This window comes from Dermacentor silvarum, chromosome 5 (genome assembly GCF_013339745.2).
Source record: "Dermacentor silvarum isolate Dsil-2018 chromosome 5, BIME_Dsil_1.4, whole genome shotgun sequence".
NCBI lineage: Eukaryota > Metazoa > Arthropoda > Arachnida > Ixodida > Ixodidae > Dermacentor > Dermacentor silvarum.
Genome location: NC_051158.1, coordinates 100,645,749 through 100,789,927, shown reverse-complemented (window position 1 = coordinate 100,789,927; position 144,179 = coordinate 100,645,749). Strand labels below are relative to the sequence as shown.

Sequence of the window (144,179 nt, the reverse complement as noted above, 5' to 3'; positions counted from 1 at the left end):
ACAGATGACTGTGCAAATCAGAAAGAAATCAATAAATATCCTCGTATGTTTCTACTGCATTCCGGTATAACGAAGCTAAAATCGGGTCCGAAATAAAGTACCCGTTTTATTACATCACCTGATTTCCACTGCCAGAGTGTTTCTTAACTCCAACAACCCACTAACATTCAGCCACTATCCAAGGACAGCGCATTTCACCGCCTCACCTTTTTAGCGCTTGTAAAACGGTGACGCTTTTTCGTAGCCATATTTTTTCGGGCGCGTCATATTTAAACTCGCACTGATCATGCAATTGTCTAGATTGTGTTTGCCCGAAGAAAGTAACTTTTTTTTTAATTCGCCATTTGCAGTGTTGATTTATGAGTGAAACTAAGTACCATCGAACATAGCCAAGATAGCGAATTCAGCTGTTCATTCAGCGTTACTAACCTCCTTAGAAAGTGACTTTTGCAGACTATGCTATCTTGTTGACCTTTTATCTTCTTTCTACGTTTGTTGTCATGTTTCAGCGCGTGCAGCCGGCTGATTTTCTTAGTCACTTTGAATATCTGTCATGTCCTGCTTAATGTAATATTTGCTTTCGCCATGTTAAAACTTTATCCTGTTGTATTTCGATTATGTGCCCCCCATTCTATGCTTTTCACTAGGTCCTTGAGGAAGGCTGTGTATGTGAATGACGCATAAACTTAACATTCAATTATTATTAATTTTTCATGCAGCACTACTGCCTCACCAAGGCCCTTGTACGCAAGAGCTTGGAGGCGTGTGCTTTAGATACTACTGCTGCAACATAGGCCTCTATTGGGAGGCCGTGCTACGGATCACTCGGGCCTAAGACCTCATGTACACAAATTTTAAAAATCTAACACTGATTTCACGTCAAAAAGCGGGTCTTTGCCGAGAAACAATGCCGGGTATAATGGGATACGCTGTCTGTACAGCATATTGTCACATTTCCCACAGACAGGACAATTACCGCTGGTTAACGGATGAGTGCGCGCCCTACGTGTGGCCTATTCGAACTCTACATAGAGTGACCTCAGTTCATCGTGTTTTTCAGCGTAAGCTGCTATGGGCGCATTGCAATAGCCGTTTCGGTTGGCGATGGTGTCCGACGCCGCCTGTGTCCGTCGCAGCTATCGCTTGGAATGATAACAAACATATACCCAGTTCCCGCCAGTATTGCGTAGGAGTCAGCTACCCCTACCACTTCGCCACGCCAGCGCTTCCTAGCTGCCGCGAAACCATGCCCGATACACGTAGCCTAGCGAGCGAGGAGTCGTGCGATGCGAGATGGGCGCCGCATAGCATGGATGGGTGCACACGTGCACGTATCGGTGGCACGCTATGTAGCAGTTGCATAGGTAGCGGTACAAGGTACATGGAGAAGTTTTCAGGAAGAAGACGAAGATTTGAAGATGGATACAAAAATGCGAGAATGAAAAACATGTATAACTGGTTACATCAAGCAGTCTAGGTCACTGTCACCTCCCCGTTTCAAAGGGGATGCCAATAAATCGTCAGCAGTAGAAGTAGCACGGTCGTATGTGACATGTGATACCTGAGTTTACTCTTCGGTACACGTTATGGTGCTTCCTCGCAAGACACGAACCGCTGCTGAAGAAACGAATGTAGAGCTAGGCACGCGGCTGCAACCAGGCAGCGTTGCAGCCGCGCAAGAGCAGCACAAGTCCCAGCTCGCCGTCGACGCCTGGCGGCAGTTCATTCTCGTGAAAACGACGCAAAAAGACTTCGCCGCGAAGACTCTCCAAGAACTGCTGAAAATGGAGCGCCTATGGAGCCGCCCCTCCAGCTTATGCTGTGACTGCTGCGTGTGCTGCGCAGGCCTGCGACCTTCAATCATTCCATATCTTTATATAATAAGGAGCGCTAACGTCCGAAACCTGGGAAGTAAAAAGAAATATATCGCAGTTTCGCCATAAGGGAGAAGCAATGAATGCGAGAGCAACATGTTAGAATATTACACAAAGTGTAGGCTTGTAGCTGTAGTGGCCGTATGAATTGCAGTAAATATAAGCTAATTGAGCCCGGGTGGTGTGGCGTGTGTAGACACATGAACAGAGAAAACTCTGACCACGAACAGCATCGCTTAGAAATACATGGTCTTGTCGGCGTCGTCGCCTTGCGTTGACCTCGCATTCCCGTACTGCGGCATGCTCATGGCTGGTACGATGTGTGCGTCCGCTTCGCTCTTCTGAATTGCAAGGTTTTGTCGACATTGTCGCTTAGCGACGGCCGGCTTAAGGTCCCTGTTTTATCTACGGACCTGAGGCCTTCTGTTCCCGTAGCGCCCCGTGTGGGCGCCTCGGCGTTGAGCTGCAGCTTGCGCTGCACACGCACCAGTTTCTAATGGAGCGGTGTTTGCGAGTATGTGGGCCCGCCTAGCTTTACTGCGATTAGCGTTTCGCTGTACCTTCTCGGCCGGCGTTCTGACAACACGCCGGGGCATGTTTGCGCCATGTAAGGGATGCGGTGCTTTGGTGCGGACACCGCCCAGCGAGAGGTACTAGTCTAGCTCCCGTACGTTGGCTACTACGTGTGGGAAAACGATGGCACACGCCGACAGGTCTGCATCGTCTACATAGTTCCAGCAAGCAAAGTTGTGTAACCTGAGGTGTTATAATACAGCTTCTTCTGTGCACCGGTCTCTGGGATTGGAACATCAACACGCCTAGACGTAGTTCTCCACCTGGCGTTAAAATTCTGACGCTGAGGGAAATCTTGCAGTTATTGTGAGTAACGTTGAATACTAAAGGAATAAGTAATTTAATGTGTAATTATCGGTGACGGTGGTAAATGACGGTGTTCATAAAACGCGCCAAGCGTCTCAGCGCGCTGGCTTCCACGCGGGTAATACTTAAAAATGTTTTACTCCGTCTACTGAGGTATGCGGCCGTGGCCTAATGGATAGAGGATGGAGATGTGCTATTTGTTCTCTGTTTGAATCGTGCCGCCGTACAATTTCATTTATGTTAAAAAATTTAAGACACTGTCTTTCTTAGCCACCTTATAACCCCGCTTTCGGATCGGGTATGTTTCAAACATCTTTCGTGAGACGATCCAGAAGATAGTGCAACCTGACGCGCCAGTGAAATTACATTACTTCATGTTTGAGCCTTGATATTGCTTCGCAGTTTGAATATTTAATAGCCTGACAAGATTTGAGATAAAAGGCATGCGCTGTCAGTGTTATGTTTCATGACATCTTCTTGTGGACTACGATTCTTAAAATTCTGAGGAATAATAGTGTAAAGGATTTAAGACCCAGTATGAGCAACTTAAGTGATAGAAACCTTTGGCAATCTAAGCCACATATACAGCATGTCAGATAGCATGGCATATGTACGCATATACCCAAACATATGCGGAGCCTCACGGCGACGCGGACGGAGACGAAATTCCCTTGGAGTGTCCATAAATTGCTATTGCAATAAAATTCTTTCATTGTGCAAGCGCAGCGCGCAAAAAAGTCGAAGCATACAGGCAGATCAAACAAGCTAGCGTCGAATTCGCAACTTAGTTTATTTTGGGGGAAAAATGATAAATATAGTAAATAGCTTACTAAAATGAGAATGGGCGGAACAATGTTTATCATTCAATAAAATCCAAAGACAGCAACAAAAAAATGTGAGGAGGTTACGTGGCGTTCGAAAAGCGTTTTGGTTTTTATTTCTGCTAGTTCAACGGATGGCTTACTAAGACACATCCGTGTGGTTTCCGATATGGAAAGCCTAACTAATTTCGCGTGTTTGTATACTTCTCTGCGAAAAAAAAATGAGGTGTTACAAAATGAACAGGTTCACGAGGATAGCTTTTACAATGGTTAATTACAATGATTAATTTACAATGAATAATATAACGAATTGATTGCGAAATGCGCTTTTAGGCGGGTATTAACACACTGACCCGATTGACCTACGTAAACTATGACACAGGTTATTGGCAACACGTACACCGCACCTATTGTGCATCTAGCAAAACTGAGTTTCCTTTGAAAGCATGAGCATACTCTTGTTCTCTATTATCATTTTTTTTGCCACAGCTTGACAAAAACGTTGCCAGCTGGTTAGAGGCTCTGAATACACCAACGCCAAATCGGCTTCATTTTGCCTTTCGCGTTTTGCCTTTCGGTTTCATTTTGTCAAGGCTTCCGCGTTTTGCCTTCTCTGCTACTTCTTGACCGGTATGGTTCACACCATAGGACACCTTTGTTACTCTTTCTAGAAATAATTTACCCCGGCAATTCGACCGATTTTAACCTAGTTACTTTATTTGACAAGTTCCTTTTCTTCCTTCTAGTTACTTCAACTGAAAAGTTTTCTTTCGCCAAAAAGAGCATCTCCCTGAATCCTTGGTAAAAATATCATTTTCACTTTGGTAACCATGTCAAAAGTTGTCCCTGAAAATTTTTATAACACCTTACTACTTTTTTTGAAAAATAGACTAAGACACGGAATACTGAGGCTTTCCAAATGTGAGAGTGCGGAGATATGTGCCTGAGGTAGCCATCTGGCACACTCACTGAAAAAGAATTCGCTTTCCGAAACTTCACGTGACCGGCTTAAGTTTGTTCTCACAGCAAAGCTGTTAGCCTCTAGTTGGTCGGGATTCTCGCGACGTCGTCCTCACGGACAAAAATCGTTCAGCGATTGCAGCGAGAATTGCATACATTCTTTGGCATCACGCATACAACGTATAGTACAGCGCTCGTTTCAATGAAGAACAAGCACAAAACAAGCATCCGAACCACATAATTGGTGATACGGCGCTCCTGCTAACAATGCGAAGCACGTAGCGCTCCGTGCATACGTTTCCCGGTAAAGGTTACCGCTAAGCAAGCCAGCTTGCGACGGCAGCTTGCGACGTGGGGAGTGACGTCACTAGCCTTTCATGTAGAAAAGTGCCAGCCTAGCAACTGATTTCATTGTTGTTGCAGCACCGCAACGAGTAGGCAACGCATCGTTAGGACTCCCGGGGAGCAGTCAAGAAAAAAGGAACGGCAATACGACCGCTTGTCGTATTGCCGTTGAATTGCGCGGACGTCCGGACATCCATATTCTCCTCTGGCTGAATAATGCGCCGGAGGAGGAATTGAGCCATAAGGCACAGCATACCCCCCACAGCAGTTGTAGTGGTGGTTTTCAACAGCTTTGCTGGACATCCACGTTCGCAGGGCCAGGATGGCGAGTCAATTTTTCTTGGTGTTTTTAACTTTCGATTGATGAATAGGCATTTCTCTACACACGTTCATTTTAGTCAGCTGGTGTACACGTGTACGTATCTTTTTCCAAGATAAACTGAGTAGCGAGTTCAGCGCTCGTTAATTATCTCCATTTGTCTATTGTGCGTGCTGCACTTCAACAGTGAATTATTAACACCTAACTGAACTTTCAGTTCTCTTGTAACAGGAAATCGGTCGGTTGATCCACCGGCATATCACAATTGCAGGATTTTCACCCCTGTAAATATGATGCAGTGTAACAGCGGAAATCCGTCGTATCAAGGACGGATTGCACAGTGACAGCCACATGCGAAATATGACTTTTCAGTTTATTGTTCTATGTTACTGAGTGACTAGGCAAGTAGGCAAAGGCGGCTGATGATGATATGCGCCTCCTCTTTGAAACGGTGATGGGCACAAAATGTACCAAACTGTTTTTTTTTTTATTATTATGCCTGGTGGACCTGTATCTCTGAATACTTTTATACCTCAGGCTAACGATAGAAATTAAATTTTCGCTGCATCGCATGTTTCTCTTACTTCTAGCCGCTCGCTACCGCTTATTTATTTCCGCAAAGGCTTTTGTCATTGTCGCTAACGCTTTGACCGCCACCAAGAAGACAAATTACCTTTAACGAACAACAGAAGTGTTAGCTAAATGATGAACACATATGTGGAAGAAGGAATAAATGATCAGTTGCCGGCTACACTCGGTCCACTAAAAACGTTAATATCTTGTCAAAAATGTCGCCAATGGTATGACAAGATTCTCTCGGCCTTGTGTGCGACTGCGTTTGACCACAAGTGAATTAAACGAACTAGAATATTAAAAAGTAAGCAGTAATGTGTGGATTCAGCATAAAGTACAAAACATCACAAACGCATGAGACCCACTTGGCTCCCAAACTATATTCACTGAACAAACACAATTTATTCGCGCGTAATGTCTGCGGAGCTGATTTAAAGGGGCACTAAAGAGAAAAACAATTTCAGCTGTGTCACTAAGATACGCTTATACAATACCCATAGATCCACTCTTCCCGCGAAAAGGCGTCTGATAAGCGACAAAGGACGCAAGCACCAAGGAATTTTTGAAGTGGCGCAGCAACCTGCCGTGAAGTTATCGATTTTGACGCCGTCTGCTTAGGGCGTCGGTAAATTTCCCTCGGTAAAAATGGCCTACATTGATTTCTAAATGACACAAAGACAGACTTAGTAAGCTGCAGGAGCATTTACGAAGCCAAATCAGGACAAATGTGAAAAACATAATTTGAAACGCGGCACGTAACATTTTGCACCAGCCTGAGGTTTCGGTGCGAAATCTGAAAAATTTAACTTTCATCTTCAATTTCTCTTCTATTAATCATCTCAATACAGTGAAATCAATGACAATAGAATTTTTAAAGACATGCTTTCTCCATCTTAACTTGGTTAGTGTTCTTTCTGTGACTGTCGTTTTAAAACGAGCACTTTTTGCACTCGTCCCAAGATTTGCGCCCACGACACTATCGCGGCGGTCTCCCAGTTGCTTCAGTGGAAGTCAGATTTCGTATCGCAACGCGCGTTCAAGGAATAGACGCTACTCATGGTTGCAGGTTACGGCGTATACGTAAGCCAGGACGCTTGCGCCGTTCTGTGCACCGTGCGGATTACTCACAGCCCACGCTGTCGGTGCTCTCGCGTGAAGCTCAACCTGTATATATCGCATCACATGATACAGATTACCGAATTGATAAAGCCTAGTGAAGATCGGCCAATTTCAGGAGCTTTGGCGATTAAAAAAATGTCCGAGTTTAAAAAAAACAAGTTTGTCGAGCGATAGCACGGTTTTGCTTGCTTTGAGAAAGGACACAGACGATGCTCGGCGCCGTCAGTAACTACCGCATCTACAATTGCACCACAATTGTGGTGCAATTGTCTTAAGACAACACACAGACGCTGCCTTGCGCAGCAGTAGCAGCGAGCGAATTGACCTTCATGCTGCGTGTCGCTTGAACGCGAACTAAGCGTCGAAAGCACAGCGCATACGAAGGTAATAGCACTCGGCGAACTTTCTACACATCGTAGATCGCGAAGATGAGGCCTGCGCGATCGTGCACTTTGTACACTGCGCAAATCGCTTTCAAAGTATAGGCGCCTACGCGGCGTACGCAGCAGCCACCGGTAGTGGCAGGCTAAGTCCCAGCTTGACCTTGGCTCAGCTTGAAGGTCAGATTTACAAGGCGTTTTCTGGGTTTGTACCTGGAGTTTTAAGCTATCGCTCTAAAAATAGTTTAAGTTCTATAGAGCGCAGCTCTTAGGCGCCCATTCCTGCGTTAAGCGTTGACGTTGTCCCTCGGCGTAACCGAGAGAACGAGCACTGCGAAGAATAAAAGAGCGAACGCACAGCGCAGCGCGGGATGAGAGCGCGAGGAGGAACACGGAGGAGGGTGCAGAGGAACCATGAGGCGGAAAGCGTAGGAGGTGGGTACGGCGAAATCATGGCAAGAAAAGCGTAGTGCCACGCAAGACGGGCTTTGCGGCGATGACCGCTACGAGATAGTGCCAGAGTAACGCGCCGTCATCTGTTCTCCGCTGGCATGCGACGAGCGCGTCCGACGATACCATATATAGAAACAAAGCGCTGCGTGAGCGGAGGTCTGTCTGCGGCGGCTGCTGTGCATCGCGGCGCCGCAGACAGACCTTGTGCGAAAAGGAAAGTTGCCTCAAGCTGCACTGACAACAGCATGGTTTTTAGAAATCATTTTTAAACGGTTCAAGGTAATGTCTTCACGATGTACCAAGCTTGCAATTACTAAGCTAGATGACCAGAAGTATGAGGATACAGTGTCTTTCCTGAAATAAGTTATTCACTTGTTTGGAGAAGTCAAAATAGAGTGTGCTGAGAAAGCTGCATGGAAAAAAGTGCAAACAGGAGTAATTTTGGTTTGCAAAGTTGCCCTTGAATTGCAGGATTAACCTTAACGTCAAATAATTTTTGTGTCCTCCTTAGCCGGTTTGGTCAAGAGCAGTTGAAATTTTGTTTTCTACCCTACTGTCAAAAAGCCCAGTGTCAAGGCCACTTGAGTTTCGCAATGCAATCAGGTCGGCTACACTGTCACAATTCTGAAAGCCAAATAAGTGCGGCAGCTACACTGAGGACAACTCACCTTCCTTGCTTGGTCCAGGGGCTGAACTGGCCAATACAGGAGCGAATGCTAAAAAGGTACCTGTTACCTTCCCTGATGATATGCTTGACCTGAGTTGTTTGGAACAGGAGTCTTTTGATTACCTGGCAGGGTATGCCGTGCACAATGTGATAAAAAACACCACTTCATGCGATCAGTGCAGACAAGCCATAACATCTGATAAGGCCAGCACACTTACTCAACTGAAGGCGTACACTGAAACTATCCATCGTCCAACACTATCCGTACACTGAAACTATTCCTCGTCGAGTCCTTCACCGGCTGTTATTGAGCAACTACAAGTGGCAGAGAACTTCTTTTTGGCAAACACCGACAAATTTTTGCTCAATGTAGTCAGCATTCTACAGCTCGAGGCTTCCGTTCATGTGAGTGTTGCATCCACGAATTGTTTTCTTGTCTGGCACAACATTGAAGAAAGGTTACTGAAGGTGTTTTTTCGAACAAGACTTCATATTTGTCTGCGAAAAAAGAACTGCTGAGAACTCAAAACAACGCTATGAAGCGCGGCAGTCGCAGCGTTGGCAAGCAAGCTGCAACTACTAATGTTAAATAATTCTAGGAATAAGGTGCTTAGCAAGAGGGCGCATTTACTTGGTTTCGAAACTTAGTTGGCCGTTTCTTGTGGGCGTAATTTTGCGGAATTTTGAAGTTTATCAGCGTTCTGCTACATCTGCTTTCACTACATCGCAAAGGTTGTGCTTGTTGATATACAATGTGTAACACATTTCATGTGAATGTGCTTACAGTGTATTTATCTTGCAATTTATCAAGTCAGTGTAGGAACATACATGTTGGCCCTCCTTGCAGTGGTTGGCTTGTACTTTAATCAGTAGCAGTTTTTTTCTTTTTTACAGTGGGAATTCACTGCACATGGTAGCCACATTTCATGTGGTTATCATTTAACAAGTGCTTCTTACAACAAAATAACGTGTGCCTTTCTCGTGTTATAAATAGGTGTTTTCATTCTTAGTCCTTGTATTTGCATTTCCTCTGATTTTTCGCAATGTACTAGAAGACTTCCACAGATCATCCAGTTCTGTTTTGCTTTTGCTATAGGCAGTCCTTATTATTATTGTATGCTATTTCCTGGCTGTTTGTGTCGTCATTGGCCGACTTCTTGTTATCCTTGCCCTGACATTGTTTACTGCCTATTTATTTCTTCTGAATCGTCGTTTCTTTATGCAACAGCGTTTCAAAGAGTATAAAATTGCTGACTGCCTACAATGCGCTCATTTGGTTGCGTAAAAAAAAAAGAAGCTATTAAGTGCGCAATTTCACTTGTGCTGTACTTATTGCATGATCTCTCGTGTTGCATGAAAATATGGAAATAAAACATGTTATAGAAAGGCATGCTCTATGAGCGGGGATCTTTTTCGCTCGACGGTGCCGATATCGTCGCTAGGGCTTTTCCGGTTCACTTCAATGCTAAAGCGGGCGGCGGTTCGAAATGAATCGCCAACGCGCACAAGCCGCAGTATTTTCTTATCGTTGTCTTTCTTCGCAATAATTGTACACGAAGAAGAAAATACGCTGATATTAGCGGCACCGTCGGCTGTGATGCGAGCACAGCCGAGCCGGTCGTATGCCGTCGGTAAAGCTCCTTTATATAAAAAGTAGCGACACGCTTTGAAAAATGCCGCCTCCTCCTCGCACGCGTGTCCGAGGAGGCGGACGCCGCGTTGGTATTGGCCTAATGGCATCACGTGGGCCGTCGCGCCGCCGCGCGCTGGCTGCGTTTGTTTACGATCGCGCTCCATCGCCATTTACGCCCGAGAAGCGTTTATCGACTGGGCAGGAACACATCGATAGCGGCGAACACAATCGGCGATCGTCGAAATCTGATCAGCGGCGAAACGCGTCGGCTTTTATACATGAGTCATCGAAGGTTCGACAGTAGCCCCTGGTGCCCGCGTATCTTCCAGAAAGTACTACACAATTCGCGACACTCATACAATCAGATTACATAAGCGACGGTGACAACAGACAACGGACTCATCGATACCGTTTGAGAAACTTCCTATACATGCAGGCGTGTCCTGCGCCGAGCGATTACGTTAACATTTGTTAGCCGGTGAATAGCGGTCAACTGCGCAAGATAAACAAGTGCACGGGTCTCAAGCGGTGTAGGCGGCGCCACGGTCGAGAAAGGAGCGCGAAGGTAAGGAGAAACGAGGAGGAGGGAAGGCGGAGGAGGAGAGTGTGGCTACTGTTTATTAACCCTTTTCGCGGCGCTCCCGTGGCAGCTGCCATGTTTTATCACGTGGTGTCGCGTCCATTGCTTGCCTCAGGTGCCTCCGTTGCCTCCGCGTTTACAATGCAAGCGCGTGGCGCCCGTGCGGCGCAGCAAACCTCCGTTTCGACACATGTCGTAGACGGTGGCTTTGTGCACGACACGAAGCTTTGACCACAGCCACGGAGGGCATGTATGTGCTTTTAGAGCTCATTACGCCTTGTTCAAACGGCGCGAGCAGCGTATACGCTGCTTGTACTAAACGTGGGGCTACAAATGTATTCCAAGCTGTCCAACCTTTCCGCATATCAATCAAATCGGGATCAATGTGCTCTTCGTTCTTTATTTGGCAAACAGTTTGAAGCAGCGGCTTGTCATGTTTCTGACTCAGTAAAGTTCCTCGGTTCCTCCGTGCGGCCATATCTTTTTTCAGCCTAGTCGCTCGTGCGTGTGCTCTGCTGCAATAGATTTGTTCTTGCTGCGCACAAAGCTTGGAATGTAAATTTTCTGTACTTTGCGGTAGCTTGTAGCAAAGACGTATTATCGCTAGTCCCTCGCTTACTCTGTGGACCGTCACGAAACGTTCAGCTTCCAACATTTGTGTCTTGTCGGTGTAGTCGCCGTCACTCATGCTTCGGCACATTGATTCAAGTGTTCGCCCATTTATTTATTATTGATACGTTGGCGATAGGGTGGGCGTAAGTTTGCGTGCGAGTATAGCGTGGATGTGTGTAGATAACGCGCGAAAAGCTTACTCTGCCAGTAAGTGGCGCTACTTCCTTTAGTAACGAGCGGTACTCCTTAAGTGCAGACGTTCCGGAGTTGAAGTCCTTTCTTTGAAGGTTAGTTCTACACCTCTGGCGGATTAATTATCTTTTTTGATCCTCGAGGAAAGCCGTGCATCGCGAAGGGCGGCAACACAGGCAGTCCTTATGTAGCAGCGGCGACACAGGTTGATTCCATTCCTTTATATATGAATCACTATTTTTGCACCGAACTACCACACTCGTCTTCCCTTTATCGTTACATATTTTGCAGCATGAATTGGGCACAGTGAATTAGCGAACACCCAGTTTGCATTCCCGACAGCTGATCGCACAGTAGCAGAGCAGAGGCAGTAATGGTTTCGTATTCGTGCGCATTCGCTGAGGCAACGTATGGCGCGGCGCCGAAAGCGCCATCTCGTTCTTCTAGAGCAAACTGCTCCGCGAAAAGGGTCAATATAGAGGGGCTTTAGTAGGTAGCCGTGCACTGCAGCTGAGCTCGACAAGTATCGGAGCTCTCGTTTCTGTTTAACGTTTGACCGTGGATATCGTTTCTCATAAAATGCACAATTTATACTGCACTTTATCTAGCGGAAATTATTTTGCTTCGAACAGAAGCTGCAGCCGATGTTCGCGTCGCCGGTGGCGGAGGCGCTCAGCTTCGCAGTCGTCGATTGGCCCATCGATCGTGCGGCGTGCAGTGCGCCGGCCGAAGTGCCGTCTACTTTGGTCACCTCGCGCACGGCAGACGTTCTACCGCACTGGAGGCCGGTTCGCCGTCAGTATATTTGCCGCTAGCGTGGACGTGCCTTAACCGGAAGTGGAGAGTGTTTTGAGAAGCGCGTTGGTGATGACGTATGCCACGTGACATTTGGAGGAGCACTCGGCGAGGAGAGTAGCGAAGGAAAGAGCGAAACGAGCGAGGGCCGTGTTCCGATCATCAAACGCGTTTAACTCCGCTATTACGGCACCATTTCGAAAAATTATCGCGGCTACGTGTTCGTTGTAGACGCGTACACAACTGTAACACCACAACTAAATTTCGACCTCTGGGTGGCTTAGGGGCTTTTAAACAGATTTGATACTTCAGGTGTGCTACTTTACACAAGAAGGAAATGAAAGGGGGAAAGTCAGAAACAAGAGTGGAGACGAAAGGAAAGCAATCCTGCCAAAATCATGACGAGCATCATGCAGCCAAGATCACCACCAGGACATCTAAAAAGCACAGTGGTAAAATTACATACAGAACAACCTTAAGTATAGTTTGTTTAAATCTACCCAGATCACATGCAGCCATTACTGCAATCAAGTTGTTTCCTTATGTCATATAAGGGAGTGATGTGGGCCCGAAAACTGTTTAGAGCTAAAGGATCATGTTCTATGCTAGCATCTTCGCCGCTTTTTTTTTTCATATTGTTATCAGCCGCTTGTGTTAGGGACAAAAAGTAATAGTACGGGCGGTTTCCTGGTTTGCCGTTCCACGCAACATGTCTTTGTAACTATATATGTATGTACATGCAGATGATCCATAGAAGAAAAATATTCAGTACAGTATAATCTCATTACAAGAGACACTTGGTTGTAAGAGACATTTGAAAATGGCTTGGTTGGTTTTCCGATGTTTGCCACCTTAACAACATTGCATACAAGCGACACCTTTGTTACTAAGGATGACTTTTTAAGTATTCTTCACTATTTCGAAGGGACACAACCCAGACACAATCACTTCGTGCACCTCGTGTGCTCCAAAGGGCGCGTCATGCAATGCGCGCCATGCAATCACGTCATGTCATGCGAGTCATGCAATCCTCACACAAGTCAGTTACGCATATCCCCTTAAGCATGACCTAGAAAAGCAAGGCAACGAGTACAGTGCAGGGCAGAAAGTGTCGGCAGTTGAAGCTGACGAGCGTCTAAGAGCACCTCAAAGGTATTGCGAGCAACAAGGAGGCTTGCAAAGTGCCGAACCTCCATAACTTGAGAAGGAAGCTAATACAATCTGCAGTCACTAAAAAACAAAGGGCTGCGAATGTCTTCTTTAAAGGGCCCCTAAACCACCCGGAGGTCGAAATTTAGTTGCGGTGTTGCAGTTCTACACGATACGGCAACGTACACGTAACCACGAGAAGTTTTCGAAACGGAGTAGTAATGGTGGATTTGCGCGTGTTTGATGATCGAAAAGTAGTCCCCGCTCATTTCACTCTTTCATCTCGTACGCGCCATCTGGACGGTATCGTCTTTTCCTCGCCAAGTACACCTTCAAATCTCACGTGACAGGCCATCGCCAATGAGCTCTGCTGCTGCCGTGCCGGACCGTCGTCCTGCGAGGGGTCTCGCTAATGACCTCGCCAATACAATGGAACCGTATGGTTTCTCGCTGTGTTGAAGAGCCTCATAGGGAGACCCTTCTGTCGGCGATTCTGTTCTTTGCCCCCACTGGCTGCCCACAATGGCACGGCGAGCAACGCGACGAGAAAGGGGGAGCACGTGTAATTGCTTGCAGACCTTGCCAGCAGTCGTAAAATCTCGTTCGACCAAGCGACAGCACCAGAAGCTAGTGACATCAGGCTAAACTGGGGGGGGGGGGGGTGCAGAAAAAGTCTGGAGAGGTGCACGGGGCGATTGTCTTCATTTTTAGGCGCTCCCGCGGTGCGTCGCACTCCCGCGTTTGGCATTGGTCATCGTGGCGGCGTTCTGATTTCGATGCGCGTGTTTCCTTGAAATGGATCAATGGAAAAACTTTTTATTATGGTCCATTGGGTCGCGCTAGTTTACTAGCCCGAAGCGGGCCTCTCCTACGTTGGGACCGAATGGCCTAGCCTATCGGCCGCTTCGCGGGCCCGTTGGACTGCCCATAGCTGTTCATCTAATGTGAGACTGCGTAGAGCTGCGTCCCACCTCTCTTCAGTGTTGTCCTTGTCACTGCGTAACGCGGAGCAACGCCAGAGCATATGACTAAGATCTATGGTGTCGTTATATTTATCGCATGTTGTATGAGTAGAGATCTCCGGATAGATCTTGTTGATTAATAGAGGGTTCGGATAAGTTCTCGTTTTAAGAGCCTTAGCGTAATAGCCTGACTTCTATTTAGTTTACTGTGCGGAGGGGGGAATACCCCGCGTGGTAGGTAGAAGTGCTTGGTTAGCTCGTTGTACGTGAGGAGGTAGTCCTTGCAATCAGAAACCTCAGCATCTTCTTGCCTTGTGGCTGCACGGTTGGCAAGTCCTCTTGCAGCATTGTGGGCAGATTCGTTGAGGTTCACGAGAGCACCGCTGATTTCTCCCATATGAGCAGGAAACCAGATGATCGTGTGGGGTTTGACGACCTTTCCGTCGAGAATTGCCAGGGCCTGTCTAGAGATGACTCCTTTGGCGAATGCTTGGTCGGCTGCCGTAGAATCGCTGTGTATCCTGGATCTATTTTCGTCTAAACGTGCCAATGCGATGGCTATTTGTTCTGCAATGTCTGGTTGCGTGATGTACGTGGAAGGCGAGTTGACGACTTCACCTTTGCCATTCAGAAGGACTGCTGTGAAGGCTCGTCTATTGGGCATGAAAGCCGCGTCGACGAACGAGCATTCTTCAGCCTGATTTTGAGCTTTCTCTAGCAGGGCTTTGGCTCTGGCTTGCCTTCTGGCCACGTTATGAATTGGGTGAACATTCCTTGGAGCAGGCATGACTGTAAATGTCTAAAAATATCGAGAGGTGGTTTAGGGGCCCTTTAAGCCACCCTGAGCAATTATTCCTTCAGATATATCTAACTATACTTTAGTGATGATGCATAATAAAGTGATCCAGTCTGGATCCTCAGTGTTTTTAGAATTTTTGGTTTCAACAGACATCTTTCCCGTGCCCCTTGAGTATTTCTTTTAATGAGACTTTACTGTAATGTGCACACACAATTGTGTAACTCCTGCTGCAAGTATTATTCAGTAAGCCTGGTCAGTGATGTGCAAAGCTCGTGATTAGGTTTTGATGTCCGTATTTTTGAGAAGCTATGTTTATTAATTCAGGCTGTTCTTATTGGTCCTTCGATGCAGGAGACAATGCCTGCGAAATTATTGACCCTAATGACGAGAGCCCTCAAGGGGCAAACGACATCTCTGTGGCAAAAGTGAGCCCGATACCACCTGAAGTTACCATGACAGGTGACACGGCTGCAATAAATACATACTGCCGTGTCTACTGCAGCTGCAACAGTGTACGAGGCAAGCAGCAGCGCGTCAGCATCAGCAGCTGTGTCAAAAAAAAAAACCGCACCAGGCCTAGCAGGGCAACATGTGTGCTACCACTGTGACTTGTTTGTAGTGCATGCACCTCATTTGCTCAACATACAAAAGCTTTTCACCACGACTGTGAGCCAGTGTTCTTGTGCAGCTCGTGCAAGACTGCGTTTGGTGTTATAACACAGTACAAGCATCACATTACAATATGCAAACCTATTACAGTTTTTGCCTTCCCGGCCAGCCCACATAGCGACAACAATGCGGAACGCTTGGTGGGACACACCTCTCCCCCATTAGAAAATAGTAGAGAGACTGTCAGTGTTGTTGCTGGATTAACTGGTCTTTGTAGGCGACTAGAAGGACAACACAAGTGTCATAATATTGTTGTTGACGTTGTTGAATAAGTAAAAGATATATTTCATGCAGCTGAGGTGCCAATTAATATTGAGCAAATCAAAAGCGACCGCCTGAGAAAGTAACACTACCGAAATGTAGGTATCTATGTGCCGCCATCTCTGGTAAAGCTTACCGGGAATGCAAAGGTTTATGTTGTAAAGTTAGCAGACCTCCTTCAAAATGTGCTAAGGCACCCAAACATTGTTGACTATGTAGGAAAGCCCTGCAGAATGCAGACTGACTCTGTACTTAGTGACTTCTGGGATGGAACAAGGTTTCATTCACATTCCATTTTAAAGAAACACAAAGAAAATGTTCTTCCCAACCTGTATTATGATGACATAGAACATGCCAACCCGATTGATACAAAAAGCGGCAAATTGGGCAAGCTCAGTGTATTTTATTTAACAATCTTAAACATGCCACCTTCTCAGCGTTCTAAACTGTCTAGCATCTTTTTGATGGGGGTTGGTCACACAGCTGACCTGAAGAAGCATATTGCCCGGTTATAATTTTTTGAAGATTTCATTCAAGTGTTTATAGTGTTGGTCAACGAAGGAATCGTCTTTGATACTGACAGAGGTCGTGAAAGATTTTTTGGTCCTGTGATGACCGTTACAGGAGATTCTTTAGCTTCCCATTCATTAGCAGGTTTTAAAGAATCGTTTGGCTCGACTGTGTTTCAATCCTGTTGAACTTGCCTTAAACCGTCATTTAGTTATGCACAACATGTTCGACATGGAGAGTGTAACCTGAGATCGGAGAATGAAATCAAGTTGCAAATGCAGGAACTGAAACAAGCAGCATCAGTTTCAGATAGGAAGCGACTTTCCAAAATATTTGGGATTAATGGAGAATGAGTGCTCACCTCATTTCCTTTTTCTTTGTTGACAACGGATATTTTGTATGACCCGATACATATCCTACTGGAAGGTATTATCCCAAAAGAGAAACAACTGTTCCTTCAGGCTGCAATCCCGGAAAACCAGTGACTACCACTTAAGCAGCTGAAATTCTCAAATTTCGAATGTCACCGTTCAGTAAGTGTAAGTGACAAGCCACGGCCTTTCGAAAGTTACCTGAAAGTAGTTTCATCAGCAAGCGCTTCTCTTGTGTTGATGGTGCATGTGCCCCTTATACTTGTTGAGTATCTTCCAGAAAGGTCACCACATGTTAAATGTCTAGTACGTTTGGCTCAGATTACGCAGTTAGTATTGTCCCCATTTTTCTCTGCTGATGCTGTTGGTGACCTTGAGGACATAGTCGCAAAACCATCATGAACTGTTCATAGCACGCCATGGAGAAACAGCAGTTTTCCCCGAACTACACATGTTGCTGCATCTCGTACAGCAAATAAAGACGCATGGCCCAGGGCACCATCGCTGAACAATGATGATGGAAGCGAAAAATGCAGTTCCCAAAGTGCAAAACAATGTTTAACTTCAAAAATATCCCACTCAGTGAGCTAATTTCTGCAGCTTAATATGTCTTATATTCCGTGGAATGATGATGACAGCTCAAAGTCCCTGCATGAAGCCACAAAAGTTCCAATTTCGGGTGTTCCTGTTCATCTCTCTTGAATTGTCTGTAATGCTGGCTTGCCTGAATGCCATGTGGGAGAAACTGGTCTTGCAGTACCAAAAATATCAGTGAACAATGTAGTACTCAGAGAGCACGATATTATCGCTTTTGGAATTGCTAATGAAACACCATGCTTCTGCAGCATATCAGCCATTATCTGTTTCAAGAACCAAGTCTTCCTGAAGTGTCAGATATAGAGTACAGCTGCAAATCTGGAAAAGATAAATGGTTTTCTTGGTAGTGACACTTGCCATGAGACTGTCATTGCTACAGAAACGTTGCACCTTCTATGACTAGTGTACTGGTATGCCAGAGGTAACAAGGTACTTCTTATTCTTCAGTGCATATATACTGCAGCACATATACAGGCCCTGTTGTAAATGTAATATTGGTCACACAAAGCCTTGTGCTGAGAAGCAGTCTGATACATCTTTAAAAGTGCCCTGAAGCGCAAATAACGCACGTTGCTTTTATTGCATGTTTGCTTGATGTGGGACTCGATGATGAATGTAGCACCAGTGAAAGGGGCTGGATCAAAGCTTATTGTATCGGAGAGGTTCACGGCTGAGCACCACACGTCCAGTGGGTCTAGTAAGCAAGAGTGAAGCTAGGCATCTGTAAACATGCATACTGGAAACTGTACGATGTTTCCAAAAGATACTAATCACATTAACGTACTTAATTGTAGCTGTGTGGCTTTTGAGAGTATTCACCCGAAATGTGTTTTAAAGGTACTCCACTGTTTTTGTGCACTGGTAACCACTTTGCAAAAAATTTATTGGCATGGCTAATTGGGCGTGTTGACTGCATGTTACGAACAAGTAAATGTGTTGCACGGTGTGAACTATTGAAAGGGCAAGCCATGTGTTTGTTGAGTTTTCTGCTGTGATGTCTGTCGCACGCCGTTTTGTGCTAGCATTTTCTGCACATATACAATATTTATGCACCCATATGCTCTTGGTCATTCTTTCCATTGCGCATTTACTTGCCTGCAAGTGAAAGAAAGTTTTGCACTTTCAAAGGAATTCTAAAAGGGTGCTTGTGCAATTCCACAATATTTCAGAGCGTGTTCATTTCACGGCGGGCTGAGGCAAGGCGGCACAGGGCTTACAGGCAAATACGAAAGGGGCCTCAACAAACTCAGATTGATGAAAACAAAGACCAAGCAGAAGAGATGGATGCTTCTGTGGCATTGGCGGAGATTTCAGTAAGTTTCAAGCATGAATTCAATGTTTTTTTACTAAAGTAGCTTAAATCAATGTGTTTGCAATATGACTTACTGCTCCTCTTACTTTCTTTACTATATAGGAAAAAAACGAGGACTTAAGAGCACTGACCAAATTAGATTGTCTATAAATTCCTTGCTGTTCCGGTCTTTCTGTACATAATATATATACAAAGAAACTACGAACAGCCGTCAACAAGCATCATTAATTGAACAATTAGTACTCCTAAACGGCACTGCTAAATCGCCAATAGAAGTTTACTTACAGAATCTTTATGCTTTTGATATTTAAACGTTTACTAAATACTTCTCCAGTTGGCGAGCTGAATAAATCTACGGTATTTTCACTATAAAAAGAGAACTTTACTAAAAGGTGATTATGAACGAGGCAGATTTATCTAGTGTGAAACTATTTACTGTGGCGCATGGCTTGCCTGTGCACTGCAGCTGCACAGAACAATAATGTTACGGAGCTCATATCATTTGGTTGAAAGGGACGCTAAGGAGATACAGTCAATTAGCCTACGCTGATAAAAGCATCACTTCAATACTTGATGTTTGTTAATTAATGTGGTAGATTTATCGTACGAGGAAGTTGAGCACTAAGTTCGTTACTTATTTTGTGACAATTTCTGTATTGTCAATAACCTTGAAATAATGCTTCAATAATAGTTGCGCAAGGTTACAAGTTTTCCTTTGTTCTTTTAGGAAATAGTAGTGGGTCCCACATGTACGTGAGAATTGGTACTAAGCAAAGATATCCTTTTACGTTTATTAAATATAGTTTGATTACTTTTAGATATGGTTAATCTATTTATGAGCCCGGAACTACGGTGGATACTTATTCTTGGGAATTGGCCAATGTTGTTCACATAGGAATTCCAAGCAAAACGGTAGAGGTATTAAACATTGCATGCCATTCCACGTGAAGCATTTGGCAAGACAGCCACAGCAGTAGCGAGAAAGTTGCAGCAAGAGGCAAAAAAACTTGACTTTACCAAACCTTCGACCTTGTTAAATCTCTCTCAAATTGACAGCAAAGTGACAAGGGTAAAGTACAAGCTGCCAGAGTTCATGAAGTCATGGTGAGCTGGTATTGTAGCCTGGAAATAGTGTCGCCGACCACCTTTCATTTTGCAGCTTTCCTTGCTTTGTAAGCCTCTCCTTGAAGCAAGGGCAACCTTTGAGAGGGCTGCCACATTTTCCCGAAAATAAAACAGCCCCAGGGGGGAGGGGTACTTATACAGGATAAGACGTTGAACTTATATCGACAAGAATATGCCATGCAATGTAATTTATTTTAATATTGTTTGCTAGAAAGAAATCAACATAATACACATGTACGCAACAACACAACTCTGAGCTGACCAATCTGCTAGTTTCCATGAAGAAAGGCTGGTTGGCATAAAGGTTTGTGCTAAAAGTGGCTGAGGTCTTGGTTAGAGCTCTGAATATGCTGCCCCGAAATGTAAATGCACACAGTTCGCGCATGAAGAGCTCTTCTTTGCGCCTGAATCTACCAGACCACGTAAAAATATATATATTACGATACGAGGACCAAGAACCGGCTAGTGACGGGTGGTCTTAGGTGCGGACCGGCAACCGGCCTGCTGTCTAAAAAACCGGCCGTTCTGGTCAGAAATCAGAAACCATCCAAGTGGCAATCCTAGATTTTGTGTTATTTCAAAAACGTAGCTTATATTACATGCTAAATAATAATTCTCTTTAGTGGCTGTAAACCAATGCTTTTGTCGTGAATTATCTGACCCTTTACCAACGATATAACAAAAGACTATTACAATTACAAACGTGCAGTGACTGCAGCATACGTCCTACTCCTACTTAAGGTTATGACACTTGGATCAACAATCTCTAACTATTTTTATGCAGCACTAAGAAATTATTCCAATGTGTTTTTAATAAACAACTCAATTCATGTTTATTTACTCTCTAGGCGGTTCAATTGGCCGTTGGACCAGCTGGCCCTTTTGACAAGGAGAGGCTCATTGTGTTGCTACGAGCCTCACTACATGAACGAAAAATAAACCCTCCAACTTGCTTAGCATGCTACTTCTTAAATGAGGACATTGTAAGTATCAAGATAAGGCTCTGCTACTCTTGCATGTCTAATATCACGTCACAGAGGCTCTCTCGCTTTGTTTTGCTTTTTTTTTGTTAATGGCCAATTCCATAAATACAAATCTTATTAATAACTGCTACCGGAGAAATATACGTGCATCAGTATCTATAAGAGTGACATATCTGTACAATCTGTAGAAACATACACCTTATTCTTATATAACAGCACACGGAAGTCCTCGTGAAAGTGACTATCTTGTGATATGACTGCCATCAGCCGCATCAGTTAGTTGCAAAGGGGTTGTGGGGAACAGGATCGCTAATGTGGTGGTGGCCAGTGACATTTTGTTGATGGTGATGTGAGAGTGCGATTTGAGATCTCAATGTGCATCAGGCAGTCTTACTCAAATCGCGGGAATGCACCTCATAGTGGCGAGCTGTCATGCCCTCACATACTTTTGATGATGGCGGTAGCGTCTCCCATTTCGTTGGGGAATGTGCCAGATAGCAGATGAGTGGTGTACATCTGTTGCTCGTGGGTCTAGGAGCATGGTTAAGGCTTGTTGAATCGGAAGTGCTGAAGCGTTGCCTCATTTCACTGTTTCGTACCTGCGCCTACTATTGGTGAAATGTGGCTGCAGACACCTAGACTCAAAGCGACTGTCTTAAGTCACTTCATGCTCTCTCTAGTATCACCGAGGCCAAGAAGTGACAGAAGGAAACACTCCTTAGTTGTCATTGGTGGTACACATAAGTGATGCATGCTAACTAGACATGACCGAGCTCTTCAACTACACATCGCACGAGTGAAACAAGGGTATCAGTGCAGACACATTGTATTTGGCAGTGTATTGACACTCTTCAGGCACTCTGGCATAATTAATACTTCCAGGGTCGCAAATGTGCATGCATGCGATTTGAAATCAGGATATTGAGCTTTTTTAAAACAAGAAAACTGATGACACCTTCAGCTTTGCCGTTTAAGTAATGCCCCTACTTCTGTTTATAAGACGGGCCAGCAACGACATTCTTAATGTCGTTGTAATGTAAATCATGCAAGTTTCCTAGGTCAGCACACTCAACCCATAGCTAACTATGTTATACCTTCTTTAGTAGTTCTTCAGTTAATCATCAAAGACCACCCACGCAGTCAAACGACACCCTTTTATCAAACCAGAGGAGTGAAGTTCTGGCAAGGTAGATAGCCTACATTATCCAGCTGAGCTAAATATTCCAGTGGTAATGATGACTTACTCTGGTAGTGCTTAGGCCAGTCAATGACATATTCATTCAACATTGCCTGACAATTTTCATAGGTCTCTTGCAGCGTCCTGTCGGTTACGCTTATCGAGAGGTTCAGTATTAGTAGGGTCTTCATTTCTACCTTGTGCATCCACCATTTTTGTTACTTGCTGTGGGTTGCCAGCTAAATGTCCGTTTCATCAGAAGGTAGGTAAGGCTGGTCCATTCAGGGTGATTCACTCTGCAGCTTCACAAAAAATGTTACAGGCAACAGGTTTATATGTGCAAGGCTTATATTTGTGCAGTGTTAAAGAGGTTAAAGCGGAATGGGCTTGTTTATAGATGCAACTTTTTAATGTTAGCATAAGACACACAGGCAATCAATTGCTTATCTTATGCCACCATCCTTCGCCATATCCTTTATCTACATATGCAACCGCAGCAACGTAGTAACATTATTGTTTCAACAGGCATGTAATCCCGAGACATCACTAAAATTTCTTGAATGAAGTGCTCAGTGTCACTCTCTGGCTGCAGATGCTTTACATACCTGCCAAGCTGCTTACAGGGCTATTCGTGTCACAAAAAGTAAACGAGTGGTACTGTTTTATGTCGAAGATGCAAATTAAGAATGCACAATAAAGTGAAAAGCGTTTGTATACTAATTTTCATTGTGCCAGGCCTTACTTAACTATCTCCTGCTTCCTAGGAGGCTGATTTATATTTAAACTGAATTACAAGACTGAGTAAGCTTGGCTTTCTAAAACTTTGGTGAGCTTGTGTTCAAGTGGGGTCGGCAGAGTAAGATTCTCACAGTACGAGTCTGAGTGAGCCCTAGGAATATATTTTGTGATTGAGCTTCAAGCTTATTTTGTTGGTCAACCCATGGGGTGGATACAGACAGTGTGTCTGCGTCTCATAGCATCAACAGTTAATAGTATCGTCAATACTGTTGATGCTATTGTAAAAACTATTGTTCTGTGCGTTAAGATCACTATGGAGGCAGAGCTTCGATTCAAGGATAATATGTCAGAAATGTTGGAGTGGCTACCCTTGGCAAAGGAGGTTATGCCCAAATGTGTGATCGTGAAATGGACTTTTCTTGATAACTACCTGACAGCTAAACATATCAAACATGCACTGATAACGTTGGTAAGGCTTTCCGTTTTCTGTTATTCGCATTTTCACATCCTGGACATGCAAAGAGTGTTGCAACCTTTGCCGGGAAAAGAACCGGCCCTCGAAAAGGGTGGGGGGGGGAGGAGGTATGTATACAGAAGGTTGAACTTATGCTGGAAAAATGACAAATCAACACACCGTATATGTCTACAAAAACACAACACTGAGCTAACCAACACTATGCTGGCTGGTATAGAAATACCAGCGCATGTATGCACTAAGGTTGACTGAGGTTTTGGTTATTGCTCTAAATTAACGTGCTGCACTGAAAATACTCGCGCATGCTTAGCCCATAAAAATCTCTTCTTTGTGCCTGACTCTACCAGACCAGTGACATGACCAGTGGCGTTCGGGAGGCATACGCATAGGCCGCCTTCAGAGTAGTCACACCTCATGGTAGGCCGCAAATAGTCAGGAATATTTTGACATAAAATCCTGCATAACATTGCTCACGCCTATTCTGAAGCTGGTGGTGTGGAGCAGATGTAGAACACCCAGCCTCTAATCTGAAGGTCGTAAGTTCGAATCCTCATCCAGTCCACTACATTTTCACGCATGGAGTGGCGCCTGACAGCGGCAAATATATATATATATATATATATATATATATATATATATATAGAGAGAGAGAGAGAGAACACGACGAGGCAGAGAATTGAACAACCGGCCCAGTGAACGGGTGTTGTCTTTTTTTCATTGGCGCAGTCTATAACGGACCTGCCTTGAGTGTTTCCTCGCACGGTTCTTGGGTGTGCCGGGCCCCTCCTACCCAGGAACGCCGTACACGCTTCCTTAGGTATGGAGCTCGCTTGCACCTGGACTAGTATTGCCCCGCGAACTATCGGCAATATATATATATATATATATATATATATATATATATGGGATTTTCAATGGGCCAAGCGTATTTAGAAAAATCAGAAGCACAACTTCGCGGTTATCTTAGGTTTATTGACCCTGTTGTGCTCCTCATTCATATTTATATATATATATATATATATATATATATATATATATATATATATACATATATATTGCCGATAGTTCGTGGGGCAATACTAGTCCAGGTGCAACCTAAATTAGGAAGGCCCACTAAGCTTCAACAAAGCCACTCCCTCACCAGAACAGGAATTGGTCTCCCTGGCTCAGTATCCGGCCACTACCTGCCTCATGACTCCTACAAATAGCCCATGGCCCCTCAGTCCCCAGCGGCTGCGGAGCACCTGACCAAGGCGGTGGTCAGACCTGCGACGCGGCAGAGGGTGTTAAAAATCTCTGGGTCCGGACAGGCCGCCACTGGAATCTGAACCTGGCAACGTTCAACACGGGCACCCTATCGAGTGAGGCTAGCTTAGCAGGGCTATTTGAGGAATTGTCAGGTATTGCCTGAAATATTATTGGCCTTAGTGAGGTTAGAATAATTGGTGAGGCTTATACAGTGCTGACTAACGGCCAAGTCCCCTGCTACAGAGGTCTTTCAGATAAGACAGAATTCGAAGTAGGATTTCTAGTCCATAAGGACATAGCGGGCAACAATGATGAATTCTACAGCATTAATGAGATGCCAGCAGTCGTCGTAATAAAGCTGAATAGAGGTATAGAATGAAGGTTGTACGAGCCTCCGCTCGAACCTCCAGTCACGATGATGAAGGAATAGAACAGTTTTATGAAGATGTTGAATTAGCAATGAGAATGTTGCTAACTCAGTATACTGTAGTCATGGACGAATTCAATGCAAAAGAGGGGAAAGAGCAGGCTGGTGAGCGAGCAATTGGCAACTACGGCATCGATTCTAGGAACGCTAGAGTATAGATGTTGGTAGAATTCGCGGAAAGGAATAGGCTCCGAATAATGAATACCTTCTTTCGGGAAGCGCAGCAACAGGAAGTGGACCTGGAAAAGCCCTAATGGAAAAACAAGGAATTAAATAGATTTCATACTCTCTGCCGATCTCAGCATAGTGCAGGATTTAGGAGTGTTAGGTAGGGTAAAGTGCACTGACCATAGGTTAGTGAGGTCTAGGATTTCTCTCAATTTGAAGACAGAGAAAAATTAGTCAAGAACAAACAGGCCAAGCTCGACGCAGTAATGGTAAAAGCAAACCAATTCAGGCTGTTGCTCGCCAACAAATATGCAGCTTTAGAACAGGAAGATGAAGGAAACATAGAGGTAATGAATGAAAACATAACTAGGCTTATCTCAGAAGCAGCCATTGAAGTGGGAGGTTAGGCACCAAGGCAACCAACAGGTAAGCTCTCACAAGTAAAAGAGGACCTAATAAAGAAACAAGACATGAAAGTGGCGAACTCGAGAGATAGAATTCGCTGAACTGTCACAACAAGAAGAAAGTAAGGGATATCCGAAATTATAACGTGGGAAAGATTGAGGAAGCCGTAAAATATGGAAGCAGCATGAATTCAGTAAGAAGAAAGCTTGGCATAGGACAAGGCCAGATGTATGCACTGAAAGATAAGCATGGTAACATCATCAGCAATTTCGATGACACAGTAAAAGCAGCGGGAAGAATTCTATACTTACCTGTACAATACCCAGAGCAGCCACGCTACTTTCATTCGAAGTAGTGATGAACAGGATAAAGAGGCTCCTTCTATAACTAGCAATGAAGTTAGAAGGGCCTTGCAAGACATGACCAGGGCAAAGGCTGCCGGAGAAGATGTAATAACAGTCCATTTAATCAAAGATGGAGGAGATATAATACTTCAAAAACTTGCGGCCCTTTATACGCAATTCCTCGCGACGTCAAGTATACCAGAGAGCTGGAAGAACGCCAACGTTATACTAATCCATAGGAAGGGAGACGTTAAAGAATTGAATGATAGACCCATTAGTTTGCTTTCAGTATTGTATAAATTATTCACCAAGATAATTTCCGATAGAATCAGGGCAACACTTGGCTTCAGTCAACCAAGAGAACAGGCTGGCTTCAGGAAGGTATATTCTACGATGGTTCATATCCATGTTATCAATCAGGTAATCGAGAAATCTGCGGAGCACAATCAACCTCTCTATACGGCTTTTATAGCTTATGAAAAGGTATTTGATTCAGTAGAGATACCAGCAGTCATAGAGGCACTGCGAAATCAAAGAGTACAGGAGGCATAGATGAATATCTTGGAAAATATCTACAAGGATTCCACAGCAACCCTGGTTTTCCACAAGAAAAGTAGAAAGATCCCTATCAAAAAAGGGGTCAGGCAAGGAGACACAATCTTTCCAATGCTATTCACTGCATGCTGAGAAGTATTCAACCTCTTAGACTGGGAAGGCTTAGAGGTAAGGATCAACGGCGAATATCTCAGCAACCTACGGTTTGCAGATGACAATCTCCTATTTTTAATAATGGGGACGAATCACAACAACTGATTGAGGACCTTAACCGACTTTCTGCAGAAGACAAAGGTAATGTTCAATAACCTGGTAAGGGAACAACAATTTAGAATCGCTAGTCTCTAGAGCCTTTAATGGAGTACGTTTATCTAGGTTAATTACTCACAGGAGACCCTGATCAGGAGAAGAAAATTTACAGAAGAATAAAATTAGGTTGGAGTGCATACGGCAGGCATTACCAAATCCTGACTGGACGCTTGCCACTGTCGTTGAAAAGAAAAGTGCACAATCACTGCATTCTGCCGGTGCTAACACATGGGGCAGAAACTTGGAGGTTAACAAAGAAGCTCGAGAACAATTAAGGGCCGCACAAAGAGCGATTGAACGAAAAATGTAAGGCCGAACGTTAAGAGACAGGAAGAGAGCGGTATGGATCAGAGACCAAACAGGGATAGCCGGTATTCTAGTTAACATTAAGCGGAAAAAGTGGAGCTGAGCAGGCCTTGTAATACGTAGGATGGATAACCGGTGGACCATAAGAGTTACAGAATAAATAGCAAGGGAAGCGCAGTCGAGGACGACGAAAACTAGGTGGGGTGATCAAGTTAGGAAATTTGCAGGCGCAATTTGCAATCAGCTAGCACAAGACAGGAGATCGCAGGGAGAGGCCTTCGTTCTACAGTGGACATTTAAAAAAATTCGTCGGCCCTTCCACACCGTGAAGATGGTTAACCAGCGAAGCTGAAACGTGCGGCCCCGGTGTTTATCACTGAGTTAATGTCGTGGGTTCATTAAAGCATTTCTGAATTATGAAGTTACACACACGTTCGGCTGCGACGGAGATAACGTCACTGACGGTATGCCCGCCGTCCGCCCTTGTCGCTCGCGTTCGATGTCTCGAATTTGCTCGGCGGCGTGGTTAGCAGCAGCATTCGCCCGCAATTGCCGCTTTCGATTCTTCGAAATTAAATTGCTTCAGAATTAAATCTGTTCATTACGGTAAGACAGTGAATGGCTCATGCCCTCTTAAGCAATAGCTCAGACCGCCGTAAACGCGGCCTCCCCATTACGACGACAGAATTGAAATTCTACGCTGGAATGATGAGCGGCAACGCAGCCAGCTTTGGAAGAAGACGACAACGACGAACGCGGGAGCAGGGGCACGAGCGCTACCCGAGCGGCTCCAACGAGCCAACTGCGGAAGACGACGACGCTCGAGCCGATGCTGATGATTATAGTTTTCTGTACACAGGCGATTTCGCCTAGCCATATATCATTTCGCCTAGACATATAAAGCTTCGCTTTAATAGGCTAACGATGATGATGATAGATATCCATCACCCGTATTCCACAGGGGTACTGGCCATTGCACTTGGACCCTTTCTGCACTATCGCCAGGATCGGCCTACATTGTTGGTCCATGTTGCCGGAGACGATCTGCCAGACCCTAGCCATATACAGCTCCGCTGTAGAAATTGTTCTCTGCCAATGATTATTAGAGGATCAATAGGCTTGTGATGTCTGTAGGCTAAAGCAAAGTACTTTTGCGTACCGGTTCTGCTTCCATACAAACCATCAAAACATACATTACTGTCAGCCTCTCCCCACAACTACCACATGTTGGAGAATCACCAACAGTCACGAAAAAACTGTCTGTCAAATGTATGTCCTATCTTTGATCAACGGAATAGGACTTCACTTCGTCGTGCTTCTGTTAATGAGGGTCATAATGCGAACTATGGTTTAACGATGTGGAGTTTATTACGGTTTAGTTGTCCCACATACGTCGCCAATAGTTCCTCCATTTTTAACGTATGGAATGCTTCAAACATATTGCGGGACCAGTTATAGAATAATATATGTGGCAATATGGTCAGCAAGCACATTACCCTCGATATTTTTAGGGCCAGATAGCCAGCATATGACTTGTTGGTGAGATGCATGCATAATGCGCAAAATTTAATAGAGATCGGTAAGTACATAAGTTTAGGTTTTTTTTGTAGAAACATTAAAGATTTAACGACGCTTAATAAATCTGCGAATTGACCCATTTGGTTTTAATTGGATGACCTGTTTTGCAGCCGTCAACAGAGCATTAGGCCCCAGCCGTGAACATGCTTGTTTCCGAGTACAGAACATCAGATTGCGAGAAGGATGGACCGAGTGCAGCATAAGAAACGCCAACATGTGACTTTGATGCACTGGTATAAAATTCCGGACAAGAGTACTTCGCCTGAGGTTCCCGGAAGTGCCCGAGAATGAGAAACTCGATAGCGTGCTTCGTGACTTCTACAAAGTATGTCACATTCCACGCAAAGTTTTCTGACACGCATTGAAAACGTCCCCCTCAGTCAGTGTCTATTACGGAATAGTGCAGCACACGTCATATCGTTAACGGATATGTACAGTGTAACCTTCGTGACTTCTACAAAGGAGTACAGTGTAACCTTCAGGATGTTGAGGGTTACACTGCACTCAGAAGAAATATGTGAAAATGGTGTATGTTCTTTGTAGGTGAAGCTACGGCTCATTCGATTCGACGAATAGACACTGAATAGGGCTTTTCTGAAGGCGCCGTTGGCCGTGCGGATAACTAGATAGTGGACAGGATCCAGCATTTTAACGCACTCGGAAGGCAAAGTGATGTACCACGGCTCCCTAATCTAAACTTGATCGGACAAGGTTCTTGTACAGGTTCAATAAGAAATGCTTGTCACTGCCCCTTGCAGGGGCGTAGCCAGAAATTTTTTTCGGGGGGGGGTTCACCGGCCCGACCGGGGGGGGGGGGGGGGGGGGGGACGCGTGAACTCCGACGAGAACTGTCAGCGCCTGTAACAAGAGTTTACTTACGCTGTACTGCGCACAGCAGTAATCCATGCTTGTCGGCTGTCTGTTCCATGCATTCTGTTATGAGTCGGTGGAATTTCACTGCTGGCATCAACCCCTTCGTGTGTACATTGCTGGTTTGGGATTCCACAACACAACAGCAACTACCAGCCTTCCGTAATTGCTGGTTTGGGATTCCACAACACAACAGCAACTATACCAGCCTTCCGTAGGGGCGCAATCGCAAACAAGAGACGTTTCGCGCGCAGACTAAGGCTACGTTCACACTTGGGAAGCGGCAATCGGACGGAAAGGCCAAAGCGGCCGGAAAACTTTTCCGCGCATGTCCAAGTTGTTCACATTTGTTTTGCTACCGCCGCGCCCGCCACTGCCGCTCTCGTCCACATCCATCTAGTCAGCGGACATTTGTCGGCGTGGTGGCGCTCATTATCGCATTATTTCGAGCTGTATGTTCATTCATTCGCCCGCCCGTCATCAAAGTGATCATTTTGCGCAACTTCGCGTGTCATCTGCGACCTTCGGTAAATTCCTCGTTGGCGTTCCGTGATTCTCCTCACACGGGCGCGGTACCGCTGAGTCACAGGTTGGTGCCTAGGCGTGCTAATATTTCTTTATAGCTTTTAGTTACAAGTTGTAATACCATTTCATCAATTTCGTATTATTGTCGGCGCCTCCAGGGCACCAAAGCGGCAACGGGAACACCACAGCTAAAACCCGGGCCGGCCTTTGTGTTGGGGCTCGCCAAAGCCTGTGCGTCCTACGTGAGACCTACGCTCCCAATCTATCGTCGCGACGAGAAAAGCACCCCGCGACTTCCGCAACATACCGTGCACGTGCGAGGAGAATTATGGAGCGCGAACGAGGAGTATGTCTAACTATTGTCTGCCATAGAAGCGGAAGAAGAAATGGCTTTTATACTTCTACCTACTTGTTTTCTAGAAATGGACAATGAATAAACGGAAGACGCGGACACCTCGGAAACGGCGGTGGTGGGTTCGCCTGGCTTTGCAAAAGCGCGAGAAGTTGGGTCACGCCAAGGCTTCTTTGCCGCACCTCCGGTCGCGCGACGTTGAATACTATCGCGAGTGTTGCTGACAGTAGGTTTTAGTACCACTCTTGTCGTATAGCAAAGGGTGGTTCTTGATCGCGTCGATCAGCATTGCAGCCCACACTTTTGGTGCCATGTTTACATGCTAGTGTAGCTTCCGGGCTAGCAGAACGACTTTCCGCCACGTTTCCGCTTCGCCATGGCGAAGAAATCGGTCTATGAGACCGATTGCGCCGCCTGTCTTTCTGCTTGTTCTGCCGCCTAGGCGGGCGGATTTTGCAAGATTTTGCCGCTTCCGACAGCTTCGAGACCAAGTGTGAACGTAGCCTAAGATCCTGCGCGAGCGCGGCTTAACCGGCACCTGAAGGGAAGCGGCGGAAATGTATACCGGAAATTTCGACCACCTGGGGTCTTTAACGTGCACCTAAATCTAAGTAAACCGGCCTCGAGCATTTGCGCCTTCATCTAAAATGCGGCTGCCACATTTGTTGCTACATTTGTTGCGCATTTGTTGCTTCAGAATGCGGCCGCCACATTCTCGCCCAAAACCTCACAGAGTGTCAAAGCCTTGAGAAACACCGTGTCACTTTTTTTCCATATGCAGACATGATTCACTGTAAATTACCAACCCGAACGGAAGCGCCCAGGAATGAAATTGTGATAGTAGCACCGGTTTCTTGAATTATGTCAGCGCGAAGCGACGAGAACAAAGGGTGGGTAAGTGGGCGGGGGAGGGGGGGGGGTTACGGAAAAAATTTCGGGGGGGGGGTTTGAACCCCCCCAACCCCCCCCCCCTGGCTACGCCCCTGGCCCCTTGTTGTGTAAGACACTGCCCCTTGTTGGGGGGGGGGGGGGGGGGGGGCCGATGGGGCGTGGCTACAGCGAACACGATCTGGTCACGCCGTTGGGCGTAGTATCAACACCTGAAGTGTATTTCTTAGACCGTGATGCAAGTACAACTCATTGCTGTGAAATTTGGTGCAAACCCTAAGCGAACATTTGATTGAACTTTCACAACACTGCTTGCAGAACCTCGTGCCAGTCGTTATTCCACAAATCAGGCACGAAATTCTTTCCGACAGATTCCTCGATTTTTGCCACGGTTCTTCGCAGTTGCTCTTGCGTGAAAGCTTCTTTCCAGACTCCAACTTCAGGCCGGCACACCAGACTGAAAGTTCCATCTCCGACATCGGGTTCGTTTAGCGCAGAGGAAGCAAGTGCTGGGCTGCGGAACATCATGGCAACCATTTCACGAGTTTCAATCTCAAGAAAACTTCGCAGGAACTCAGGTGTACTATGCCGTACAATCGTAGCGAGAAGCCCATTGTCCTTCCGCAACCTATGGAGGAACAAAATTCAATTGAACAAGTGTAAGGGAGAACGTGATGTAGTCGCATTCGAAGTAAGGAAAACATTTGTTAGAATAAAAAAGCAAGCCTAAAAGTTAGCCTTTTTATGAATAAGGTATTTTACAATGACGGCTTTTTTCCTGCTACTATAGCGCTCCCATGTTCAATATGCACAACCTATTTGCTAATATTGCAGCGTCCATAACTACAAGAATTTAAACCTGGGCCAAGCTAATGGACCAATCTTAGTGACTTATCTGGGCCAAGCATAGTGACTAACTGTAGCTTCACTTGAACTATGTCATCAGAAAATTTGCAATTTGGCCTGAGGACGAAGCAACAGCAAGGTTCAATGTTGCGCTGGGGGGTCTTCACACGGTACGCGAGAGAACAGTTGCAGTGTAGAGCAACACAGGCAGCGGCTTTACAGGCGCCGCACATCGATGGTGCACGATACCAACAGAAAACGGTCGGTGTTTTTCAGCGCCAACTGAAAGGATTAGACAGATGTATCTTACGTTTGTTATCTGTTCTGCTCAAATCATATGCATCACGGTGTGGCATACGCACACAGTTCATGAGCACTAACGCTAATGTGTGCTCGCGCCATGTTCATTCAGGCAGCGGAATTCAGAACGTGCTACCCAGGCTCCGGTAGAGCAGTGAGCATAGCGTGACTCTGCATTCGCTTGGCCGAGTACTTTTTACAGCCAAACGGTGTGCGCGCCTCTAAAGACCTTCTAACTGTCCACGCTCAATACTTCAGCATGGCGCTGGCGGCAGTGCTGACGCGCCTTGAGTCTGGCATAATTCGAGTGAAACAAAGACGCACAATCTATAAAATTAGTTTACCTTCCTTTCGGGCATTAGAAAGTCAGGTACACACTACTGCTAAGTAGAAGCTTCAAAACAAATCCGATTGTACAAGTCGATCACTAAATACGGATAATTTCAACGAAGTGACAAAAGCAGCAGCACTGAACGCACCTTTCGGCATACTTCTCCCCAAGAAAGTCAGCCAAATCTAGCACGGTCGCTGCAGTGTCGCGCATCATGCTTTCGTAGGTCGTGAAGAAGACGTTAGGCTCCTTTCTTCTCGTGTAGCCAGAGAGAACGTGCTGGAAGTAGCAGCCATTTGTGAGGGAGCCTTCGAGGAACATGTCTAGAAACTCGTCGAATGTTTCTCGCATTGGGCGAAGCGGCATTTTCTGGTTCATGACGTACTGCGAGTAGCAAGCGTCCCATGGGTTACGTGCAACGTACACGTACTTGGCATCGGTGCTGACGGCTATCCTACCCAAGCGGATGTGGGTTCGGAAGAGCCGAGCGCAAGACTTCTCTCCTGGCCAGTTTCCACCGCAGTCCTCCAGAAAGGGCGCCCTCGAACTGAACTCGCGCAGGTCTTTGGCGCAATGCCCGTCGTGTACGATTAGTTGCATCATCTGCTGCATCAGCTGCATGCCGCACTTTGGGTACGCAACCTCTATGATGTCTCCGTCCCGTGGCTGGAACCGCAGTGCCTCTCGCACTTTGTCTGGATCACGAAAGAAGATGTAGCGCTCGCCGTCGATTAATTGAAACATGGCTGGCAAGCTTCTACCGGCCTAGGCGCGTCCCCCCTGCGAAGAGCATGAAATAGTGATTATAATATGGGCTTTCTTTGCAGAACCCCTATATGCTCGGGTCCGTGTAGTCATAAAACAGCAAACCACGGCAGAAGGCAGACGCCGCTGCGGCATTTGCAAATATCCGTATGCTTCCACAACCGGTAGCCATTGCTTGGAAGGTCAAATTAGCGTAAAACTCGCCTTTTTTGTTCATAACGTCATGATTACACGGCATAAATTTGGTATTGCGTAAAATACGCGAAACAGTATAAAGACACGGCCAAGAAAATGCGGCAACTTCTGCGTTTATACGGATCGAATATCGCTTTTCAAAGAATGTCCGAACTGGTCCACCAAATTCACACTCTGGCAACCTCCTTGAAAAAGTGAACTGCGCTCTCCATATAAACTTAGTAGCGGGAGATGCGCTTTCCTACCTCGTCATATCTTCAATTTAACGCCACCATAATAATGTGTGAACCAAATAGCCCAACAGTTTTAGGAAGCATAACAATAAATACAGAAGTGTATCTGTTTGGCAAACATTTATTCAGTCGGTAATCAGTGCCAGTAATGGATCTACCCTAAGGCACGATTCCAAATGGTAACAAGCAAGTGTATGTTGACAGCGGTGGAACTTATTGTTCGACTAGACGTTGCCTTTATTGCGATATCAATTACATGGACACTCCAGGCGCAATCTACCGCCGCCGTTATGTTCCGCATATAGTCCAATGTGATAACGTCATGGCTGCGCGCCGTATGCTGTGGGTGCGAGTGAAAGCGTGCGAGTGTGAGTCGAAATTGGTGGCTCGATCTCGCGCGCGCAAGGTTAGAAGGTGGGGAGGAAGCGCGCCGTCTTGCATCGCGCGCAAGGCACCGGCGAGCGTTTTACTCCGGCGGCGGCTGCATGCGGCGCGGTTGCGCAGGCCCTATTTTGAAAGCGATCTGCGATGGGGACACAGTCCAGACTAGCCGAAGGCTAATAACTTTGTCTGCGCTGTGTTCTCACCGCTTAATTCACGTTGAAGCGACAGGCAGCGCGAAGGTCAATTCGATCGCTGCTGCTTTCACTTTTCCTCACTCCATCGTTTTGACAAGCGAGTGTCCGCGGTCATCGAATGAGGTGTGTTCATGTATGCCTGTGCGCGCGTGACACCATGCTTGTTAATTTCGTTAGTAAGCGACAGGGGCGTAGCCAGAAATGTTTTTCGGGGGGGGGGGGGGTTCACCGGACCGACCGAGGGGGGGGGGGCAAGCTTCTGCTTTCCTCTACGTCACGCGATCGATAATAAATATCGGTAGTTTAAGCAAACGCTATACATGTATTTCAAAGACATGGGACCCCCCCCCCCCCTTCATGTGTGTGTGTGCTTGTGAAGACATTATGTACAAAGTAAAGTAAGCTCAGTAAATACAGTAAGGACGACAGCTACAGTGGGCGTTTGGAGCAACGATCTCTCATCGCGCCACTGAATGGACCAGTCTTCGAAAACGCATCTTTGAGACGACCCGTGCGATCGGAGAAGACATCATTAATTGGTAATCTCCGTTAAGCATAGGTGGCATCGTCCTCGTCGGGGGAAGTGCATTTCACAAGGACGGCTATACGGGTGAAAGTGCACGTGTGACCAGGCTATACCTACTCCCATAGCAATAGCTTGTTCGCTGCGTCTTTGCGCTAGAAAACTTAAATACGCGCAAAAACGCGTAAGGATTTTTTTTTTCGAAGCTTTCGTCGCCCTGCTCCCTCACACGAGAGGGTTGCATTTCCTGCGGCAAGTGCATGGGCCGCTGTGTCTTCCGCTTTGTGCGAGCGTGCAGCCGTCATTGCCTTTACGTCAACAGATTCAGAATTGTACAGAATATTTCACTGCACAGCATAGATATGGTATGTGTACGCATTTTAAGTAGTGCGTGCAACTCATTTCTGCTTCACTTACGCCGGTGCAAACAGGAAGCGGCCTTGTACCTCACAAAATCTCGACTGATTGGTGTACTAGTGATGCAGGAATGAACTCCGGTCTTGTTCTGTGCATAGTGCACATAATCAATTTCTCAGGGCGCGTGAACTCCGACGAGAACTGTCAGCGCCTGCAACAAGAATTTACTCACGCTGTACTGCGCACAGCAGTAATTCATGCTTGTCGGCTGTCTGTTTCGTGCATTCTGTTGCGAGTCGGTGGAATTTCACTGCTGTCATCAACCCTTCGTGTGTACATTGCTGGTTTGGGATTCCACAACAAAACAGCAACTACCAGCCTTCCGTAATAGCTGGTTTGGGATTCAACAACACAACAGTAATTACCAGCCTTCCGTAGGGGCGCAATCGCAAACAAGAGACGTTTCTCGCGCAGACTAAGCCTACGTTCACACTTGGGAAGCGGCAAGCGGGCGGAAAGGCCAAAGCGGCCGGAAAATTTTTTCCGTGCCTGTCCAAGGGCCGTATTCTGAAACGTTCGCCTAGGCGAAATCAGCGTGCGCGCTGATTGGCTGGTTGAACAAAATTGAATGACGTCGGGCTCAACCACCCAATCAGCTTATCCAATTTTGCTAAAACAGCCAATCAGCGCACGCCTGAAAGCGAAAAGAGAAATTTCGCCTAGGCGAACGTTTCAGAATACGGCCCCAAGTTGTTCACATTTGTTTTGCTACCGCCGCGGCCGCCGCTGCCGTTTTCGTCCAGATCCATCTAGTCTGCGTACGTTTGTCTGCGTGGTGGCGCTCATTATCGCATTATTTCGAGCGGTATGTTCATTCATTGACCCACGTACCGTCATCAAAAGTGATCATTTTACGCAACTTCGCGTGTCATCTGCGACCTTCGGTAAATTCCTCGTTGGCGTTCCGTAATTCTCCTCACACGGGCGCGGTAGCGCTGAGTCACAGGTTGGTGACTAGGCGTGATAATATTTCTTTAATAGCTTTTATTTTCAAGTTGTAATAACATTTCATCATTTCGTATTGTCGGCGCCTCCAGGACACCAAAGGGGCAACGGGAACACTACAGCTAAAGGTTTTTCCTGTGGAACGCTGCTCTTTCTGTCTCCTAAGTTTTTGTGGTTTTTCGTGTAATCCGGGGAACATCGCTCTCCTGCGGGCGGCGATGGATCCCGACCCCGTTGTACGTAGTCCGGACATGGCATTGCCTTCGACGTCGGCCTCAAGGAAGCGGAACAGCCGAGATGATGACACCGCCAGTGACAGCACTGAACTGTATACTGCGAGTAGCGATGACAGCGAGGACGGCTTTGTCCCTATGGCGAAACGCAAGGCGAAGAGGAGAATCCTCGGTGGGTCTTCGCCGGGTAGTACGTCAACCGTGAAGGCCTCCAGTGGTCCGCCGCGCCACACTATATTGTTTGTTCCCGTTGATCCTTCGGCCAACCTGAGGAGCATCAATAGGCAAGTCATCTCGGTACGTCTTGAAGCTCTCGTGCCGAATCAGATAATCGACATTCGAGTTAATCCCCGTAAGAATGTCCTGGCCATAGACGTCGAGCAACCGGCCGCTTTGCATACCTTGCAAACCGTCACGGAGATTGGCGACATCAGAGTCCGCGCTTACATCCCGCAGGACAGAGGCATGACAACGGGCGTCATATATGATAGCGACATCTCTATACCGAATACTGACCTTCCTGTCCTGGTCAAGCCAGCTGCTGACACTACGAACATACTGCAAGTTAGCCGAATAGGCAACTCCCGTTGCGTCAAGGTTATCTTCAAAGGCGACTGCCTTCCTTCACATGTGAAGGTTGGTCATTTTCGCCATGTCGTTCGAGCATATATCCCGAGACCTCTTCAATGTCACAAGTGCTTGAGAATGGGCCACGTGAGTGGGGTATGTACCAACAAGCCAACTTGCCCGCGTTGCGCCGAACCCCACACAGCAGAGTCTTGCAAAGCGAGTACCCTGAAATGCAGAAACTGCAATGGAGATCATGATGCCTCATCAAACGACTGTCCACTAATCAAGAGGGAGAAGAGAATATTGAGGCAAATGGTGAAGGACGGCTCGTCACGAAAGGAAGCGATAACGACTGTTAAAAGACGACGTTCCCGTCGACGGCGCACTTCCAAGAAAGAAAAAAGTACTGTTTTGCCCCCAGAGCGCTCCTTCACGCCACCGCCACCCCCGCCACCGCCAAGCACCCTACACCTACATGGTCATAAGAATACCGAAGCTCAGCAAAAATCTGAAGCTGCTTGGCCTGCTCTACCCCAATCACACTTCTCAGAGGATCGACAGCATCGACTACCGCCGAGCGCTAATTCGGCAGCAGATAATCAAGCTGCCCAAGATGTCCAAGTCGTTGCTGTTCTGAGGTCCCTGGTGAGTGTTATCCGCTCCCTTCTGAATACCATGCAAACACCATCCGCTAAATGCGCACTGCAAGTCCTGGACTCCCTTGAACCAGTACTTGCAGGTCTACAGTAACAAGATGGCTTGCCATCCACAACCACTGCGACCTTTCCGGGAACAAGTCAAGTGCGCTTCCATACTTCAATGGAATGCCAGAGGTCTGCAGTCACGGATGTCAGAATTTCGGCACTATGTTTTTGAGAACAAGTTCCCGATTATCATCATTTGTGAACCCCATTTTTCAAGAACAATTCGACTGTCGGGTTACGAGTCATTTGTTTCTTCATCATGTGTTGAACGAAGTCAAGTTGTTGTGTATATTCGCAAGAAGCTCACATATGTTCAACAAAAAGTGCAGCCTCACGACGACAATCATTACGTATGTCTCAATGTCAAAAAGAAGAAGGTTTCCTTCACACTAATAGGCGCCTACCTATCACCATCACCGTCGACTTGATCGTCAGAGACTAAACGACATACTCATGAAAACTCCAGGTCCTTGGATAATCATGGGTGACTTTAACGCCCATCATCCACTTTGGGGAAGCTTCAGGACTAATCAACGAGGGACGAGTCTAGTTGATTTCGCTGCCGAGCATGGACTGAGAGTTTGAACGATGGCAGTCCGACTTATCTCCGAGGGGCGACTTACAGTAGCTGCTTGGACTTGACATTAGTGTCTCATAGTTTACATGCTAAAGTTCAATGGTTCAAAGACATTGAAACTCATGGCAGTGACCATATGCCTACCTACATTAATGTCAGAGGCTTTGACAGTTCTAGTTCGCCTATGCTGTCAAGACAGACTGACTGGCAAGCATACCAACTTTCGATCGAGGACAAGTGCAGACAGGAACATCCCGAGCCCCTTGAAGACATTATCATACAAGCGCTGCAGGCTTCTACGCGGACGTATACACCATCGACAAGACGCACAGATTTCGACAAAGAACTTGAGAGGCTTCGTGCGATACGCCGGCGGGCCGAGAGACGATATAGGCGTACTAAGTCTATTTATGACTTGAGGGAAGCCCGACGCATTCAGAAGAAAATTCAGCGTGAGATGAACAAACTCAGACCGACGATGGAAGAGCTTCTGCGATTCCTGGATCCTCGCAAGCCGTTATCCCCCGTGTGGAGAACTCTTCAGGGTCTTCGATCACTTCCACAACACGTCGTCCTTCACAGCACTCGCTCTACATCAAAGGCCGACCAGAGCTTGAAGTCGCTGGTGATTTTTGTGCAAAGGTTACTGTGACATCGTTCCACTGATGGACCTCTCGCTACATGACGTCCCTGTCGCGAGAGATCAAAGTATGGAAGTGCCTTTTACTATGGAAGTAAATGCAGCGGCTTTGGCTATGTGCAGGCGGTCGTCATCACCCGGTCCCGATGGGGTGACCTACGCTGCCTTAAGACACTTGGGTTCAACAGCGCAATGCTGTTTGCTGGATATCTTCAATAAGTCTTGGCATGACGGCATAGTCCTCGACGAGTGGAAGTGCAGCCGATGGTTGCCTCTACTGAAGCCTGGAAAGTCTCCGCTGGACCTTACATCGTACCGAACCGATTGCACTTGCGAGTTGCAGCGTAAGGTCATGGAGAGGATGTTGCTGACACGTCTGGAGTGGTACCTTGAATACTATAACATCTACCCTGATGCTATGGCTGGTTTTCGACGTGGACGGTCTTCAATAGACAACGTCATTGATCTTGTGACCTCCGTGCAGCACCAAAAAGCTATGAAGCGTCTCTCTGTGGCACTCTTCTTAGACATAAAAGGTGCCTACGACAACGTAACCCACGAAGTCATTCTCCAAGCTCTTGAGGCTGCAGAACTTGGAGGCCACGTTTTTAGATGGATTAGGAGCTATCTCTCAAGGAGATCAGTGTTTGTTCTTACAGAAGATGGCCCGACAAATAGATATATTTCCAGTCGTGGTGTCCCACAAGGCGGAGTGTTGAGTCCGACTCTTTCAACCTCGTTCTAGTGGGGCTTACCGAAACGCTACCACAGACCGCCAATATCTCGCTCTACGCAGATGATATTTGCATCTGGGCGTCCGGCGTGACACGGCCACAAGTGCGCGCTAGAATACAGAAAGCAGCAACCCTGACAGTGGCGTACCTTCGCCGACAAGGTCTGACAATATCTATGGAAAAATGTGCACTAGTGGCATTTACACGAAAACCGATGTATTTCTACCCAGTGCGCATCGAGGGCCACTCAATTGCATATAAGAAAACTCACAGGTTTTTAGGCGTTATTGTGGATCGAGACCTCACCTGGAGTCCCCATGTCTCCAACATGAAGAAAAAACTCATTTGTATTGAGAATATGTTTAAGTTCATAGCTGGAAAATCGTGGGGACCATCCGTGCGCTCTATGTTACAGCTCTACACGGCACTATTTCTCGGATTTCTTCGCTACAGTCTTCCAGTCTTGTCGAACACATGCAAGACTAATCTCCTTGCACTACAGAGCGTACAAGCCCAAGCACTTGGACATGTCTTGGCCTCCCGAGATGTTCTTCGACAGCTGCGACGATTGTCATTGCACAGGAGCATCCGATCACCACCCATATCGTCGCAGAGACGCTAAGAGCGCACATTCGACACCTTTCACGACTACCATCCCACCCATTTAGCCAGTTTGCCAGCGCGACGACACAGGCTAGCCATGTCATTTACGGTTCGGTCATGAACTCATGTTGTGCCATAGAAATTTTGGTATACATCCCGTGAACGAATGGCCAGGGGAGCACCAAGACCGTGACACGTAAATCATGCCGCCTCATGACCTGCATGTCATGATTTTCATGTTATGACCTGTATTATGTTCTTCATGCGGTCATGTTGTGCCATAGCAATTTTAGCATACATCGCATTAACGAAATGGCTAGGAGAGCACCAAGACCGTCGCACGTAAATAATGCCGCTCATGACATGCATGTCTTGATTTTCATGTTATGACCTGTCATTTATGTTCGTCATGCAGTCATGTCGTGGCATACCAATTTTCGTATACATCCCATTAACGAAACGGCCAGGAGAGCACAAAGTCGTAGGCAGCTAGCTAGCTAGCTAGCTAGATAGATAGATAGATAGATAGATAGATAGATAGATAGATAGATAGATAGATAGATAGATAGATAGATAGATAGATAGATAAGCTCAAAGTTGCCGAAGTTCGCTAAGTAATGCTTCGCATTTAAAAGCGCATAACGTAGGCGCAGATCTTTACGCACTTGCAGCTCATGCACAACAAGCGTTTAAGAACTGCGCATGTTGTGCTATCCAGAAACGAACTAGTTAAACACGCACGTTTACATGCCAGATATCAAGACTACAAGACGGACAACGGTACGGGAAATAGCGTGAAAATGAACGACTATTACACAAGGTGCACTGGTGATTGCGATTAAGCCCGATCGGTGTCCGATTTCTCAACAATGATCGCCTTCCTTCTACAGCTTGCGCAAGGATGCTGATCACGATCGAGAATTCGATCCGGATAAGGCTTGATCGCGATCAAAAGTGCCCGTGTTAGACAGCTTTAACTCCCCAAACACAGAAAGGCCATAACTTACGCTGCACAAACAGCAACGGTCCGTGGGTTGCCACGTGTCGCGCCTGATCTTTACCAGCCATTGGAGTCGCCTCTTCGGATCTTCGGAAATCTGAACATCTTCCAGCCATTTCGCGAATGGTTTGTGCACTGTGTCACACAGCACCCGGGCATTTTGCCCTAGATGACGCCGTACACGTGTCTCACTCAACCAGCCGCGACGATGCGTGGGGAGCGCAATGGCGGCCGCCGGTCGAAAGGCGGCATTCACCCCTTCACAGAATGACTCCATCCTCCACGGCGGCGGAGGGTGGCGCACGCATCGAAGAACCCTATACTCGGATACAACTTTAGAAGACAGCGGCATTTGCCCCTCAAAGGCGGATGCATACGAGCCAGCACCAATAGGTGCGCACTTCAGGTGACGTCATGAGCCGGACGGCCGGTGTCCCCGCCGACGGAGAACATGCCTAACATGGCCGCCCTCGCTTCGAACTGGGCCGGGTCGCGTCAGCTCTGTGCGTCTCCCTTCGTCAGAGTGGTCTGTCATGCCGGAAATATTATTGTGAGCTTACGATGCACAATTTGTGCGCGTGCGTTCGTTCTGAGCCGTGAGCCGGCGCAGAAAGATTACAGCGAACATCAGTGGCGCTGCGCCGCGCTTCGTGTGGAAACAAGATCCCGCGGCGGCATACCGCTGCAAACAAACATTGTACGTGTTTGTTCCGTGGTGTTTTGATTTGCTCATAAGTGAAGTTACGACGAGGAGAGTTCGCCAAAGTCTGGTACCTGCTGTGAGCGGCGAGTTTGTTTTTGTACTGTGTCCCTGCGTTTCTCGTCGGACGTGGTGAAGTGATGGAGCAAAACCATTATCAGGATAAATGAGAAAAGCGTGCGCGGATGAAAGCAACCTGCGAGTTTCTCAACAGAAAAGATTTGTGAAAGCAACCTCCAACGCAAAGATTCGTTGCTGCCAGCTCAGCGTGCAAACGACCGATCGTTGGCAGCAGTGTGATAAGATAGCCGAGCGTCTAGGAGCGTCGTTCGAGTGTTGTGTAGCACCGTCGATTGATTGCTTTCCACCAATGCTAACAATCAGTGACTAACACGCGCTGCTTGAGCGAATGTCATTGGATTGTTAACTGTCAGGCGTTTGGAAGCAGTGTTTGTTTCCTTAATGTCAGCCTGAATGCTAATATAAAATTATGACTGATACACTGGTGCCGTTGCAAGGGAGCTTGGCATGAATTCGCGTCGCTGTGTGGCTTCGCTCACTGCACGCGCCAGCTGTAGAAAGCCTGCTGTGACACAATCGCGCATAAGCTGTGCTGTCAGCGCTCGACTTGCTTTCCCACAACACAGCTTTGCGCTTTGTCGTGATATGTCTCTACTAAAAACTTCTTATGACAGTGAAGGCAACAGAGCCAATGTGTACATTAAAAAAAAGTACGACAAAGTAGGCACAGCTGCTTGTGAACTGACTTCTAATAGTTCTACTCGCGTCTGCGTTAAATGTGTGTGCGTGTTTTCTTGTGTGTTTGTGTATATTTGTTATTTTGCCCTTTTTTGTATTTTATATCTTAGTTTTCGCGCTCGCGTTTGTGTTCTTGTGCGTGAATATGTTAGTTCTTCCGTGCGTGTATGTATTTGTTCCTATTTCTATCCTTTTATTTTTGCATTTGTTCTTGTAAGCATGCTGCAGCCACGACTTTCGACAATTCCATTAACTCGTCTCATTCAAAGCACCAAGTACTGTGAATAGCAGGGCTAGTCTCTTCGATGTCATTAAAGCTATTCTGTCTTGTCTACCTTGCCTCCTCAGTCTGCCACCTTGCTTTGTTTTCTCCTACTATTCTGACCTTGCTTCTTGTGCTGTTGCTGCAACGTTAATAATAACTTGCACCAAAGAAAGTTCTATCAGCTGTGACAACAGAAACATTGACAGATGCAAAATGTTAAAAGCATCACGTGGCTTGCACAGTTACTTCGTCTCTTTCCCCTGTTAATGTGTTTATGCATCAGTGCATACGGTAGCTTACCAGAAGTGCACATGAAAAGGTGCCATATTGTGAAACAGCACCTTGCTATGTTGTTGCATTCAGTCTTAATAAACAGATGGTGTTGCTGCCCGTCACATCTAGTGGTACACATATATAACATTGTGCAGTGGGGTATCATTTCCTGTCAAGAGGCTTTCATCATTACAAATGCAGTTTTCTAGTGAATGGAGTCCAGCAAAGCAGTGCTGTGAGAGCTTTTGCAACTTTCACCATTTATTACTTCCCCAATATCACTGTCTGAATCTGTCCTTCACTTTGCCTACGGCTTGTAATGAACAAAGTGAACAAAACACGTTCAACCTTACTGAGCATTTTTCCGGTATGTAAATATGACAAAAAAATGCTAGCAAGGTTAATCACGTTAATAATTGTGCTTGCATTCGCATTACTTGCTCGAGTCAGATTAATAAATTGAAAATTGGCTATGACAACACTTCAATTTACAGTGCAGAGTGCTAACGGAGCCATAAAGCGTGCTCCGACTAATTTCACTATGGGGCGCGTCAAACTCGACGGTGGCTGCCTGAATGAGCATTTTGGGCCTCACTAAGCTAATGATGTCTTATATTTGTTCTCTTAATCGCTTTACTTGTGTGAGCCAGATAACAAAATAAACAATGCAACCACATGAATGGCTGCCCGAATGAGCATTTTGAGCCCACCAACGATAATAAGGGTTAACAATAGTGTTTCAATTCAGATATGCCAGCATTTAAATGTGTTTCTATGCCACTACTTAAATCGAGCGCAATGTGTGCAGGACGTTGCTTATTAGAATTGAGCTTCTATTATAAGGAATATGCCATAAATGGAACTGCTTATTTATTTGAGAGGTCACGGAATGGATGGTTGGCTGTTGCGAACCCACCGGCAAAATTTTGGTAGCCCTAATAAGGGCTGTTCTTTTGTTAATAAGAAGCGTTTATGCTTCGTCGAGTGGCTCAATGCCAGACAGCTCGCAGTCGGAGTCACTTTCTTCAGTGTCATCTTCACCCAGCTGGATGATGATGGGTTGAATGTGCTCCCTCCCAGACGTGTCAAGTCTGAACTTTGCCTCCAAGTCCATCACATGCTGAATGCTCTTCCTCCAGTCTTCCGCCGTTACCTGCTTGATTTTCTCCCCCAAGATGACGTCGACCGTGGACAGCTTGAAGTCTCTGTTGTCCGCAGCGATGCCATTTTTGACCTTGGCCCACACAAGCTCAATGGGATTAAATTCGCAGTGGTACGGCGGGAGCCTGAGTACAATGCAACCGGCCCTTACAGCTGTGTTGTCTACGATGTAGCTCAGAAAGCGTGACTTTACAGATGCCACCAGCTCAATCAGCTGCTTCTTTATCATCCTTTCACCGTAGGTGATGTTCATGCTTGTGAGCCACTCCTGTATCTTTTCCTTCTTCCAGGCCGTCGTTGGCAATTTCTCTTCTCGCCGGCTATGATAAGGTGCATTGTCTAAAACAATGACGCTACCAGCTGGCAACTTCTGCAGAACGTCATTGAACCAGCCCTCAAAGCGATTGCCGTCCATTTCCTCGTCGTAGTCGCCTGTCTTTTGGCCTCGGAATATATCTAAGCAGCCGTCGACGAAACCATCGTCGCTGCCGATGTGCGTCACGATCAGGCGCTGACCTTTCCCAGAAGGTTGTTTTAGACCCGTCGTCAGGCCATTTGCTCGAGCGAACAGGCGTCCGCGCTTCTGCACCACGGTGTCTGTCCACACGATCGACCGACTGTATCCCGCCGTCACCCATGTCTCGTCCAGGTAGAAGATCTTTCGGCCTTCCGCCCGGTAGCGCTCCACGTCACGGAGGTAGCGATTCCGCCAATCGGTGATGTCATCCAGGTCGATAAGCAGCGAGTTGCGGCTTTTCGTGCTTGAAGCCGACCTCGGCAAGCAGGCGACGCACAATACACCGCCTTAGTGATGGTAGTTCCATACGCTCCGAGAACTCGGTAGTTACCTTCTCGGCCGTCGGTATCTCGTTGCGGCGAAAGAAATCGTGCACACATGATCTCAGCGCACACAACGTGAAGCTGTCAAACTTCGCGCTGCGTCTCCTCTTCTCTGTATTGCGTGGGCGCTTTCGCGAGGGCGTCGTCAGTTTGCCACCCGAAAAATGCGAAGCTTTAACTTCCTGCCTCACCCTGAACACAGTCCTTTCGCTTACACCAAGCATGTCGGCGACAAACTTGCTCGTGTCCTCCACGCTGCGTTCAGGCTGGCTGTTACGCCAAAACGTGTAGCAGTGGAAGATCATGTTGCGTGAATCGCTGTTCAGGATGTGGCCGCTCTTGTTCTTGCCTAGGCTCCTGGGTGGTGTGGTCATCGAGGCGACACAAGGCTCGTTCGGCAACAAAGGATCGCGTTCCGATGTCACCTCGCTGGGTTCCATGGCGGAAAACTGGCACGGAATGCCGTGCGCGATCGTTCGCGAACTCACGAGATCGCAGGTTCGCAACCGCGAAAAAAAAATAAAAAAATAAAAATTAAAAACAAGCCCTACACATTAAAAAAATAAGGTTGTGCAAACACACAAAAGTATATATGAATCTTATGCTATTAAGCCAGCGACTGCTACGCCCGGTGCCGTCGATCTTGCTCTGTAGCAGACGACGCACAGCGTTGTAGAAGGCACGGAGTTATTTTTCTCTCGCGATCCGGCATGTGCGGTAGCATTTCCATCATGATAGTTTTACTAAACCACTCGTCAAGATACACAAATCTTATTTATACCGACAAATACGCGTTTTAGAAGCAGTCACAATTTTTTTCAGCGGGACTATTTCTTTAGTCGCGGAGGAATTGGCTGCTGCGCTTCGGTCAACTGGGCGGGGCCTCCTCCTGTCTTCTAAAGTTGCACCCGACTATAGAGCGCCACCTGTCGAACGAGGTTGGAGTTTGCGTAAGCTCTCAGCCGAATCCTCGCTTCAGGTTCTCGATCGCGGTCATCCACTTCAAATCGCCGCCAAACGGCCTTGTTCCTGGAACCTCTCACACGATACAGAGCTCCCCTACTGTGGTGAAGCGTCTCCGAGGCTTTTTCGCCGGCAGGCGAGCCAGCGCCGCGTTTGATGACGACGCCGACGACATGCTCCTGTTGATGCGAGTGGTAACCATGTCTGTTTCGCAAAAACGCTGGTCGCTGCGTGCGCTCCGCTAGGGAGTGGAAACCAGCCGAACGAGCGGCTCGCTCCGTAAACACGCTGGCCGCCGCAGCGTATACCGTACATGCGCAGTCGCGTCTCCGCTTGCCCGCTGTCCCGTAAACCCGCTGAGCTATATTCTTCAGTTGTCGAATAACCTGTTAAAGTTAAGCTTCTTCCTGACGGTTGTTGGAATCCACCGTCCTGCTACCTGCAGAACAAATGAGAATAAAATAACCAGTGCTTTCAAACATTATGCTATGGTGTAGCTATTCGGGGATAGAAATAAATTTTAGAAAGTCCGCTTACACTCATACAGAAACAGGCTCCGTTTTTATTGGAATAAAATATTGGGAACAAACTTATGGTTAACGAGACTAGTTTTAAACGTTTATGCGTAATAAGGAATAAACTATATTGGGGTCAGCACGTAGTGAATGTCTGTTAGCATATAAAACAATTGTTTTTAAGTTTAAATTACGGAACGGGACGAAAGAAATGAAGTTTACCTTTTATAGGGTTTATATTCGTTGGGTCCTAGAATACACTAGTGCAGTTTAAAGCCTGCATCACAAGGTTATAATGACGAAATTGGAACGTATTCAGCGAATCTCAGTATGCGCTATGTGCTCGAAGTATAGGGTAATCGGTAACAGACATGGTAAGGGCTTGTGACTTACAGGCTCTATCAGTAGGGAGGCCGAAGTTTCGACTGGGGAAAATTGTTTTACGAACACGGCGGGGGCACAGCGGGGCATGAAAAAAGCGGCCAGAGCGAGGAGGAAAGCGGAGAGGGCGGAGAGGAGGGTGCAGCGGAACCATGAGGCGGAAAGCAGCGGAGCTTGGGGCGAAAGGGTGAGGATGAAAGCGCGTGTCAATGCCACCTACAAACAAACTCAAGATATTCTAGAGGGCGCTGGGAGTGTCGGCGGCGACCAGGCATGCCGCCAGCGCGGAAACAAAGCGCAGATGTGGGCTTCAGACCCACTGCGCATGCGGTACATAAGCGCTACTTCCGCTATAGCGCCGCCGCCGCTAGACAATGCGCTCCGCGCGATCCATGCGTTCCCGTGTTCACGCTTTCTTCCTGAACAATGACCGACGCAACTGGTGGAAATGCTTCGTCTGCCGCTACCGCTGCTGCTAAACAAGCCGTCCGAGCTGAGGCTGTCGTCCGAGCAGCACCCTATCGTTCGGAATCAAATTCTTTGCCACAATATATCGCGAATTCGAAACACCTAAACTACTACGCTCAAAATTCGCACTAGTGAGTATCGTAGTCGTCGACAGACAGACAGACAGACAGACAGACAGACAGACAGACAGACAGACAGACAGGACAGACAGGACAGACAGACAGACAGACAGACAGACAGACAGACAGACAGGACAGACAGACAGACAGACAGACAGACAGACAGACAGACAGACAGACAGACAGACAGACAGACAGACAGACAGACAGACAGACAGACAGACAGACAGACAGACAGACGACAGACAGACAGACAGACAGACAGACAGACAGACAGACAGACAGACAGCAGACAGACAGACAGACAGACAGACAGACAGACAGACAGACAGACAGACAGACAGACAGACAGACAGACAGACAGACAGACAGACAGACAGACAGACAGACAGACAGACAGACAGACAGACAGACAGACAGACAGACAGACAGACAGACAGACAGACAGACAGACAGGACAGACAGACAGACAGACAGACAGACAGACAGACAGCCAGACAGACAGACAGACAGACAGACAGACAGACAGACAGACAGGACAGACAGACAGACAGACAGACAGACAGACAGACAGACAGACAGAACAGACAGACAGACAGACAGACAGACAGACAGACAGACAGACAGACAGACAGACAGACAGACAGACAGACAGACAGACAGACAGACAGACAGACAGACAGACAGACAGACAGACAGACAGACAGACAGACAGACAGACACGACAGACAGACAGACAGACAGACAGACAGAAGACAGACAGACCAGACAGACAGACAGCAGACAGACAGACAGAACAGACAGACAGACAGCGAACTTTATTTGATCCTGAGGAGCTACTGTCAGGACCCCCTAACGGGAGGCCGTTGTAACCGCTGGCCGCGCCCACGTAGAGGACAGAACGCCGTGACGCTCCGCCTTTCCTGGGCCCTCTGGATAGCCTGGACTTGCTTTCGGAGTACCGTGCTTCTGATGGCCTCCTCCCATTCGGCTTCGCTGGAGAGTAGGTCGTTAGGTAACGCGGGACATCGCCAGGGCATGTGAGCCATAGAGCAAAAGGGTTCATTACAGTCGGGACAACCAGGGTCCACGTCTTAGTATATCCTACTAAGGAAGCCCCGCGACGGAAAAGATCCCGTCTGCAACATTCTAATAGTAGCTGACTGACCTCTGCTGAGCTTCGGGTGAGGAAGAGGAAAAGCTCTCCTGACAAGTTGGTAATGTTTAGTAATTTCATTAAATGTGAGAAGTGGATCGTTCTGCTGAGTCCCTTCCTGCCCCTCCGGAGCCTCCAGACCGTCGCGGCGCGTGAGTTCTCGCGCACGGTCGTGGGCCACCTCGTTGAGGTTTGGGAAGCCCTCGAGAACGTTCGTCCCCATGTGTACGGGGAACCACGTAATATAATAAGAAGCGGGGCAAACCCTCTTCACTAGGATAGAGGCCGCCTCTCGTGCGAGGTTACCCGATGAATTTTTTTCTCAACGCACTAATATCAGCGGGTTCTTCATCCGATCTTATATTTTGCAGGACCATACGCTAAGTTGAAGTGGGAGAACAACTGGGTGACTTTTCTCGACGCGCTGGTGCACATGACCTTAATCTGGAAGCCGACAAGACGCTTTGTCTTGCCTGTGAGGATACAGTCGGTTCGCATTGACCCCAAGGTTCACGCAAAGATCACCGAAATGGTCAAGGACGCAGGTGAGGGAGCTTGTTCTTACACTGATTGTTTTGAGTTTTGAAATGCATATTTTTATGGTAAAATGATTAGGATGGCTGTGTCCACATTGGCCTCTCACTACTATAAATCCATTCCAGGTGCGAACAAAGTTATCTGAAAATATTTGCGGTGTATGCAGTGCATTTTATCAGGGTTTTTTAGAGTATCTCCTATAAATAAAATACTCCTGATGTTGTGCTCTGCTAACTCCCTCACATGCTTCCTTTCATGATGATGCTAACCCGCCGTGGTTGCTCAGTGGCTATGGTGTTGGGCTGCTGAGCACGAGGTCGCGGGATCGAATCCCGGCCACGGCGGCTTCATTTCGATGGGGGCGAAGTGCGAAAAACACCCGTGTACTTAAATTTTAAGTGCACGTTAAAGAACCCCAGGTGGTCCAAATTTCCGGAGTCCCCCACTACGGAATGTTGATTGCCTCATAATCAGATCGTGGTTTTGGCACTTAATACCCCATCATTTTAATTTAATGATTCTAATATATGTTCATATATAATTGACATCGTAAAATATAGAAATAATGTGATGCGGTCATTCATGAGAAGTATTAACATTTCTTCAGCGCGCTTTAGGAATAAGGATTATAAACAGGGACCTTATCCCTGTTTATAATCCTTATTCCTCGTGTGCTACTCCATTAGTCAGCCATCTTTTTTTGATTTTGGATTTTCAGCGCGCTTTAGACACTTTTGTCTAAGACAAGGGCTAATAATTCTTCAACAAATATGACTGTACATGACACACGTTTCGCTGGAAAGTATCCGTGCGATTTTTCATGAAAATAGCGTAACACACTCGTTTCACAATAATTGATTCAACACTTCTTTACATATGTTGGCTTCCTGACCAATCGGGTCATCAACTTCGATTGTTGTACTAGGTGGTACCCGAAGTCATTCTATTTCTAGGTTCTTGATGGCAAACGAAACGTGGACATAGCTTTGGGCGCACGTTAGTAAACATCAGGCCGACATTAAAAAAACTTGTTTACTCCTCTAATTCTTCATCAAAGCCGATGCTAGCCAATGCCGATATCACAAAATTGTTAGCAAGCGCGCGATCGACCAATAGCGATGATCACTTACGATATAAACATGTCGTAGATTCTGGCCTCGAGTGGTCGAGAATATTCCCACGCCTGCAGTACGGAGCCTCTTCGAATCTTGGTGTTATTTGATACATTAAACGCCAGCAGTCAATGGTAGTAAATACGGTCTTTTTCTCAACCAAACCCTTTCCCCGCCTTATATGCAGGAGTTGACCTTGTCTATAACTCCTACCACAACATTCGCCGTGCCGGTGGCGTCGAAATGAAAGGCCTGAAAGTTAACAGCATACAGCGTCGCCCAATGCTCCAGGCGCCAATCACAGAAGAGTACCGCTTTGTTCCTTACATGGATAATGAGGTCGCCAGTCGCGAGCGCGAGAAAGTTTGGCGAGAGTACGCCGACGTGTGTTCCCGCATCAGCCAACGCGTCATGGAGAACATCGAAGACAAGGAAAGCCATTCCAACAAAGCTTTGCACAACTTCACCGATGTACCAGAAGAAGTTCTGAACCGGTACATTGAGAACATTCCGTCGAATCAAGGCCTACTCCAGCTACTCGTTACCGCGCAAAAAGAAGCCAACGGCAATGCATCACTGGCTTCCACGATGAAATCGGCACTACTCTCATCCAAGACAACTCTCGAGGATGATATTCTGAACACCGCCATCCTAGAAGAGGACCCCCTGAGATTTGTCCTTGACGTAGTGCTCGAAAATACAAGCTCCAAGAAACTTCGTGTGCTAGAGTTTGCGGATAAAGAGAGTGTCACAGCCATTGGTCCAAGGGTGTCTGCTCTTCTGTCCATGTACGATGTGCACCTCAAGACTGAATATACTTTCGCGCACCTCAACCCAGACGGCCTTGCACCGGAACAAGTCCCCGAAGGAAAAGTATTGGTCGCACAGGATCAACCTTCGGTCTCTGGCTCAGAAGCGCTGCCCGATGCTGACTTGGTGATTGCTTTCTGTGGCGTCATGAGTTCCTCTGTTGACTTGGATATTTTGGCTGAAAACGTGGTCTCGAAATGCAAAGAAAAGGCCTTCGTTCTTATCTGCCACCGTACAGCACTGACCGTGGCAGAGGAACTCCTGTCGAGAGTGAGCGGTGTTCCCTTTCCAGTTTACTCTGTGAAGGCAACGAATGCAGCTCTTACGTCTCGAGGTTTTCGATTGGTGGCACAAAAGTCGAATAACATATCGACGCTTCTTTTGTTCAGGAAAGTTACCGTGGCCGTCGACGCTACCAAGCAGGTGGTTGTCAGGGTGCAGAATGAAAGCTTCAGATGGGTCGAGTCTCTGAAGGAAAAGGCTGTCGAACACGACAAGACAACTGCAGAAAACATCTGGCTGCTCGCAGAAGACGCCGGTAACAGTGGCGTCCTGGGTTTAACCAACTGCCTTAGAAAGGATATGAGTGGGCGTCACATTCGGTATGTATACACAACTATACTTAACACCGTGCACTCTGCTTGTTTGATAAAATGTTTGACGAGGGGAAGAATATTAGCTTTTGATATCCCGTATTCTACGGTCAGAGGGCTAATACAAGGAGGAGCCTCCGTTGAAATGTTCTGAGTACATTGCAGATGCCTGCAAACCTGTATTGATAAATGACCAAAAATGGCAGTGCCAATTCTCTTTGAAAATCTCCTGGGAAAGAGGGCACTAAAACAAGCTACCCGGACCCTTGCTAAAAATTATTATGTTTTTGCCACATTTTGTCCCACACTGACGCAGAAAAATTAACTTTCCTCTTGGCTACCTTGTTTAAATGCATGAGAAAATCATCGGTCATTTTTAAAAGGGCTTCTGCATGTGAACTTTCAAGCTTGACTACACAACAACAAATTTATTCTGATGGCGTTTGTGCTAGGCTTCACAATAGAAAAAACTTAAACGAGCCGGCAGCTCAAAGATCAACATTTTTTTATACTAGTAGACAGCAACTTCCGTAGGAATCCACGGATAACATTTTTGTTCACGTTCACTCCGCATGTGGCAATATCTCCAATTTTGTAGATCACAAATGATCACAAAACATTTCTTACAGGCATGTTCGCTGTGTGTTTTGTACCAACTATTTAGGAAGGCAGTCCACACTCTTCACTAAACTTGAATTTGAACGCGAACGCGAACGCATTCACGTTGTTGTTTTGCGTCAAGAGGGCACATATCCGCTACGGAAAAGCGGCCACAAATAAGACGCTAACTACGAGAGTTACAAAATAAAAAACAGAAGTCCTTAATTACACGTGTCTAAGCGAGAAGAATTGTAAATCGCTTAAAATCAAGCCTTTAAAGTCAAGGAAATAACAGAAAGTGTTCTTTCATAGATCTTTCATAGATGAATTCTCCACCGTGTCTTCGTAAACCCATGATACGAGCCGTTCGCATTCAATTTGAAGTTTTCTTTTCGACATCGCTTTTACTTCGACTTGTAGGATGGCATGGCACGGCCGTTGAACTATTCTCAGTTTTAACTGAGAGTAAAGGGGCAAAGATTATGGTAGTACACACGAAAAGTGGGCTCGCAGCGCAGACTTTATCTCATAATTTTAATTTGCAATAGATGCCTCTAAGCGCCTGCCAGCAAAAACCGACCGCCATTTCGGCATCTCGTCAGTAATTGCGGGGTGATCGCTTTGTCGTCTGCTCCAAAGCCACATCACCTGTTTTCCTCCGCACGGTCTGGCCCCCAGCGGCGCAGCATAGATGTCGCCGTTGAAATGTGCTCCTAATTTTAAGGCCTTAGATGTCTATGTTGGCGGTGACCTTGCCGTAACCTTGGCGAAACTGCACCGTGATGAAAAATGGCCAACGCCGCAAAGAGTAAAAACATGTCTGAAAATTATCGTATTGAAGTCACCTTTCTCAGGGAGGTTCTTTTAAGGAAATTAATGCCCTTGAAAATAAAATGTGGCAAATATCGGTCTGGGTGGGAATCGTACGCGGGCCGCGTTTTTGCTTTCCGCGGATGATTCCACACGCGAGAGAGAAAAAAAAGGTGGTCGATGATGGCACGACCTTCTTTTCGATTAAGAGGACGACGCTCGAACGCAATCATATGGTTCGCATGAATGCATGCTCTGGCAGCGTGGCTGTATATGCCCTGGTTTTCTTGTCAGCGCAGAAGAAGGCTATGTCATCTGCACAGGCAAGTACCCGGACCTCATTGGATAACAATCTGAACCCGTGAAAGGTAAGGAAAAGAAAAGTGTGGAGACTGCCCTTGCCATAACGCAGCAGTTTTGCTCAGCTTCTGGTACAACTGTGAACTTTGAAAAGAGTTCTGGATTTGGGTTCGCTCAATGGTCTACAATGCCAACTCACTTCGCAAGTATTCAGTGGAGGCAAGACTTTAGGTACTTAGGTGTACCCCTCTCTTAATATCGCAACAGTAACCCTCACTGGTCAGCGGAAGTTGCAGAAGTACAACGTAAGTTTAACAACTGGCAGGGGCGGCAGTTGTCCATATTTAGCCGAGCTGAAGTTTGCAATCTGTTTCTAGCAGCTCGACTTATGTATGTCCTGCAGGTATTACACTGCTCGCGACTTAGGTTGCAAGCTTTCCATCGTGTGTTTGCTAGCTATGTATGGAGCTCACGTGTTGAGGCCATGCGGCGTCATAACCTTTTTCTTCCTCTTGAGAGTGGTGGTCTTGGCCTAGTTCACCTTTTTGTTAGGCAACTTGTTTCCCGGTTATTCTTCTTACGCGATGTAAACAATCATTTTCTAAGAGAGCTGTTACAACTTCCGATTAATGAATTACCTTCCAGAAATAGTTGTGTCGTCATCTGTCAGAGATGCACCACTTGCTCCTTGGGGCTTCTTGAAAGAGGTTGTTGAAGGCTTTCACTTTCTTAAAACTCGCTTTAGCTTGGATTATATTTTCACTGCATCCCGTAAAGAAATTTCTGATGCACTGATAGACACATTGTTTCCTGTTCCCATTATCGTGCGCCTTATTTGGAATGTTGCTACTTGGACGTACTCAAGCGTGTCCGTCGAATGATCATTCCTCCAGGGATCAAAACTTTTTTCTTTAACTTACATTCAGCAACCCTTCCTGTCAAAACCTGGTTAGAAAAAAGGGGCTGTTTCGTGCCGTGGTCTACAAGCTGCCGTTTGTGTCCACATGCTGAAACGATTGATCACTGTTTTGTCGATTGTAGGGATGCCGTGCTCTTCTGGGACATTCTCCGAAGAACACTTGAAAAAGATTTAGACATCACTCCATAGACAATTCGTTTCTTACCTTTTAAACATTCCTGTGACCCAACATATGACATGTTCATAGTACTTGGTCTACATAGTCCTTGGCGCAGTAGAATGTGTGCCAGGCTCGCTGAACCACCGAGAAGCACTCGGTCGTTTTTTCGGTAATCTGCTGCCTACGTTCGTAGTGTCTACGCTGCTCAAGAAACAACGCCGGCCTGGATGCCTTTATTGGACGCGTGCACATGCTTGCCTGAGTTTTCAATATGTACCTGTAGCGCCTTATTTCTTGTGTTGCTGAAGAGTCTGCTCCCACGTAATAAAGAAAAAAGGTGGCTGTATGGCCCGGTGGTTACGACGCTCGCTTTGGGATCAGGGGACTAGGGTTCGAATCCCGCCTCGGCAGAGAAGTTTCTTTTCTTTCTTGGTAACAGCATTTTCTTTTTTTCCTCTCTGTTTGGCAGCGCGGTCAGTTGTGCCCCGGTGCCGCGGCCGAAGCCGCGGTGCCGGGCGCCGACGCGAAGCGGCGGTCGTTGGGTGGTTGCGGAGCGCAGCGTAGCAACACCCCAAATAAACAATAAACGCAACACCCCAATAAACGCCGCCAAACAGAGAGGAAGTGCCATCCTCCTCGGCCTCCTTTTTTCTATTGCGTGCGGAATCATCCGCGGAAAGCAAAATACGCACCCGGGCCTCCGCGGCGTGAGACGAGCACGCTTCCCTGAAACCACGGCTGCACCACGGTTCGGGCTAATTAAAGGTGTGCTTAATGCGTGCGTGATTGCACACGTCACGTGGTCGCAGAGACGCGCTCATGCCCCAGCTCGTGCTTTCGTCGTCGTCGTCTTCCGCAGCTGGCAGGCTTTCGCGTTCACGTTTTACAAACATGTAACGCTTGCTTTTTTTCACGCGCCCGATAGAAGTAGCACGCCCTAAAAAAACTACCTCTATACTGCGCATACTATCTCGCGAGATCCTTAGAGACGCACATCTGAAAACAAAAGGATGCATGGCGACTGTGACGTATTTACGGCTCCTTCAATCTCTTTGGACGCTTGCAGTACGCAACATGACAATCGAGACTCGCGTCGGTTCGGGAGCCGTTGCCTTAGAAGCGATTTTGTTTCACCAACAGTTTGTGTTGTTAGACTGCTTAGATTCAACTAAGATATAAAGAATCATGTACAAATTTTCAGCCGTGCCGAGTGCGCTCCAATTTTGCCAGCTTGGTGTGGGACGCATACCGCTTAACATGCAAAACGTAGTTGACCCTCAAAATTTGGGGTCATGGCCCGTTTGAGTTGATGGTGGTCGAGGGTGGTCGCGCGGGAGTTTAGTTAGCTTCAGGTAAACAAAAAAAAACAACATCAAATCCATTGAGTGGCCTTCTAGCGTGAACATCCTGCGCCCATGGCAACGAACGCTATTTTGAGCTACCATATTCACACTACGTTGACTAGTCACAACTGAATGTTTAGCCACTTATAAAATCCAAAATAATAGTGCTACCATATTCACACTACGTTGACTAGTCACAACTGAATGTTTAGCCACTTATATAATCCAAAATAATAGTATTATATGAGGCACATTAGTTTGGTACTCGCTGATATGAGCAATTGGAGTGAACCCTGACCTCACCCATTGGGCAAATAAATTATTATGCCAATTTACGTTGCTATGTGGCATAAATCGTAAGGCGCTAGTCGCTTGTGCGGACTGTTTATGCTTGTGTCGTTATTTACATTCATTTAGGTGAGATGAAAACTATGGTTAAAAAGAACACATTAGATGGCAACCTCTTGTTTTAGTAAAAAGATACGACGACGACACACACACCATTAGAAAGGCCGATTGAACGGCGTACACCCCTTGCTTCAACCATCTTATTTTCTAGGTGCCGACGCTTCGCCTTTTAGTCCTTGCGTACTCCAAATACAGAAAGGGGCTTGTGCCAACCATTACAAGCGTTTTCATGCGCGTGGCTGTTTTCCACGGCCTCTCTCTTCCACCAATGGGTGCGCGTCTCCTCACACCATCTATGCTCATCTCCTGGCCTTGCCGTAAAACTCACGACATGCGTACTCACTCCCACGTCCTCCTCAATCTCTTGGGGCTGGGGAGAGGGTTTTTTGGCACAGTTTTCAACCAAGTCCCATTACCTTCCACTATGATGATGTTGCAATAAAGAACAAACACAGCACTAGCACACCTGTATTAGAACGAAAAAGGCGTCGCTCGCGTTTTTCACTACACCACGAAGACCCACGCCTTGCGTTAGGAAATACTTCGAAGTATAGTGGCGAGACACGTAGTCCTACACTGCGGCTCTCTAAATTCAGACAGCGCCAGCGAAACCTAGATGGTCGCGACGTCCTGCAAGCACTAATCTTGCAGTTGTTATCTTCATCATCATCATCATATCAGCCTATTTTTATGTCCACTGCGGCATGAAGGCAACTCCCTGTGACCTCCCATTACCCCTGTCTTGCACTAGCTGATTCCATCTTGCGCCTGCGAATTTCCTGACTTCATCACTCCACTCAGTTTTCTGCCGTCCTCGACTGCGCTTTCCTTCTCTTGGTAACCATTCTGTAACTCTAGTGCTCCACCGGTTATCCATCCTATGCATGCCAGCCCCATTCTTTTCTCGGTTTTTGTCTTATTAAACACTAAAACTTGCATACTTCAGCATTCGATTTGACATGTTATCGTCAGTGAACGTTAACCCACGTCCATCACTGCCTCACCGCTTACAACTTCACGTGGCATTGATGGTGAAGTGGACAGACGGCACAATAGACCCTTGAAAAATGATTTTGAACTCTGCTTACAACCGCGCTGCTATCGCTCTGATCCGCCTTGTTTGCTGCTATTTCAAGAGGCAGAAATATGCGTCGCTCATAATAATGTCAATTAAGAAGCACAAAATTTAAAAAAGTACCTAGAATGTACGGACGTCTTCATTGTATTTCCAACAGGTGCGTTTTTGACGCCAATGGGAAAGGTTCCAACAGCGTATCCAACTTCAACCCCTCCAACCCTGCCTATAAAGACATAATAGAGAAGGACCTGGTCATGAACGTCTACCGCGACGGACAGTGGGGATCCTATAGGCACCATGCCGTCCAGTGGTGTGAGTTGTCGCCATTCGCTGTTAGCTATTTCTTTGTTTATTTTTCGAAATGTGATTTTGATTGACATATATGCACTCCTAAGGTACGATGGAAAGTGCTAAAACTGTAAACGGCACCTATTCTTAGCTCACCACAGATAAATGGCCCTTCAGATTTCTTCTGCACGCAACAGGCAACTATATCGTATACAAATCGTGATAATAAATTAAATAGGGCACGAAATGTCCTCTCAGAGGGACACTGTAAAGCGAACTGGACGCAAATTTATCATTGTTGCCTAGTATTCTTGTTTCACTACTTTACCCAATATACTGTATTTTCTGGACTATAGTTTGCGCATTATTCACGTTCACAAGTTGAAATATTGCATGGGGCCACCAGTCTATGCACGCGCACTATTCATGTTGTCATTTATATATCTGTTTGAAATTATAGACATCGATCAAAAAACGAAAAAGTGAAGAATGCGCCTGAAAGTTATAATTCTGCTAAATCATACCAGGCGATAGTACCTGTGCAATGGTCCTCGCGGCACACGACTTGCAGCAGATATGCATGAGCGTGCTGCTCGCTATACCGGCTGCCTCTTTATTGCTCTTTACAAATGTTTAGAATTGTTAGCACTAGCGTAAACATCACTGAAATACTCGACAAGTGTGACCGACGCGGGAACTGGCTTCTATGCAGTCTAATAAAGGACACACGACTCGACAACGTTTTTCACTTACCGACTGTACTCCCACTGTGAACTTTATAAAACATCATTTTCCGCCTGAATGCGTTTGTACGAACTTTCAAGCGGGAGCGGACAATCTGAAGCAACACCCTTTTCCTCTACGACGAAACTTCACCCTGTAGGCTATAGTCTTGAAAAATGCAGTACTTTAAAGCACATTACCGATAAGATCATTGCCTCTTCAGCATCAACTTTATTTTGCATGTTAAGAAGGATGCGACGAGTGAGGTGTGAAAGACATCAATTACTTTGGCTTGATGGGCAGCACACTCGTCAATCTTAACAGTTAACAGCAGGGTCATAGGGACGTTCGTAGCCAGAATGGTGAAGTTTGGGCGAATGCATGAAGAGCATATGATTTAATTGCTGGCTTAACCGCCATACTGATAGCTGACGTAACCACTTGTACCTACCATGCCTTCACTGGTCTTGATATGACAACCGCAGTCACGTCAGCTTAGGACTAAATACATAACCAGTGAAGCTAGCGAGTGGCGGTTCATCAGACAGTGTGAAGCCGCAACCATCGAGGGTGATCGTGACGTTGCGTGCCTTCCAGAACTCACGCGAAGATTACAGGAATTAACAATTGTGGCGCAATCTGTAATTATGCATTTCTCGGCAAAAAGTTGCTTCTTTTTTCACAATTTGCATGTAGTTGAAGTTTACTTTTAGTACAATACACGAGTGCGGTTTGGAACACCAAGGCAGTGCCTCTGGGAACGTACCAAGAAAGAAAGGATAGTTTGCGTTGCTCTCCTGCTCTCCTAAGTTTTACTCGTATCGTACATCGGTAGAAAGGTTTAGCGGAGACCGAATTCTCCAAACCAATCATTTTATTTGTCCCTTTCTTCCAATTCTCGGCAGGCGGGGAAGCGAAGGCGACCACGCAATTCGCTTACCTCAACGTCCAGACGCGCGGGGACCTGTCGAGCCTCCAATGGTACGAGTCCTCGCTGGGCTATCTCTCCCCTTGTGAGAAAGTTGGGCCCGAGGGACTGTTCGTCGACGTATACTACGCGGCTATCAACTTCCGTGACGTCATGCTTGCCAGCGGAAAAGTTAACATGGACACGGCACGTGGTGAGTGTTCTCTTTAACTTGCCTGCGTATGTCACCCTTCTGCGTAGTTATCCCGCAATATAGCGCGGACCACTTCAGCAAACATATTCGCGTGGATGCGACTACTCACTTGACGGCGTTACAGAATTTCCAAACAACAATTTCGGCAAATAGTAATTGCGTTTCCTGTGGCACCGTTATGCACTCACTCCGTGTATCATGGGTCTCCGTCTAACGTTTTGCCTCCAGTGTCCTCTTGCACTGTGCGGAAATGAATATAATTATCAATAAACATTGAAACGCAAGGCTTAGATGATTAACAGCCTCGATAAGTGTGTGCTCCGAGTGAAGGTAAGGTAGAGACGATAGCTAAACAAATCACAATCATGAAAAGCAGCTTCCTTTTTCATACGCACGTAAAGCATAGCATGAGTACCACTTAAAATGTTCCTCTAATCTATGTAGCATGCAAAAGAAACAGTAAAACATAGGCACTGAAAACATCATAGCATTACTTTATAAAAGCGTCAGCTGACGCAACAAAAGGATGAATGAATATGACGATAGAGAGGACTGCAACTCACTCACAACTAAATTCTGTACTACGGCCGGAAGCCATAGATGGCTTCCGGCCGTAGTACAGAATCCGGCCATATATGGCTGCGGCTGTGCGTATACGCACCGGCCGTAGTGAATAGTGAATTCAGTGAATAAAGGGTATTCTAGACATTATGACAGTTCCAGCTGGCCAATTTTCTCAGCCAGGTCGAATGAAAGAAAAATCCGTTACGGTTGATGTTGTAGCCTGATTAATTGAAGCCTAACCAACTATAGTAAAGCCAGCACAAGCATTCAGCTGCTAAGTGCTCATCTCCTCTGGGAGAAGCACGCACTGCTTTTGCGAGCAGGGCTGGTCTGCCACGCTGCATTATGTGCGATCATGTGAAGCCAACGGACAATGGAACTAAGGAAATGTATAGGGTAAATTACATGTTTAAGTTGAGCAGTCTAAATTATGAAGTAAAAGGAAATAAATGTGGACGAAAAAGCATTGCACGCAAGTGGTATCCAAACTTCGGATTACGCGAGCGATGCATCTACCAAGAAAGATACCGTGGCGCCTGCTTGCCATCTATTTTTGTGGGCGTAATATACGCAGGATATTTACACGTGGGAGCAAGTCAAGGCCACTACTCACAGCCATCTGCCGCCATGACGAGCAAGTCTTTAAAGCTTTAACTTTTCTTAGCTCGCCACCCGGTTTTGGACCGTCAGCGCCGTCCACAGCGGTGGGCCAATCCCGGAGATTGTGGACTCATGGGTCCATCGACGTTATTCTTTCTTTGTCATTCCATCGTAATCACGCTGTCATCATTCCATCGGGATTATGACGCCGTCGTCATACAGTTGTCGTGATGAATTTATACGGCGGCCGTGACAGCGTCGCGGTTGTTCCAACTTCGTGATTCCAGCTGTGTCAATCTGATTTTCATTATGCGGTCGTCGCCATACAGTCGTCGTCACAGTCTTCGACGAGATCCGCGTGAACATGTATCCCGGCCTGAGTCTCCAGCTTCCGACCGCAGTCTTAGTCCACCTCCGACCGGCTTTCGCCGCTCGCCATCGCCTCGCCGTCGCTCACTTTCACCACCACTCCAGCTGGAAACTAGCTGGTGCGACCGATGGTGGTGAGGTCGCGGCAAAGGTCACGTAGTCCTCCACCTGTCGCCATGCTCAAAAACAAAGTGTGTTTGTGTTGCTCGTTTAAGTACTCATGCTTTAGTCGATACCGGTGATACAGTTTCAGAGATGCGTGTGTTGTTTAAAAATCGTCTTGGATACTGGGTTATGTTCGCATGGAACCGAAAGACTACTTTTCGTGGAGTTGGGGGTGAAACCCTGTGGCCCATTGCTGTTTGCTCTGCTCTAGTGAGTGTTGGTGAACAAGATTTTCCAACTGAATTTATTGTTTTGGCACACACCACTCACAAAGTCATCATCGGAATTGATTTTCTTGATGAATGTGGTGCATCGTTAGATTGTTGGGCTGGTGAAATTTCTCTCCGAAGTCACGTAATATCACCAATACCAGAATTATCTGACGTAGACATGCCAGGAGTACTTTACGTGTCCCATAATATCCTTTTACCGGCTCAAGCTGCGGCAGTTGTTCCAGTGATTTCCACGCATGCCCGATCCGCATCGCTATCGTGGTTTAGTTTAGCGATACTCCCCTAAGATCAGGGGCGTAGCCAGCAATTTTTTTTTTGGGGGGGGGGGGGTGTTCACCGGCCCGACTGGGGGGGGGGGGGGGGGGCGAGCGTCTGCTTTCCTTTGCGTGCCATGATCGATAATAAATAGCGGTAGTTTAAGCAGACTCTATGCAGGTATATCAAAGACATGGGACCAGTTACCTAATTAAATCTCAGTAAAAATTACTGGCGGCTACTCCACTGTACTGGAAACAATACGCACTAGGTTTGCTTCGCGTAACGCCTTTCCTCCTTTTTTTAAAAATCGTGCTGCGTGATAGTTGGCACATCCTGTATGTCATTGACGTTCTCGCCCGCAGCAACCCTTTTAATTACTGGTTCCGTAATCCCCCCCCCCCCCCCCCGCTCGCGTGTGCTTGTGGGAAAAGGGAAATTAAGTAAAATGTAAAGCAAGCTCAGTAAAATACAGTAAGTACGACAGGTACAGTGGGCGTTTGGAGCAACGGTCTCTCATCGCGCCGCTGAATGGACGAGTCTTCGAAAACGCATCATTGAGACGACCCGCCCGATCGCAGAAGACATCATTAATTGTTAATCTCCGTTAAGCATAGATAGCGTCGTCCTCGTCGGGGCGAAGTGCGTTTCACAAGTCAAGGACGGCTATACACGTGAAAATGCACGTGTGACCAGGCTATACCTACTCCCATAGCAATAGCTTGTTCGCTGCGTCTTTGCGCTAGAAAACTTAAACACGCGCAAACACGCGTAAGGCTTTTTTTTCGAAGCTTTCGTCGCCCTGCTCCCTCATACGAGAGGGTTGCATTTCCTGCGACAAGTGCATGGGCCGCTGTGTCTTCCGCTGCGTGCGAGCGTGCAGCCGTCATTTGCCTTTACGTCAACAGATTCGGAATTGTACAGAATATTTCACCGCACAGCATAGATATGGCATGTGTACGCATTTTAAGTAGTGCGTGCAACTCATTTCTGCTTCACTTACACCGGTGCAAACAGGAAGCGGCTTTGTACCTCACCGAATCTCGAATGATTGGTGTACTAGTGATGCATGAATGAACTCCGGTCTTGTTCAGTGCATAGTGCACATAAACAATTTCTCAGGACGCGTGAACTCCGACGAGAACTGTCAGCGCCTGTAACAAGAGTTTACTTACGCTGTACTGCACACAGCAGTAATCCATGCTTGTCGGCTGTCTGTTCCATGCATTCTGTTGTGAGTCAGTGGAATTTCACTGTTGGCATCAACCCCTTCCTGTGTACATTGCTGGTTTGGGATTCCACAACACAACAGCAACTACCAGCCTTCCGTAATTGCTGGTTTGGGATTCAACAACACAACAGTAACTACCAGCCTTCCGTAGGGGCGCAATCGCAAACAAGAGACGTTTCGCGCGCAGACTAAGGCTACGTTCACACTTGGTCTCGAAGCTGTCGGAAGCGGCAAAATCTTGCAAAATCCGCCCGCCTAGGCGGCAGAACAGGCAGAAAGACAGGCGGCGAGCCAAATCGGTCTCATAGACCGATTTCTTCGCTATGGCGAAGCGGAAACGTGGCGGAAAGTCGTTCTGCTAGCCCGGACGCTACACTAGCATGTAAACATGGCACCAAAAGTGTGAGCTGCAATGCTGATCGACGCGATCAAGAACCACCCTTTGCTATACGACAAGAGTGGTACTAAAACGTACTGTCAGCAACACTCGCGATAGTATTCAACGTCGCGCGACCGGAGATGCGGCAACGAAGCCTTGGCGTGACTCAACTTCTCGCGCTTTTGCAAAGCCAGGCGAACCCACCACCGCCGTTTCCGAGGTGTCCGCGTCTTCCGTTTATTCATTGTCTATTTCTAGAAAACAAGTAGGTGGAAGTATAAAAGCCATTTCTTCTTCCACTTCCATGGCAGACAATAGTTAGACATACTCCTCGTTCGCGCTCCATGATTCTCCTCTCACGTGCACGGTATGTTGCTGACACATCGGGTCACCTGGGCTTTGCCTGCACGCTTCATCGATTACGCCAGCGCTTTTATTGGACGAAACTATGGAACAGCACAAGACAATACGTTGCCAGTTGTGCAGGTTGCCAATGTCATAAGAAGCCGGCGATGCCTCCTGCAGGCTTTATGAAACCAGTGAAACCTCCTGCATTACCATTTGAAAAAGTTGGTGTAGACTTGCTGGGCCCCTTTCCCAAGAGCTCTACCGGCCGTCGCTGGACTATTGTGTGCGTCGAGTACTTGACGCGCTATACTGAGACTGCGGCGCTTACCTCTGCTACTGCCGCCGATGTGTCGTGCTTTCTCCTTCATTCTGTCATCCTGCGCCACGGCGCTAAACGTTTTGTGATAAGTGACCGCGGACGGCAATTCACCGCAGACGTTGTTGAAGATCTGCTGCGCCTTTGTGGTTCTACTCATCGCCATTCAACGTCATACCACCCGCAAAAAATGGCCTCGCCGAACGCACGAATCGTACTCTTACCAACATGTTGTCATTGTAGAGTGCTCACGGATTGAAACGTGACAGGCAAATTTTGGGTAGAACTCTTTTTCCGTGCAATTACTCGAGAGTACCATGCCTTGTTGCTTCTAATCTGGTCAGGAAAGGTGACTTGGACTCTGATCTAAACGTACGAGTCGAGATTGTGCCAATGTCACACAAACTACCGACGGTGGAAACAAAAGCATGCGTATTGATTAGGTCTAAATTGTCGCGTTTCAATCCGTGAGCACTGTACGTCTCGGCTGATCACAAGAATTGGGATGCCGTGGTGTCCTTCATCATACGCATACAATACAGCCAAACTCGAAGTAACCGGGTATTCGCCTTTCTATCTGTTGTATGCTCGCAGTCCCCAAAGTTTCTTGGACACAATTTTGCCATTCACACTGAACGAAGACACTTCCATTGCACAAACATTGTGTCGTGCCGAAGAAGCGCGTCGGCTTGCTCGCCGACGAACAATTTTTCGCAACTTTCAACCAAGGCACGCTATGACGCCCGACATAAACCTGTGACTTTCGCTCCAGGCGATCACGTTTTACTGTGGACACCTCTACGGAAGAAAATATGGTATCGCACGTTTATCTCAACGAATAGCGGTCCATTCGTGATACTAAACCGATTAACGAGAAGAAAGGGAACCGAGGGGACAATTCTTATTAATCATATCATAAGAAGCCAACAAACAATGACACCAAGGACAACATAGGGGAAATCACTTGTACTTCCTAATTCAATTAAAGAATATGATAAATTAACAGATATTAAAGTGGATGAAAAAACAGCTGTCCGCAGGTGGGGAACGAACCCACGTCTTCGCATTACGAGTGCGATGATCTCATCATTGAGCTACCGCGGAGTCGTTACCCCATACACTTTCCGGGGCATTTATGTTTTACAACTAGAACCCACCCTGGGAGTGTTAGCCAGCGCCACCATTCACAAACCTAGGGGCGTCACGAGCACGTGATCTTTTTTGGGTGATGGAAACTGCTCAATAAACCCACATATGCTACCTGAAGGCATCAATGTTGCCGCATTGGAGCCCTCGTTATGTAATGAACGAGAAGAGGCTACTTGAAAGAGCCGGACACTACTGCCAAAGTGAATTGCAGTTTGGTGCTAGTTAAACCATAAATCTTTACTAAGTAACTATGACGTTAAGTGTTTAAAGAACATGCCCCAATCGTGGAAGTGAAGCCCAATTGTATACTGAATTTCTTATCATTTAACAGAACTACATCGCTTAGCACCACTTTCTAAAAATACGTCGTCAGTATCCGGGCCGAAAGGCATTCAGTTTCGACTTACTATTTTTATAGACAGTTGAGAAGGAGCGCTTGTAAGTACTGAGGAGCACGGAGCGCGAGCATTAACGCCTGCTGTAATGTTTCTTCGCCTTCGGTCTTCTTCCTACGAGGGTAATATTCTCGCGTACGCCTTCGATATGCAACAACAAAACTCACACTTTCCAATGCGGCTTTGTCGTTCAGGTGACAGCGTCGCAGAGGAAGCCTTCCTCGGCATGGAATATTCAGGCCGCGACTGGAACGGACGGCGTGTCATGGGAATGGTCAACGGCAAGGGCATCGCAACTGCGCTCGCTGCAGACCCGATCATGATGTGGGATATTCCCGAATCCTGGACCATGGAAGAGGCTGCTACTGTGCCCGTGGCGTACTCGACTGTATACTACGCACTGGTGGTACGCGCCGACATGCAGCCTGGGGAGTCGCTCCTAGTACACAGTGGCAGCGGAGGCGTCGGACAAGCCGCAATCACAATTGCTCTTTCTATGGGCTGCACCGTCTTTACCACTGTGGGTGAGTTGAATGAGCAAAGCAAAAAAAAGAACTAATTGCGAATTTGTTTGCGATGCTCACGGTCTTTGTGAACTTGCTATTTGTCTCGCTGCTGGGTCACGATGGATCGGTGACCGTGTAGCCAAGGAGCCCGGTACTGTTGCTTGGGAGACTGCCACAACAGTCACGAAAACAAGTGGGGCCAGCAACTGTGCGCCAAGTTCTAGTTTGCCGGGTAAATTGTATGAACAGAAACGCAGGTAGACATGAATATGTGCCGTCCGCAGAACCAAGCGAGCCAGAATTTCAAAGTTTGGCGTTTTCCGGAATGCTTGATATGATTCGCGGTCGCGTTCTTGCTTCACTTTGTAGCTCAGTCATGAAAGTTTACTCATGGCGACGAGACTATCGCTGGAGCTTTAATTGGACTTGCTCTGAGTAACACATACAGCGGCGGCTAATTCGCGCATGCGACACACATTGTGTTTTCTCGTGTTAGATCGACAGCGCGTACACGCTGTATGGACATGCGAATTGATCGGTAGCATTCCTGTATCAGCAAGCTGCAAGCAGTAGAGCGCCTTAGCACAGGCGTATTACGAGGCAACCCAATTGTCGAAAGAATACGGACCTTACTGAGTGACATCTTGACTCCGCGAGTTGTGTTGGCTCCGCGCGGCGGGGATGTATAAACGAAGGCATGCTGCGTGCTTCAGGCAGACGGAATATTGGAAACCAGCATTTAGAAACTTCACCTCCGGGCGCCGTAAAACTCAGAAACAATGAAATTGGCTATATAGTTCTGCGATCTCCGCTTCATGACGTAACACATTTAGTGCAGCAGTGACCCGCTGTTATTGTGCATCACACACCATCGACGTGCTGCTCCATTAACTATGAATTGCCCTTACCCTACACGGGAGATCGACAAAGAAACACTCGGTGGGACTTTCAATCACGAAAGAAGGTAACTTATATTTTGTGATGATATCTTCTGCTGCACATTCAAAGATACATGGTAGCAAGTTGCCACGCGTATTCAATTTTGCAACTAGACAATTAGATCCATGTATTTACAGATGGCATAGGTCAGAACTGTCCATTTAACATGAATTTTACCGCCTTTTCACCTAAGTACCGCTGCAACATACGACAGCTATTCATCAGTTAGTAGATAAACCAATCGATTGAATCATTTGTAACTAATGTTCTTCGTATCAAATCGGACTCATGAATTTAGTAACTGCTAGTTTATTTTCTTTAATAACATAACGTTTACCGTAGCTTCAGAATCTATTTCACCCGTTTTTTCGCCCTGCAGGATCTCAGGAGAAGAGAGAATTTCTCAAGCGGCGCTTTCCAGTGTTAAAAGACCGAAACTTTGCAAACTCACGAGACCTGTCCTTCGAAGAACACATCATGTGCGAAACTAAAGGCCGGGGTAAGTACAATTCTTCACGGTCAAGTGAGAACCGATACTCGGTGCTCGTGGCCTAACATATAGACTCAACAAACTATCCGTCTGTGATCTGCCACAGGCAATTTTGAAACATTTTTGAAAGTGTTCGCAAAAACACCTAGTGTAGAGACAACTGAGGGCAAATTATATAGGAAGGCCAAAAAGGCACTGACAGAGGACTGAAGGAAGGGTGTCGTCTGTCTCCATTATTCTTCACGCTTTATGGTAAAGGCATATAGATGTGACTGGAATGCAGTGAATTAGCTTTTGATCTACATTACTTTGTAATAGGGAAAAAGTGCAACAGTATCTCCCTGGGCTTATGTATTCAGATGACACAGTGTGACTAGTGGACAGTACCAATGTGTTATAGAGACTTTCCAGTATACGAGGAAATGCAGCGACTGACCTTGACATTAACTCAAGCACTTAGAAATATTGCATTATGATATTTATTCAAGAGACGGGTAATGGCGTGTTATAAATTAACAAGAACGCATGCCCATTTTCAAGCTATTCAATACCCAGGTGTATACATAACCGATAAAAAAAGACCTACTCACGCACCCAACAAGATAATCTAAAATGAAAAGGAAAGGAAATTCAGCAATACTGAAACAAAGAAAACTTTGGAAATACAATAAATAGGTGGTGCGAGAAATTAGAGAATGTGTAATGGTGTCAGCTCTAACGTCAGTAAATGTAATTCTGACCTACAAATAAAAAATCTTTTAGGCATTCGATATTAAGCACAGGGTGGTGGACTGGCTTTGGGGGCCCACAATGAAACCAAAAATGAGGCAGTGCAAAATGACATGCGTTGGGATTCTTTTGAGATCAGAGAAGCCTGGCGCAACATTAGTAAAGAGAGACTAAGGAACATGGACGAAAAGAAATGGCCGGCTAAAGTGCACAAATATCTGTACCTCAAAAACCTGGACACAGAATGGAGGAAGAGGACAAGAAAGTTGGCAACCATGTACAGGGTAATTGGAAGTGCAAATAAACATCCAGGAGCTATAGAAAAGAAACTGAGAGAAACATACGGCAAATTGGATCCAAAGAATCTAAACAGAAAAACCATGAAGATTTACCAAAACGGCAAGTAAAGAAATCAGGAGGGAAAATCTGTTGTGAATGCAAATGGGAGTGCCGTGCATTTTAGGCCTGAGCTGGCGGACTGAGGGCAAAAGCAAAACGGAGCTAATATTGTCACGTTTAATGAAGAGGCGACTTCTAAAAGAGGCCGTTATAGTAAGTCCGAGGCGTCGAAGGGGTTAACGGTAAGTCCGAGTCGCCAAAGGGGCAGCGCAGCACTGACAAAAGACCAAGGCGCTAGCTCGTGCACAAGACTGTCCTCGTCTTCTTCTGGGAGCAAGTGGCACAAGCGCGTGGCATTACCCCTCCTCCCAGAAGAGCATCGACTCGATGCTAAACAAAACATGGACGGGCAGAAAGACTTCTCCCAGGAGAAACGTAATGGTCCGGAAACCACGACTATTGTGGTGTGCGATATGGTTTTAACCGCACTACGTGCACAATCTCGGGCCGCGGTTGTCGGCGTCGTGCTGGCTGGGTGCCGTCAGGAAGGACTTCATAATTGAGGTCACTCACTCGCCGAAGCAGTTTGTAAGGGCCGAAGTACCGACTGAGAAGTTTTTCCGAAAGGCCTTTACGGCGGATGGGGTCCAAACTAGCACTTGGTCACCCGGTTGGTACTCAAATTGTCGGTGGCGAAGGTTGTAGTGTCGCGCGTCAATGCACTGTTGTTTCCTGATGTTCACCCGAGCCAGTTGGCGTGCTTCCTCGGCACGTTGCACGAAACGCTCAGTGTCTTCATCAAGATTGTCACAAGTGTCAAATGGAACATGGCTTCTAACATCGTCTGCACTTCACGACCGTAAACAAGAGCAAAAGGCGTGAAGTGTGTGGTCTCGTGCGTAGCGGTGTTGTACGCAAACGTGACGTATGGTAGTACTTCGTCCCACGTCTTATGCTGCACGTCTATGTACATCGACAGCATGTCGGTCATTGTTTTGTTAAGCCTTTCAGTCAAGCCATTTGCTTGAGGGTGATAGGCAGTCGTCTTTCGGTGCGTGGTGTAACTCAGCTGAAAAACTTCTTCAAGCAGCCTTGGCGTAAACGCCGCTCCTCGATCCGTGATGACACAGGATGGGGCGCCATGACGTAGTACGATGTTCTGTACGAAAAACTGTGCAACCTCAGAAGCTGTGCCTTTAGGAAGAGCCTTTGTTTCAGCATAGCGGGTTAAATAGTCCGTGGCGATAATTATCCGCTTGTTTCCGGAAGTAGACAACGGAAACGGGCCCAGGAGGTCCATGCCGACTTGATCGAAGGGCCCTCGAGGCGGTTCGATAGGATTCAGCAATCCCGCAGGCTTCACATTCGGCGACTTTCGACGTTGGCATTCACGGCAGGCTTGGACGTATCGTTTAACACAAGTGGCGAGTTTCGGCCAGTAGTACGATTTTCGTACCCTGGCAAGGGTTCGAGTGAAACCCAAGTGGCCAGAAGCAGGCTCGTCGTGGCATGCGAACAGGATTTCATCACGAAGCTCTGCGGGTACGACCAAAAGATAGGTGTTGTTGCTGGCAGCAGAATTCTTCTTGTATAGGATGCCCTGTCGTAAACAAAACGACGACAAACCGCGAGCAATTTGCGGGGGCAGAGTGACGTTGCCGCCTTCTAGATGTTCAATTATGAGGCGCAATTCACAGTCTGCTCGCTGCCGTGTCGATACGTCTGTCCCGCTTATGGCGCCAAGAAAAGCGCTGTCGTCTTCGATGTGTTGATCGGCAGATTCAACAGGTGCGCGCGACATTGTGTCGGCATCGTCGTGTGTGCGGCCGGCCTTGTACACGATGGTCACGTCGTATTCCTGCAGGCGCAGGCTCCACCGTGCCAGTCGTCCAGAAGGGTCTCTTAGGTTTGCCAGCCAGCATAAGGAGTGATGATCCGTCACGACCTTGAATGGGCGGCCATAGAGGTAAGGTCGAAACTTGGCAAGTGCCCATACGACGGCAAGACACTCTTTCTCCGTGGTAGTGTAATTGGACTCGGGTCGTGATAGGATGCGACTGGCGTAAGCTATGACCCTTTCGTCGTTCTCCTGCCGCTGTACGAGCACCGCACCCAGACCGACGTTACTGGCGTCGGTATGAATTTCTGTTTCGGCGTCCTCGTCGAAATGTCCAAGAACCGGGGGTGATGCCAGGCGATGTCGAAGCTCGGCGAAAGCTGCTTCTTGTTCAGAGCTCCAGATGAACGGCGTGTCGTCTCTAGTGAGACGAGTAAGTGGTGCAGCAATTTTAGAGAAATTGCGTATAAAGCGCGGGTAGTATGCGCACAATCCCAGGAAGCGTCGAACGCTTTTCTTGTCTGTAGGAGTCGGAAAAGCAGCTACAGCGGCAGTTTTCTCGGGATCGGGACGGACGCCTTCCGCGCTCACGACATGACCAAGAAACTTCAATTCTTCATAACCGAAGTGACATTTCTGAGGCTTTAACGTGAGGTTAGCCGATCGGATTGCCTCGAGCACTTGCCGCAGTCGCTTAAGATGTCCGGAGAAGCTGCCTGAAAATACGACCACATCATCCAGGTAGACGAGACAGGTTTGCCATTTTAGGTCAGCGAGCACCGTGGAAGGTTGCCGGAGCAGAGCACAACCCGAACAGAAGTACTCGGAACTCGTAAAGTCCATCCGGAGTGACAAATGCTGCTTTCTCCCGGTCACACTCGTCTACGTCTATTTGCCAGTACCCACTTTTCAAGTCAAGAGAGTCATCTATGCGCGGCAACGGATAAACGTCCTTCTTTGTGACGTTGTTGAGTTTTCTGTAATCAACACAGAAGCGGAGAGTGCCGTCCTTCTTCTTTACCAGGACAACCGGTGACGACCACGGACTGTTTGAAGGCTGGATGACGCCATCGTCAATCATTTCCTTGACTTGTCGTTGAATTGCTTCTCGTTCTTTCTGCGAAACACGATATGGCTGCTGGTGAATAGGACGTGCATCCTCGTAAGTAATCATCCTATGCTGCGTGATGGGTGTCTGACTGACTTTCGACGATCGAGCAAAGCAGTCCTTGAATTCACGCAGCAGTCCCCGCAGTGCCGCCTTATTGTCCTCCGACAGCTCGTTATCGATGTCGATATCTGGGACGCATTCTTCATCGCTGTCGCTTTCTCCACACGCGAAACACTCAATGACGTCCTCCCAGGCTTCAGCGTAAGCGACGGCAGTGCCCCGGAAGAGGTGTCGGTGCTCATTTGTGAAATTGGTGATCAAGACGTCAGCTTGGCCATCCCTAACGTCAATGATTCCTCGAGCCACGCTAATTCCGAGCGTAAGTAGAAGGGAGACGTTACACTCTGCGAGGACTTCGCCTTCACGTATGCCCTCGGACGTTACCGCAATCATTACACTAGCACGAGGTGGTATCGTGACGCTGTCGTCGGAAATTCGAAGAGCGGCTGTGCGGCGGCTGGCATCTCGTGTCGTCGCTTTCTTTGTAGAGAAAGAGATACAGCGTCGGTGGAGGTCGATGATGGCGCCATACTCTCGAAGAAAGTCTATGCCGAGTATTAATTCACGGGAGCATTCTCGAAGAACAAGGGAGCTGATCGAAAATGTAGAATTTTGAATTTGCACCCGAGAAGTGCACACATCAAGCGGTTTGACGACATGTCCGCCAGCTGTCCGTACGTGCGTCCCTGTCCACGGCGTAATGACTTTCTTTACATGGCTTGACAGTTTTCCGCTGATAATCGAATAGTCAGCGCCAGTGTCGATTAAGGCAGTAACATTTCGACCGTCGATCAGCGCAGGTATGTTCATGGAGAAGTCTCCAGCCTGAGATACTGGCGTCGTCAAGTCTCCGTCGGTCTGAGGTCGCTTCGATTGGAGGTCTTCGGCACGTCCAGTATCAGCGGCCTCGCCTCGAAAGGTCGCTGACGTTAGTTTTCCAGGCGAGGGCTCGGAGATCGTCCTTGCGACATCCTCCTTGCACCTCCCGAATAGGATGGTCGTGGTGACGGCGATCGCGACTGGCGCCTTGATGACGGTGGCGCACGCTGTCGGGCGAGAAAATCTTCAATCTCGGGTGGCCGTTGTCCGAAACGGGGTCGGGGTGAATTGACAGGAAACCCCTGGAGTCCAAGACGGCGGTACTGGCACTCTCGGTATAAATGTCCCGCCTCACCACAGTGGTAACAGAGCGGTCGACGATCAGGCATGTGCCAAATGTCCGATTTACGCGCGGATGGCCGAGCCTCTCCAAAATAAGGAACCGCCTGCGCTGACTGCAGCGTCGCATACGGGGTGACGGCAGGTAGGGGCGCTGGTGCAGGGATAGGGGGCCTGAATGCGTCGGCATAAGCCGCACGCTGGTAGTCGCTCATGGTAGGAGGCGTCACCGGCGACGGGGCGGGGCATCTTAAAACGTCAGCGTATGTTGCCCGTCGAGGTTCACTTGATGTTGTGAAGGCCTCAACTGGTGGAGCGGCCTGAAGTGCTGCTTCGTAACGTGGTGCGCCGAGCGCATGCTGCACTTCGTCACGCACGACGCTAAAGATGAAGTTGGCTGAAGGTTGTTGCGTCTGATGCAGCTGTCGCAGCTCGTCGCGGACTACCGCTCGGATAATCTCGCCAAGCGACTCGACGTCGGTCGTGAGAGCTCCTAGGCCACTGGTAGCAGAGGAGAGATTCACTTGCCGATCCTATTGGTGCGAGCGATGGTGCAGGGCCTTCTCCATGACGACGGCGTCAGTGAGAAACTCCGCAACCGTTTTGGGTGGGCTACGAACGAGTCCACCAAAAAGCTGCTCTTTCACTCCGCGCATCAAGTGACGCAGCTTCTTGTCTTCCGACATGGTAGGGTCAGCTCGCCTGAAGAGACGCACCATGTCTTCCACGTACATAGCCACACTCTCGTTGGGTTTCTGAATGCGAGACTGGAGGGCCCATTCTGCTCGTTCTCGACGATCGGAGCTGGCGTAGGTGTCCAAGAGCCTGCGACAGAACTCACGCCATGATGTCAGGATGCCTTCGCGGTTCTGGAACCACGTGCGAGCACCATCCAAAAGACAGAAATAAACGTTTTTGAGCTTCGCCTCGTCGGCCCATCCGTTGAACTCTGCTACGCGCTCGAAGTCCGCCAGCCAGTCTTCCACGTCTTCTAGAAGGTCGCCATGGAAGGGACTTGGCACACGCGGTTTTTGCAGCGTGTAATGAGGAGGTACCGGAGGTACCGGAGTAGCCGTCGCAGGGTTTGTCGAGGTAGTAGCGGATGCAGCATCGATACCTGCCGACGTTGTCGTTGTCCTCTCCGGTAGCGGCTCAAACTCAGGGGCCAATCCATGGATTCTCCGGCTGGCGCGATGTAATGGCGTGAGCACCGGTAGCGATCTAGCGTTCCTGCTGCTAGGAGGGGTCTGTTGCATGGGTCGAGAATACCCGCACCTCCACCAGAAAAATGTCACGTTTAATGAAGAGGCGACTTCTAAAAGAAGCCGTTAAGGTAAGTCCGAGTCGCCAAAGGGGCAGCGCAGCACCGACATCAGACCAAGGCGCTAGCTCGTGCACAAGACTGTCCTCGTCTTCTTCTGGGAGCAAGTGGCACAAGCGCGTGGCAATATGTTCCACAGGATGAGACATGCGCTTGCTGCAAAAAAAAAGCCTCAAAACGACTCGCCACATCGTATTTTAATGCCAAGATATTGACCCAGCGAGACCCGTAGGTCGTGTTCACCATCCAAAAGCGTTGGTATTCAAAGAAGATGGCACGGTTAGCTAGTCAGCAGTCGAATAAGTAAGAGACGATTAGAGTATTGGGGGATAAACAACAAGAAACATATTGAAACTAGAGTCATAGTATATGTAGGTAGTGGCACAGTATAGTGATAGAAGGTTTAAATACGAAAGTTCAGATCAAGATCACAAAGCCAAACGACGTGATAGCGATAGATGTAGTAAAATCTGATTAAATCGTGCAGGCTAGGGGACTATTTGTCCCTTCACCGCGTCAAACGGGACGCCAATATACATTATCATCATGATAATAATTGGTTAACTAGTAGCTCGCGTAGCTTACAAGCGGTACCGTGCGGTGGTCTCGAGAATGGCGGTAGTTGAGTACATAATACTACGGGTGCCTTGACCTGATTACACTCAAGTATTAGCGTCCTAAGTGCCTAGACACAGCCAATTTTATTTTCATTACATCAAGAAAGGAGATGCAGGTCAGAATGTAAGCCAGCATGAAGAGAGCGCGATTTTTCATGAGGTAGTCACTTCAAAAAATCACAGGCCTGCGCGGCACACGCAGCACAGTCACAGCGTAAGCTGGTGGAGCGGCTCAAGTGTAACTGCAATTTCTCTTCGCCTCGTAGAGACTTTCTGCCCTGCGTCGACGGCGAGCTGCGGCTTGTAATGCTCTCTGCATAGCAGTCTGCTGAGCCCGATGATGCCTGGTTGTAGCCGCGCACGTAGCTCTACGACTCGCTTCTTCAGCAGCGGTTGGTACTTTGCGAGGAGACGCCATAGCGTGTACCGAAGAGCTATCCAGAATACGTGGCGCAAATCTCACATCCGTTGGCCCGTGGCACGTTACATTGTTGTTGATGATGATGATGATCGTTTATTGGAATCTTCAAAACAGGCTGGTGACAAATAGTCACCTAGCCTGCTTGAGTTAAAACAGGTCCAGTTACATGCAGCATGCAACTCCTATGTGCAACTTACATGTCGGCCACGCTGCGTTTGCAGGCGCCTTAACTAGATGGCGCCACCATACTGGCGGAGACTCGGGATCGCGTTGATTGCGCGCCTCGTCTGAATCGCATCTCGTCATCTGCGCTTGCGCGCTTGCCTAGAGTGCGCTTATAGGGCATTTTTCCGCTGCCTGATAGCAAGCGCTCGCGTGGCTCAGTTCAATAAAGAAAAAAAGCTTGCGTGGCTCAGCGGTAGAGTATCTGAATCCCGCGCAATCCCGCGATGCCGGCGGCAATCGGGTATTTTTCTTCGCATTTCAGGCGATAGCGGTTACGGACACAGGCCGCCGGCGCCGGATGCGGAGGCAGCCGACACCATCGCGAACTGAAACGGCTATTGGAATGAGCCCACAACATCTTACGCTGTAATACGCTTCTGACGGACCTACTTATCCTCATTGTCGTTTTTTGGGCTTACGCAATAGCTATTCACCACAATAGCTACTGTTATGGTCAAAAATTTGGAATTCGCCTTTTTTCTGTGCTGTTGGGACCAGAAAGCCTTCAGGGCTTTGTAATTCGCTTCAATGTGGGTGTCAGGCTCTATTCCGCTTCAATTACAAAGCTCTGACTACAGCCACCCACTGCTCATTCCCCGAGCAGCAATAATAATTCTTCTTTCTTTCTTTCTGGGGTTTTACGTGCCAAAACCAGTTCTGATTATGAGGCACGCCGTAGTGGAGGGCTCCGGATTAATTTTGACCACCTTTGAATAATAATTGCAAGACATGTTTATTGGTAACGACCTTATGTGGATGCCCAATGCGCCACTGTAGGATCGCCTGTCCGCGCGCCAACAATATTCGTCAACATGTCTGTGCGTTCACCAATATTAATACAATTCGAAAAGCAACAAAGAAATTTCATAATTTTCAATGCGAACCACTCTTAGAAATACACACACTAGAGAAAATAGTAGAAGGCACACAAAGCATGAAATTGCGCTCGTCCTGGCCAAATGAATTTACACAAGCTTTGACATGTTACGCAAGTTCTGGTTTTTGGTTATTGGCTTGTTCTTCAGCTGCCGGCAGTACAGGCCCATTGCCAGACACAAGTAATAATTCAGCAGCTTGACAAGGACGTCTTCTTTGTGGAACGACAAAGGGGAAAAGGAATTTGAAGCTCTCCAGCACACCATCTGTTGTTTTACCTTATATATCCATTTGACTTACATACCTTGAGAATGGTCGTCATCTTCTTTAAAAAGGAGGAAAATATGCATGTTGCGATGTATCAGCTTGACATGTGGTTTGCAGTTTGCGAGATCTTCGGTTGCGCTGCTTAAGCGATTTTGCCCCTCGAGAGCTAGAACACAAAGTGTACAGGATAATTGTTTGCTTAGATTCCTTGCTAAAGATCGTGTAAGATAGTAAGCAACGCACTGAACGACAGTAGCAATTGGTAATCTTGTTCAAACATTCCATCACACTGCCACCATTCTTCATTTAGAATGCCGTCGAGTCTTCGTTCTAGCTACCTTTTTTTTTTGGGGGGGGGGGGGCGGAGGCTACCTAGACGTTAATGTAAACATCTCCCTGACAACAGCGAGATTTAAAAAGATTATCTCTTTTTAGGAGCTGCGGAGTTCTCAAACTGTGGTGGTTTGAGCAGTGTATACCGCGAAACCATGCCGTACAATTGAAAAAAGGTAGGAAACTTGGGATGCTCATTCTAGCCACCGGCTTGCCTCAGTATGCCAGAGAAACACTCACACGTGTCTTGGTTCATTTTTGCTCTGTACACGTACTTGAACTCGCAGAGCTCTTGAAGGTAAGGTGACAGCTGTCTGGCTGATTTCGGGGTGACCTATAATCCTTCAGCAGTGGACGTTAGAAAAAGGTCCTCCTGAATTTCGGTTCGAAAAACGTCTTGCCAAAAATAATTAAGCCATTGTGATGCTTTTGGAGGGACACCAAATTCTTGCATCTCAGTGGCAGTCCTTGAACAGGAAACCGACGCTTGAGGGTATCGAAGAAGCATTCAGAAAAAGAGTGAATTCAACAGTCAAATTAACATTGTGCAGTTCAGATGATCCTTAGGGCGCACAAAACATTCACTTCGTTTGCCACAACATTACTAAAATGTTGCGTGGCCAGCTTTTCTGTAACTGTAAGCATGGGTGAGGTGTTCGCATGGTTATATATCAACTTTGGCCACACTCGAGCATCGCCAAATTTTTTTTTAATCTCCTACAAGGAGCGCATTGTAGCGTGACCATTCTATGAGCAGGTCCTTTTCTCCTCAGAATTTTCTTGTCGTAGAAACGATTCCGAATGAGCTTTCCAAGGTTTGAAATGATGTCGAGTGTCTGGAAATACATACGCTTTTCTTGATGCATCTTTTAGGTGTTAAAATGCATTCATCACTTTCCGTATAGCGCCACTGATTTTCAGCTCCATCCACATGACTCTATACGCATTTGCACTGTCGAAAACACCATTGAAGGCTATGCCAGCTTGATTTAAGTGCACAAAGCACCGAAACAGCAATTGAGCTAGCTGTGTCCAGTTTGTTGGTACCTTCCAAGAAAACACCTGCACTAGGTGTAAATAATTCTCACCAAAAGCTGACAAAGAAAAGACAAGATCATCTGCTGACTGGTTGCTCTGATAGATCTTTTACCCGTGATGAAACAGACCCGCAGATGCAATCGTCTTCGAGTTTACAGCCAGAGTTTGGTTTTTGAATTTCATCTAAAATAAGTATTCATCTCCACAGAAAGGGCGTCTTGCTAGAAACATTGAGCTTGAATGCTAAGAAACAATTTTGAGTTAAAGTGACGTTTAAGCCACGCCATACCTATATACCTCTCTGTCGAAACGCAGGACATGGGTAATGTGTATTCGTTTAGCAAGAATGAGTATGCGGGGATTCTACTGTTGAGCAATAGGCACAGCAGTAGCCAGATGTCAGAGTAACTCCTGTTGTTTTTCTTCGGGCACTTAGCAACAGAGATGCATTCGTTGAGGAGAAGCAGCTGTGTTGGAGGAATGGCAAGCTTTTTCAGCGCTCCTGTTTCACCTCTTCTTCCTGCAGCTGTATTCTTTTGTTTCTGCTGGCCGCAGTTGTTTTCCAATTACTTTGTTGCACTTTACCAGCCGTGCGCCTGACCGCTGCAGTGTACTCCTAGCTTGAGACAAAGTTTCAAGCTTCTGTGGCTGGGATGGCAGTACGGAGAGCCAGATTGGCTTCAGAGGCTTCCTCTTCCTAGGTCTTGCAATTTAACGGTCAGAATATATTGCCACGACACAGTGAAGGGGCTGCTACTTTCGGTCGGACCTTCGAAGACGACGGCGACGAAGTGGCCAGAGGCGAGCGACAGCCTTGCATCAGTCGCAGGTGCTTGTACAAACCTTGTTTATAGTTATACTTTCTTAATAAACGTTATTCCTGTAACATATCTTTTGTGGAAGTGCTGGGTAAACCTGCCAACGTGCCGGCTCCATCAACCAAGCACGGAACTTCGAAGCGGTCGCCGTCTTGGTTGCTCCGCGATGACTAGCGAAGTGTCGACGGTGCAGCAGCCACCGGCCCCTGTGATTTTTAGGGGCGAAGCACCTTAGGATCGAGCTTGTCCCCCCCTCGTCGTCGTCGTCCGTAGCTCTAGTTTGCATGGAGTCCGCTAGGGGCGCTGCGGTGCACAAGGGCGTTCGTTCGCGACGCGCGCTCTCTTTCTCTCTTCAGCCATGGATAATAACGGTCGGTGCACAAGGGCGTTCGTTCCCGACGCGCGCTCTCTTTCTCCTTCAGCCATGGATGATAACGGTCGCTTCTGATAACGGCGCGCCCGCTATGGATGAAAAGGCGAGAGTGACGGCTCAACTGCAAGCAGAGTCGAGGGCTCGCAAAGCTGCTGCAGCACGGCGACGGAAGACAACAAGCGGACCCGGAGTCTAGGGCGCGGGAAGCTGCAGCAAAACGGCAACGCCGGCAAGCGGACCCGGAGCTGAGGGCTCGCGAAGCTGCAGCAGCACGGCAACGCCGGCATGCGGACGCGGAGCTGAGGGCTCGCAAAGCTGCAACAGTACGGCAACGCCGGCAAGCGGACCCGTAGCCGAGGGCTCGCGAAGCTCGCGCTTGAAGCGAGCATCGGCACCACCAACCTCAGGTAGAGAACGCTTCCGGCGTTTTGCCGCCGCTTCCTGCGCTCTCGTCGCCTCTGGGTTCGCGTGCCGGCGTCGGGAGATTCATGGTTAACCGAATGATCCCCGGGTGCTTCGCCCACTCATCATTATTCACTTCGTGGATATGCGGTGTTTTTTTTTTTGCACCCACAAGACCCGGGAACCTTTTCTGACACGGATGGCTTGGATGTCGGAGAGTGGATCGACTTCTACGAACGCGTCTGCAACCACAACAGGTGGGACCCCACGGTGATGTTAGCCAACGTGATATTGCCACGCGCTTGTGCCACTTGCTACCAGAAGAAGACGAGGACAGTCTTGTGCACGAGCTAGCGCCTTGGTCTTTTGTCGGTGCTGCGCTGCCCCTTTGGCGACTCGGACTTACCTTAACGGCCTCTTTTAGAAGTCGCCTCTTCATTAAACGTGACATTTTTCTGGTGGAGGTGCTGGGTATTCTCGACCCATGCAACAGACCCCTCCTAGCAGCAGGAACGCTAGATCGCTACCGGTGCTCACGCCAGTACATCGCGCCAGCCGGAGAATCCAGGGATTGGCCCCCGAGTTTGAGCCGCTACCTGAGAGGACAACGACAACGTCGGCAGGTATGGATGCTACATCCGCTACTACCTCGACAAACCCTGCGACGGCTACTCCGGTACCTCCGGTACCTCCTCATTACACGCTGCAAAAACCGCGTGTGCCAAGTCCCTTCCATGGCGACCTTCTAGAAGACGTGGAAGACTGGCTGGCGGACTTCGAGCGCGTAGCAGAGTTCAATGGATGGACCGACGAGGCGAAGCTCAAAAACGTTTATTTCTGTCTTTTGGATGGTGCTCGCACGTGGTTCCAGAACCGCGAAGGCATCCTGACATCATGGCGTGAGTTCTGTCGCAGGCTCTTGGACACCTACGCCAGCTCCGATCGTCGAGAACGAGCAGAATGGGCCCTCCAGTCTCGCATTCAGAAACCCAACGAGAGTGTGGCTATGTACGTGGAAGACATGGTGCGTCTCTTCAGGCGAGCTGACCCTACCATGTCGGAAGACAAGAAGCTGCGTCACTTGATGCGCGGAGTGAAAGAGCAGCTTTTTGGTGGACTCGTTCGTAGTCCGCCCAAAACGGTTGCGGAGTTTCTCACTGACGCCGTCGCCATGGAGAAGGCCCTGCACCAGCGCTCGCACCAATACGATCGGCAAGTGAATCTCTCCTCTGCTACCAGTGGCCTAGGAGCTCTCACGACCGACGTCGAGTCGCTTCGCGAGATTATCCGAGCGGTAGTCCGCGACGAGCTGCGACAGCTGCATCAGACGCAACAGCCTTCAGCCAACTTCATCGCTAGCGTCGTGCGTGACGAAGTGCAGCATGCGCTCGGCGCACCACGTTACGAAGCAGCACTTCAGGCCGCTCCACCAGTTGAGGCCTTCACAACATCAAGTGAACCTCGACGGGCAACATACGCTGACGTTTTAAGATGCCCCGCCCCGTCGCCGGTGACGCCTCCTACCATGAGCGACTACCAGCGTGCGGCTTATGCCGACGCATTCAGGCCCCCTATCCCTGCACCAGCGCCCCTACCTGCCGTCACCCCGTATGCGACGCTTCAGTCAGCGCAGGCGGTTCCTTATTTTGGAGAGGCTCGGCCATCCGCGCGTAAATCGGACATTTGGCGCATGCCTGATCGTCGACCGCTCTGTTACCACTGTGGTGAGGCGGGACATTTATACCGAGAGTGCCAGTACCGCCGCCTTGGACTCCAGGGGTTTCCTGTCAATTCACCCCGACCCCGTTTCGGACAACGGCCACCCGAGATTGAAGATTTTCTCGCCCGACAGCGTGCGCCACCGTCATCAAGGCGCCAGTCGCGATCGCCGTCACCACGACCATCCTATTCGGGAGGTGCAAGGCGGATGTCGCCAGGACGATCTCCGAGCCCTCGCCTGGAAAACTAACGTCAGCGACCTTTCGAGGCGAGACCGCTGATACTGTACGTGCCGAAGACCTCCAATCGAAGCGACCTCAGACCGACGGAGACTTGACGACGCCAGTATCTCAGGCTGGAGACTTCTCCATGAACATACCTGTGCTGATCGACGGTCGAAATGTTACTGCATTAATCGACACTGGCGCTGACTATTCGATTATCAGCGGAAAACTGTCAAGCCATTTAAAGAAAGTCATTACGCCGTGGACAGGGACGCACGTACGGACAGCTGGCGGACATGTCGTCAAACCGCTTGATGTGTGCACTTCTCGGGTGCAAATTCAAAATTCTACATTTCCGATCAGCTCCCTTGTTCTCCGAGAATGCTCCCGTGAATTAATACTTGGCATAGACTTTCTTCGAGAGTATGGCGCCATCATCGACCTCCGCCGACGCTGTATCTCTTTCTCTACAAAGAAAGCGACGACACGAGATGCCAGCCGCCGCACAGCCGCTCTTCGAATTTCCGACGACAGCGTCACGATATCACCTCGTGCTAGTGTAATGATTGCGGTAACGTCCGAGGGCATACGTGAAGGCGAAGTCCTCGCAGAGTGTAACGTCTCCCTTCTACTTACGCTCGGAATTAGCGTGGCTCGAGGAATCATTGACGTTAGGGATGGCCAAGCTGACGTCTTGATCACCAATTTCACAAATGAGCACCGACACCTCTTCCAGGGCACTGCCGTCGCTTACGCTGAAGCCTGGGAGGACGTCATTGAGTGTTTCGCGTGTGGAGAAAGCGACAGCGATGAAGAATGCGTCCCAGATATCGACATCAATAACGAGCTGTCGGAGGACAATAAGGCGGCACTGCGGGGACTGTTGCGTGAATTCAAGGACTGCTTTGCTCGATCGTCGAAAGTCAGTCAGACACCCATCACGCAGCATAGGATAATTACTTACGAGGATGCACGTCCTATTCACCAGCAGCCATATCGTGTTTCGCAGAAAGAACGAGAAGCAATTCAACGACAAGTCAAGGAAATGATTGACGATGGCGTCATCCAGCCTTCAAACAGTCCGTGGTCGTCACCGGTTGTCCTGGTAAAGAAGAAGGACGGCACTCTCCGGTTCTGTGTTGATTACAGAAAACTTAACAACGTCACAAAGAAGGACGTTTATCCGTTGCCGCGCATAGATGACTCTCTTGACCGGCTACGGCGAGCCAAGTATTTTTCCTCCCTTGGCTTGAAAAGTGGGTACTGGCAAATAGAGGTAGACGAGCGTGACCGGGAGAAAACAGCCTTTGTCACTCCGGATGGACTTTACGAGTTCCGCGTACTTCCGTTCGGGTTGTGCTCTGCTCCGGCAACCTTCCAACGGATGATGGACACGGTGCTCGCTGACCTAAAATGGCAAACCTGTCTCGTCTACCTGGATGATGTGGTCGTATTTTCAGGCAGCTTCTCCGGACATCTTAAGCGACTGCGGCAAGTGCTCGAGGCAATCCGATCGGCTAACCTCACGTTAAAGCCTCAGAAATGTCACTTCGGTTATGAAGAATTGAAGTTTCTTGGTCATGTCGTGAGCGCGGAAGGCGTCCGTCCCGATCCCGAGAAAACTGCCGCTGTAGCTGCTTTTCCGACTCCTACAGACAAGAAAAGCGTTACGCTTCCTGGGATTGTGCGCATACTATTAGCGCTTTATACGCAATTTCTCTAAAATTGCTGCACCACTTACTCGTCTCACTAGAGACGACACGCCGTTCATCTGGAGCTCTGCACAAGAAGCAGCTTTCGCCGAGCTTCGACATCGCCTGGCATCACCCCCGGTTCTTGGACATTTCGACGAGGACGCCGAAACAGAAATTCATACCGACGCCAGTAACGTCGGTCTGGGTGCGGTGCTCGTACAGCGGCAGGAGAACGACGAAAGGGTCATAGCTTACGCCAGTCGCACCCTATCACGACCCGAGTCCAATTACACTACCACGGAGAAAGAGTGTCTTGCCGTCGTATGGGCACTTGCCAAGTTTCGACCTTACCTTTATGGCCGCCCATTCAAGGTCGTGACGGATCATTACTCCTTATGCTGGCTGGCAAACCTAAGAGACCCTTCTGGACTACTGGCACGGTGGAGCCTGCGCCTGCAGGAATACGACGTGACCATCGTGCACAAGTCCGGCCGCACACACGACGATGCCGACACATTGTCGCGCGCACCTGTTGAATCTGCCGATCAACACATCGAAGACGACAGCGTTTTCTTGGCGCCATAAGCGGGACAGACGTATCGACACGGCAGCGAGCAGACTGTGAATTGCGCCCCATAATTGAACATCTAGAAGGCCGCAACGTCACTCTGCCGCCGCAAATTGCTCGAGGTTTGTCGTCGTTTTGTTTACGGCAGGGCATCCTATACAAGAAGAATTCTGCTGCCAGCAACAACGCCTATCTTTTGGTCGTACCCACAGAGCTTCGTGATGAAATCCTTTTCGCATGCCACGACGAGCCTGCTTCTGGCCACTTGGGTTTCACTCGAACCCTTGCCAGGGTACGAAAATCTTACTACTGGCCGAAACTCGCCACATGTGTTAAACGATACGTCCAAGCCTGCCGTGAATGCCAACGCCGAAAGTCGCCGAATGTGAAGCCTGCGGGATTGCTGAATCCTATCGAACCGCCTCGAGGGCCCTTCGATCAAGTCGGCATGGACCTCCTGGGCCCGTTTCCGTTGTCTACTTCCGGAAACAAGTGGATAATTATCGCCACGGACTATTTAACCCGCTATGCTGAAACAAAGGCTCTTCCTAAAGGCACAGCTTCTGAGGTTGCACAGTTTTTCGTACAGAACATCGTACTACGTCATGGCGCCCCATCCTGTGTCATCACAGGATCGAGGAGCGGCGTTTACGGCAAGGCTGCTTGAAGAAGTTTTTCAGCTGAGTTACACCACGCACCGAAAGACGACTGCCTATCACCCTCAAGCAAATGGCTTGACTGAAAGGCTTAACAAAACAATGACCGACATGCTGTCGATGTACATAGACGTGCAGCATAAGACGTGGGACGAAGTCCTACCATACGTCACGTTTGCGTACAACACCGCTACGCAAGAGACCACACGCTTCACGCCTTTTGCTCTTGTTTACGGTCGTGAAGTGCAGACGATGTTAGAAGCCATGTTACCATGTGACACTTCTGACAATCTTGATGAAGACACTGAGCGTTTCGTGCAACGTGCCGAGGAAGCACGCCAACTGGCTCGCGTGAACATCAGGAAACAACAGTGTATTGACGCGCGACACTACAACCTTCGCCACCGACAAGTTGAGTACCAACCGGGTGACCAAGTGCTAGTTTGGACCCCCGTTCGCCGTAAAGGCCTTTCGGAAAAACTTATCAGTCGGTACTTCGGCCCTTACAAAGTGCTTCGGCGAGTAAGTGACCTCAATTATGAAGTCCTTCCTGACGGCACCCAGCCAGCACGACGCCGACAACCGCGGCCCGAGATTGTGCACGTAGTGCGGTTAAAACCATATTGCACACCACAATAGTCCTGGTTTCCGGACCATTACGTTTCTCCTGGGACAAGTCTTGCTGCCCGTCCATGCTTTGTTTAGCATCGAGTCGATGCTCTTCTGGGAGGAGGGGTAATGCCACGCGCTTGTGCCACTTGCTCCCAGAAGAAGACGAGGACAGTCTTGTGCACGAGCTAGCGCCTTGGTCTTTTGTCGGTGCTGCGCTGCCCCTTTGGCGACTCGGACTTACCTTAACGGCCTCTTTTAGAAGTCGCCTCTTCATTAAACGTGACAATATTTTATCTGAAAGGAACGGCACGCGTGTGGTACCGGACGCACGAAAATCCCACAAGTTGGGACGCTTGCAAGGCGAAGCTGCGTGAGTTGTTCGGCAGATCATTTGGCAGTCAGCAGGCCGCTAAAAAGGAGTTGGGATCTCCTGTCCAGACGACCACTGAATCGTACATTTCGTACATACAGGACGTACTGGGCCTTTGTCGAAAAGCTGATGCAAAAATGACCGAAGCTGACAAGATTTCTCACATTTTGAAAAGAATAGCCGACAATGCGTTTAATCTACTTGTATTTAAGGACTGTGCGACGGTAGACGCCATAGTTAAGGAATGCCAACGCTTTGAACAAGCGAAGAGTCGCTTCATCACCCGCCAGTTTCTTCGACTACCTAACACCGCCGCCACATCATCATGCGAAGACCCACCGATGCCTACACAGACTACAGCGTCGGAAGATATAACGCGCATTGTCCGCCGCGAACTCGAAGCACTAGCTCCTACGACCGTTCTTCCAGACGTTCAGTCGGCCAACCTGCCCACCGTGTCACTCATACAAGCAGTCATCCGCCAGGAGTTCGCGAACATGGGATTACCATCGGCCGTCTGTTCCATCCGTGCACCCGAACGTACCCCTGCAAATGGCACCCAGAACCAGGTCTACCCTTCGCGCTATAGAAACCCGGCTGACTGGAGGACGGCAGACGACCGACCCATATGTTTCAAGTGCTCTTGCGTTGGACACATTGCCTGTCACTGCTGCAGTACCTGGTCGTCGCGGTGAAACTGGAGCACTGGATATTGGCGTCGTCCTGGAGGCAACAGTGGACGGTTTTCCCCTCGCTCTGAACCACATGCTTCCGATGATTCCGATGCCGCCGTTCCACACTCCAGTTTTAGCCGCTCACCGTCCCCACAAGGCCGTCGATCAGACCGGTCATCGTCCCCTGCACGGCCTGGCACCTACGCTCCGGAAAACAAAGCCCTGCAGCTCCCGGAGGTGACGCTGCATCAGTGACCCGATATACAAATCATTTGTTGACTGTACCTACGCACCGAAACCTTCTGGACATTCAGGCGGACGACGTTACCCTTACGGCCCTCATAGACACCGGAGCGCAGATTTCAATAATGAGCGCTGCTCTCCGTACTGAGCTCAGCAAAGTGATTACGCCCGCAATTCAGAGCACAGCACGGGTGGCTGATGGCAGCTCGTCTGCCGTTCTGGGAATGTGCACTGCCCGAGTGTGCATTGCTGGCCATCAGACCATTGTTTTGTTTGTGGTGCTTGCGCAGTGTCCCCACGACTAGATCCTCGGCCTAGACTTTCTCTCGACGCACTCAGCCCTTATCGCGTGCTCCACTGGTGTTCTTCAACTGGAACTCCCTTTTGACACTCATGTACTGTCGGACACTCCCAGCCGCTTATGTTCTGTCGAGTTCTTCCACCTGCCGCCGCAAGCCTCCACGTACGTCCCATTAAGTCTCTCTCCTACTGTGTGCGATGGTGAATACCTTGTTTCCCCGATTCTCGACGTGGTCCTTATGCACTCTGTCGTCCTCCCGCACACTGAGGTTACCGTACGCGAATACAAAACCTGCCTGCCTCTTTTTAACTTTGGCCTTTCTACCCACGTGCTATCTGTCGGTATCGCGCTTGCCACCGTGTCGTCGTTGCAGGAATGCGCGATTTCTGTGTTCGCTGCCGACAGCCCTCGAACTGTTTCCGGCTCTCTCACAGCCACCTCGTCGCCATGTGCCGATTTCGAAAAAATTATATCGGCCGACCTGCCATTTACGCAAGCAGATCTTCGTCGGGTCTTGCTGTCCTTTCCGATATCTTTGATCTCGAAAATCGCCCTTTAGGCCAGACATTAGTTGTTCCGCACTCCATCCACACTGGCGATGCTCAACCGGTTCACCGGGGCCCTTATCGTCTTTCCGCTGCGGAACGCGTCATAATCCAAAAACAAGTCGACAAAATGCTGGCCAAGAACATAATCGAACCGTCCTCTAGTCCTTGGGCCGCTCCTGTTGTGCTGGTCAAAAAGAAGGACAACAACTGGTGATTTTGTGTTGATTATCGACGCCTCAACAAGATAACGAAAAAGGACGTTTATCCCTTGCCCCGACCACCCCTGAGCCCGACCTGACCTTCGTCAAAAACGTGCGAGGGGCTGAGTGGCGCAACCTGCATGAGAACCTCGGCAGCGACCACTACATACTGGCGGTGACGATCCCCATCAGCGCGGCACCACCGAGAGAATTTAAGGTCACCGACTGGGACGCCTTCCGCAAAACAAGGAAGCAAGACACAAGCGAATACGCCGACCTAGACAGCCTCTTTCGAAGGACTCAAAGAGGACGTTAGCACCGCGACGAGGGTCGTCCAAACCGAACTGAACGTGGAAAGGATGGACGCGAGATATGCACACCTATTAGAGGCAAAGAATTCCATCACGGCCAGGTGGAAAACGCAAAGACTTAATCGCAGACTGTGAAAGAAAATAGCTGCACTAAACAGGGAAATCGAAGCACACTCGATCGAGCTTTCCAAGTAACAGTGGAACGAGGTGTGCGCGTCGGTAGACTGACAAATAACAGCCGGAGGCAAATGGAAGCAACTAAAGAAACTGTTGGACGACAGGCAATCCAAAGGTAATCAGAGTTTGGCAATCGATAGGATTTTACACAAGGAAAAGGAGCAGGGCAAAACGGAGAGCGAGCTCCTAAAGGAGCTTGTGGAGACGTATTTGCCACTGGGCCCGTCGGGCGACGGCGACTATCCACAATATGCTGGCGCAGAGGTTGAAGAATTCGACGCGCCGTTCACGGAATCAGAAATTTGGGATGCCTTACAAGGCCTCAACGGACACTCGGCGACGGGCCCGGACGGGGTCTCGAACAAACTGTTGAGAAACCTAGACGGAAAGTCGGTCTAGAAGCTCACCGAAGAAATCAACAGAGTGTGGGAAACGGGACAGGTACCCGAGGTCTGGAAAGAGGCCTCGGTCATACTAATACCGAAACCCGGTAAACCACTTGCGCCAGGTAAATATGCGGCCGATATCGCTAACTTCGTGCGTGGGCAAGACAGTGGAACATGCCATATATGACCGAGTATCGCGGTACATAGAGAGAGAGGGCCTGTTCCCACACAACATGGTGGGCTTCAGACCGGGCCTCTCCACACAGGACGTAATGCTACTACTCAAGAAGCATATAATCGACGGCATGACCAGAGACACCAGGGGCATACTGGCCCTGGACCTAACGAAAGCGTTCGACACGGTCAAACACAGATTTCTATTGGAAACGATCTCGGTCATGTGGCTCGGCCGAAAATTCTATTCTTACATAAGCTCCTTCCTCAGAGACAGGAAGGCCACAATCAAAAGAGGACAGGCCAAGTCCAATTGGTACACGCTGGGTGCAAGGGCACCCCACAAGGGGCGGTGCTCTCCCCACTATTATTCAATCTAGCAATGAAAGGGCTTTTGGACCGGCTGACGAGAGTGACCAATGTCAATCATGCCCTGTACTCAGACGACATTACGGTGTGGTGCACGGGAGGGTCCCACGCAGATGTCGAGCGGGCTCTCCAAGAGGCGCTGGACACAACGGAAGAGTACCTGATGGAAACGGGACTCCGCTTGTCACCCAGCAAATCGGAACTGTTGCTGTACAGGCCCTCAAAACAGGGCATGAGGAATTTGACGCCGATCGATCAAACCCCAATCAAATTCAGCAGTGTGGAAAGTTGGGCTAGTTGGTGATTAATCATCATACCGTATTGATGTAGCAGCGCACTGACAAGGACAAAGTGGAGAGACACAAGATTGGGGTAGCAGCGAGTGTCGTGTATTCTTGTGTCTCTCCACTTTGTCCTTGTCAGTGCGCTGCTACCCCAATCAAATTGCATACGAACGACGGCCAGCCGATCCCCAGAATCGACACTATAAGAATCCTGGGGCTACTAATTGAGGCTAAAGGCGGTAACACGCAAACGGTCATGAAACTCGCGTCCAAAACGGAGAACATGCTCCGGCTGATCCTCATCACAGCGGCGCCGCGCACGACCTGAAGTCATCCACGTGGTGCGTCTTAAGCCTTTCTACGCCCGCTGACGAACTTATATAGGTCCTTTGTTGCTTTGTTATTTTTGTCCCTTTCTGTACCCGTGGTTTTGTTTTCGCTTTCGTGTTAGTAGCATCGGGACGATGCTTTTTAAGGAGAGGGTATTGACACGTATACATGTTTATCTTTCACCGGTGGCCGCTTTCCACCGGCTAACAAATGTTAAACGTTATCGCTCGGCGCAGGACGCGCCAGTATCGGAAGTTTCTAGAACGTTATCGATGCTTCTTTCCGCTGCCTGTTTTCACCGACGCTTATGTTATCTGATTCTATGACCGACGCGAATTGTCTAGAACTTTCTGGAAGACACGCGGGCATCAGGGATTAATCTGGAACCTTCGATTACTCAGGTATAAAAAACCCGCATTTCCCCGAAGGGGAGTATGAGGAAGTGCGAAGCAGGGGGTGATGCTATGAGGGGGCGCGCGCGACTAAACTGCAGAGCCGAGCGAAGGAGACGGCAGCGAGAGAGCACGACTGACGCGCCGGCGCCACACACACAACACGTGACGGCGGAGCGAAACACGCCAGGCGGTTGGAGAGGGGGTGAGCAGTGGGGAGAGTACGCACACGAGGGGCTGTTACCGGGCGAGGAGGGAGCTGTCAGCGCGAGGGGAGAGGCGGCGGCCGAGGGTGAGTGCAAACCCGTGGTGCAAACCTAACGGGGGGAGAGGCACACCAGCTGCATGGCGCCGTGACGTCACGGCGCGGAGACGGTGCGAGGAGCCGGCGCGGCGCGCGCAGCCACGGCGCGGAGGCGCCAGCTGCACAACGCGCCGTGACGTCACGGCGCGGAGAGCGGTGCAGAGCCGGCGCGGGGCGCGCGCAGCCACGGAGCGGAGGGCGGAGCGCGCGCAGTCACGTGGGGCGTGACGTCGCTGCGCCGTTGCTACAGACGCTCCTCTCCGCTCCTCGCGCCGTTGCTAGGGGAGAGGAGGAGGAGCGCGGATGCCGGCGGAGTTTTCGGGGTCGTTTGGCGCTGAGCCGTGCTCCCTCAAGGGCTGCAAAAGATAGCGCCAACCTTTCCCTTTCCCTCAAGAACCACTTATCATCATCGCTTAAGAAGTGCATTCGCACTTAAAAGCCGACGCGTTTTGCCGCTGATCAGATTTTCGACGATCGCCGACTGTGTTCGCCGCTATCGTTGTGCTTTGAGTGTAGCTTGCTTTTGTGGGCACAGGTTTATCATACACAGTTTTACGACTGTTTACTTCAGCGTCACAGCTACGTGGCAATATATGACAAGAATGACACAGATTCATGACATGCAGGACATTACATGACGCATGAATGACATGACATGCATTTTTATTAAGCTATTTATGTCGTCCGGTTTGTAGGTAATTTCTTTTTTTTTTCAGATGACAAGCCGTCAGAATTTCTTTTTCTTCTCTTTTAACATAGTTCACTAGTGTGACCTGCACTGACCCACTATGTTAAGCGTGACCTATACTGTGGGTGTTTGTCTGTCTGCTGTTTATTTTCTCACCTTCTTCATATCTTCCATTTCTACGTTTCTGTCCCTGCGTTTTTGAAGAGTAGGCAGGCGTTGTGCGCCTTCCAGTGGCAGTTTCCAGCCCGCTGCTCCTCGCTTTCCCTTTCCTAATAAGTGTATATATGTTTTCAAATATAATAATAATAATAATAATAATAATAATGATGATGATGTACCTACCATCATGTTATGCATTCCTAGCTTGGGCCACTAGATATGTGCTCCAAGGTTTGCATGTTATTACATGTCACTCACGTTATATGATGCATGCTTGTCATTCATGTCATGTATGTAATGCATGTGTTGTGACGTGTGCATGTCATTTCTGCCTTGCATGCCAGGTCGCTCTTGTCATTACACGCCGTGTAATTCATGTCATGCATGCATGCATTGTCATATGGTGTATGTCATGACATGAATGATACGTCATTTCAGCATGCCATGCCTGTATTTCATGCCATGCATGTAATGTCATTCTTTTCACGTCACGCGTGTCACGTGATGTCACTGCATTTCATGTGTTGCATGCTATTTATGATTTCATGTCAGTCGTGTCACGTAATTTATTTCATGATATGTCATGCATGCATATTATTTCTGTCACATCATGCTACTCATACATTACATGTCATTCGTATCATATCACGCGCGTTACAAGAGCAGCGGATGGCTATATTGGAGGCAACGAAATGTCGTGGTCGTGCCAGTGAAGCGAACTTCACGGGCACGACGTCCATTGCCTGCGTCAACACTGACGTAACAAAGTTCTTATCGACGCCTTGCTATACTTCTCGTCTTCACCTCAGGTGTGGATCTGGTGTTGAACTCGTTGTCCGAAGAGAAGCTGCAGGCCAGCGTGCGCTGCTTGGCCACGCATGGCCGCTTCGTGGAAATCGGAAAGTTCGACCTGTTCGAGAACAACAACCTGGGCATGTCCGTGTTCCTCCAAGATGTCAACTTCCACGGGGTCATGTTGGACAGCTTCCTGCTCCCTAACTCGGCTGCTGTGGCTCACAAGCACCGTGTCGCAGAGCTTCTCCGGGAGGGAATAAAATCTGGAGTTGTGCAGCCGCTGGATGTCACCATGTTCACCCGAGAGCAGACCGAGCAGGCGTTCCGCTTTATTGCCTCGGGGAAACACATAGGCAAGGTCGTGATCCAGGTGCGTTATGCTCGAAGGGTAGCGTGTTTGGAATGTTAGCGACAGGTCTGCTATGGGAAGTAGGATAACTTGCCACCGACAGGAAAAGAAACAGTAAGAACGAACTTGAATGTAACTTGCGTTCCTGTGATTCCCACATGAATACAAGTTACATGTTTCAGGCCGTGCTACAAAGAACCTGAACTGACCTTGTCACAGCGGGAGATGCACAGTTTTAAACTCAATCCTAAGTCGTCCTCTGCAGTTTCGAAAAAAGTCACGTGGCGTCGACTAACCAATGATCGCATATCTTAATTGGTCACACTTTAGGCGTAAACGTTAATTTTCTAATGTAACAGTGAATGGAATCACGGAGATCCGTAAGTGCGGCAATTTGGAGGTTCCAACTGGGTTTTAAAGACGCGACTTTGGGCCCCACGGTCGTAATTACGAACACATGTGAGGATGTCACAAAATTACAATGTTCAACAAAGCCGCATTTTTTGCTGTTCGTGGACTAACTGCAATGTCGCATCCAATTATTCTCCAAAATGTGCTCTTAGTTACAACTCTTGAATCACGATACTGATGCTGAATGCTTACAGATGCGGCCGGAAGAGAACGCTCGCACGACTCGCGCGCCCCCGTTGACACTAGAAGCAGTGGCGCGTCCCTGCTTCTATCGACACAAGTCTTACGTGATTGTCGGTGGCCTTGGCGGCTTCGGTCTGGAACTCGCCGAATGGATGGTCTCACGTGGCTGCCGCAACCTTGTCCTGGTGTCACGAAGCGGTGTGCGTACGGGGTACCAGAAGCTTTGTCTTCAGCGGTGGAGTGTCCTGGGAGCCACAGTGCTCGTCAGTAACGACGAAGTCTCGAAGGAGGAAGGTGCTCGCAAGATTATCGAGGCTGCGGCTGCCATGGGACCTGTGGGCGGGATTTTCAACTTGGCCATGGTGAGATAGCTGCGCTGCTCGTCAGCATTATTATGTAATTTGCCTTAACGATAACATTTCTACTACATTATCATCAGCACCACCCTTACATTATGTAATTTTCCTTCACGATAACATTGCGACTACATTATCATAAGCGCCACCATTACATTATGTATTTTTTCTTAACGATAAAATTGCTACTACATTATCATCAACGCCGCCATTAACCTCATTTCGCAGTTCCGATGTAATACGCAAATGCACTAAAATGAAGTAGTCACAGAGAAACCGCTCCATCAGAAGGAAAATTGTATTCGAATAAAGTAGGTTCGCGCGCTCAGGGGTAACTTGCTGATGTCCTTAAAAAAATAAATGTTTGAATGCATTCTGTGAAAAGCTAATCTATCGGTCTGAACTATGGAAAAGAGTAATGGAACGAAAAATATTCAGCGTTCTACCAAATGTCGACAAAATGACAGTATACGGTTTACATTTTAAAGTATCAGAGGATTTTAAAAAATTACCTGTAGCAGATAACATAATTCTAGTCCTTGAGTTGGATTGTTCAGAGGCGGACATTACTTCCAGAACAAATCGAAATACTTGTTTAAGAATAAAAAAATTCATTAATTACCTGCTCAAATAACTTCTTTACGGCAGATATTGCCATTTGCGAATTGTAGCCGGTGAATGTGCCAGGCGTATCCGCTTAGAATGATTTTGCGGACTGACACCAGTTTGGAGATATGCGCCATCAAACTCGCTGTAAATGTACTTTGTTGTTCCATTTACTTATGTTGCCATAGTAATCATATGGTCCCTCCAGGGGTGCTATGCAGGATGCGCCGAGTTTGGCGAAACTCGGGATGTTCACGAGCTCTGGCGACGCCCCAAGATGAAAGAACTAATGGTAACAAGACAAAGTTTGTCCGTCGGCACGCCTCCAGTTTGATTGGTTTATCTAGATTCACTATATGTGGCTATCATCCTTTGGGCGTTGTCATATGGGCGGTCGACAAACTGGGCCTCACGTGATCATACGGTCGGTGCATGGTCGTGCCGTCTTTCACTTGTTTGTAGTTCCACCGAGTGCATTACAGGCACAAGCAAGTTATAAAATAAATGCATTTATTACAATAATATGAGTCACATTAACGTGGGTTGTAAGCATTATAATGTTTACAAGATGTACACTGAATGTGTATTAGACTAGCTTATAGTTTTATACGTTTCGCGTTATACCACGAGGGGACGCTCGCGCTCCTCTTTTTTTCGCTGGATTCGATTGGCGCGGCTACAGTGTACTGGAAGTATGGGATAGTGGGTTCAGGGAGCGCCCGCGCGCAAGGCTTCTCACACTGATGGCGCGAGGTGGCGCCAGCAGAGCATGGGCTGTATGAAACTCGCGGTACGCGTTGCATCGCCTCCTGGAATCCTCGCTCTGTATCTCAGTGGATGTCACGTAAGTAATTGCCGCCGCCCACAGGAATTGCCGTGCTTACTGGCTTTTGAACGACCACCACCTAACGCAGGAAACGCTGAGACTGCCAAGCGGCCAACCTCGAACAGCCGATTTTCGAATGCAGCCCAGCACGGACTCGCGGCGTCGGTACATGTAATTTATTACTCGGGCGTTCCACGAATAAACCGAGACGATCCTATTTCAGTTTTTTTATATCGTTTCGTGCGTGATAACTGCAGTTATAGCAAACGTGACAATTTTAAAGCTTCAACGATGTTCTGTAATTTTGTTGAAAGGTGCGGTCAGGATTTGTTAGAAACCACCGAAGAGAAGCATTAGGTTAAGCTACATCGTTATGTTTCTTTTTCTGAATAAACCATCTTTATTATTCCCTGTAACTAACGATTCTTCAAGGTTCGCAAAAGCCTGGCGATGCGACCTTGTAGTTGCCTCCAGGTTCTCGTGCCGTCATAGATTTATATTGAGCTCCCTTGATGCATTGAGCTGTTAACGCCTTTAACATATTTCTCTGCCCTCAGAAGAAGCCAAAGCGCTGGCGTGGAAAAAAATGGGCGTCTGCATGCTTTCTAAACACGGCTGAATGCAAAAAAAGAAAACTTTCGAGAACACAACAATTCTTTATTTGAAGCTATACAGGTGTTGCCAATTCTCAAATGTACATCATTATATTCTGTTTATACAGCACTTCCTGGTATTCATGCACTGAACATAGGCTAGAGAAACAACTATGAGCACTTACTCATCTTTGCATGAAAGTTCTTTTTCCTACGCGCTTCCTGTGACTCATTAGATCATTTTACATAGAAGTGAAGCCTTGTCAGGACATAAAATTTCACTATGCTGGCAGTAAGCACTTCGGAATGCTCGCTGCACCCTACACCATATGAAATCTCAGAGTTGCCCAACAGCATGACATCTACTATGCTGTTGCTACACAGCTTTTCCTGGCTGAAGAAAGTAGTGAACACATTCTCCAACTTTCTTACTGTTAAGAAAAGTACACGTGACGGGTAAAGCAACCCTCCTTTGTCACAAATAGCAGTGAACATATCGTCTTCGGATATCCCATTTGGTCCTTGCAGAAACAAGTTTTTGCATTCTACACAGTCATTGCGAGCAATAAAGTTGCGCGCTACATAACCTGCCATGTAGTGGATAAGCCGGTCATCACTCTTTTCTATGATGTAGCCACTCTGTTCAAAAGAAATACGATGTAGCTTGCGTTCTGCCAATGACAGGTTACCTGACTCGATGAGTTTGTCAATGTCAGTTATCAATGTCAGCCTTTCGTCCATTGGTATCCTGTCTTGCACCCGGGAGCGAAGCAATGACGTTCACGCCTGCGGCCAGGCATTGCATCTGTCGTACCCCTTTTACAGCGAAGAAAACGTGGGTTGCTTCTTTCGGCAAGCGAGGTCAGAGAGCACAGCAGCACCGCACAGCAGCGCAAACAAAGCAAAAGCAACACGCTGCCGCCGTGCCGGGAATGCCGAGCTTACAGCCCACGCTACCGCAGCGCCACCGCATACATCCGGGACCTGTCAACACTCGCCGCTTCACGCCATCGTATGGCGCGCGCCCTCTCCTGAACCCACTACCCCAGACTTCTAGTACACTGTAGCGCGGCTCACTACGTGCTTGCGCCAGCATTTCCGAGCACCGATTGGTGTGGGCTTGGTTTTCTCACTGGCCTTTCAACAGATCGCTCATTGCTCCTTCTCTTTCCTCTGGATTGGATTGGTGCGGCTCGCTACCTGCTTGCGCTCCCATTCCGAGCACAGATTGGTGTGCGCCTGGTTTTCACACTGGGTTTTTAGCGGATCGCTCGTTGCTCGCGCTAAAGTAAGGCTGCGAGACGAAGTGAGTGTCGGCTATAGGCACATAAGTTGTTTGCCGCGCGCTTGCCGTGTAAGCACTCGGGAATGACGGAAAGCACTCGTACAAGGGTCAGAAAACTACGCTTTATTTGCTTTTAATTTGCGATGCACCTTCATAATTAATTGTAAGCGTCGAGCGATGGCTTCTAACAACCGCAGGAAAGAGTCTTTATACTGGGTAGCCAGAGCGATCCGTGGCTTCTAACAAACGCAAGAAAGGGTCTTTGCAGTGCACGTGGCCATTGAGTGGTACCACATCCATCCCAAGTGGGACTCCAGCATCGGTGCAGTTACCCTGTACCCATCGCTGATGAGGTGGCGCTTCACTTTTTGACAATAACTTTCAGTTTTTTGCGTATGAAGGCCCGTGATAGGGTCCACAATCTTCACGCTGTGGTTGAATATTCCTAATGCATATTGACGCATAGCCCGTTAGCGTCCACTAAATTTGGCATATATTTGTATGCGGCCAATTCGTCACTATATATGAATAATGGACCCCGGTTGAACATTGGCTGCAATAATGGCGCCTAGCGTCGCCGCCTTTCGTCTGTCGACCTTGAAAGTCGCAGCCCCTTCTGGTCGCGCAGAACATGCCGAAGACCCATGGGCCACCATCTTCAACACCGCCGTAATTTAGGCGGCCTCGATTGTACTTTTGCTCTCCGAGAAGAAGGCACTCGTCAATTTGCGCTATCTACCCGTGGCCACCGAGTGGACGTGTCGCGCCAGCAGCTTGTCCCTCGCGACCTTACGGGGGTAGTTCCTCCAGTCGGCGATGGCGTTCTCCGATAGAGGAAACAAGTCGCCGCATCGCCTTCAACAGCCATATGTCTAGGCTTTTGCTCACGCAGTACGTGAGCCAAATCATTTGCCGCCTGGAGAGGTGGTCGTTCGGACGGCCGAGGTGGTCCGTGCTGGCGAAGTAACTTCCTTCGCCTCTCTGCCCGTGCAGTGCAGCGGTACCGTGTAACTGCGAAAACTTATTTCGGCACCTGTTGCACCGGAAGGCAGCACGGCGTCCATTCTGAGTATTCCAATATAATGTTACCACTTCGTCTGCGCAGTTTGGGTGGTCCGAGTGACGGCGCAAGAAACCTTTAGGAGTGGAAACTTCGCCAGTTACGCCGACCACAAAATGTCACAAGTCCACGGAGTCACTATTAAGCTGGCGGAACCTGGCGGCCGAGAAAGAAATTATTGCCGTATTGGTTGCCAGGGCATCCGCTTACGTGTGTTACTCCCGTTCGCGGCCACGCACGTTGCTCCCGTTCGGCCGCGCGCCTCCACAAGTTCTACTGAGGGCACTCTCGCGTCCCACCTGCGTCCCCATCTTAGGCTAGCAAATTCCGAACAAGGGTACTCTGCATGTATCAGCGCTGTATTACGGCTCTCGAAGAGACACCGACAAGAACAGTTGCTGTTTCACTTAAAAGCCCACAAAAACAACGTTAAGGCGTGCGCGCTGAAGCGAACGCCCGTGTCGTCTGCTTTGATCGGGAGACACAGGCGCCGCCGAAGAGAACGCGCGCGAGCAGCACCACCGAGCTTCTGCTCTTATTTTTTTTTTTTTTCGCTGCTGCTTGCATGTCGCGCCGCAAGGCGCCGCCACTGCATGCGCCCCCGTCGGCGCATACTAATGTAACGTTATCTGGTCGCACGCGAGCGCCCGCGCTGACGGGAGTTTCTACTCCTAAATAATCTTCCTCCGAGGTCCGGGTTGAAGCCCAGGTGCTCGCAGGTGCCCCAGTACTCCGATGACGACGCCGGACCTGACCTGGGGCTGGGGCGCGGTACACGAGCAGCGCATGGAACGGGAGAGAGCCGAAGCAATCGCACGAACTTCTCCTCCGCAGCCTAGTCACACCATTCTGTGCTCAGAAAGCATAATTTGCCCACCACGCGGTCTCCGCAGACGAGGGCCTTCGCCTAACTCGTCACACAGCCAGTGCACTGACGTTTTGGAAAGCAAAAATGACGCTGAAACTCTACGTCGGTCATTTAAGTGAACGGGTCCAGACGGCCATATTGACGCTTACTGCCGCTGGATGCGATGACACAGGCTGCTGCTGCCGCCGCCATGTTCACGAGTTCAACTCGAGGGGGGTTTCGCGATGTACGAGTTTGGCACGACTTCGTCTGTGAATGAAAACGATAGGTCACGCCCCGCCCGAGGCATGTAACTCTCGAGCGCGCCCACCGCGGTTGGGCCACGCCCAACTTATTTTTCGGCAACAGCGACGTGGTGCGGAACTGAGGGGCATTAACCATCTTGACCGGCGAAATAAAACATGCACAACACACTGTCATCGGTGATGATCTAAAGCACCACTTAAAAAAAAAAAGCGTCGACTTTCGCTGGTTTATGCATACATCTTCTTGGGCTGCGATGGCACCACAACATGGTTCATTGCCTGCATTGTGGTGACGTAGAGCACAGCAAATAATTATCGGCACGTCACTGTAGCTGCTTGCAAGGCGTCGATGCGCCGTGGTGGACGACGATCCTCAGCAGTGCGTAGTGTTTTCCAACGACAAAGTATCGCAGCTCTCATTTGAGATGGCTTCTCTGTCATCGGTGATGTATCGCTGCCGCAGTGTCGCAAACACGGTCAGCGGCCAGCGCAAACACACCAAGTGCGATGGAGTTTCTTCATCAGAAGCACGGCACAGTAAACAATAGCAACACCTTCCTGCGTCGGAAGTCTAATTTCCTAACTGTAGACAAGAGCCCTCACCCGCCAAAATGCGATTGCTGCGCAGTCATTACGATATCCATCTGCGATCGCTGTTAGCTCAGCAGCAGACAGAGGCAGTCAGTAAGCACATTTGAGTGAACAACACACTCAAATTCTGCGTACATGCGAATGAAGGCACCTTGGGCAAGCGGTGTCAAGCCATGAATTGTGTCGCTGGGCAGTATGCTCTTCTTCGCAACGCATCGCGGAGACTTCGCGCACGCAGATAACTGGTGCATTTTCACTGTGCTGCGACACTACGGACCCTAGAATACCACACAGCAATTTTGCAGCGACAGCCGTTGCTCCCGTCTCTATGGCTAGAGTGTCGGTTCAGTTGGTAAAGCGGCGGCCTTAATAGCCGCCTCAGTGGAAGCACCTGTGATCAACAGCCATGCCGCAGCGCTGCGTTCCCATTCCCCTAATATACAGGGAATGAACAGATCATTGTCATGACTGACTTTATGCGTCCTTATTGCATCGACTTTATCGAGAATAGCACTGCAGCGCCCCTGGCGACTGCTCACCATATGAACTCCCCCTCGTGCGTGCGGACCTCTAGAATGTATACGCTTGTAAGCTATTGCCTCACTGTCGCCACTCGCGGCAAAAAAAGGGCAAAATTTAATAATTCACTACATGTCCGTTTGTGATCACAAATTTATAGAATTCAAAACGAAAAACCGATACTTTAAGGAATAAAATGTTTGTTATGTTATTTGTTGTATTTCAATGTATTCGACTGAGGGAAAGTGTAGGTGCAAGAATGCACCGCATGTGCTCTGTTCGCATTCGACGGAGGATAGAAAGATAATGACCGAAAGAGGAGGCACGCCCTTGACGCGCCCGAGAAAGGCGTGGCAAGCGGCTCACAGCAAGTGTGCAGATAGTGGTATAGTGACGGTAATACTAAATTTCGATAATACTGTTACGTAGGAAGACGCAGACGAAAAGCTATATACAAGCATATTTACAAGGAAATGCGCCGCACTTGGCCAAGAGGCAACAACCCGCACTAGCCTCTAATCTTCGTCGTCGTCTTCACACTGCTCGCCTCTTCGTCAAGGCAAATACAGTTCCGTAGCACTACCCCCGGCGGCAAAAGCGCCGTCCAGGAGTGATTAAAGGCCGGACTCGGAAGCAGTGTAGTAGGCCTTGAGCCTACTAACGTACACGACATCACTAGATGCCAGAGTAGACGGCGAGGTCGAGCTGACAGGTTCAATTTCGTACGTCACAGGCGTCACCTGGCGCAGCACGCGGTAGGGCCCTGTGTATAGCGAAAGGAGCTTCTCTGAAAGTCCGAGGTAACGAGAGGGCGAACACAGGAGCACGAGTGCACCAGGCGAAAACTGTAGGTCACGGTGGCGGGCGTTGTACTGACGCTGCTGAGTGGTTTGCGAGGCCGTCAGTCGAGTATGGGCAAGCTAGCGTGCATGGTCGGCGAGGGCGATGGCGTCGCGCGCATACTCGCTTGTTGAGTTCGCAGCACGAGGAAGTGCCGTATCAAGGGGTAAGATCTGTTCGCGACCATACAGTAGATGAAATGGAGAAAATCCCGCGGTGTCATGCCGGGAAGAATTATATGCAAATATGACGTAAGGAAGAGCAATGTCCCAGTCGTGGTGGTCCTTGGAAACGTACTTGGACAGCATATCGTAAGGGTACGGTTTAACCGCTCCGTCAGGCCATTGGTTTGAGGATGGTATGAGGTAGTCTGCTTGTGTTGAGTGGAGCAGGAACGCACAATGTCGGCGATAACTTTCGACAGGAAGTTACGACCTCGGTCAGTAAGCATCTGTCGCGCGGCGCCATGAAGCAATATAATGTCACGCAAGAGAAAGTCCGCGACGTCTGTGGCCCAACTAGTAGGGAGAGCCCGCGTGATAACGTATCGGGTGGCGTAATCAGTTGCGACGGCTACCCATTTGTTCCCTGGCGATGACGTGGAAAAAGGGCCGAGGAGGTCTAATCCAACTCGAAAGAACGGTTCCACAGGGACGGTGATCGGCTGGAGATGACCGGCAGGTAGCACCTGAGCTGTTTTCCGACGCTGGCAAGGATCACAGGCAGAAACATAGCGTCGGACGGAGCGAGCGAGACCAGGCCAATAGAAGCGGCGCGGGACGCGGTCGTACGTGCGGGTTACTCCAAGATGTCCTGCAGTGGGTCGTCATGCATCTCAAAGAGCACTGTCCGTCGTAGTTGTTTTGGCACGACAAGAAGAAGATCAGATCCATCAGGGAGGAAGTTCCTTCGGTACAGAATGCCGCCTTGGATGACATATCAGCGAACGGAGGCGTCGGTAGGTGTAGAGCGCAGACGCTCGATGAGTGCTCACAGCGATAAATCGCGGTACTGCGCATCAACGATGTTAGGGAAGGCAGACACAGAGAAAATACCGTTGGCGGTACTACTGTCGGCGTCGTCAGGCTCGTCTACCGGGTAGCGAGACAGGCAGTCAGCGTCCTTATGTAGTCGGCCAGACTTGTAAGTAACAGTATACGAATATTCTTAGAGGCGTAAGGCCCAGCGACCAAGTCTTCCTGTAGGATCTTTCAGTGAGCATAACCAGCAAAGCGCCTGATGGTCTGTGACAACGGAAAAGGGCCAGCCATATAAGTATGGGCGGAACTTCGCAACCGCACAAACTAGGGCCAGACACTCACGCTCAGTGACGGAATAGTTGCGCTCGGAGGGTGAAAGGAGCCTGCTGGCGTAAGCGATAACACGGTCGTTGCCGCGCTGGCGTTGTGCCAGTACTGCGCCAATTACGTGGCCGCTGGCATCAGTACGGACTTCGGTAGGCGCAGAAGGATCGAAATAGGCCAGAAAGAGAGGCGTTGTGAGGAGGTCGATTAGATGCGAGAACGCAGAGGCCTCGTTATCGCCCCACTGGAAAGGGGTGTCTTTTTTCAAAAGCTCGGTTAGTGGTCGTGCTATGACCGCGAAATTCTTCACGAAACGGCGGAAGTACGAACAAAGGCCGACGAAGCTGCACACATCTTTGACACACTTCGGAACAGGGAAGTGCGTAACAGCATGGATCTTGCCAGGGTCCGGTTGCACTCCGTGCACGTCAACGAGATGTCCAAGGACAGTAATCTGGCGATGGCCGAATTGGCACTTCGATGCGTTGAGTTGCAGACTGGCTCGACGAAAAACGTCCAGGACTGCTGAGAGGCGCTCGAGGTGCGTAGTGAATGTTGGCGAGAATACTATAACGTCGTCAAAGTAGCACAGGCACGTGGACCATTTGAAACCATGAAGAAGAGAGTCCATAATGTGTTCAAAAGTGGCAGGAGCGTTACATAGACCAAACGGCATCACTTTGAATTGATGAAGACCGTCGGGTGTTACAAAAGCAGTCTTGTCGCGGTCTAGATCGTCCACGACAATCGGCCAGTAGCCGGAGCGAAGGTCAAGAGAGGAGAAATAGCGAGCCCCGTGGGGGCACTCAAGGGCGTCGTCAATCCGAGGTAGGGGATACACGTCCTTTTTGGTAACCCTGTTCAGGTGCCGATAATCCACGCAAAAGCGCCATGAGCCATCCTTCTTTTTTACCAGTACAACAGGTGACGCCCATGGACTATACGACGGTTCAATAATGTTCTTGGCAAGCATTTTGCGAACTTCTCCGTGAATAACTTGACACTCAGCCGGTGACACTCGATACGGGCGGCGATGAATAGGAGGGGCATCGCCGGTATTAATGCGATGTTTAACAGCTGTAGTTTGGGCCAAGGGACGATCGTTAAAGTAAAAAATATCGTGGTAGGAAAACAGAACGCGGTAGAGCTCACGAGCGTGCTCGGACGGCATGTCGGGCGCAATCATTTTCTGAAAGTCGGCGATGGGACAAGTTGCCATCTGCGATGTTAGAGGAGGATCGGCTGAATTGTCGTCTACTGCAATAGATGCTACTGAGTGATCCTCGAATGAGCAAAGCTGGGCCAGAGACATCCCGCGTGGCAGCATTTGTGTCGTCAAGCCAAAATTTACCACTGGCAGGCAGACGCGATTCGCCGTAACAGATAAAACAGTATGAGGCACTGTGATCCCGTGTGTAAGGAGGACGTCTTGCATGGGAGACGCGATGTAGTGACCGTCGGGCACTGGTGGGGATGGCACTAAGTCAACGTAAGTCAGTGCCGAAGGTGGCAAGCGAACGAAGTCGACGGGATTGAGGCGACTAGGGTGTGGTTCAGAGGGATCCAGAATAGGCAGGTCAAGGCGGAGAGTACTGGCGGAACAGTCGATGAGCGCAGAATGCGCGGAGAGGAAGTCCAAGCCAAGGATGATGTCGTGGGGACAGTGGGCGATGACTGTGAATAGCACGATAGTGGAGCGATCGGCGAAGGAGACGCGGGCGGCACACATACCAATTACGGGGCTTTTCCGCCATCGGCAACACGGACAACAGGCGTCGTGGCGGGTGTGAGTATTTTCTTCAGCCGGTTACGAAGGTTAGCGCTCATTACGGATAACTGCGCCCCAGTGTCTATAAGAGCAGACAATGAAACACCGTCGACTTGCACGTCAAGAAGGTTCAGTTGAGTGGGCAACGTCAGTAGTGGATTTGGCGGCGTAGGGAGCAATGCAGCGTCACCTCGAGGCGCTGCATCGTCTAGTTTTCCCTCTGGGAGCGGCGTCCGAAGGGAGTCGGCGAATAGGAGCGACGTAGCTGAGGAGAGCGAGATTGTCGTCGTTGGGGCGAAGGCGAACGAGAATAGGGGCCGGTCGGCGCAGGGGAATCAGTGGCGGTATTATCGGAGCGTGCGGCATAGGGTCGAGAAGGCCCACCTGGGCGAGAGTAGGCAGTATAAGTAGACCGGGTCGGGGAACTCCAGCGACTGCGACAGTGGCGAGAAATGTGCCCGATCCAACGGCAGTGAAAACAAATGGGCTTGTCGCCAGCAGTGCGCCATTCAGATGGGTTGCGGAAACGTGGTGGGTAATGAGATGTGGAACGGGGCGGAATCGAAGAAGCCGGGTGGGTACCAGGGTGATGGGCCGAGCAGACGGTGTGAAGATCCACATTCGCGAACTGCTAGCGGACAACTGCCTGGATCAGGTAAACCGTTACTGCAGGTGCGTTGGAGGAGCTGGAGTCGAAGGAAGCCGGATAGGCGGCCTCAATCTCACGCCGGACGATCCTGGTAACATCCCCAGTGTTGTTGGGACGAGCAGCGTCGGCACAGGAAGATGTCGCTGGGGTGTTGGGCAGACGGGCAAACTGCTGGTCGATACGTCGGCTTTTAGCAAGTTCCAGGCGGCGACACTCTTTTATAACTGCATCCAACGTCGCCACGTTGTTGAAAACGAGCAAGTTGAAGGCGTCATCGGCAATGCCTTTGAGGATGTGGGAAACCTTGTCTGGCTCAGTCATGTGTGCGTCAACTTTGCGGCACCGAGCCAAGACGTACTAAATGTACGTGAGTTAGGGCTCTGTTGACGTCTGCACACGGCCGGATAACGCCCTCTGCGCGGCAAGTTGGTTACCGTAGGAGTTGCCGAACTTGCCGAACAAGTCTCGGAGCTTTTGCTTAAGCGAATCCCAACGGTTGACCTCATCTTCGTGTGTCCGAAACCAAACTCGAGGTGTGCCACCGAGGTAAAAGAGTACGTTGGCCAGCTTGATAGTAGGGTCCCACCGGTTATTGCGGCTGACGTGTTCGTACAGGCTGATCCAGTCCTCGACGTCTTCCCCATCTTTGCCCGAGAAAACGCCAGGATGTCGGGAAGCGGGGAGAGCGATGTAGGTCGTCGAAGTGGCAGCAGGTGTCGGAGCCGGCTGAGTCGAGCTGTCGTCGCCGGAAGCCATGACGGAAGGCTCGGCGTACCGTCCACTGCGAAGCTCCGTGACGAGGTACAGGGAACGTCCACCTCCACCAGATATGTTACGTAGGAAGACGCAAACTAAAAGCTATATACAAGTATATTTACAAGGAAATCCGCCGCACTTGGCCAAGAGGCAACCGCCCGCACTAGCTTCTACTCTTCGTCGTCATCTTCACACTGCTCGCCTCTTCGTCAAGGCAAATACTGTTCCGTAGCAATACGTTGATAACAATACGCGGTGCTGGCGCGTTTTGTTTCGCAGTCCTCTGTGCTTGAAGCGCGGAAGCAGTGTGCCGCGCAGGTTTCGCGTATGTTTGCATACGCGGCTTTATCTCGACATTACTTTTTGCCTGCTGTTCTTGCATGTTCCTTGCTATCTCCGTTCACTGACTGCCATCGAGCAAACTCGGGTAAAACTCGTGCGAACGAGAAACTCGGCGCATCCTGCATAGCAACCCAGGCGCATTTTCCTTATAAAATCCAAGGGCGATAACACCATCGCCGCGCCCCCTACCCTCTATATCCGAGTGAAAGCGTGCGATGGGAGCCGACAATAGCGGCTCAATCTCGCCCGTGCGAAATTGAGGAAAGCGTGCAGGAAACGCGCCGTCTTCCGTCGCGCGCTAGGCACCCAACGTTGAGAGGCATCGGACGGAGGGGAGGGAGGGGGGCGACATTCTATTCCAGATGAAACTGCTTATGTGGCGGCTACGCGCGGTCGCGCGGCCGTATCTTGAGAGCGATCTGCGTTGGGGGCACAGTCTAGGTGCGTCGGCGGCTCGTAGCTTTGTGCGTGGTGTGTGTTCTCGGCGCTCGGTTTGCGTTCAAGCGTTAGACAACAGCACGTAGGTCACTTCGCTCGCTGATGCTTCTACGTTTCCTCACGCGAGCGTTTTGACAGCGATTGTCCACGGTCATCGACTGTGATGTGTTCATGTTTGCTGTGCACAGTGACACCATGTTTGTTAATTTAGTTACCAAGCGAATGTTTACAAGTTGATTCGGCCAATAAAACTACTACCCTTACCTGGTATGGCTCTCTGCTAATTTGCTATCGCAATCGATGCTTCGCCTTTCGGGCGAAATTACGTCTTTTTTAACGTAACGCTCTTTGATGTAATTCCGCACGAAAGTAATTGGAACGCCCATGTATGTCGTCCCACATTTTGAGAAGTATTATCTCGAAAGTGGTGCCTTCTTTAACTTTACTTCAAATGGATAAGGCTTGTAAACCCACCGGCTACAATTAGTAAATTCCAATGTGTGCCGTAAGGTAAATACTTTTGAAGATAATTAGCAAATGCTTGTTAATTAGTAGTATATGTGTTTTGATTTTTCCTGCTAGTAATACCTGCCTGTTCGAATAATACAGGTAAGGGACAAGAATTATGCTATCTGCCATTGGCAATTGTTAAAAATTACATTATTCAACTTACAAAATCATCACCCTGTAAAGTGACATCAAACAAGCTGGGTCATATTCACCGCAAGGTTTTATAGAAATCGTTAAAGCAGCTTTAGGCGAAGAATCCTGGATTATCCAAAATTTTCCCGCTTCAGAAATCCTTTCTAGCAATTCGTTTACCAATTGTCCAAAACTAACGGTTATAGAGCTCTGGAATTACATTGGAGCTCGAGAACAGAAGGTACTCATGCAAAATGAGTCAGCCTTAAAATTTAAGATTGTACATTTCGTTAAGCTCCCATTACCTAGAATGTTGAAAGCGCTTGCTTCTTGGCGAATTCCCCCTTTTCGGCGAGCCAACCTTCTTTGCTTCCAAACAACAAGATCCCAATTCAAAATTTAGACATGTATCTGAATTCCGAAATCGTATCTGTGGTCAGTACGAAGGTGTAATAACCTCCGTATTACATCACATTATGCAGTGCACTTACGTCCTCAAAAGTCACAAGGTCAGAGATACCGCTTGCCTCCTTCACCGACGATTGCCGGACATGTTCTGAGTACAAAGAAGTGACCGTGCCTGAGGCGACCGATATTGAGAGAGAAGGCCGCTTCATGCTAGCTACAGAGACGCTTCAGACGTCCGCTTCACACGCACGCCCAAAAGCTATGCAGTTAAATTCATGCCACCCATGAGCGTATGCTAACAGCGTAAGCGATAATATCTTTAGCACTCGGTTTTCTATTTTTTTTTTGCATGAAATGAACGCTGCAGAAATTAGAAGCGTCAGCTTGTTACCTCGATATTGCTATCAACTGTTTGGATGACCGGCTTCAAATCTTCCATTGGGGTGATGGTTGAAAACGTTCTCTCAGAAAAGTGTTTCTCTCTGTTTTATAATTACTTGCCCTAATAATGCGTCCAGTCATTTTGAATGTTGGACTGCCTTAACGAGGCAGGTTACCTTTGGCAAATTCCGTGCAAGTTCTCTATTTACATGTCGTAATCAGGCTTAAAGTTTACAGAGGATCCTGCTAATGGATAGAAAGAAAATAGCCCGCGATCATATCTACTCAGTCTCGTATACTGTCTCTTAAAAACACAAGATCAATGGAAAGCACATGCGATTCAGGCTTACCTAAGATCACCCGGATGCAAGCGGGCTCGATTTTCTGGCTTAAATTCAGATCCAGGCTGATGCTTGCAGCCACTCACCTTGTTTCACTGATGCTCAGGTTTAAGCATGTGCGTAGACCTCACGCCTTCTATTCGAATACTGACGTGACACTGAGCTCCATAGACATGTGGTAGACAGATTCCTGAACTGCGTAACAGACGAACGGATCGAGCAATTGCCGGCCCAGACTTGATGGCCAAAATCGCCTCTAATACACCTAACCAAACAACCAACCGACATTTGAAATGTCTCAGGCTCACACTCTCGCGTAGTCGTTCCGAAACCTTAGACACACTGGTTGTTCTGAATTTCAGTCTGAGTGAGTTGCCTCGTGAGTTCACCATCGTATAGCAGGTGAGAACCTAGCGAGCAGTGGGATGACCAGTGGCCAACACAACACTGTCAAATTCAACAAAAACTTATGTCGACTGCCCTGCCAATTAAGTTCTCTCACTGACGTGTTCTCACGGCAGACGCAAACTTCTTTCAGTATCGGAGCTTCAAGAGAAAATACGGAATAATCTTGGAGTAGGCTAGTTGGTTCATCTTAAATTAAAGTTTTCAGCTCAAGCAATACAAGGACCGAAGAACAAACAAAAAAAAAGCGCTAGTCTTCTTTCGTGTGTTTCCTCCGTTCCTCGTCATGTTTGCGCTGAAAACTTTCGTCCTCTGGGGAACTATGTTTTCGAGCGCAGACGTACAGAGGGAAGGTACAGTACAGTAGGCGCAGCTTGCACTAAATCCTTAGGTTGCCACCGAATGTGAACTGTGCTGCTGCCTAAAAACGTTGAGATTAAAGCCAGTATGACACCATGAACTCCTGGACAGTACTAAGTAGCAACCCGAAATCTAAAGCAGCATCTACGTACCTTGCTTGCACGACGAAATGCGCGCTGTTTCTTACACGAACCGCTGGTAAATAAAATATTGTATATGCTCTCAGTAAGCGAGCCTTCCAAAATTTAATTACTCTTTCCTCACTCCTGGCTCATATCCTTTCTTTGCGCATTCACCACAAGAACCCACTAATCCCACTAACAGCGAGCGCGGCGCTATGCGAACGCCGTTGGAGATCGTGCCGCATTGCACGACCACATTGCAAGCACCGAGTCCCAATGAACGCTGTGTTATCGTGTATATTAGCCCGATGGAAAACAGTCTTCACTTTTGCCGGTGTTTTCAAACGCAGAAGGCAATTATAACGAGACCGTTTGCAAGAAACACCCGTGACGTAGTGGTTTGAAGTGTCGCCTTGAAATACCGTGATTGTTAGATCGGTCCATATGTGCCTGCTGTGACTTGCTTTTCTTTATGTCGTATTCCTGTGGCTGATACATGTACAAATTAATTCAATCGGTAGATTGATGGACTGCTATTATCAGTAAAAAAGTTCCTTTTTACAGCTGGTGGCTACACACTAGTCCATTTTTTTTCGAGCTTGTGTGGCGTTTCAACACGTACGACCGTACACTTTTCGAATAAAGGACTTCCTAATAACTCTCACTACAGGAACGTTTCAAGGTACGCAGTAAGACATTACTAGGCAGATTTACAACATTTTCTTAGGTGGAGTCATACCGAAGCTCTACCAATTGGGGAATCGTGACTTTCTATGCAACTTATACTGGAACTACGGTTCGCTGCTATTAGCTTCTTGTCTTTGATGGCTCTAGTTTCTATACCTATGCTCAGGCAACTTCATCACGGGAGCAAAATGAAATGTTCAGAAATGGGTAGTTTATGAAAATTGATTATTAGGATTGTCAATACCAGTGCACTTGCATCCGACTGTGTGAGAGGCTGGTTTCCTCATTTTATATTTACAGGTTCTACGCGACGCCTTGATCGAGAACCAGTCGTCCGAGATGTACGCGGATGTGTGCAAGCCAAAAGTTCTGGGTACTCAGTGCCTCGACGACGTGTCGCGAAGTGGTTGTCCCGAGCTCGACCACTTCGTCGTCTTCTCCTCCGTCGCTTGTGGTCGTGGAAACGTTGGCCAGACAAACTACGGCTTCGCGAACTCCGTCATGGAGCGTCTTTGTGAGCGCCGAGTCGCGGACGGACTCCCCGGTGAGTTGAATTGCTTTATAGTTAAGCGTTCCACGCAAAGCAGCATTAGTTAAGAGGCTACCAATTTCAAAGGCAACATCACGGCGTTTCTCAGGGACTTCCTGGCCCAGAATGCCTGGAAGGAACTTTTCCCAGGCGCGAGAAACTTTTCCGATACAACAGACAATGGAATTGCATTGTAAATGCGATCGCCGCAACAGGTGCAATTGATATTGTTGGAGAACTGTGTGTTGTTGAACCACGAAATGAAAAAAAAAAATGAAATTCGCAGCTCAGATTTCTGCTTGAAGGAAGGGAAACAACGAAACTATAAAACTTTGTAGGCATCTAAATTCCGTTCTCTTTAGCTGCGCTGAAAATAACGTAACTGCAATCTATTATCCAAGTTAGTGTGTAACGAGGAAGCCTAATACCGGGTGTTTCTACGAAGAATTTAAGCAATATGTAAGAATAGCCGTTTCGAAATAAAAAGGCTGTTGCTTCGGAGAAATGTCACCGGTGGTGGGGACCCCGAGGTGACGGATGACAAGTGGTAATTAGTAACTAATTAAGAAAATTCCGATAATGATCTTTTAAGATTTTAATTTCAGGGGCCTCATCGTAATTGGGAAATTGAAGCAACTTCTTCATAGAAGCCATATCAAGTATTGTACCTGGAAAAATTCAATTACCCGTGCAACTGTGGAACTGTGGCACAACGAATTTCGGCTATCAGTGGGTGCGGAAACGAAACTGGGAGAATGCAGCGAGCGCAATAACGCGCCCCGCGAGGCGACGTTCTGCTTACGTCACCCAGCAGCGGGCAGCCAGCGCTCAGCGACAGCGAGGAGGCCGGAGCTGCACCGTCAAATTAGTAAAGAAGAAACAGGCCAACCTAGAAGCAGTAAGGCTAAAAGCAGAGGAATTCGTTATGGTGCTCACAAATATGAAGCTTTAGAACAGGAAGGTGAAGATAACATACAAGTAATGAATGAAACCGTAACTAGTCTGATTTCAGAAGTAGCCAGAAGAGTGGGAGGTAAGGGGCCAAGCCAACCAGTAGGTAAGCTTTCCCAGCTAGCAAAGCACCTAATGAAGAAACGACAAAGCATGAAAGTGTCGAACTAGAGAGATTAGATAGAATATGCTGAACTGTCAAAATTGATCAACAAGAAGAAAGTAAGGGATCTTCGATATTATACCGTGGGAAAGATTGAGGAAACAGTAAAAACTTACTGCAGCATGAAATCAGAGAAGAAAACTTCGCCTAGAACAAGGCAGGATATATGCACTGATAGATAAGTAGTGTAATGTCATCAGCAACTTCGATGATATAGTAAAAGCTGCGGAATAATTTAATACTGACCTGCACAGTACCCAGAGCAGCCACGCTACCGTCAATGGAAGTAGTAATTTAAAGAAGGCAGAAGCTCCTTCTTTATCTAGCCATGAAGTTAGAAGGGCCTTGATAGATATGACGCGGGAAAAGTGGCAGGAGAAAAGGGAATAATGGTCGATTTAATTAAAGATGGAGAAGATATCATGCCTGAAAAGCTTGTGACCCTTTATACGCAATGCCTCACGACTTCAACTGTACCAGAGAGCTAGAAGAACGCCATCATTATACTAATCCATAAGAATGGAGACATTAAATAATTAAAGAATTATAGACCCATTAGCTTGCTTTCAGTATTGTATAAAATATTCACCAAGATAATTTTCAATAGAATTAGGGCAACACGCAGATTTTCGACGAGATCAGAACGGGACACTCGTCGAGCAGCGTCGGAAGTCTTTACCATTTTCTCGCCTCGCAACGTTTTTATACAGATACGCATTTGATGCCGCAGCCAAACGTCGCCTCCCCGACCTCCCTCCCGTCCCTCCAGGGCCTTTCCCGCGACGGAAGTAGTCGCGTTTGCTCTCCGCCGTGCGTACGCTCCCCGTGAAAGCGCGCGTCCCTCGCGCGCTTTCACTCGCACATGCAGCATACGTCGCGCAGCGACGATTTCATCGCCGTTGGACTTTATACGGAAGATGGCGGCAACGGCAATGCCGGCGGCAGAAATCCGCTTGGATTATTCATATAATTGCTATCGCAATAAAACGCATTCATAGACTCTGGCAGCACTGACAGATACGCGGCGAGCGCGTGGCGGTATCCGCCCCTTTTTCACTCCATGTATGCGATGCCAGCGAAAAACGTGCCACCGCGTCTATTCCTGCCGGGCGAATTTCGACGTGAAAGTTCGCTCCATGTCTCTCGACTGTGCTCGTTGGCTTGGTTACGCCGACGTCGACGCTCGCCTCAGGAACGGGCACCTAAGAGCTGCGCTCTAAAAATGAATAAATACAAGCCATTATAAGTGTTGTCACGTTGGGTAGCACGGTTGGGGGAGAGCACATTAGCGCGCACCCACTGCCATTGTGCCGAATGCGCTGAAATGAAATGGGCAATATTATGACGTGCTATTAACGTGAGTTGTGAATGAACACGGAGACGTGAATTCATGTAATTGAGACAGCTCTTTCCTGGAGCCGTCGCGGCTATCAAAAAAGGTTATTTGCGTAAATAAAATGTAGATATTGGAGCATTGATGCGCTGAAGGAGCTTGATACAGATGCATGGTAATAAATTGGGCGGTAGCTTTGCCGTAAATCTCGGTTACCATCTTTAAAGCTAGCGCTCATTTGGCTTGCTTCCACTCAGTGGGCAATAGATGAGTTGACAAAGACTGCAGAAAAATGTGGTACTATATTGGACTTCATAAACCCGATGATTTTTTTATATTTTGGCATTATTGTTATCGATACCCAATCGTGTGAAAAACCCTTAAACGCTGAGATTGATTGTAGACATAGTGACAGTCACGGTCGGAATAGCAGGGGGCACTAGAGCAGCCTTTGTACCCTAGAGGTACAATTCGAAAAGTTCATTAGCCTAATACGTTATTTAGCACAATAATTGTTGGCATTATTTCTTGCTGGTAATCTCCGCCTAGTTGCGTAGACACTCAGCAGAAACGGCAGGGGCCTCCATACAAGTCTGTTTCAAAGCATTCCGCATCAAAAGAAACACCTGGCATGTTTATTTGTACAACCGAAAACGGCGTTGTTCAATTTTGTATACTCTGAAATAAAAAACAAACCAGCTGAAATATCTTGTGAAGCATTCCAAGTCTAATGCGGATTAGAATATTGGAGAACGTACATGGCGCTATTTGGCTGTTTTGAAAACGTAGAACCTTCATTATACTCGCATATTGACCTAAGTTATATAGGCTAGTGCAAAAAGTGATTTGTCTAACGGCCACTAAGGCGGCTTGTACGCAGGTTCACGTACGCCAGACTAATGCTAATAAACGCTGCATTTGAGCGTTCTTCCCACTCGGTCTCACCGCTAGTAGCAATTGTAAAGTGCCCCGTTTCGTATATAACAACAATGCTTTAAGAATCGTACACATGGTTTTGTTTGAAAGCCACGGTTTTGCCTAGGATGGAAGAGCCCTGCAGTGTAAACATTCTCAAGCAGGCTGAGACGTGTCAATGGTATGCAGCTACAGCGCATAAAAACATCATTATGAAAATTGCGATGCTGACAGAATGAATGAAATATTATGCCTTGTTTTTTTTTCTTAGGGTTGGCCATACAGTGGGGTCCCATCGGAGATGTTGGTGTAGTCCACGATGTCATGGGCGCTGACGTGACAGTTGCTGGACTTATGCCACAGCCGATAAATTCTTGTTTGGCGGTGTTGGACTACTTTCTGAGCCAAAACCACCCCGTCGTCTCGTGCTTTGTCAAGAGCAGCCCGTCTTCAACTTTAGACAACAGGGACAAACGAGATCTTGCTCAGAGCGTGCTTCACATACTTGGTGAGTGTGATGGCTTTCTACCTAAATGTATGATAATTTAGTTCTTTTTTGTTTAATTCGTTCATTTTTAATTCCCAAAGACACACGAGGAGGTATTGTTTGTGTAGTAGACGGAATAATTGTCGCAATGATTCAGCGAGAAAGCACACAGGTTACGCTTTGCGTGATGTTTTGAACAGGAGGTTATAATAGCCATGTTGAGGGAAAGGTCGAACCAGTCTGGCTGCTGCGGGGAAAAAAATCAATCAGATTTTTTTTTAACACGGTAACGTAGGCGAGTAACTTGTAGCACATTGCCAGTGCGATGACAATGTAGTGAATGCCATCCGCGCGTCGCTATAAATGGCCCGCGTTTAAATGGCTAGTTTATAGCGCCACTCTTGAACACAACGTTAAGCACCTGAAAGGCAAGTCTGTTGGCGCACGCGCCTCCCCGTGTCTCGTCAGAGAATAAAAAAAAAACGTTCAGTCTTTGTATGGAACTCATCGCTCACGGTCTCATTGCTCTTCGCCCGCGCTAGCAACCAACAATATATTTCGAACCGCCGAGATAAGGCCAGGCGAGCGATTAATTCGAGAGTTAAATAACTTATGAAAGCGAGGCAGAGTTGCAACGCGCCGGCGAAAAGACAAATGTAATAAGTTAAACTCAGCTTTCGGGGATGAAAAGCTGATGTTGTATGAATACGAAGCATGAATGAACCTGGCGACACGAGTTTGAACGGATTCAAGAATGTTTGTGAGACCTACTTCGGGTGTGTAACTTACACCTCACTAATGATTTGTAAGATCTGTAAGCGATGTAAGTTTTACAGGTTTCGGGGCGCTACGAAATTGACGCTTTAGGAAACACAAAGTTTTGTTAGCCGATTACTTGACATTAGCAACGCGGTATTAGATCTTTCTTGGCTTCTCTCTCCAAAAGGTACTCTTAAGCAAGACCAAATGTTCGCCCCTGACGACATCGGCTTTTCTCCTTTTCTTTTTGAAAGTCAACCAACACGGATAACTCAATAAAAAATTATATCTTGAAGTATTATGCATCATGAACCAATGGTCAATGTTAGAATATTGTTTTAATGCAATTGTGTAGGAAAAGGGGTATTATTTGTAGTGAGACCTTCTATTACCTTTGACGACAAAAAAAAACGGACAAGTTTGCACTTGGACGTGCAAAGCTTAGGCACAGCGAAACTGTCCATCCTCAAGTCCAGTAATGCGAAGTGATAGCAAAATACTAGGCCAATCGAAACCTACTTACAAACCTAGCAGCAGCCAACTTACAGAACCTAGCAGCAACCAAGTTAGAACCTAGCAGCAACAAAGTTGAGACCTGCAGCAAGCAAGTTAATACCTAGCAATAGCAGCCAGTAGGACTTGAGGACCGACAGTTTTGATGCAGGTAAGGTATTCTCGAGCGATCATTTTTGGAGGTACCTTCCCTTCCGCGACATTTCGCGTGACTAGCACTCGACGCGTCGGCGCCTTCGAGCGACAGCGTTCATGGCGTGCCACAAACGCAGGCAGGCTAACCAAGGTTGGCACAGTGCCAAGAACGCTGTTGCTTGCCGACGCCGAGCGTGTTGGAGGCTGGCCGCTCGATATCTAGCGAAAGTTGACACGACTAGGCGCAGCCCCTTTTATGGCAAACTCCGAGGCCAAGCGCATACACACTGGGTGTTTACGTCAGTGATGACGTAGATGGTTGCTAGGCGACACGTACCAGCTATTTTCGGTAGCTTCGGCGTGGCGGGAAACGGTTTACCAGCTGCTGCGGTAGCTTGGCGCGGCGGCTGTCCGGAGTGTTCCCGTCGGTGGGCGTGGCTTGGCGGAGGCTGCTGCGTTGCTACTGCTTGGGTGCATGCGCGGCTAGGCGAGCTTCGGCCAGGTGGTGCGGAGCTGTGGCTTGGTTGTTGCTAGGCAAAGGCGCGGAGTTTTCTGCAGACTTTGGACGTTTCTCCTCCAGCTTTAACAGGTTCGCTGTTAAAAAACCGGGGTAGCTTGCACTAGTGGCGCAAGGCTAAAGACACAGCGGAGCTGATCCGTTCCTAGCTGGTCCTGGCTCAGTGATGATAAGTTATACGAAGTGTAACTCATGGTCCGTGGCATCGGGGAACGCCTCGCGAAGCACTTGCAGCCCAACACACGTGGGGGAAGTGGGGCGAAAGCTATGCACAGTGTACGGGCGGCGCGCAGCAGACGCCACGCCAGGATGATCTCACGGCGCATGCGCTGTAGCGCGCAGCTGATGGCAGCTTGGCCGAGCCGCCGCCAGAGGCGCCTGCTGTAGTCACGGACACCGCGAGCGTTCGGCGCTAATGCGGGAAGCGTGGATGGCGCCCTACAATTTGTTTCTCTCATTTTCTCTTTCCCCAGCATCCTCTCCTCAGCATAGCGCGCGACGTGCGCACTCTCTCATTTTCTCTTTCTCTATCCGGAGCACAGCGCGCGACGCTCCGCTAGGTGGTTGCTTGGCAACGAAGTAGCAGGCGGCACACATTACGACCGGCTTAAACAGCTTCCCTGTTAAAAACGCGGGTAAGGTAAGGCACTTCTCATGTAATGAGATTACACTGTTATCCAGGATGAAAGACTATCACGATGAATGAGAATGGATTTACCTTAATGTATGCGTTTAGTAAACATAATAGACTTTGCCCGAACAAACTTGAGACATGCCACTTTGTCGACGTGCACAGATATACCACTGTAAACATGTACTCGTTTCATTTTACCCAACAGCGTATTTATCCGTTTTGTGAGAAGCCATTAACCGATAAAATTTCTGCACGAAATGTATCGTGCAAATAAACTTTCTTGGAGCTTCAGGAGGCTAAACATTTCTGGCAAATAAAATAACAGGGTACACTAAGCTGCAGAATGTTTGCAGATTAGGAAGCTCCATTATTACAACCAGAGTGAAATTTACGTGACAGATACGTGAATACGAGCGCTCCTACGAGGGATCTAAGGTGAAACACGGGACGCTGATTCATAGACTTAAGCAATGAATCTGCGATCCATGGACACTTCTAAACTTTCCTTGCTACCTGTCGTACAGGGATCAAAGACACATCGAAGATGAACCCGACCATCAGCCTCGGCGAGCTGGGCATCGACTCCTTGATGAGCATCGAGGTGAAGCAGCTGCTGGAGCGAGACTACGACGTTACCCTGACTGTGCAAGAAATCCAGCAGCTTAGCATCAGTCAGCTAAGAGAGATCAGCGAAGCCTGCAGCCACAATTCGCCCGTGTCTGGCACCTCGGGTCCGGCCGAAGAAGGACAAGGTACGCCCTCGACAGGACATATATTTAGCTGGGCGTCGCTGGGCGTCGCTGGGGTCACGGTTACCTCTGCGGTGACGTTTCACGCTAGCAGGCACTGCAGAGGGTCGACGTAATGTTCCAGTATCGATGTTGCATGCGCGGCCCGCGAGCTGTGGGTTGCAAGTGATCTAATTTGATGTACGCGATAGAGAGGGCAAGAACCTGTATGGAAATGAGAGAGTTGGTACATGTTCATTGTAAAGGATACGGCGCGAAAAATGCGAGGACGCACAGTCGGCGTCACCCTTGTGTAGAGCGGTGGAACGGCGGGCCTCCGGGGCGCTCCGAAGGCAGCCAGCGACGTATAACGCTAGCTGTTGGGTCCTACGTCTAGCGGAAGCTGCTTGGACCCAACAACTACTGTTATACATCGCTGGCTGGCTCCGGAGCGCCCCGGTAGTCAGCGTTCCACCGCTCTACACAAGGGTGACGCCGACTGTACAACAGCCGACAGCACGTGCGCCTATTCGCAGCTATATTTGATTGCGCAAATGCTCATACATCTACATAAGCACATAGGCGTAGAGCACAAAGGAGAAGAAATTATCATCCCGCTTGTTCCTTGAATCATTTTGCATATAATCTACGGCACACACGATTGACCTGACACGGCGACTCCCCCTGATCTACACGCAAACGCATTACGCCATTCGCCGTATATACATGTATAATAAAGACCGTCATGGTACCTCGTTCACTGTGAACAAGGCACCCGTATTGGGTGCAAAAACGCCAAAAACATTCTCGTTTTTCTTTTTCTTTTTCGGTTAGCGAGTGCTCGTTTTCTTCAACCATCTCGCAATTTTTATGCGTTATACACGGCATTTAGCAGCTTTTTTCCCGGTATCCTCGGCAAGCTATGCGAGGAACGTTGTTTATATTTCTTCGAAGTATGAAGCAATGTTCTGAGTGAAGAGCGATACATGTTTATTCTGTGTAGGTTCATTACAGAGTTTGCAGAAAGTTACTCATTCAAGCATTGCAGGGTGACATACTGCCACAAATATAAATGTTTTCCAGACTCATAAAAGAACTGCACGTTATAAGAACTTGAACTTTTGTCAGAATATGTAGAATTTTGAGTGCGATGCATTGCTACACATTCGCGTTCTTGTTTTAAATGGAATTACTGCAGATAATTACTAAATCCTTATTTTTCCATGTGCTTCTTGTGCATCACATGAGATTCGTAATTTGTTTCTCCGGTGTCCTCGGTGAGCTAAACAAGGCATCTTGTTTACATCTGGGGAAAGCTAGGGGCATGGTATGGGTAATGTGTAGGGGATGTTTCAAATGAGTAGGTTAAACACGCCTTTTCCAGTAAATTACGTATGCAAGTGGTCCAAAGCGTTATTAGCGTGTTTTACGAGCGGTGTTAAACTTATACTGCTGCACTTGTATAATTCCAACTGAGGTCTAATTTTGCGAACATAAGGGGAACAACACGCCAAGTTCATGTACGATGGTAAATGCGTGTTGATCAAACACAGTTTTCAAACATCGCAAGCAAGCATTTGAAAATATCACACTACTGTTATTGGAGCGATAGCTCCAGGTACAAACCCAGAAAACGCCTGGTTCCGTAAATCTGACCTTCAAACTCAGTCAAGGTCAAACTGGGACTACCACTACCGGCGGCTGCTGCATAGGCCGCGTGGGCGCCCATATCTAGAAAGCTATCTGCGATGTGGACGAACTGCGCCGAGTGCTGGTAGCTTCGTATGCGCTGTGCTCTCAACGCTTAGTTCGCAGTTGAAGCGAGACGCAGTATGAAGGTCAATTCGCTCGCGGCTGCTGCCGCGCCGAGCAACGTCTGTGTGTTGTCTTGCGGTGCAATTGCACATGCGGTAGCTGCTGACGGCACTGAGCAGTGTCTGTGTCCTTATTTCTCAAAGCAAGCAAAACTGTGCTATCGTTCGACAAACTTGGTTTATCCGCGTTGAACCACGGCAAATCTTTAGCCAGGTTTCCCAGTGTCCCAAGAGAACTCTGCGTTTCATAAATTGTATACTTTGAAGGAATAAGCAGCATTTTAAATGCAATGTGTCGCGAAGTTCTAACGTTAGTGGCTCATTTAGAAGCGTTACGAATAATTCTCCCACAACTCTCTTCTTTTTCTTGCGTGATATATTAGGCTCGCCTGGTGTTCTCACTGAACTAAAAAAAGGCAGCTTCCTTATGTTTGGTAACTGTAAGGACCAGATAATGGGTGATGTATAGGTAAAGCCTAAAATAGATAGGTAATGAAGAAATTCCCTATGAAAGTGTTCTAAAGCGTCATGAGCGTGTCTAACGAGCGGGGCAGAATTGAGACCGCTACCCTGGCACACAATGGTAAATGTTGTGGCAAAGTAACATGTGTGTTGAGGAATTACTGGCTTTTTAAAAATTCATCCCAACACGAAGAGCTCCAAAACATTACACGTGAGCATGGTTTCAAACGGAACAGTCATATACGGGCAACGTTTTCAAGCATGCGATATAATTACAGGAAACTGAAACTTTTATTGCAACTGCTCGAAAGAAACAGCTTCGCTGGAAATGGGGTAGTGATTCTCCAAGTTCGCAGACATCTGCTGCCTTTTTTTCGTGTAAATTATCGCAAGTAATTTATGTGTATTTTGTTGCGTATGACCTCAACAATACTATTACGTTAATTAGCGATACATTCGTGCTGTAGACTTCAACACCAAGCAGAATTCTTTGTCTATATTAAAATTGTTTGTAGCAAATGCGCTTTTTTATTATTGCGCGCCGTACTGCTGCTACAGTGCGGGATCAGGGACCTCTGCGAGGCACGCATTGCCTTAGTACCCGCATCATCTTGCAATTTTGTATAGTTCCAAGAAAGAAATGCAAATTAAAATAATTTCTCGGGCCCTCATGGTTCACCATGTGTGATTGATAAATAGGACATATAAAAATAATTAACAGACGCCTTTTCCGGCGCATAATAAAATAGTTTTCGCAATTATAATATATATATATATATATATATATATAGAGAGAGAGAGAGAGAGAGGAGCAGGTGGTTTGCCCCTTGCCCCCCCACTCGAGAAATAGTTGGTACGCCACTGCATAAGCACCATTAGTCGCAGGTTAGGCCTAATGCATTAGATGCCCGTTAATGAACTGCTGTTGCTCGAAATTAAGCCTGAGGTTCCCACTACAGCGTGCTTCATAATCAAATAGTGGTTTTCGCACGTATAATGCCAGAATATAATTTTATTTGAGGAATAGAGCCTGTGTTGTCGGCTTCCCTAGTCGTGCATTTTTTTTTTTTTTTTTTTGTGCTGTACCCTTTACCATGATCGCGAGGAGACTGCTTGGTGCCTTTTCTGATAAGCGCATTACCAAAGATGCGAACGACGCGCAACTAGTTTAGCGCCAAAAAAATCACCGCATATCCACGAAGTGGATGATAATGAGAGGCGGAAGCACCGGATTAGTCGGGTAAACCACAGCGACGGACGAGAGAAAGAGAGCGCGCGTCGGGAACGAACGCCCTTGTGCACCGCAGCGCCCCTAGCTACGGACGAGAGAGAAAAACGCCGGAAGTTGGTTTCCGGAACCGGAAGTGGAAGTCGGCTTCCGGAAGCCGGAGCTTGGCGTACATATATATATATATGCGTATACATACATACATACATAGCGGTCTCCATGCCAACCAGAGCTACGGACTACGAGGGACAAGGCTCGGCCCTGAGGTGCTACGCCCCTAAAACGAGGATGCCAAGTAGACGAATCCTTACGCTCCGCTCAGCTGGCTTGGCAGAGGAGCCGGTGCAGCTCTGCCTTCCACTGCTGGCAAAAACATTGTGCGCAAAGTACAGAAACGTTCGTATTAAGCAGCAGCGGAACAGCGAGTAAACGTTAGGCTGCAGCTATCTTGTACTCTCATTGAGCGCTCACAAACGTGGGCGATTTTCCGTAGTATCACCTCGTGCCCCCTTGATAGCATCAAGGCTCAACGCCTGCAACGTCGCTGGCGGCGCTAATCACGCTACCATTGTTGTGAGACGCCTATTTGCCAGGACGCTGCTTTTACAGCGCATCAGTAGTTCCCCGCTTGCTTCGTCTAGCCAAAGTGTCCCCTCCGCGAATTGTTGAGAGGATCGTCCGAGCGGCTCGAGCGCCACAATAAATCTTGATATCACTTTTGATGATTCACCCTTCGGATTGAACTGCCATTTTTTTACACCGACGCTCTTAATGGCTACGGTCCCGCCAAATTTTCATGTGCGCGAGCAAAAACGCCGGTCTCGTACGCCAATCCCAGAGATAGTGCAGAAATGGTCCAAGAGCATTGGCACATACCCCTGTGGAGACACCTGGGACCCAAATAGGTGCCAGGAACAAAGGTAACAGGGATCTTAGCCTAAGAGGCCGACCCGCGTCGGCCATATCTACTTACGCTCCGCCCTCCCTTTGTGGGCGTTCCAACCGCCAGCGTGAATAGTTTCCTGCCGCTCTCCAGGGGCGGCGGCACCGTCGCGCGTGTATATAAGACAAGGTGCCGTTCTCCATTTTGAATTTCAATTCTCTCGTAATGGGGAGGCAGCGTGTAGTGCGCACTCCCGGAGGAGCAACGCACCTACAGAGAGCGACGACGAGAATAAATGTGTGCGCGTGTGCGTGCCTGTCATCGCGATGACCGCCGCCGCTCAAAACAATAAAATGTGTTCGTGCCTTTGATAAAAAAATTCTGTGTCACCTCTGTGTCGTGTGCTAAACAGCTTCGCTGGTCATTCACCTTCACAGAGTGGAATGGCTCGTGATTCTATTTTACCAAATATATCTGTGAAGCATCAAAGGTTGAGCTAGTCGGTATATATGCATTGTGGCTGAACGTCACAACGAAACGGCATGCAGCAAAATTTCCAGGGCCGCACATCGCATTCTGAATTGAGCGCACCAGCTCCGACCATACATACAAATCGTGTGGACTCCGGGGCATGAGTCCTTACGCGGCAATCAGCAGGCACACGCCTACGCCCGAGCGCATGCACACCGGGAGCCGCAGGATGGCCGCGCCGAGCAGTTCCGTCCAGAGCCCATACCGTTAACATACACGCACATCCTACAACACTATGGCCTTTCACGAAGAACACTACCCCCACCGCATAATGCTCTGACGCGAGAGGAAGCCGTAATATGGCGAAAACTCCAAACAAACACATATCCACATTTAACTCTTTACCACGCCAAACACCCTGCGCTGTATTCCTATAAATGTCCACACTGTGATCAATGTGCAACGCTTTACCACATGGTATGGGCTTCCGCAATCACACCACAGCTCACACCCATAACACACCCCACCACACGGCAATGGGAGGCAGCGCTGTCCAGCTCCGACTCGACGGACGAGCTCAACCTGGCAAACCGAGCGAGAAGGGCAGCTAAGGCCCCTGGACTCTTGAACTGAGTGGACCACCCACTGCAGTGCGGAGGAGCTACCTACGCTCGCGTGCTCTTTTGATTATAGTTTATTCTCTCGATCTCTCTCTCACACACACACAACAAAACACAGACACTGGGAAGAAGGTAGATGACAGGGCGCTGACTTTCAACTACGCGTTTATTGCCCCGTGCACAAATATATAGGCAGAATATCGCCTTTGTCACAGAAAAACATGGCAAGAAAAAAGCAAAAACAAACCTGTTTTGTCCCTTCCTCCTTGCGTACGTGTTTCCTTTAACTGTTTAGCCATAATATATATGGGCGCACGTATTATGACGTCATTGAGACCGCCATATTGTTGCAGAGCCAGCACGTTGAAAAGCTACGCGTGATTTGGATTCGCTTATCTCCAGCAACAGTCGGAGCTCTAAACAGGACATGGATATGACGTATGACGTGTGGTGATTAGAGCACTGCACGGGCTCGGGCTTAGCCGAAAGCCCGGCCCGGCCCGTGGCCCGGCCCGGCCGGGTGGAACAGTTTTTTCACGGGCTCGGGCCGGGCTCGGGCATGATGTGTGCTTTTTGACCTGGGCCCGGGCCGGGCTCGGGTTTTTTGACGCGGGCCCGGGCCGGGCTCGGGCTTTCTGGTGGTGTGCATGTGACCTGCAGCGAGTTATTCTCGGGCGTCTCAACTCTGAAAATCATTATTTTTCGGTCTCGGGCCGGGTTCGGGCCGGTTTCGAGTCGGGCTCGGGCCGGGCTCGGGCCTAAGGTAAAGGGGTGGCGGGCCGGGCCGGGCGGGTAACGTAGATTATTTCCGGGCCCGGGTCTCGCCATAAATGTTTTGATTGAGCTCAGGCGGGCCGCCCAACGTAAAAACGGGCCCGGGCCGGGCCCGGGCTGAAAAAATCGGGCCGTGCAGTGCTCTAGTGGTGATTCATGTGAATACTCTGTAGTTTCTGCATTCAAAATTATGTACACGCGACGACAACTTTCTATGGCAACGCAGACACTACGGAGCCAAAGCACCTATTTTTACCACGCATTTGCATGTAGTTAGCGAATTTAAGCAACTGGAAGCTACGTAGCGTAAAAGAAAACGTTCCACTTGAAATACGTATTTTTAACTTGATAGCGTTAAGGGCCCCGTGTCGCAAAAAATTCTTTGTCGGCGTCCGGCGCTGGCGTCCGATGAGTGAAAATTGCCCAGCATATTTAGGTATATCTAAATGTCACGACTTGCTACATGGCATGCGCTATACTATGCGGGTTATATTGCCACATCATTCTATCACTAAAGTTGCTCATTTCTAGTGGAACATTCTTGACAAAGCTATTCTCCAAATTTTGAGAATGACAGCCCACAAATAAATGTCAGGAAACAAAACACCTACAGAGCCTGCCTTTTATGTTCAATTTTCTCACACTGAAATATTAAAAGTGCGAAACAATAGCAGCAACCTGAAAATAATGTAATTTTTGGATGTGGCTGTGCACAACCTCCGGGATCGGCCCACGCAAGAGGCCACGTTTCTACCATAGAGCTCGCCTTCGTGCATAGCCCTTCGCCGCCAGCGTCTCCCTGTAAACATTGCGGTTACATAAGCTGCAGTTGCCGGGAAGCGTGAGAAGCAGTCAGGGATCTTTGAATGCTATCGCGTTTCACTGTTGAAGGCGATGATTAAGCGTCCTTGAAATTTGTCGTGCAACGAAAAAAAATTTTAGCAATGAAAAAGAAGCTTGCTTAGGAAAAGGATTTCGGTTGCCTGCTGTTCCGAGTGTCGTGGCTTTCTGGTGTCTATGTCTGGTGTTCCCGGTCCTGTAAACAAACACGTGTACCACATCTACAAGGAGGAGAATAATGCTAGCTGCGTGCGGCTGTAACCTTGCAACATCGAGCCGAAAGGACATCGTATATATCGTATTGCTTTCGTGGTGTAGTGTGATCACAATTACGTTTGTTAATGCTCTGGTTATGTTATTGTGGCATGAAGTTAGTGTCTGACATTTTAATCACGTCCATTCTCTTTTCCTATGTGCTGGCAGATCTGGAACGGAGTGATTGAATACAAGGAGGTGGATGGCTTTTACGAAGACCTCATCATAGCCATGAGCACCAACGTGAAGCTCTCATGAATCGCCTAGTGCAGCAATAGAGGGCAGCCATCGAGTGATATCGATGAAGTCCAATAAACTACGGCTTGGAATGACGTCAACGTGATTTGTTTTTGCAGAACGCCACAAGAAATACCGCAAACTAGACTTGCAGCCAGTGTTTTCAGTATTTGCGGACGAGCAAACCGGCGAACTGCAGAAGCTGTGTCGCTTCGTAAAAGTGTCACCAGTGCTACAGCAAGGCCTATACGGAAAAACAACGAGCTTTAAAGACTGTGCGTTACTATGCCAGAGTAAGGAAGGCCCGGATTTTCTACAAGGGCAAAGTTTTGTTTACCAGACGAAAGAAAGTCGTCAAGCAGCGGGGCCCTTCGTCTTTCCTGCTGGACGATGGGATGACATGGCATGTAGCCCGGTTATGCAAGGTATCGGAGCCTGGCGCTAAGTGCGTTTGCCTTCAGCCTTGTGTCATTTGGGTGCCTGCTGGTCTTTACGTGAACGGCCCTTACCTGGCCCGCCCACTGTGCCTGTGCAGCCGCGCGCTGCGTGTCTGAATGTCACGTTCAGGCGCCGAGAAACAAGTTACCGCTAGTTCCGTTATGAAACAATAAGACTAGTCTTGAGTCTTTTCCTGGCATTGACATTTACGTTTTGGTATGCATTTATGTATCCTGTCTGGTCACCAGGGCATCCTATACAGGGTGTCCCAACTATCATACACCAAGATGTAAAAATATGCAAATGCCACGTAGCTGGACAGAACCTAGGTAATGTTGTTTGCGGTTGCTTGGAGACACTCAGAATTTTTTTTTCACTCGGCAGTTCTGAAAACTGAGGCCAAACCTCTGGCATTTGCACAGCAGCGGAGGGGATTCGGGATATAGGGCCTGACTGGGATCCGTTCGGACGTGGCAGGACAAAAGTCCTTAATTAGCCAGGACAGGCAGGCGGCAGAGGCCAGTGGAGACTGGCCTCTGGAGACTGGCCAACTTGGAGACTTTGTAACCTGGGCTAAAAACTTCCGTGAGTGATTTCGCAACCAAGAAAGGGGAGATGATTCTCGCTGACTTTTCTGTTTTCTCAGAGTGTATCACGTACGTGAAATTGTGGAAAGTTATCTACTTGGTGGCCAAAAGACTTGAAAACTACTTCGGTGCGCTCTCGTTTATCAGGGCGATCAGGGAGTCGGGGGAACGACGAAAAGGCCATAAAGGTAACAATAATTTTGGTAACTATGCCAGCCGCCCACCACCGAGCCCAACAAGGGGACGCTCCGAGACCCGAAGGAAACGCAGACGCCAGCTGTACAAAGCCAATATAACCTGATATAATAGACCCAAGGTTGGATAAACTACACCAGGCTAACCCTTGCTGCCTAGAAGGTTGGAAGTAAAACGAAGTGAAGAGAAGACAGGAGAGATTTAAAGTGAGAGAGAAAGACAAAGGTTGGAGGGAGAGAGAAACAGGAAAAGGCAACTACCGATTTCCCCCGGGTGGGTCTGTCCGGGGGTGCCGTCTACGTGAAGCGAAGGCCAAAGAGGTGTGTTGCCTCCGCCGGGGGTCCATAAAGGTCCAAACACCCGGCTTCGACTGAACCTCCAGTATCCCCTTTTCCCCGGACACGGCTAAGCCACGTACGGTTAAACGCGGGAGAGGCCAATCCTCATGTGCTCGGGTCCGTGATGTCGCAGCACACAAAACGTCTGCTGACGCAGACGCCCCTGCGGGGGTTTTGTAGGCCAGTGACCGCATTGTAAATCTCCTGTAAATATAATTTCAACCTCTTTCCGCGTAACAATCATCATCAGCAGCCTATATTTACGTCAACTGCAAGACGGAGGCCTCTCCCTGCTATCTCAATTACTCCTGTCTTCTGCTAGCTGATTCCAATTTGCGCCTGCAAATTTCCTAACTTCATCACCCCACCTAGTTTTCTCCCGTCCTCGACTGCGCTTCCCTTCTCTTGGTATCCATTCTGTAATTTTTTTGATCCACCGGTCATCCATCCAACGCGATACTTGGCCTGCCCAGCACCATTTTTTCCTCTTAATGCCAACTAGAATATCGGCTATCCCCATTTGCTCTCTGATGCACACCGCCCTTTTCCTGTCTCTTAACGTTAGGCCTAACATTTCTGGTTCCATCGCCATTTGTGCGGTCCGTAACTTATTCTCGAAATTCTTTGTTAACCTCAAAGTTTCTGCCCCATATGTTAACACCGGTAGAATGCATTGATTGTACACTTTTCTTTTCGACGACAGTGGTAAGCTCCTAGTCAGGATTTGGCAACGCCTACCGTATGCACTCCGACCCAACATTATTCTTCTGTAATCTGTCAATTTCCTTCTCATGATCAGGGTCGCCTGTGAGTAATTGACCTAGATATATGTACTTTACAGACTCAAGAGGCTCACTGGCGATCCTGAATTCGTGTTCCCTTACCAGGCTATTGAAGATTATCTTTGTCTTCTGCATAATAATCTTCAACCCCACTCTTACACTTTCTCGGCTAAGGTCCTGAATCATTTGTTGTAATCTGTCCCCATTGTTGATGAGTAGGACAATGTCATCTGTAAACCGAAGGTTGCTGAGATATTCGCCTTTGATACTCACTCCTACGCCTTCCTAGTGTAAGATCTTGTATAATTCGTCTAAGCATGCAGTGAATAGCATTGGAGAGAATGGGTCTCCTTGCCTAACCCCTTTCTTGATGCGTAACTTTCTACTTGTAATGCGGCAAACTGTAAAGTTTACCGGCAAACGCTGGCGGCGAACACTGTGCAGGAAGGCGAGCTTTGTGGTAGAAACGCTGCCTCTTGCGTGGGCCGATCCCAGAGGTAGTGCTAAGCCGCAGCAAGAAAAATTACATCATTTTCTAGTTTCTGTTATTGTTGCGCACTTTTCATATTTCCGTCTGAGAAGATTCACCATAAAAGGCATGCGCTGTCGATGTTTTGTTTCATGACATTTGCTTGTCGGCTGTCATTCTCAAAATTCCGAGGAATAACTTTGTCAAGAATAGCCGACAAGGTATGAGAAACTTTCTGTAACTATAATCGTCCACCGGTTATCCCTCCTACGCATTGCATGGCCTGCCCAGCTCCATTTGTGCCTCTTAATGTCCACTAGAATATCTGCTATGCCCGTTTGCTCTCTGATCCACACCGCTCTGTGCCTGTATCTTAACGTTAGGCCTAACATATTTCGTTCCATCGCTCTTTTTGCGGTCCTTAACTTGTTCCCGAGAAGGAAAGCGCAGTCCAGGACGGCAGAAAACTAGGTGGGGTGATGAAGTTAGGAAATGTGCAGGCGCAAGTTGGGATCGGCTAGCGCAAGGGGTAGGTGGAGATTGCAGGGCGAGGCCTTCATCCTGCAGTGGACATAAATATAGGTTGGTGATTATGTCTTCCAAAAAGTCTAACCCCGATTGTATAACTTAATGTATTACCAAATGTGCAGCAGGCTTTCGCGTTCTTAAGTTACAAGAGTGCAACACCTGCCGAACTTTGTGTCCATGACGAGAACGGTCGTCGCCAGCGTAACAAAATGGACGGACAAGGCGAACCAAGTTTCGAGCAATTTACTGTTTATTACGTCAATTTACATCACAGTCTATCCTTTTATGGCGCAATAAAATACTTTCTTGCAACTTCGTTAGAAACGTGAAAAGTAGTCTTGTTCAGTGCGGTGATTGCGAAAGATGTACGTGTGATGTTTACTAGCGGAACGGTGTGATGCTTACTAGCGTCATTCTTTGTCATGATGCTGTCGTTATCATTCCAATGCTGTGATGACATCGTGGTCATTGCGTTGTCTTGAGAAACTCGTTATCGTGCACCCGAAGTCTCATAACAACCACTGCAGATAGTAAATAAGCGTAACTTCAAAAATGCGGTGTATCGCTGCATTGCTCGAATGCGAATCGCGTTACCGTCGGCAGTCGTCTTTAGATGAGTTCTGCCGTAATTTTGTTATGTTTCGTAGACGCTTTTCTTCAGCGAGGAAACTGCCCACCAAGAGCGATGAACACTTTTCTTGTTCAGTGAAAATAGTTTACTCTCCCTCCCTCTGTTATATTCAGGCTATACCTATATGCCACTCGATGTGGTCTGATTCGTGGCCAATCCCTTCTGGAAAAGTATATGTGTAATAGGAAAGCCTTAGGTACACTGAGACCCGCGGTGGTTGCTTAGTGGGTATTATGTTGGGCTGCTAAGCACGAGATCGCGGGATCAAATCCTGGTCATGGCGGCCGCATTTCGATGGGGGCGAAATGCGAAAGCACACGTGTGCTTAGATTTAGGTGCACGTTAAAGAAGCCCAGGTGGTCCAAATTATTTCGGAGTCCTCTACTACGGCGTGCCTCATATTGAAATTGTGATTCTAGCCCGGAGAACCCCCTAGTAAAATTTTTTACAGTATGTTGAGATACGTGTCGTGCATTTTTCGCTCGACAAGAATTATAGTTCGCCTTCGCCTTCGTGACACAAAGAGGTGACAGGTATAAAGGCGAAAAGGTAATGCGCGTGTCATCCGGTGCAGCTGCTACCTTGATAACTCAGACAAGTTTGCGTCATTTAGATTCCGTGATTGCATTGGCTCGTTTTTTTTTTTCTGTCGCTAAACTCTGTGGGTAAAACATAAGTGGGCATGTTTGCTGGAACTTGCATACGGCACGCTTATCGCGTTTTCATATATATCCCCATATATATCCGACGGAATACCCGCCTAATGGCCCCTGCGCTGAAGCGCCGGTGGGTCGCGCAGTTGAAAAATTAAAAAAAGACGAAACTTCTTTTTAAAATTTATCGGCTGGAGGCTGCACTCCCACACGAGCTTGATTTGTTAGATGTACTTATCTAATTCACAGTGCAGTGCCACCCGCCCTTTCTTTCTCCTAGGCTAATAGGAATTTCCAACCTGCACACTCCACAGCATCAACGCATTAATCGCATCATGTTGCATCCCACACGTGTTCAGTATGACGAATGTTAGGCGAAAGCGTCACTTTCAATCGTCAGACCACCCGTTATAAAGCCATCCAACGGCGCTTAACACAGAAAGAACCGTTACTGAAGAAGTAATCTCGATTGCCTATCAGTTGATCGGTAAGAGGAGAGTAATTTTCTACCGCTTGTTTATAACCGTTTTATTTCTTCTATCGGATCACGTTATGTGTTTTTGGGACTCCACTGACAAAAGTATGCGAAAACGCCTGAGTGCCCTACACTGGGGGCGTGTTAGAGAACTCTAGGATGTCAAAATTAATCCAGAGTCCATTACTACGGCGTGCCTCATAATGAGATCATGGTTTTGGCGCGTGAAACTCCAGAATCTAACTGACAATAGTCACTTCAGTGCGGCTTTTCAGCTTGCATTTGCTAATCTTGTCTTTGTTTTACCGACGCTCTGCTTCGTCACATCGTTCAGAAGGAGCCCGAAAGTTTGGCACGGGCCGCGATGCAGAGACTAACAGCAGTAAATTCTTTCACATGTGCAAGATTAGAAGCATCTGATAACTAGTAGCGTTCCTTCCAAGCGGTGGCACATCGAAAATATATATCTTTTTCGAAAAGTAACCTTCCGATTTCCACATCGTTCATATATTATCTTATCGTCACAACTAAACGCCTCGTTTCTTTAGTGAAGAATTAAAATGAGGACGTCAAGTTTCTGATACATTCGAGCTGTTGCCATCAAGTGTCATGGAAAAAAATTTTTGATTAAATATCCAGAGCTACAAAGGCACAGATAATTGTTTTTAGAATTCTATCAAAATCTTTTCTCCTGACATTAACTTATTATTGAAATAAACTGTAAGCTAATGAAAGTTGTTGCTCGTAGATTTGTTTCAATGATCTGAATTATGTGACTGGCGCATCACAGCCCTCGTGGCTGTTGCGTCAATAAAGGCTACATGACAGTAGATCTGCGATAGCACCAAGTGATGTTTTAGGTCGGTGTAGCGAATCAATTATTTTCGATGTCGTTTTGTCGATTTATCTTACGTCCAACTTTTTAAATTGCTTGTTTTCAGATCTATCAGGTCGGTCTGGAACATTATAAATCAGACGAAATTCCCACCATTGCACCGAGCTCAGTAAGGTGCGTCACGTTATACGTGAGCGCGGCAGGTTAAATTCATTTTCCGTGTCTGCATATTATTTATTGCTTGATAAGTCCGTAAACGCGCCCAATAATGAAGTGCGGCGAATTCTTGATTTTAGGAGGCGAGCGTCACCGCCAACATAGACACCCTCTCCACTTTCCCCGTCTAGCATTCCGAAAGCGAAGTTCCGTCCTTGGGTTCTCCCATACCGAAGCCGGAGGATCGCATTACGAATATATCACAGGCTCCACCTATTTTAGAGCACAGCTCTCAGGCGGCCATTGCCGCGTTTCGCGTAACCGAGCGAAAGAGCACAGCGAAGGATGAAAGAGCGAACGCGGAGTGCAGTGAGGGATGAAAAATGGCGATAGCGAAGAGAGCGCGAGGCAGAAAGCGGAGGAGCAGGATATGGCGAAAGTGTGAGAAGAAAACCGTAATGCCGCGCAAGATGGGCTCCGCGGCGTCGACCCCTACGAGATCGCGCCAGAGTACCGTGCCATCGTGTTTACGATGGCATAGGGCGAGCACGTCCCCCGATACCATATATGGAAACAAAGTGCTGCATGAGCTGAGGTCTTTCTGCGGCGGCTGCTGTGTATCGCGCGCACGCGTCACCCACGCGCTTCCACTCGCGAGCTCACGATTAGCGAGGCACTAGCGCCACAATTCGCTCCGTTTGCAACGTGCCATAAGTGACAGATTGTCTGCGCCAGCTAATATATCGCGAAGTGAAAACATGCCTGGAGCCGCGCTCACATTTCGCATTAGGTAGTATCGTAATCGTCGTTGAAATTTTTTTTTCTCACTCACGCTTTTGCAGAGTGGCGCACTTCCGGTGACGGCCTCGTGCGCGAGCTGTTGTGATTCCTGGTTTCGCGCAGCGGACGAATTTGAGCGCTCTGCATGGGAACATCTGATTAGCGGTATAAGTCAGTGCCATATTCACGAGAATTTAGCAGGCGCGCGAGGATGAGAGAGCATGATCGCGGCGCTGGAACACGCTAGAAAATGATATAGTGTCGTTCACTATGCGTGCGACTGCACCACGTGGAAACGAAGTAGACGAAACGGAGGTGCCCATCTCTTGCTAAGGTACGAATAAAACAAAAACATGCAGACATTCTTTTTGTATGTTTTATTATTTCTAAAAAACTTTAATTCGTCTATCGAAGCAACAGATTAAACCAAACAAGTGATGTTGCCTCGAATAATTTTCGAAGTCACGTCTCACTATGGGCGACGTCACAGCATTGACATGTACGTAGGCGCACTTGCGTGATTGCGTTGATAATCCGGCGGGGAGTGCGGCGCCGCTGAGGAGAAGGGCAAGCGGTGTTGGGTTTGAAATTTAGGCTCTTCGCGCAGCGCATAGAGATGTAGTACTTAGCAGACTCGATGGTTAGCGCGCATTGTATCCACTGTGCTTGTGGTCACCAAATGGCCAGTCGTGGTGAGGGGCCCCTTAAGTCTTACTCTGCGGCGCTAGAGATGCTTTGTTTCAACAGTGATTCCATTAACCGATGTCATGAGAAAACTTAGGATATGGATGTCGGAAGCTTGTGATTGTAGTCTTCACTTCTTTATGCAGATCACTCGAAGAAATGCGTTGCTACCTGAGAATACGGATGCTGGCCGTGACTGTCACCACGCTTGGTAAGACGCATTAGTCTTGTTCACCTTCTTTCTGAGGTTTTACGTGCCAAAACCAGTTCTGATTATGAGGCACGCCGTAGTGGAGGGCTCCGGGTTAATTTTGACCACCTGGGGTTCTTTAATATGCACTACAACGCAAGCACACGGGCGTTCTTGCATTTCGCTTCGATCGAAAATGCAGGCGCCGCGGCCGGGATTCGATCCCCGATCTCGTGCTCAGCAGCGCAACGCCTTAGCTGACTGAGCCACCGCGGCGGGTATTTGTCTTGTTCAGGTAGCATTATCGTTTTGTGAACGAAAAAAAAAAATCGGCGCACTCCAGCATTTCCTGCAGCTTTAAACTCACATACTCCAACAGCAACAATGTGTCGTTGCAGACAACGCCATTTCCGCTTGATCTCTTAATGATGCACACAACGCGTTCGCTGACCAATTTGACAATGCCATTTGTCGCCTCTGAAGTACACGGACGAGGACAAATTACAATTACCCAAATCTACGCTGCAGAGCTATTAGCTGAATGCGCATTGCCGTAGGGCTGCGATGGTGGTGGTCAGCGAGAATGTTATTTTCGGTGCGCAGCGTAGGAGAAACCTAGGATAAGATGAGCAGACAACAGGGCAGACTTTACGATGATGTCATCGTCGTAACTATAAGGACAGAATGACAAACCGAGTTTCGACCACTTTACCTGCGGTATCAGTAACACAGCAAGTTGCGACTTTGAACTGTGGATTGGATTTTGTGACGGAGGTGAAAATCTATCATTTCAAAACTATATGAAAATCCACTGACTGGGTCTGCTCGTCGCTCTGTCACTCCTGCGAAAAGCACTGTTCACAACGTTAGAAAACATGAAATTAAAAGGAAAAACTGTGTAAAGTCTTAATACATCGTAAAACTGACAACTCATAGGCGAATACGGTGAGCTACTTGTCTGCCTCGATTAATATCAGGTCAGGTGGTGCATTATCCATGAACGTAGAAGCACTGCATGTGTGCAGTCATAACGTCTGCTTAGCATTATATTCATGCGAAAGATTCTGGTTACCTTCGCTTCAATGGTCGCGTCTGGTGGAAAGACTGTCCTTCCTGAAACGTTGTTCTTGCACACTAGGAAGTGTTCACGAAAAAACTCAACTAATTACAGAACGTTGTACGCCAAACTCCTGCTTCGCTATCGTTCAAAATTTGCATAGAAGCCGCATTTTCCTTGTGATGTAGCTAAATAGCACATTGTGGAAATTACGTCCCCATACCTAAACCAGGTAAGCCGCCAACAGGTTTTGCTAATATGCTGACTTCTGTCAAGCTTGAACAGCGGGAGGGGGGGGGGGGGAGGCGTGTCTCAAAACGATGAACAGTCTCGGTACATTCTGTCAGAGTAGGCAGGTAGCGGACAGAAAGTTCCTCATCTGCATTTTCAAAAGGCTGTAGATTACCCTTTAGACTAACATGTATCACGTACCCACCTGCGTCATCCATCGATTTAGATTGCGCAACGCTCTCTCTGTTGGCAATAGGCTTGCCACTGATCCATTTCCTGACTAGCCCAGTGGCGAGCTCTTCGCTGATGCACATCAGCGACCTTCCAAACAATAGCGACATTGGGATTGCTTTGCCAGCTCAGTGAAAATTTCTTATGCATCTGCGAACATCCCGCAAGAGCATAGGTTTAGTATGCGTCGTCACAACCTATTTATAAACAACGCTGGTCACTTCATAAATGTTTTTCTTGTTAACGACAACGCCGGCCCCGGCAAGATTGAAGTATCCAAGTATGGCTTTTTGGGCTAGTTGGTTATATACATCAGAGGTGGTCATTGCGCTAGAAGACACGGACAAGAACGAGAGAACAGGAGAGCGCTAACTTTCAACTGAGTGTTTATTTCGAGAAACAACCGTATTTGTAGGCCCGCATACATAAAAGGCCCAATCATCGCACATGAAAACCGCCCGCATCCAGGAACGCAAATTCATTTGTAGTCAGAGAAACTGAAGGGGAGCTGATGCAGCTATCACCGGCCCTTGCTATCAGAGTGGCTTCAACAACCTCTCGCGTAACTTTATCTACATTTCTGTACAAAACAGAACACTTCTTGAACAAGGGTTAGCACCCACAATCACTGCAATGCACAGAAACATGACCATCTCGGTATCGGTTCAAGTTTTGTTTGTGTTCTCTTAGCCTAGAAGCCAGGCACCTCCCAGACTGCCCAATGTAAACTTTCCCGCACCATAACGGAAGGCGATACACAACATTATTTACGGGCGACACAAGAGGAGACTGATGATTCTTTTTACAAGCTGCGCGTTTCTTGGCAAACGGATCTGTGGCACTGCATAAGCTAAGAAATTTCTGCGGAGCGGAAAATATTACATCCACTTTAACTCTTCGTCCAAGCTTCCTTAGAGCGTGTGATACGTTCTGCAAATACGGCACAACAACCTTTTTCATGTTGTCACTACTGCCCATGCGCGTGCCATTCTGTTTGTTTAACTTCTTTAATGCACTTTCTGCTACTGATACAAGCACATGGTCAGGGTATCCTGCGTCCGATAGACGTTCTTTTTGTATGTCAAAGCTTTCTAGACATGGCACATGGGCAGTAGTGACAACATGAAAAAGGTTGTTGTGCCGTATTCGTACAACGTATCACACGCTCTAAAGAAGCTTGGACGAAAGGTTACAGTGGATGTAATATTGTCCGCTCCGCAGAAATTGCTTAGCTTATGCAGTGCCACAGATCCGTTTGCCAAGAAACGCGCAGGTTGCAAAAAGAATCATCAGCCCCCTCTTGTGTCGCGCGTAAAATAATGTTGTGTATCGCCTTCCGTTATCGTGCGGGAAAGTTTACATTGGGCAGTCTGGGAGGTGCCTGAAAGATAGGTTAAGAGAACGCAAACAAAAATTGAACCGATACCGAGATGGTCATGTTTCTGTGCATTGCACTGATTGTGGGTGCAAACCCTTGTTCAAGAAGTGTTCTGTTTTGTATAGAAATGTAGATAAAGTTACGCGAGAGGTTGTTGAAGCCACTCTGATAGCGAGGGCCGGTGATAGCTGCATCAGCTCCCCTTCAGTTGCTCTGACTACAAATGAATTTGCGTTCCCGGATGCGGCCGGTTTTCATGTGTTATGATTGGGCCTTTTCTGTATGCGGGCCTTCAAATACGGTTGTTTCTCGAAATAAACACTCAGTTGAAAGTTAGCGCTCTCTCGTTCTTGTCCGTGTCTTCTAGCGCTATGACCACCTCTGATAACATTGAAGTAACCTTGTCACAAGAACAGAAAAGTCGCCATAGCGAAAGTATTTTTCCTCGGTGACTCGCTAAAGATTTGTGCAACACCTAGTTCCAGATGAGAAACGCCGTGTCCCGCAAAGTACCTGTAATCCGAAATTTCCTGTCCTTTGTAGGCCTCTATCGCTTTGCTAAATTTCACATTACGCATGGAAAGCAAATAATTATTTTTATTGTGATAGTACATGGACGTACTATGTTTGCCCTGAAGTTTACAGAAATGGATTTAGTTGAAACCTCCAAAAGCATGATACCGACTCATCCAAGCGTTTCTTGTATCTAAACCTTGGGAAACCTCGGAAACAAGTTAGAGCTACGAAATATACATCAAGAAACTGTATGTTATGAAACTCAGAACGACGCTTTCTTCTCCCATGATTTGGGAGGGACCACCGACAAGGAGGAAAGGAAATAAGAGAAAGGCAGAAGGATACCCATTGTCGGGAAGCCAGCTTGTTCATGTGACGCTGTATTTTCTTTTGTGTTCGTCTAGCCAATCTCAAGTCATGAATGGACTTCGTGCGTCTATATCTTCGTTCCGCACGACGGCGAATTGCTCGAAGTTTCTCGAGTTCGATGTCGAAATTGGTGCGGGCAGAACTCTTCAAAGGCGAATGCGTGGTTGTTTCTATGGCATCCTTTATCGCGCCCTCTAGGTTGCAGGAGGTACCGTCACGACAGCAGTCTTCCATGATTATCTTGTATTTAGGCCAATCGGTGCACTGGACGGCTCTGGGGGACCTGGAGCTAGTCAGACCTTCAATCTTCAAATAAGTTGGGATGTGGTCGCTACCTCGCGTTTCTAAATCCGAAAACCAGTGCACTCTTCTCGAAAACGAACGTGAAACGAAGGTAAGGTCCAAGCAGCTACTATACACTGATCAACGCAGATAAGTGGGGCTTCCATCATTTGACAGGCAAAGTTCGCGTTCAGAGGCAAAGGACACCAATGTTCTGCCTCTAGAGTTCACTTTGGAGCTTCCCCATAGGTAATGGTGGGCATTAAAGTCAGCCAATGATCACCCACGGCTGTGGAGTCGATGTCAAAATTCCCTGTAAGCGCTCACAATCCAGGCGACTTGTTGGAGATAAGTAGGCACCAAGAATTGTAAACGTGAGCTTTTTCTTCTTCACTGTCAAGCAAACATACTGATTCACTTCGTCAGGAGGCACTGGGTGATGCACATAAGTCAAGTCACGGCGTATAAACACAACAATCTTGCTGCACTCTCCGTGGGTAGATGACATAAAGCACTCATACCCGGACAGTCTGATGGGAGCTGACAAGTTTGGCTCGCATATCACGATAATGGGGAATTGGTGCGTAAAGACAAACTGTCTAAAGTCGGCCATGCGTGACTTAAGCCCTCTTGCGTTCCACTGAAAGACAGATGCATTCTTGACCTCCTCTTGAAACGACGCCATCTCTCGGGCTGTGGTTTTACCCTAGAGCCGCAAGTACCGGACTCAAGGTGTCCAGCACCTGCAGTGCGCTCTGCGCCGACGGCGTTTTCATGCTGCTCAGTAGAATGCGCATGGCGTCCATAAGTGACTTCAACATCGCTATGACTTGGCGATCCTCAGTTGTCGTCGCATCAGCGGTTTGTGAGGTCATCGAGGGCGGCGCGATTTGATGTGACTTCGAGGCAGGTTGTGCTCGTGGAAGTGTAGGCCACTCTTCAGGAGGAGCGAGTGTTGCCCCTTTATTCGTTGTCGCCGTGTCCGTCTTTGTGGAAGTCGGCGTTGGTATGGTAGCCGCTTTGCTGGAAGATGGTGTATCTCTATCGGTAGATGCAACTCTTCGTGATGCTCTTCGGTGGCGATGTCGTCGTCGCGGCCTGAGAGTAGCGGCAGCCTCTCTGTGTGTAGAATGGTCCCGTACCATACGTTTGAGTACTCCTCGCTCGTTCCTCACCTGCGGGCAATCCTTGGATGAGGCCTCATGGTTACCATGGCAGTTAGGGCACTTTAACACAGTTGCGCGGCAGGCTTCTTCCGAATGAGATTCAGCGCACCGTGGGCACACGAGATTGTTCCTACAGACACCTTTTACGTGTCCCATCTTGCAGCATTTGTAGCATTGCAGAGGCTTCGGTACGTAGGGCCGGACTGGATGGCGGACGTGGCCAACTTTGACGTGTGAGGGAAGGCTGTCTCCCTCAAACTCAAGCTTCAGGCAACGTGTGTTGCCAAGTCTGGCGATGTGCGTGATAAGAGTGCCTTCTGTAGTTGGCTTTATTAATATAGGCAAGTCGTCCGTTGGTATAGAAATATCGACATCATAAATGACGCCGACAGTGCTATTGCAGCCTGTAGGAATCATGGATCGCACTTTCACTTTGTCGATCTCCGTTACGTGCCGCAGGCTTTGCAGCGCACTACGGTGTAGAACGTCTACTGCGAGTACATTCTTCCGTGCGTTTATTCTCACGTCTTTGATCTCATTTGGTGCGATTCCCTCAAGAAACGCAGAAAGGACTTGCCTGTTCAGGAGTCGCAGATTGGACACAGGGTCCACGGGCATGAAGAGCATCGTGTACGGCCAGCGCTGTGGTGTTGTCTTCACGGTGGAGACACTTGCCGATGATGACCTCCGTAGCAGTCTTCTTTTTGTAGTTCGGCTCATGACAAGCGTGAAATCGTCGTCCGACGAGTCGACGCTGTCCGAGTACGAGTACAACTCGGTTGCCTCGCTGTCCGTGTCACTTGACGCGTTTCCACGTTTCCTGGACGTGGCCCGACGTGATGGTTGGGCGCCAGGAAGGTCCTCGACGGCTTCTTCATCCATTACCGCAACAAGGGAGCGGCAGCTCCCAGATTTTGCAGAGAAACAAAACGAGACAAGGGTACAAGCGTTCTATGAAAGACACACTTCGTCGTCCTTTGACCACCGACAAAAGCCTCAAAACTTGTCCTTGTCCGCAACACTATTTTGACCACCGACAAAAGCCTCAAAATAGTGTTGCGGACAAGTTCAATATGCAGATTGAGCTGTAAAGTACCTTAACCTTGCTCCATATCTTTTAGGCTAATGTATTTAAGCAAAGTAAATGTACGCCTAAAACTGTGCGGTACAAGTGTTTGCTTCTAATTGATCCAGAAAGAAGCTGGTGTGATGTCGAAGGTGGGAATTGCTTTAACACGAAAGTGTTTTGAAGAGAAAGCTTCATTACAATACCTCGGGCAGCCGTCGGCGACTCCACAGTTTTTACCTTGAGAGCTAGACGTCAAACCACAAGAGAGCATTCAGGTGCATTTATAGTCCATCGGCACGCGGGCGAGCGTCATCAGACGCCGGGCGCGTAGGAGCGCATTGGCCGTGCGTCCGGTTCCATTGACGGCGCCAGTACGTCGAACCATCGGTCGAACTATAGCCGCTGTTGTTCTCGCCAACGTGACATAACGTGTGCTCGTGTTCACGCTATGTTGGACTACAATTAAACCTTTACGGAGCCCTGAAAGGTGATATTGCCGCCGTTGCCCGAGTAGAGTTGGGCGAAACCACACCTCGGCCACAGCTCGACAATGGGCCTGGCCAGGGTAGTGAAGCTTTCGCTATCAACCACCGTTAACCAAAGCTAAACTACAGCAACTTTTTGTTTACTACCTCATGAAAGCTAACGGGTGACGAGCTAAAATGAATCCTGATTTAGTCGGTCTGGATTTACTGAATTATATGGAAGCATTTGTTGTAAAAAAGTTCATACGTGGCAGAAGACAGCGGCGCATGAAAGCCAGAATACCGCTTTATTTATTTACAATAGGCGAATGGAGTTTACCGTCCCTAAACTGCTCAATGCGTTATGAAGGACACCGTAGAGGAGGGATCCAAATTAATTTTGACTATCTACGTTCCTTTAAGATGCACCTACGCAAGAACAGTGGTTCTACAGTATGTGTTATGCTTGCCTTGCTAAAATTGTGGCAAATATAGCACCGCTTACACGACTAAAGTCGCTTTAATTGCGTACCATAATGCCCTAAAATACGAGCCTAACCCTCATGGTGTTATAGTATCTGAAAATTAGGCATCTGACGAAAAAAAAAACGCTTTTGTGATGGCATACGTATTTTAATCAAACAGGCGTTTCAGATAAAATTCCAATTTCCGACGGCCCGCGACAGCTGCCTGTTTGTGCCTAATTTTATACTAGATGCAATTTCTATTTACAGCACTGCTGGCCGTCGCATCGGCAAACCCTACACCAGAAGTGGACAGTAACGGAGAAGAATCAAGCAGGGCAGACAGCCCATGGAGCCTGACGGCTCTGGCGAAAGCTTTCAAACCCTATCTGGATACCGTTATTTCAAAACTGTTAGAAATCGTAGCCAAATTTGGCGGTGTTTTCGATTAGGGTCACAAATGGTGATCAACCGATTTTCTTATTTTGGTCTGTTGCGAATCTTTCACTTAACGGAATCGGCAAATCTGTCTTTCCTGTTTGAGAAAAAAATAAAGTTGAAATGATTGGGCCGTTACTGTTTTATTGGTTCCTGATGCTTCAGTAGTTAGTCATCTAGTCTTTAGCTCTGCAAAACCAGTAGAATACTGCCGCAATACCGATAGAGCGAGCACGTGAGATTTCATATCATTTCATCCATCATTGTTACCAAGAAGTAGCCCTTGGGCCAGGAAAACAATCAATCAATCAACTGTTTCCAGCAGGCCGTTTTTTTCATTCTTTGTGATATTTGCTTTGATGATATGCAGGTGTGACTTTACACGTCTTTAAAATTAGTAATGTATGAACAATTTCGCACGAAAAAACCGCCAGCTTATGTTAGTCAGCTCCTTTGTTCTTTTGTCTTCCTGTGGTCCTGCAGTTCCCACTTTTTTCATGTTACTCGACCAACTAGCCCAACTTCGCGCTATTTCAACAAACTCTAGCATGTTGACACAATTTGTCGAAACGCACCCGGCATGGCATGACATGGGCTCAGCGGCCCTTGTGCGAAAAAACAAGGTTTTCTTGGACACATTAGTGTACCATTGCGCTTGCCTTAGTGTAGGGTTCGCCGATGCGACGGCCAGCAGTGCTGTAAATAGAAATTGTACCGCACTACCTTCTGGATCATCCCACATTTTTAGACCGCGCAATCTACGGCAACGGCTCATATTTTCGATAAGTAAACTCACACTTCGACTACGGGTCTAGACATGTGCAGTTTGAGCGAGGGCATCTGGGTTTTATTTCGGCCCTATTGCACTAATTACTCATTATTACTGCCTCATAGATGTATCTCTATGCTAACTTAGAGAATATTTTTCGTTCCACGCTTCATCATGACGCCATTTTCGCTGACTACGTGCACTGAAAGGCCTCAAATTGTCTAATTTAAAAGGCAGAAGTGGCCAGAAAGAGAGACACAGTGAACCCCAAATCGATCTAAATCGCCGAATACCTTGTCTCCAAAGGTTTGTAGAAACGGCTGATAACCCAAAGTATTATTCATGTGTTGAAGTGCACGAAACAAGAAACAATTGCAGAGCCGTAAAGAAACCGACTGCGCCTAGTTTACGCGACTGCCGCATTTGGCCTCTATTTTACTCCATTTGCATATGAGGCTTCTCGTGAGAAAAAAAAAACTCCGTTTAAGAACATCTATGAGTTTTGGCAATGAGTTCAAGTTTTTATATTGAACACGTTCCCTCTCATGAAATAAAGCTTGGTGACGAGGAGTTTAAAAAGGTTGTGTGCCGTATCTCCTACTTATGTCGGCTATAAGTTGTTTTTACAGAGCACGAAGGAAATATATTTCCACTCCATTTCACAACACGAGGTGTTCACACTAATAAACTCCCTTTTGTAAACAGTAATATCCGGTCATTCCATTTTTTACGCCTTCATTTGCTTAAGGAAGTAAAATCATGGTTTCAGGCTTTTTTACTCCATGGTGATGGAGTAAATATATTGGGCTAGTGGAGTTTTAAAAGATATTCATCCATAGATAACTCTATCCAGGCTCATTTACGAGCGGAAGTTAAAAATATTAGACGGACTTTTGCAATTTTTCGCATTAGGGTTTGGTAACACTACTAGTAACACTTCTGTGGAACGTGTCACTGTTATTCCCGCGTTAGTCGTTAGGATGTAGCAGACCGTTAGACATGGCAGCTCCACGATAGGCACCAAGAGGAAGTGAGGGCAGTGATTCGCTTTTTGTTTGCGGAAGGTGTTAAGCCTGCAGAAATTATTCGTCTAATGCTAGCGCAGTGTGGTTACAGTTGTTTATCGCGTAGCAAGATATACAAATAGATAGAGCGTTTCAAACATGGAAGAACTTCTTTATTTGACTAGGAATGATGGGCAGACCATTGACGTCCACGACTGCGGCCAATTTGAAAGTCATTGAGGGTATGCTGATGGAAAAGAGACGAGTCACAGTGGACAAAATCACCAATACTTTGCATATCACTCATGCTTCAGCTTATTCCATCCTACACGCCAGGCTAAATTTTCGGAAAGTGTGTGCAAGCTGGGTCCCGAAAGAATTGTCAGCGCAGCATAGGGTAGAAAGGTTGGACATCTCTCGTAAACATTTGGCGCGTTATCGTCGCGTGGGAGATGGATTTTTACAGCAAATTGTTACCGCAGATTTTACTTTACTTGGCTACATCATCACGAACCGGAAAGTAAGGCTGCGAGCATGGTTTGGAAACACTCATCATCACCACAAGTTAATAAATTTATACGTCAACCATAAGCTGGTCAGATTATGCTAACACTATTCTTGGATATGGAAGGTGTGGTAGCCGTTCATTTCACCTCGTCTTGAAATTTTTCGAGAATCAACAGCAAAACTCTCCGCGGTTCCGTGTTGTCTATTCTGATTAACCAGAAAAGGACAGTGACAATGATTTCACCTTCCCTCGATTCAAAACGTCTGATTGAAGCTCTTGGTGCAGGCTATAAAGTAACCAAGCTGACGATCGGTGATCTGCTTTTTGAAGTCCGCGATAAGAAACATGACAAGCTGCCTAACTGAGGGTTCATTCTGGGACATTCCAGTGACAGTATCTCCGCGCCGCAAGATGAACACCACCTGTGGTGCGTTTGCGATAGCTTGATGGAGTTGACTGAAGCTGAATTATTAGAAGGCTGGAAATAGCATTATGGAGCTTACTGATGTTTCATTATCATCATCAGTCTATTTTTATGTCCACTGCAGGAAGAAGGCCTCTCTCTCCCTGTCATACCAACTTACCCTTGTCTTGCGCTAGCTGATTCCAATTTCTACCCTTAAATTTTCTGATTTCATTATCCCACCTAGTTTTCTGTGCTTCTTGGCACCCATTCTGTAACTCGAATAGTCCATCGGTTATCTACCCTGCACATTACATGTGCTACCCAGCTCCATTTTTTTCTCTTAATGTCAATGAGAATATCGGTTATCCCCATTTGCTCTATGATCCACACCGCTGTCTTTCTGTCTCCTAACGTTACGCCTAGCATTTTCGTTCATTTCTCTTTGTGCTGTCCTTAACATGCTCTCAAGCAGCTTTGTTAACTTCCAAATTTCGGCCCCATATGTTAGCACCGGCAGAATGCGATCACTGCACACTTTTCTTTTCAACGACAGTCGTAAACTCCCAGTCAGGATTTTGCAATGCATGCTTGCCGTATGCACTCCAACACAGTTTTATTCTTCTCTAAATTTTCTTCTCATGATCAGGGTCCCCTGTGAGGAATTGACCTAGATAAACGTAGTCCTTTACAGACTCTAGACGCTGACTGGTGATGCTGAATTCTTGTTCCCTTGCCAGGCTATTGAACATTTTGTTCGTCTTCTGCATATTAATCTTCAACCCCACTCTTACGCCTTCTCGGTTAAGGTTCTCAATCAATTGTTGTGATTCGTCCCCATTGTTGCTGAATAGGACAATGTCACCTACACACCGAAGGTTGCAGAAATATTCACCGTTGATCCTCACCCCTAAGTCTTCCTAGTCTAAAGGCTTGAATACTTCTTCTAAGCAAGCAGTGAATAGCATTGGAGAGATAGTGTCTCCTTGCCTGACCCCTTTTTGATATGTAACTTTTTACTTTTCTTGTGGAGACCCAAGGTAGCTGTGGAATATGTAGAAATTAGCCTAGGTATTCACGTGTGCTTCCTGAACCCCTTGATTAAGCAATGCCTCTATGGCTGCTGGTATCTCTACTGAATCGAATGCCGTTTCATAATCTATGAAAGCCATATAGTCAGGTTGATTGTATTCCGCAGAATTCTCGATTACCTGATTGATGATATGGATGTGATCCATCGTAGAATATTCCTTCCTGAAGCCAGCCTGTCCTCTTGGTTGAACGAAGTGTTGCCGTGATTCTGTTGGAAACTATCTTGGTGAATATTTTATACAATCCTGAAAGCAAGCTGATGGGACTATAATTCGTGAATTCGTTAACGTCTCCTTTCTTATTGATGCTTACCATACTAAAAATGGCAGGTCCTAGTTTTATTGTTTTAATAACCTAGTGATCACACAAGCGAGTTTGTGGATTGATGCAGCGCAGCATTCGGGGGGACTATTACAAATTAATTGCGAATGTAAAGCTCTGCCCTGTTCAATACAGCTTTGCGGAAATCTT

The 144,179-nt window shown here is 47.9% G+C and overlaps 2 protein-coding genes across 2 annotated transcripts; one reads left to right on the top strand and one right to left on the bottom strand.

The window, feature by feature from the left end:
- Nucleotides 1–31,547: 31,547 nt before the first annotated feature.
- On the bottom strand, nt 31,548–33,557 carry LOC119453662 (sulfotransferase ssu-1). The gene is made up of 2 exons (XM_037715717.2): nt 32,931–33,557; nt 31,548–31,933 (listed from the first exon to the last, which is right to left on the bottom strand). The coding sequence occupies exons 1-2, from the start codon at nt 33,524–33,526 to the stop codon at nt 31,606–31,608; spliced, it is 924 nt and encodes a 307-aa protein (XP_037571645.1). The 5' UTR covers nt 33,527–33,557; the 3' UTR covers nt 31,548–31,605.
- A 17,389-nt stretch (nt 33,558–50,946) lies between these two features.
- Nucleotides 50,947–124,547, top strand: LOC119454278 (fatty acid synthase). Its single transcript, XM_037716250.2, has 12 exons — nt 50,947–52,160; nt 57,927–58,081; nt 59,686–59,901; nt 66,100–66,429; nt 67,730–67,849; nt 91,958–92,313; nt 92,898–93,248; nt 109,579–109,822; nt 113,441–113,677; nt 116,739–116,966; nt 120,940–121,019; nt 124,458–124,547. The coding sequence occupies exons 1-12, from the start codon at nt 50,992–50,994 to the stop codon at nt 124,545–124,547; spliced, it is 3,576 nt and encodes a 1,191-aa protein (XP_037572178.2). The 5' UTR covers nt 50,947–50,991.
- Nucleotides 124,548–144,179: the final 19,632 nt, after the last annotated feature.

Excerpts from the sequence above, each read along its gene's own strand:
- LOC119453662 (XM_037715717.2), bottom strand. The coding sequence starts at position 33,526 with ATGTTTCAATTAATCGACGGCGAGCGCTACATCTTCTTTCGTGATCCA. Across the intron at positions 31,934-32,930 it reads GGGGAGAAGTATGCCGAAAG|GTTGCGGAAGGACAATGGGC; the intron begins GTGCGTTCAGTG and ends GTTCCTCCATAG.
- LOC119454278 (XM_037716250.2), top strand. The coding sequence starts at position 50,992 with ATGAAAGGCCTGAAAGTTAACAGCATACAGCGTCGCCCAATGCTCCAG. Across the intron at positions 52,161-57,926 it reads ATGAGTGGGCGTCACATTCG|GTGCGTTTTTGACGCCAATG; the intron begins GTATGTATACAC and ends TATTTCCAACAG. Across the intron at positions 109,823-113,440 it reads AGTCGCGGACGGACTCCCCG|GGTTGGCCATACAGTGGGGT; the intron begins GTGAGTTGAATT and ends TTTTTTTCTTAG.